The sequence below is a fragment of the Capra hircus genome, chromosome 4 (assembly GCF_001704415.2).
Source record: "Capra hircus breed San Clemente chromosome 4, ASM170441v1, whole genome shotgun sequence".
NCBI classification, from domain to species: Eukaryota; Metazoa; Chordata; class Mammalia; order Artiodactyla; family Bovidae; genus Capra; species Capra hircus.
Window position 1 is genome coordinate 69,229,387 of NC_030811.1, and position 115,658 is coordinate 69,345,044.

Below are 115,658 nucleotides of genomic sequence, written 5' to 3' on the forward strand. Positions count from 1 at the left end.
TGAGCAAGGCATGCTCCAGGGCATGTCAAAAACGATCAAGCAATCAACCAGTAACTGGTGGAACCTAAGGGCTGGGTGTCCTGGTAGAGAGCATGACAACCCACTCCCGTATTCTTGCCTGGAGAATCATCATGGACAGAGGAGCCTGAATCGGTTACAGTCCATGGGGTTGCAGAGTGGAACACGACTGAGTGACTCGGCACAGCACAGCAAAGCATGGGCTGGGTGTAATACCAAATGAGGCAGCCAGCCTACTAGAGATATTAGAAAAAAGAGACAGTCAGAAAGAGCCCTGCTAAAACCACTGCCATCCCAGGGTGAGTGTGTACATGCCTAAGACTGCACTCTCTGAAAAGTGACATCAGGGGCTCCACAATTTGGGGGAAGCAGGTTTCAGTAAAATAGACCAGCCAAGTCACTAAACAAAAAAGCGAAGAGCAACAACAGCAGTTGTTTGTGGGGAGGGAGAGAGGAATCTCTTTCCAGAATAGCCAGTTTTTAACAAAAAATTATGACATTTGCAAAGAAATGGGCAAGTGTGACCCATACATAGGAAAAAAGGGTAGGCAACAGAAACTGTGAGAGGGACCTGATGTTATTTTTAATAAATACTTTCAAAGATGCCACTATAAATATGATTAAAGAACTAAAGGAAGGTATGAAGAAAATGTTTCATCATAGAGAATGTCAATAAAGAGGCAGAAATCATAAAAAAAGAACCAAATGGAAATCATGAAATTAAAAAGCACAATAATTGCAGTAAAAAATTATAGTAACTAAACAGTCGACCTGAACTAGAAAAAAGAATCAGTAAAGATAAACGGATGAACATTATGCAACCTGAAGAAGAGACAGAAAAAAGAATGAAGAAAAACAGAAAAAAATGTTGGATACTTTTGGATCCATACAGGTGTAATGGGAATACCAGAAACGGAGAAGAAAAAGAAATAGAAAAAGCATTCAAAGAAATCATGGCTGGAAATTTCCCAAATTTGATGGAAAACATTACACATCAAAGACGCTCAATGAACTCACCCCAAGTAGTATAAATACAGAAGCTCAAACACATACATATCATAGTAAGAATGCTAAAAGACAAAAAGGAAATCAGCCCCCAAAGTTCAAAAGCTGACTTATCATTTTAAAAAACCGTGAAAACTAGAAAGCAGTGAGACAGGATATTCAAAGTTCTTAAAGAAAAAAAAATCCCTGTCAGCGTAGAATCTTATACCTAGAAAAACTTTCTTTTAAAAATAAAGGCAAAACAAAGACTACCAGGTAGACAAAACTTAAAAGAGAATTGCTAGCAATCCACCTTATAAGGAATACTAAAAATAGTTATTCAGAGTGGAAACAAGTAAACCCAAATGGGAATCTAAGTCTTTAAGAAAAAAGAAAAAGCAGTAGTAAAGGTAATTATGTAATTATAAAAGACAGTATCCTTCTTCTCCTTTCTTTTTAAAAAGCAGTTATTTGAAGAAATATATACATAACTGTACCACTGGGTTTGTAACTTGTAGAAATGTATTATATTTGCAAATAATAGCACAAAGGAGGTAGGTGTGAAGAGCTGTACTGGAGTAAGGAAGTAACACCAGATGGTAACCTGAACCCATAGGAACAAATGAAGAGAACCAGAAATAAGAAAGTCAATGACATATTTTATAAATATAAACTTGATGGTCATCTTTTCTGTTCTTTTAGTAGACACAGAATTACAGAAAACAATAATTAAACACTGTATTGTTAGGTTTATAATATATATAGATGTAATATGCATAACAATAACAGTATAAAAATGGAAGACAATGAAATAGAGCTCTACAGGAATGTTTCCGTATCTCACTGAAATTAAGTTAGTGTAAATCAGAAGCAGATTCCTGTAGGTTAAAATATACATGGTAAGCCCTAGAAAAACTGAAAAAATAACTCAAAAATGTGAAAAATCATTAGATTTTTAAATATGAGACATATAAAAAATTAAAATGACAGATATTTCTAATATTCTAATAATAAACCAGTAACACTGAATGTGAGTAGATTAAATAATTCAATCAAAAGACAGATTGTTAGACTGGATATTATTATTTTTAATTCGTATTTGTACCTGTGTGACATTAGACTGAAGCTGGCAATCGATAGCTTGGTAGGCTAACTCCAGGAAATCGCCTGTATTTGTAAAGTTTTATTGTAGCACAGCCACATCAAAAATTTATGTATTGTCTACAATCTGCTACAGTGGCGATGTTAAAAAGTTGTGACATATGGCCTGCAAAAGCTAAAATATTTCATATCTGGTCTTTTACAAAAAGAGTTTGCTGACATAACTAAAGGAAACCCAGTGTGGAAGTTCTTCTTTAACTGATTCTGTTTCCCAGGACATTAAGAGGCAAGGCCATTATTTAAGAATGAGATCAAGAGAAACAGGTCTTAGAAGTTTGACTGAGAAAAGTAAAAAGGTTAGTGAATACCCCAGGGATGTGGAACAGAACTGGTGGAGGGTGCTAGGCGTGGCACTGGAGGAGAGTGGCAAGGAACCAGACTTTTCTGTGTGTGAAAGATACCAGCATTCCAACCAGTGCTTATAATGAATTATCTGAGCTTCAAAGTGGATTCCAAAGGTACAGGAACATTTTCTGATCCCAGCTAATTACCAATTAATAAAGTTTTACTACTTGCAAGTACATAAAATTAAAATTAGGTTTACACCACTTCTGTCTGTGGTTTTAGGGAGGTTCTCCACTGAGTCTGTTCTATAAAAGGAAGACAAATGATTTTTAATGAGCTATCTTATAAAAGAATGAATATTCCAGTAGTTATACCCTGCCTCCCTCATAGTAAAGCACTGTAATTAAGTCAAATAATCAGAGTAAGAAGGGACTTACACGCTAGATAAAATAACTAATTTTAAACCAGGAGAAAAAGTTTATTTTACCCAGGAAGAAACAATTTAATCACAACAAATGCTGCCCTACTTAGTCTGTAATCTGAAAATTATATTGTAATTGTCAAGGGAATGAAAATACTCAGATAATGCAGATACAATGGACTTTATAGTACTTCTTTTCCTTGAATAGCTAATTATATTTGACATATACTGGGACAGATTATTATTACCACCGCTACTACTAAAGCATCAATATTTTAAGGAATTGTGCAATATATCCTTTTTGAAAGCAAATATTTTATCAATTTGCATTTTCATAGTTTGTCTTACTATTTAAGAGATGCATAGTTTGGTTTGGTTAGCAAAAAAAATTAGCAATCCATTGAGCCAGCTGATGGTCTTTAAAGATGAACTGATATGAAAGACTACTGTAAATAAACAATCAGGTAGTATGTCTGTCACTTTCCTAGAGTTTTTTTTTTTAAAGGAAACTAAAACTAACATTTATTAAACACCTCTGTCTGCCTGAGCACTGGGCTAGTAGTGAAACATGATCTATGTTAAAAGAAGTACCTATTATCCTATCCATTCTCTACTTTAGTTCTAAGACTTGAAGCCTTAAATTTAAAAGAGGGATATTAGAAAAAAAATGTCTTACTGTGGCACTTAGGTTAAAATGTCAGACACCAATTCCTTCCAAAAATGTATGGTTGGGTAATTCTCAGAAAAAAAGAATGACTCAAACCTTGCTGCTTTGTTATAACCAAGAGCTACTAGTGCTACTAATAATATTCCTCATGCTGTTCTTCTTTTCCACAATTTTCTTCTTTGTTTGATGTTTTACCTTTTAACAACTGTGTATCAACTGCATCTAAGTATGGTACTAAATAAAGCAAGATTTAACTACTATGCTGCTGATGAGTCTACTATGCTGCTGCTGTTGCTAAGTCACTTCAATCGTGTCCAACTCTGTGACCCCATAGACGGCAGCCCACCAGGCTCCGCTGTCCCTGGGATTCTCCAGGCAAGAACACTGGAGTGGGTTGCCATTTCCTTCTCCAATGCGTGAAAGTGAAAAGTGAAAGTGAAGTCACTGAGTTGTGTCCAACTCTCAGCGGCCCCATGGACTGCAGCCCACCAGGCTCCTCCGTCCACGGGAGTTTCCGGGCAAGAGTACTGGAGTGGGGTGCCATTGCCTTCTCCGAAGTCTACTATATTGCCTGCTAAATTAGGCCTGCCTTTTCTTCACTTTTATAATCTGAATATCATTATTTTGATTTTGGAAAAAAAAAACTCATAAAGAAATCATGCATTACTTCTTTAGCTTGGTATGAGAAATTATATGCCAAATGCCAGTCACTTTCATACCATCCTCAAGAATGTTACACACACTAAGTTCCCAAAAGTATACTACATAAAAAATTCTAATGTGCTTTGGGCTTTCCACACTACTATAAATTTTCTGCTTTTTAAAATTTACATTTAAAATATTTTTCCTGTTTTTAATAAATGATTAAAATTTTTCACATTTTATCTATACTCTGCATTCTCTAAAATATTCTCAAATTAATAATTTCTACATAATGATATATAACTAAAAAAACTAAATAAGAAAGTCCTTACTACATAATAATGGAAAGGGAAGACACGGACTAAAAGAAAGCTACTGTTTATGAACACTTTACAAATTCTGTAGGTTCACTGTGACAAATGAACATACTTTTTTAAATGTCAAAGAATATTAGATAAAACTTTTATTTTGAATGTGATTTAGTCATAGGATAGGATCAAACTTAAAAATCACTTATAATTTACTGCTTGATCAAAATTAACATAAAAATATAACAAATTATATTTTCAATTCAAACTGACAAACCACTTTTTAAAGAAAAACATTCTAACCCTATACTATCATAATTCTTCCTACAGAGTACTGGCAAAGAAGGTAGTTACAGTGTGTCACAAATAGTTAAAAGCAACATTTTTAGGTAATTTGAATAAGGAACACATACGTTATTCAAAACAAATATTAGGGTTATTTTTTCTGAAAAGTTAGCTTGCAGATGAAAAGAAGAACCCCAAATCCGCATACTGTAATAGCCGTCCTCTTCAAAATCCTAGTATTCCATGTAGATACTTCTTCCATTAACGGTATATGAGTTGGATCATTTTCTCGTTCATTTTGTAACTAATGTTTAGTATGGAAAAAAGAAGAGTTAATGTACAGTACACTGAAAATAAAAATATCTTTGATTTAAAAGTATCAAAATATCCATGTTAATTCACTTGATTTAGATGTAACCTAAATGCAAGATTCCCATGGAAGATTTAAAGTCTTAAAAAATAGTTTTTCCTTCAACCAGGATCCGATTATATTAGACTATTAGTTTTATATTAAAAATAAATGCTTCTACAGATGACTACATTTTAAAATCACGTTTTTATGTCAAGAGATACAGTTCCTTTAATGTCAAAGTTTCTGTTTCTACCTTTAAGGAATGACAATCATTTTTTTTTTCCTCCTGTATTAAATATCAACTGATTTCTTACCCAAAAAAGCAAACCATTCTTACAGAATACCTACAATACATAAAATTCAACAAAAACTAGAAGATTCGATGCTAATGCTAGAAGTATAACCCTTTATTTAAATATAGTTGCAGGAACAAATGTTAACAAAAATTTTAGTGGTTTTTTTAGCACTTTCCAGCAATGAAATTACATGACTCAGTCAGTTTCTAAATCTCCATATTGGAACTTCTTGCTAAAGAAGTCCCCTCAACTGTGTGTGTGTGTGTGTGTGTGTGTGTGTGTGTGTGTGTGTGTGTGTGTGTGTGTGTGTGTGTGTGTGTGTGTGTGTGTGTGTGTGTGTGTGTGTGTGTGTGTGTGTGTGTGTGTGTGTGTGTGTGTGTGTGTGTGTGTGTGTGTGTGTGTGTGTGTGTGTGTGTGTGTGTGTGTGTGGTGGGGGTGCGGAGAAGATAGTTTAGTTGTTGGGGGAGAGGCAAAAGAGGGAGAACAAGCAGAAACCAGAAGATCCTTGAAAGATAAAAAGCATCAGGCACATTTATAGAGTGATATTTACTGGAAACATCCTGTGCTGGAGTGGTGACATAAATACTTTGAACCTTAGAAAAAATAACTACTTCTCAAATCTACACTGTAAATATTTAATTAAAGAACCCTGCAAATTTAATTTTAAATTTATAGTAGAAGATGGACTTCAATGCCAATTTCATTAATACTGTATTCTTGGTCTAGCTTCCAAATGGCTTCATTCAGCAACAGATTCCTTTTTGACACTGATGCTCCATTTACTGAATCCTGAGACAGTCATTCCTTTTATTAACCAATTACTTAGAATGACCCTTTCTGACAAGAGCCTGTCCGTGTGTTGGTTTGAAAGAGAATGATGTGGTGTTAGAGTCTGGCCTTGACCTCTCCCACCCTCTCTCTGTTACCTCCATATACTTATCTATGATAGATCATATGTTTCTTTTTTTTAAAAAAATCCTTTGTTATTATTGGTAAACTGTTAAAATATTGTAAGTTTAACAGGCATGACAGCATACTCCCAAACCTGGAAGTCCTCACAGTTTTTTAAATAAAATCTTATTTTGATGATTATTGCTTGTTTAAGACTAATTCAAAAAAAACCAATGCACTAGCTTGCTGCAGAATTAAGACTTTCCTGCCCAAAGAATTATATCTATTGTTATCATGAACCAATAAATATGTTTTCAAGGCTAGTCCTTATATAGAAATGTATAGATTCAAGGTAGAAAAGACCAAAGAAAAAAGACCGTCCATTTAGCTAAAGAAAGTTGAAAAATTTCTCTATAGGTATACACTATTAAAATAAATATTACTGTACCTGACTCAATTGTTTGTGTTTTAGAATCAGAGTTACACTTGAAAGCAGTAACTTTTTCATCCCTTCAGGAAAAATCTGATCTCTCTAATTTCATCTTACTCCTCTTATCTACTCTCCCTCCAAATGTTTTCAGTTCATCTTGGAGAAATCAAATCATTACCGATCCTGAGACAAAGATAGGTCCTAGGGACTATCTTACACTAAACATGAAAAGTTGATGCTTTGCAGAAAGTTTTACATAAATCCTTCCAAACTTCCCTTGGACCCCGTGAAAAACATCACATTAATAAGTAAAATCAATACCATTTCCCTTCAATTTTTCTGGATGATGGATATAGTAAACATCAATGGTGCTATAATTTTCATGTTGTAATCAAGTTCAGAAAGTATAAAATCATATTTTTGCATGAGAAGGTCTATTTGGGGAGTGGAGTGGATTAAAGAAACACAAAAGTAGAAGGATAGAGCATAATTAGAAAAGTACTGTGTAGCACAGTTGCCTGACATACAACAGGCACTCAAGTTTGTTAAATGAATAAATGTCAGAGATAACACAACTTCTAAGATAACTTTTTCTGGGAAGGAGTTATTGTCTACAAAAACTTTGAACTATATTGTTCATTTGCCCTATTTTACATGTTTTTATTCTCCTATAATTTTGCAGAATTTGCTTCAATTTTCTGCTCAGTTTTTAACAAGACTCCTTTTGACTGAACATATGTCAATAGCTAGAATGACAAATTACCTGGAATATGTATACAGTTATTTTGAGGAAAATAACTTTTTTGATAAAATATTAATGAAAATATTAAATGATTATGGTATGAAACTATGAAAATTTAATGCATAATCTGATGTTCACATCAGATATTTCACAAAAACTTTTTAGATACCAAATATATTTATTAGACTTGGAGAACTCAAAGTGAGTTCTTTAGTAAAGTGAAAGTTTTCCTTTATTATCTACCTTCAACAGAGTTCTCTATTTTACCAGCTTAGATTTTGATATACTCCATTTTCTTAAACGGGGGAAAAATCACCTGTCCTTAAACCATGTATGTATGTATAGAAGATTACATACTTCTATATGAGTACAGAAACAAGAACCAAAAAAAGCCCATACTCTTTTAAAAAGTTAAATTTAAAAGATACTGGGTTGGCAAAAAAATCCGTGTGGGTTTTTCAGTTACATCATATGGAAAAACCTTGAACAAGTTTTTTGGCCAACCCAATATTATAAAAAGTCTAGAAAATAGAAGGAATATTTCATCTACAACCCTACCTCATTAACAGAGCTAATAAACCTTTAATTTTTGGTATTTTTTAATATTTATACATAAAGAAAAATTATAAATACAACATTTTGTCTTTAACAAGTTGATATTTGCTTTTCATTATATTTTTCAACTGGCTGCATACCATTATGACAAATGGCCATACCATAATTTATTAAATCATTTTCCTAGTATGCTATACTTCCAGTACGAACAATTTTGGAATCATTCGACTAGTATTATTGAAAGATAAAATCATTTTTATAGTCCTTGCCACATCCTGCTAAACTGTTCTTGAAAGCTGTTTTAACATCAGTCTTACACGAAAATATTAGTTTGGTGAACTATAACCAGTAGTGAGTAGGGTAATACATTCCCTGCTAATTTATAGGATGAAAATGATTTATCATTATTCTTTCAATATGCATTTCATTAATGACCAACAAAGTGTCTTTCCTAGGTAAATTTCTTTCTTTGGAAATGGTCCTTTTCCCAGCTGTCTAGTGAGAACTTAAGTTGCTCTTGTCAGAACTGCTTCACTGTCTAACATGTGCTTAGTCACTCAGTGGAGTCTGACTCTTTGCAACCCCATGGTCAGCAGCCTGCCAGGCTCCTCTGTCCATGGGGATTCTCCAGGAAAGAATACTGGAGTGGGTTGCCATCTCTCCTCCAAGGGATCTTCCCAACCCAGGGATCAAACCTAGGTCTCCTGCACTGTAAGCATTCTTTACCATCTGAGCCATCAGGGAAGCACTCATTGACTAACATACTGTGCTGTAAATGATTTTTCCCACTTTAAATTTTAAATAGATACCTTCTGAATTAAGTCTTTTAGCTTGCAGACCTCTTCACTCAAATCTTCAACATTACTAACCAGTTCTTCACAAACTGAAGTAAAATTCCGGGGAGAAGCCCATTCTAGTACTATCTGTTAATATTTTCAAAAGTTACATTTTAAACAATAGGAAACAACTTTTCACAACTTTAGATCCACAAAAGTTACACAATACTATGAAACATTAAATTATATAACTGAAAAGCATTTTTTTATCAGGATAAATCCTGACACCGAAAGAACTGAGTAATTTTAAACAAATAATTGAATCAGTTTCCTGAATGCATTTATTAAATACATGTAACTATGGAAACTAATATTAGTAATAATAATTATGTTGAATAAATAAAGTCATGAAGGTTTGAAGAATGACATGATTTCCATATCAGCATTATACAAAAATCATTGGAAAACAAATGCATTAAATATTTTTCACTACATACAAACAGCTAAAACTAAATCACATGAAAAAAACAAAACAAGTTTGCTTTAACGGGTCACTTACACTTTCTCTATTTAAAACTTCTTTCATTAAAAAATCCTTATATTGATATGATTTTTAATAATCTCAACACACTGTTTTATTTCAACTTTCACTTGGGTCTCCTGTCACTTTATATTTTAAACAATTAAATTCCCTTTAAAAATAAATGGTGAGTTTAGTACAAATCAGTTTTCTTTTTGGTCTGACTCATTTCTTTTCTTGAGGGCTGGAACATTAGTTTTTCAATTATTTCATATAAAAAGAAGTAACGTTAAATAAATTGACTTATTTAGATCTTGTGTGATTTTGTAGAAGATATAGTTTTACTAGATCATTATTATTTACTGAATTATCATTAAATTATCTGTAATGTTATTTGCATTTATACTTTTCTTCACTTAAATAATTTTTGTAGAATACCTTGTGAGAATTTACAGGCAACTCAGTAATAATGTTCTGTACAGCTTTTATTAAGTGGCCACACTGTTTGTTTAATTTCAGAAGAAAGTTGAGGAACTCATCACCACTAAAGAGAGGAAATAAACAAACAGAAATCACTGATATGAACAATTTACTCTATTTTACTTAGCTAGTTATTCACTGTCTAGTCATAACACTTATTATATTCTTTAAAAAGTATCTGTAGAATAGTAAATTTGTATTAGCAGATAAAATAAGACATTAAGCATACAAAGGAAACCAACTGTCCAGTCTTGAAGATCTCAAAGTTTGGGATAAGAGGCAGACCTACTATTATAACCAAATTATTCACAGGGACATATGAAAAAGGAACATAAAAGTCCTAGTATTTGAGTGTCTATTATGTGAAGGCACTGCATTTGATTTTACATTTTTTATTTTTTAAATTCCTTCCAACAGCTCCAGTAAGGTATATGTTATTAACAGTAATTTACAGTTGAGATATCTAAAATTCAAGAGATAATGAACCTAGCATAAGTTGGAATGCGGCATCTTCCCTGGTGGCTCAATGGTAAAGAATCCGGCTGCCGATACAGGAGACATAGGATACGTGGGGTTTGATCCTTGGGTCAGGAAGATCAGATCCCTTGGAGAAGGAAATGGTAACCCACTCCAATACTCTCGCCTGAGAAATCCTGTGTACACAGGAGACCAGAGGGCTACAGTCCACAGGGTTGCAACAACAACATAACTGGGAAGAGGGATTTCGTAACATTTCAGAGAGTTCATACTTGAACTGAGGCTGGAGCTTTTTTTAAGCTTGTCAAGTACATAGGAAGAGAAGAGATTCTGGATGGAGAGAATAGCAGGTGTGGAAGTATGGGGTTAGGAGGTCTCCAAAGTATAACTAAAGCACAATCATGTGAAAGTCGTAAAAAAAGAGGTTATATGGGATCATTTATTTAAGGAACTTTTGTGACATGCTAAGGAATGGAATATTATTTTCTGGATAATGTACAGTTACTAAGGGACTTTAAACAGGGAAGTAGAAAATCAGACTTTCGTATGAGAGTTTATTTGGGGTATGGTGTGGATTAAAAGGAAAACAAAAGTAGAAGTATAGAGAATAATTAGGAGATAGTTTAAGAAATGTTCAGGAGAATAAACTGAAAAAAAAAACTTGGTGATGGACTGCATGTAAAAGGAAAGGAAAGGTCTAGGGTGATTCTAACTTCCTTGGTTTCAGTGGAAAATGGCACTGCCAAGCAGGGAAGTGAATTTGGGGGTGGGTAGTAAAGAAATAAGTGGGGTAAAGAGAGAACAATAGAGCATAATAATTAAGAATATAGACTCTAGCATCAGGAAACCCTGAGTTTGACTACAACTTCCACAGCGTTATGATCTCAGGCAAACCTAATCTTCAGCCAAATATTGCCATATCTCTAGAACTGAGATAACAGGACTGTCAGGAGGACCGAAAAGTGAAAGTCGCTCAGTTGTGTCCGACTCTTTGCAACCCCGTGGACTATACAGTCCATGGAATTCTCCAGGCCAGAATACTGGAATGGGTCATCTATCCCTTCTCCAGGGGATCTTCCCAATCCAGGAATTGCAATGCAGGTGGATTCTTTTCTAGCTGACCACCAGGGAAGGAGGACTTAGGAGATATTATATGAAAAGCACATAGTATTTAATCTAGTACACAGATGGCATTCAAACAAACTTAATAATGTTGATAATGGCAATGATATGAGTCATGTAGGTGCAGTGATCAGTAAGTAGTAGAAAATGTCAGTCTTGTAGGTATTTTTCCTGGGGTCCACAGACTGACTCATGAGGCTACAAAGAATTCAGGGATCTGGTGAACTTATATGGGGAAAAATTACATCTTTATTTTCACTAACCTCTAAAAGAATTTCAGTATTACCTTCAACAGTGAATACAGGCACAAACAACAGAAGTATCAGAAGTGTCTATAATTTGCTAACCAATAGAAATCAAAACAATGATCATGGAGAAGGCCACCAAGAAAAAAGATACATATTGTAAAGAGGGGCGAATTGATAGGGGTTTAAGGAAAAAAGCTATCAAAGTAAAAGTAGCCTGAGAAAAAGAAAATCAGGAGTAATTTCTATTATGAAAGGTAAAGAAAGGAACAGATTCAAGATGGAGGGAAAAAGTCAAGCATGTTAAATAATCAGGATTAATCCACTAATTCTGACAATGAAGAGACACTGATGACTAGATTAGTTTCAAAGACAGAAGCCAACTTGTTGTGAAATCTACAAAGAAACTAACACAAGCTAATAGAAAGGATAATAGGTAACTCAAAGAAAAAGAAAAAATGAAAAATTTGATGAATAAACAGAATAAAAATAAGTTATGTTTCAGTGGAATGACAAAAATTAGGAAGATGATTAATATCAAGAGCTGACAAATCTGCAAGATGACCTTTCTGGAGTGTTACTTAGTGGGATCTATTATAACAACAACTCACACACATTCTAATACAATAGGGCCACAGTTGAAATAAGCAAATACTATTATAAACAAAATTACATAGGCTTAATGAATGAAAGGCAAATATATACCTTTCTTGTGATGTATAATTTTCAGGGCTACTGAATATGGATAGGCAAGTTATAAAAAACACAACTTTTATGCCTTTTACCATCACTGTGTGAATGGATGCCCAGCCCCCACCCTAGAGCTATACAACCTACATACCTTTACATGGAATGCCTGATAAGTCTGAACTTATTTAAAGAATTCCAGATAAGCAGATATGGCAAAGGTATGGTAGACTATATCATTTGATCAAACTGTCATGTCTCTTTTACCGAGCTAGATACTACCAGGCTTCTCTCTGCCAGAGGATTACATTTCATGTCCGAAAGACATGAGGCTTGGCCAATGACTTGCTTTGGCAAATAAAATATGACTGGAAGTCACTGTGTCATTTTTGAACAGATGCTCTAAGAGCCACTGACTGGTTCTGCCAGCTCTCTTTTCCCTTTGCCACAAGAGCAGCATATCTGAGGTGGGGCTGTTTCTCCAGCCTATTGGCAGAATAATAAGGAAGAGATTCACTGCAGCTGATCCATGATAAAGATGGATCACATATTTCTGATCAAGAAATAAATTTTGTCACTGTAAGTCAGCTTAGATTTAGAAGTTATTTGTTACTGCAGCACAAAAAGTGTAAGTTGACTGAAACAATAGGCCACATTTAAAAATTTTGAAGCTAAGGATGAGGACAAAATTTATACATTTTATTTTGTATTTGGGTATCGTTGATTAACAAACAATGTTGTGATAGTTTCAGATGAACAGTGAAGGGAATCAGCCATACATAAAACTTGTATCCATTTTCTCCCAAAACATAGGTACTCCAAATGGAAGAACCATGTGCTCACTGTAGACTATCTGGAAAAATTAAAATAACCAATACTTTAATCACACAAATATAATGACTGGTATTATTTTCTTCCAGAATATTATAAAGGAACTAAGTATTTCTCATATGCATACATACAACTGGCATTATAACTCACACTCCATTTTATATTTGCCTTTTCTATAAGTATTTTTCCGTGACATTAAGTCTCAAAATAACTTAAGTGACAGAATAAAATCATTATATTGATGTAATGTAATCCAACCATCCACTTAACGTTAAATATTTGGAGTTTCCAAGTTTAGAATAGTTATAAATCATAGATGTGAACAATGTATTTTTATGTGAAAATTTGCATCTATACACTTTTTTTTTTTAAGGAGAAATCATTTTCTAAGTAGGCATAATTTTGAGATGCCTTTGATACGTTCAAGTAGATATCAGGCTTGGAGAAAAGGTTTGGGCAGAAACTGCTGAAAATGTCAAGACATGGGTGAAACTTAGTTATTTCTGTTCAAAAAAAAATCTCAAAGTAGTAATGAAATGGTGATCAGTATTTTTAAATTGCATTCTCTAATTCTGAAAACATACTAAGGCTAACTATAGAAGAAAGTAAAAGTACTGTGCATGTGTACTCTTGTAACAGACTATTTTATAAAATTGAACACATAGAAGAAAAGTATTTTAAAACAAATCAGTAGCTAAATTGTTAAAGTCACATTACCAGAAGATTATAATCAATCAGTTCAACTTTTCCTGCTGTTAGTTTTCTTATGACTTGATGACTAATTTCTTCTTTAAAGAATGACTTTGAACAAATGGAAAGTAAAACCTTTTCCATAACAGCATGTAAACAAAGTCTGTGATTTAATAACAAGGTCAGATTCCTGAAATATATGTCTGCTAGTTTTATTTTTTTAAAAATTTAGCAGTTGTAATATGTGAACCATTCAGGATTCTATACATTCTTTAAATCTATTAAGCCTCACAGTGAAAATTCATAGAGGCAACTCTGACATCCTATAAATAAATTATATTAGAATTTTAATTTGCAATTCAGTCATGTTGAACTTAGAATATTCCTTCATAGAAGCAATACATTAAAAAAGTAAAGACAGTGAACAAAAAGATTCAAGGTTTTCTGATTTAAGTCATCATCACAACTGAAATCCTTTACAATGTACTTACATATTCAAGAGTTGTGGTTATTTTGAAACAGCGATGAAACATTATTTTGAATATAGATCATCTTGTTATAAGGAGGTATAGTTAGAGAAAGGGAAATAATTTTGCAATAACATTTTTAAAGAAATCTGCATCATCTAAATTATTCACTGTAAGACTTCTCTGAATTCTACAATGGTATGGAAACTTACTATTCCTGTGTTTAATTAATGTTTCTCATAGCTGCAATGTTAGTTTTAGGCAGGCTACACTAGTGATGCTACTACTGCACTTTTATGTGTTGTATTTTATAGCATATAACTTGGATGAACCTCAGGGAAATTAGGCTGATAGAAAAAAGACAAACAAAAATGGAAAAATACTCCAGGTTCGATGCATGAGCAGGGTGCTCAGGGCTGGTGCACTGGGATGACCCTGAGAGATGGGATGGGAAGCGAGGTGGGAGGGAGGGTCAGGATGGGGAACACATGTACACCCATGGCTAATTCATGTGAATGTATGGCAAAACCCACCATAATATTGTAAAGTAATTAGCCTCCAATTAAAATAAAAATGGAAAAATACTATATGACTGCATTTAATTTATGTAACGTTCATGATATAACATCTTTATAAAGATGGATAACATTATTGTTGCTAGTTTTAGGGATGGGGGAGAGGTGGTGGGAGTTATGAAGGGGTAGTACAAGGTGGTCTTGTGGTGATGGTATGTTAAGTATATTGATTGCGGCGGTGGTTATGTGAAGCTACACACATGATAAAATTGCATAGAGCTACATACACACACACACAAATAAGCACAAGTATAACTAGTGAAATACAAATAAGCTATGTAAATTATATCAATGTCAGTTTTCTGGTTTTGTTAGTGTACTATAGTTAGGCAAGATATTAGACCAGGTAAGAATGGGTGAAGAAGGGTGCATAGAACATTCCTATACTTCTCTGCAATTTCTTGTGACTCTATAATTAATTCAAATAAAAAGTTAAAAAAATGATTTAATATTGTGCAATATGTTTAAAAAAATCAAACACTATTATTTTCAAAATAACTTTAATTACTAATAATCAGTGCTTGACAAGTTTATAATATTAAAAAGGAACTTTATATATTGATAACATAATTTCATAAATCATTAAGGCTGAAAATAGAGCTGAGCTACATGAGAAACACATTTTTATTGCCATAAGCAAAAATATTACCTTTAAATTTTCAACTTGATACTTAAATGATTAAAGAGACTAAGAGATAAACTATGAAAAATGCAAGATCTTTTAAATAGCTTGTTTAAAAAAATGCAATGAAAAAATAAAACAAAAATGTTTCTATGTGAATTAAGAAAATGCACTGTTTTGCTTCTTGGTATTGGTAAAACCTGCCTTGTAAAGTACTTTCTATCTCAGAACACGGTGTATAGCAAAATGAACTACCCATATCTCTGGAAAAACTATGGTATCAAGTAAAATAACTCAGACATTATCAAAATTCAACTGAAAAGGAAAGGTGGTTCTAAACAGTATTAATGTAAACCAGTAAGTTAACTTTACCTGATTTCCAACTTTGCCACTTCAGGTAATTCTCCAAATTTTATCTCTTCTACTTCCAGTTCTTTAAGGGCAGCCATAATTTTCTGCTGATCTCTACTGGTAATTCCATTCTAAGCAGAAATGATTTCAAGGTGCAGTAAGGTAGTCATGAAGAAGTGAAGTGAAAGTTGCTCAGTTGAGTCCGACTCTTTGTGACCCCATGGACTATACAGTCCATGGAATTCTCCAGGCCAGTATACTGGAGCGGGTAGCCTTTCCCTTCTCCAGGGGATCTTCCCAACCCAGGGATCAAACCCAGGTCTCCAGCATTGCAGGCAGATTTTTTAACCAGCTGAGCCACAAGGGAATCCCCAAGGTAGTCAAACTTGTATAAAATTTGAAATTACTGAACAAGATCTACCTGATTAATTCTCATCTTGAAAAAAATGCATATTGAAAAAAATGATACTGAAAAATATACAAATTTGCTTGTAATTGGACTGACAAAGTTACATCATTAAAATATTTAGCTACATAGTGACTACAGTCAATTTTTTATGTTACATAACAATGTGATAGATGCTAAAACAAATGACTAGGTTTTAATATACAATATAAACTTTCCAGAAAATCACAGTAAAATAATTTTTCCTACAAAATATTATCAGTGATTAAATGAGAATTAAGTCTTCCTTTTGCCTGTATTCTACCTTTAGTATTAACTAAATTTTCTATCCTGGATTTAGCTATGTAGTTTGATTTTCAGTGATGCTGAAGATTTCAAGTTTCCAATGTGTTCATACAGGGAGATCATTCCTTTTTATTATTTTATGTATTAAAGTATCTTTGATATTTCCCACAGCTATTTTCAAATTGTTACTAATAATACTTGATGGCAAAATAACTGATCATTTGAGAACCTAGCAAAAGGCAATATTTGAACAATACATTTTTAAGCCCCCATGTATAAAAAAAATCACCTCTTATTTCTGAGTAATCTGTTTTATATAGTTTTACAAATCTATTTCATATTTAGAAACATAGCACCAGTTTTAGTTGAGATGTCTTAACTAATATGAAGGAAAAAAATACCCCCTTTAAGTCTTCAAATATTGAGGCAAATTAATACTATAATAGAAAATTTTAGATATGGTTATCCATAAGCATATCTAATGAGGAACCTAGCAAAAGATAACTCACAGTCTACAGCTGTAAAATTTTTTAAATATAAAATGAAAGGATTCAAAATATTAAAACTATGAAAGAATGTCTGGGGTTTTGAAATTGATACTAACCTTTGAAAGCTCATCTTTCCTCATGGTCAAAAGATGTCTTAAAGTTATTTCCCTTTCCTGTAGAAAAGGAAAAAAAATGCCACCTTCAATATAAATGAAATAGTGGAAAGGGAAGTAGGCAAGTATACACATAGGCTAGTCAGTTATATGCTACCCTCCCAAACAACTTTCAACTTTCTAGAGGAGACAGCATATGCAGGTGTACAGCTATATTACTGGGTAGATAGTAGTAAGTGTAATAATATGTATAATGACCTAAAAAACATACATATAGCTAGTTTTCCAGAGTAAAAAAACTGTTACAACTTTTACTTTCTTACATAAATAGCTCTATAAAATTTGATAGAAATTGTTTTATGAGTAGTCAAAATTTATAACTGTGTAAGATTTAACAATCAATAACATTTAGTTTTATTAAATAATTCTGAAATAGGAAGTTTCAAGATTGTACAATGAAACCCAATTCTAAACAACAAACCACCTAATCGAATGCGCATTCCTAGGAAGAGCCTATCTAAAACAGTGCTTTACTGCTGCAGCATCAGGTAAATGGCTGAGAACTGCCATCGACGCAAACTCCATAACGCATGCTTAAAATACCTACAACAGTGCTTGTCATAGGATCTAATTTAATATCTATGACACTCCTACACTAGGTATTACCATTCTTTTGGGAAAAAAAGAGATTTAAGTAATACATTTCAGTTAATAATCATTAGAGCAAGACTCCCATACCAGGTTTGTTCGGTTTAAAATCTTGCTGCTCCTAATATTCTATACAGGAAGATTGGCAATTGGAAAAACACCCTAAGGCATAGGTTTACATGGAGTTCTGCAAAGCTACGAGCAGTGGGTAAGAGCCTGATTCTAATTTCTGTAAATTTTTATAATACATTTTCAAAATGCTTCCAAGTTTAAAATGGGATGTACTATAAGTTATGCAGAAAAGTGCATGTCACTCTTTCATAAGCATGCTTATGAATTAACGTTACATTAATTTAATGTTATGTTAATCAATAAATAAACATGCATACACAGTTCATTGTAGTTCATACAAAATCTTACCTTCAATAAATCTGTCATATGTTCAAGTCCAAGACCATGTAAAAATATTTCCAGATCTCCAAATGCTGTATATGAACTATACATATTTATAGCAATGTCAATTTCAGAACAGACTATAAGTGTACAAATAATAAATACATATTTTAACGTACAAAAGAGAATAAGAATGATTGAGTCTATGTAGAATATACAGGTATACCTAGTTTTAATTGTGCTTTACTTTATTGCTTTACTTGCAAGCATTTGTTTTTTATAAATTGAAGGTTTGTGGCAACCCTCTGTCAATCAAGTCTATTGGTGCCATTTCTTCAATGGCATTTGCTCATTTTGTGTATCTGTGTCACACTTTTGTAATACATGAAATATTTCAAACTTTCTCATTATTATTATGTTTGTTACGGTGATTCGATATTGCTATTACAACTTGCTGAAGGCTCAGATGATGGTTACCATTTTTTAGAAATAAAGCATTTTAAATTAATGCATGTACATTGTTTTTGTGGGGCCCTGATAGCTCAGATGGTGAAGAATCTGCCAGCAATGCAGGAAACCCGGGTTCAACCCCTGGGTCAGGGAATGGCTACCCACTCCAGTATTTCTGTCTGGAGAATTCCATGGACCGAGGAGCCTAGCAGGCTACAGTCCACAGGGTCACAAAGAGTCAGACACCATTGAGTGACTAACACTTTCACTTTTTTCACATTGATTTTGTAGACATAACGCTACTGCACACTTTAATAGACTACGTGCATGTGTGCTAAGTCGCTTCAGTCGTGTCCAACTCTTTGCAACCCTATGGACTGTAGCCTGCCAGGCTTCCCATCCATGGAATTCTCCAGGCAAGAATACTAGAGTGGGTTGCCGTGCCGTGGCCCCCCTCCTCCAGGGGATCTTCCCAACCCAGGGACTGAACCCATATCTCTTAGGTCTCCTGCATTGGCAGATGGATTCTTTACCACTAGTGCCACCTGGGCTACAGTATAGTGTAAATACGACTTGTAAATTTGTGTAACTCACTTTATTATGACATTTGCTTTATTGTGGTAATCTGGAATGTACCCCAATATCTCTGAAATATGCCTATATCTGCAAATTTGATCTATGTTATACAAAGGAATAAGAAATGTTTCTTGAATGAAGATTTAAGTAAACAGAGAAAATGGTGATGGTAAAATGAAACTCATCTTTCCTAAGAAGGAAAATCTTTGCCAATATTTATACAGTGAACCCTGGAACAACACGGTTTGGACTGTGCGGGTCCACTTATACATGGATCTTTTTCAATAGTAAATACTACAGTAGTATACAGTCATGGATGTGAATTCATGGATGTGGAACTGCAGATATGGAGGAACCTTGGATACAGACTTTCCAAGAGGGACGGTCAGCATCCCCAACCCCCAGAATGTTCACGGGGAAACTGTATTCCTTATAAGAGCTCTGGGCATGAAAATCTCTTTAATTGTAGGAAGTAAAAATTTACAACAATTTTAAAATGCAGGTAAGTAGAGAATAATGTTGTGGCTATGTATTGAACAATTGTGTTCGGGGGGGGTGGGGGTGGAAACATATTTTTATTTTTAGCTTATAAAATCAGAAATCTGCTGTAAAGAATTAGAAAGCAAAGTGCAATCTAGTTTGAACACTAACAAAACATAACCTTAGAACCTTTTAGAAATAAACTGTATTGTTGATATTTTATTTAAAGTAAAAAATAATTCTCTTTACTGTTAATATATATATGTAAAACTTTTCTAAAATTCTGGAGAACCAAACACTCAAAATTCATACATTTTTAAGTAGTATTTTAAAATACTCGTAAAAGCTTAAAATATTGTACATTTCAAATGTCATCACTTTACTATAAGTAATAAAAACACACAATTTTTACTCATTTATAGGTATTGAACAAAAACATGCTATGTTACCTAAATATGTGATCTTTTTCTTTATCAGAATCTGTTCTCAATAGTTTACTAATAGACTCTTCTTTAGTTAGCTGGTGAAGCTTTCCTTCCAAAGGATTTAAAGTCAAGGAAAGAAAATTGAAGATCTGAAAAAGTTATAATAAGAATTAAAGCAAGATAGTAATTAATAATATTTTCAACAAAATATACAACAAAACTAAAAATTCCATTTTGGTAAGTTAAGTCAGAAAGACTAAGTACTCAGGTAGTATTTTAAATACATTATTAAACAGAGAGAAAGTAAGAAGCATGACTAAGGTACATAAACCTCAACTGTACATCTTAAAGAGATGTGAAATTCCTTAGTTTTTGAAAACTTTAGTTCTAACTTTTCAGTAAGTTAAGGTTAAGTCATATAATCAGTCAAGATACAAAATCAAATCTCACTTCAGGAAACAATTTATGACTCAAAATAATCTTTGATATTCATACATTTCTTAGTATGTCAAATTCAGTATCATCCACCCTAAATTTAATAATGCAGTATATTAATGAAAAGTTTTCAAATTTTCAAAGCTTAGGAGAAAAACTGTAAATTTCTTTTTAAAGATTCACAGGGCTTCAGTGATTAGCACTTACACCAGAATAATATTGGAAATGTAGATATGAATTATAAAATGATAGGCATGTTTATAGGCTGCTTTAAAATAGAGGAAGTTATTTTACATGCAATAAAAATGATATGGTCTGACTACTGTATGGTGGAAACTTTGGAATGTCATAAGCTTCCAAAATCAGAAACTCAGTTTTAGAAGATCTTGAACTATATAACTTAGATTTAGAGTTGTACTATATTTTATCCTTGCTTAGAAATTACAGACCTTTGGCTGAAAGCCTTCATATTTAGACCAAAAGTTTATATCAATAAAATTATTTACTGTATGGCAAATATTTACTATTGACTTTATTATCTGAATGACAGTAAATCATATACTCCCATGTTATTACTTTATACCTTGTCAAATGTATAGGAGTAAATGTAGTTCAAAGGATTTAATTTTTAAATTGTCTAATATGTGTTAATTAAAGTTTAAAAACAATAGTTTACGTGTGCAAATTTTGAAATTTTACTAGCTGTGTTAATACACTAATTTTTGAAAATTAATTAATTTTTGAAAATCAGTTGGAAGTGCTTAAATAGTTTGTTACAATTTTATTTCTAGGGCCAGATGAGACTTTATTATCCCTTTATATAGCTTTTAAATTACCACATCATAAATGCCTCTTATTTAGTAAAAAGATAAATACTCTAGTAAACTAAAGTTTTCATTACCTGGCTGGGAGAAAATTACATACTGAAACATTTAGTAATAGATAAATTATTATTATAGTAGTGAGTTCTAACAAAATCATACAAAAGTTTTACAAACAATAATGTAAACTAAGAAAAATTAGCTAAATAACAGGATACCTCGAGATGTTTATTTCTTTTTGCAATTTCACTTGGTGTCTTTCCATCTTTGGTTTGTATCATTTTATTAGCTCCAAGTTCAAGCAACTTCAAAACTACATTTTTATGACCCTGACGTGCTGCCCATGTTAAAGCCTGTAAGTGGGGGAAAAAAAGATTGTTTAAAGAGAGGGAGTACATATGACACAGAGAAGAAAATTTCTCAACAGTATTTATGGCACAATAAAAAAGTGAACATGGTTAATTAATGGAATGATGCAATCTTATCATTTCACAATATAATGTAAACATATTTCCAATGTTGTAATCGCAAAGCAGACTGCCAGTGTTCACTGATTTTGTAAAACCAAATAATGTCTTAGTCAAGTGAAATTACAGAGTAAAATGATTTATCTACCAATCAGAGAACTGTTTTCTATAAAAAGGAATTCTATTTGTAGTCTAATAGAATCCAGGCTTTGCTATGTGTTACAGTTTCTTTTGTTAAGGGTGCTGACCAACAAAGGCAGATTTCTTTTTTCTCATTGAAACTGTTGCTTTTCTTTACTGAACAGCAATTACATCCCAGCCCTTCTGTAATTTTTACTTCTTAAAACCTTTCTGCCAACTACTGATAGTAAGATATCAATGTCCTAGAGATAAAAAGGAACACTGTAGAGTCGGTTCTCACAGTATAGCCGTTCTCATCCTGGGTATTAACTTCTGCTCCATGAGCAACAAGGAGAGCAACAACCTGAGGGTGGCCGTCACGTGCAGCATACATGATTGGTGTCATAAGTCTCCTGAGGAGGAGGAAGAAAAGACAACTGTGTCAATGCTGCCCTTAACAGTTCTTCAAAGGCTGAACTTAACCATCAGTGCTGTTCTGAGAGCAAAGAAATGGGAAAGCTTTTCACAAAGCAGGGGGGAAAAAAAATCTAAAAATCCAATCTACCAGCAAATAAATAAAATATGAAGGAGATTACACTCTTAAAAGCATTGAATGCTTACACAGCACCCTCTAGTGAAGAAATGTGTCTTTAAAAATCACTAAATGAGCCCACACTTTTTAATATGAGGCTTCATTAATTTACCTATTCACATATCAAAATATCAGAGTACCTCACTATGCTTATGCTGGGAAAATAGTGATGAACAACACACACAAGCGCCCCCACCGACCCCATGTTCTCAAAATTGCTCATTTTAAATGCTTATTACACTTTAAAAACTGTATTTTATTTAGTAAAAATGTAAGTTTAAGATCTCTTACTTCTTAATGTGTTCTATTATAATTCGACTTTAGGACTGAGAGAATTTTACCCCGAGGCTTACTTTAATGAAGGCAGACATCAGCCCAACAGCTTTGCCAGACTCTGAGACTATGTTCTGGGAGAACACAAGTGGTCTCCCTCTAGTGGATCACTTCCCCAAATTAGAGATTCAACCCCTCGACTTCTAGAAGTCATTCAGCTTCTGAACCTAATTACAAAGGATACCAGAAAGGTTCTATTAGTTCTACTTGGGTTGAACTTAGTATCACAGTCTGTTTTAAAGGAGATCTAGGATTCTGGGCTCAATCTTCCTGAGTCACCACAAATATCTGATCTATATACAAAGACCTTCACAAAAGAACAATAAATTAAATAATTTTACAATTCTCAGTTTTAATCTCATTAAGGAAGACTGTCTTGATTACTCATATTACATACACTACAGATAAACAATATTTCTCTGTAAGATTTGTTGACATAAGGTATATCCTGAATCTGGTCATTTCACACCAATGTCTTTACACAGAAAGTTTCACGCATTTATCCGTTCCTTCTATTTCCTGGTACGTTAAAATTTCAACTTTTTATTAGAATTACATGCTAAGGTAGTTTGTCAAACACTGCCTCCTCTACCTTGAATTTCTCCTACATAGTGGCTTTAGTACACAATCTTGACAAAGTGAAGTGTGAATTTCTGGATAGCTAAGCAAATAGGGAGAATATATACAGTAGAATGAGCTTGTTTGAGTAAACTGGTTATTCAAATTCTTTCCTAAGTCTAAATCAGACCACTTGATGCTTCTCTTCCCACCTTCCTGACAACAGCTCAAATCTGCTCCTTCCAAGGTTCCCTATTTCCCAGAGCTTCCATTAACCAAATAACTCAGGCTAAAACTAAACATCATTCATAACTTTTCTCCAGCACTCCATATACATGTCATCAGAAGGTCCTGTTCCCTATTTTCCTATCATATTTTGAATCTAACCATGTCTCATCAACTTGTTAGCCACTGTAAGCAGTCCATGTTATCACTGTATTTCTCTGATTTGTATTTTTGTAGTAGCCTCATAACTGTTCTCCATGCTTCTGTTCTGGCCACGTATTCTTTTTGAAGATGCCAAATTCTTCCCCTTTCAGAGACTGTGCAAGTGCTCTTCCTTCGACCTTTCCCTTGACCTTCATACTGTACACTCCTTCATCTTTTCCAGGGAAGGTAACATGAAAGTCTGAGTGTCCTATCTGCTTGAAACTTATTACCGAAAATTTCTGAATCTGTACTGAAATTGTATTGAAAATTGAAGTTCTTTTAAATATCATTTTTTCTTATAACAGAATCTTAGAAAACAGCAGGGATATAATTTTCAGTCTGTAAATTCACAGAGACATAAAATGGCTTTTATAAATGCTTATGTCATCCTAGCTAGTAAAACTACTAGACTAGTATAGTTTGCAGACTAAGATGCTTCAGATCATAACTGAATATGTGTTACAATAAAGCTTCATTGATTTCTTAGTTGAATTTACTGAATGGGATAGCAAACTCCTATAATGGAGTCTAGATTATCTAGAAGGTATATTTGTTGTTCAGTCGCTAAGTTGTGTCCAACCCTTTATGACCCCACAAACTGCAGCACGCCAGGCTTCTCTGTCCATCACTATCCCTCTGAGTTTGTTCAAACTCATGTCCATTCAGTCAGTGATGCCATACAACCATCTCATCCTCTGTTGCCCCCTTCTCCTCTTGCCCTCAATTTTCCCCAGCATGCTGGTCTTTTGCAATGAGCCAGCTCTTCCCATCATGTGGCCGAAGTATTGCAGCATTAGCTTCAATATTCAATATTTCAGTGTGTTACTTAGCTTCTGATTAGTTATTAGTTACTGATACTATCAATAATGTTGTATGACCATTTTGAGAGGGGACAGAACAATTCTTACAGTGGTTTTATATCTACAGAAACTTCTAACATCTATTGTTTCCTGCCTGTCATAGATTAATAAAATCTAAGTTAAGTCTTCAATCTTACAAACTCTTATGAACTTATAAATGGTCTTATTATAAACTCTTCAGGGAAGTTATAAAACTTTTAACTGGTTTGATCAAATGACATGGTAACTATTTGTGCTACTGATAACTTTACTTTCAATATTAATTTCCATCTTATTTATTTCCTGAGATTTAATATAAAGAATTTTTTACTTCCCCTTCTGTTTTGTTCTGCCCGCTCCTTCCAATACATAACTGCTTTGGCAAAGGTCAGCAGTTACTTGGACTCCTTTTATTTTTCTAGCATTTAAAGGTATGTATTTCAAGAGGCTGCTGCCCTCAATATTCTTCCCTTTTCACTACCTAAACAACATACCTGTATGGTTTCACCTACTCTCATGACTATTAATGCACTGGTGACTGCTGAATCTGTATCTCTAGCCCAGGCTTTGCTCTTGTGCTCCAGATCATATCTGTCATTTCCACCTGGGTATCCCAACAAAATTCAAAACCAACATATACCTAAATCTGAAGTCACCATCTTCCCTCCAACACATAGTACCCTCTGTTATTACCTATCTCCATGAACAGCATCACAGGTCCAGCATGACCCAACCCAGAAGCCTGAATGAATTTATCTATGACTCCTCATGTCCTCATAGCTAACCCAGCTTTCCTGCCAGTCTTACTTCCTTCCCATCATTTGTACCTGTACTTTACACTCGCCTCCTTCCTTGTCTTCAAGTCCTCATCACTTCTTACATGGATTACTGCATGCAACAGAATCACAACTGGCCTCCTTGTCTCCAATCTTTCCTCTACATTTGTAAACCTCATCAAATAAATTCAGTTTGAAGCTTTCAGGGTTACACCTATGTGGATCTTCGTAAGTTCTCTGTCTACCTCTCTACCTTTCAGTACCTGCCATCCTATTCCATTCCAGTAAAATACTTCAGTTCTTCTGCAGGCATGAATTCGGCTCTCTCCTCTGCCTATTTCCACAGCACTTCTGGTCGAAATGTCCTTTTGCTTTTCAACAAATGTATTCATAATCTACTTCTGGGTTAATCTTAGAAGCCAGCATGCCCAATTTTTTGATGATCTGCCTCATCTTAGATAGCAACCCCACTCTCCTCTATGTTCTCATAGCACTCTGTGCTTATTTTAATCAGGTCACCTTTCATGTCAAAGTATTTGTTCAATTCATCTGTTTTCTCAACCAGAATATCAGTTCTTTGAGGATAATGATCCTGAAAGTGTGAAAGTGAAAGTCACTCAGTTGTGTCCGACTCGTTGTGACCCCATGGACTATACAGTCCATTGACTTCTCCAGGCTAGAATACTGAAGTGGGTAGCCTTTCCCTTCTCCAGGGGATCTTCCCAACCCAGGGATTGAACTCAGGTCTCCTGCACTGCAGGTGGATTCTTTACTAGCTGAGCCACAAGGGAAACCCATGATGATCCTGACTTGTCTCTATATCCACCACCCCGCAAACCATGCAGTAACTAGTATAATGGTCTGCTTCTCTGCCGTGTGTCATGTGTACATTTAATACAGGCAGAGTTTTCTTATCTATTACATCATCTCATGTCTACTGATTGTGTTAGTCAGCTCATCTATATCCTTACTCAATTTACATATATTAGATTTGTGTAATGAGATAAATACTGAAATTTCCTCCTATCACTGTATTTTGATCTACTTCTTGAATTTTAATAGGCTTCAATTTATGCATTTAGCAGTCATGTAGTATAGTGTGTACAGGTCTGTGTTTGTTATATTTTCATTGATCTTTTTTTTTTACTATAGTACAAAATTTATTCTGTTTATTGTATATAATATTAGTAATAGCTGGTATTGATAATCCTGATTTCCACGGGTTTACCTCCACATGTAATGGGATATTTCATACCCATTTTCTTCTAATTTTCTTGTAATAGCATTTAGCCATCTTTTGTTTTTAAGCCAATATTCAGTTGAAAAATTCAGTCCATCCTCATTTAGCATAATGACTGATACATCCGACAATACTCTTCTGTCTTGCTGGTGCAACAAAACCACCATTCACTACATTTCTCCCCTTGAAAATCTGATTCTGCTTTTCCTCTTTTTAAAATGCCATTAAACATTACCCTAGTAAAACATTCTCTTATAGGTGAGTAAGATGAGACTTGTTTCTCCTAATAAGATTATGGTTTCCTCATCCACCAGGACATATTCTCCCTACTTGTATTCAAACAGAATAAAGCCTCCTGAATACTCTTTGTTTCCTTTCTTCTCCTGGGTATCCCCCAACTCACTGCAAACTATAGCTCTTACAATCTGTTGGCATAATCTAGTAATTATTAGAATTTGGCTTGCATTTTGTCTTGCCATTTCCAGAATCCTTATTTAGCAGTCACAATTCACAGTCCCAGTCTAATATTATCTATTAAATACATATTTATTAAAATTCATCCCTCTTCAATGCTTTCTCTTTATTCTCCGCCTTCATGAGGTCTCTGGTTCTTTTTGGTTTGGCTAGTCTTTTTTCAGGCATTTTCCTCAGCTAGGGTGCTTAGGTAATGTATTTTCTGAGTTGCTGCATATCTTTGACAATCTTTTTTTCCAACCTGAGAGGCACAGCTTGATTGAGAATAAGATCTTTAGGCTGTATACCTTCATCTAAGTGAAAATGCAATTTCATTCTTTTCTAGTTTCAGCTGTGCTCATAAGAAGTCTGATGCCACTGTAATCTTTCTACTTTTCATTGTTAAAAACTTAATTCTTTCTGCCTGGAAACTTGTAAAAATTTCCTCTTTGTTTTTAGAGTTTACACATTCTAATCAGAATTTATGCCTAGGAGTGTCTTTTTTTTTTTTTTTTTCCTTCCATCAGTCCAAACTAAAGCTTGAGAACTGTTCAAAAATGTAGGGTTTTTTGTTTGTTCCTTTGTTTTGATATGCATTTATGATAGTTTTTCAGCTTAAGAACAATTTCTTTTTACCAGACTGTTTTATTATTACCAGTCTTCCATGTTCCTCTTTCTTTCCTGAACTTTGAACTGAAATGCCACAATTTTTAAGTTTCAAGAGATCTTTCTTCATGCTGCATTTAGATCTCCTTGTGTGCTCATAATTTTTAATTCTGGTTTTTTGCCTTTTTCTGTCAGCAGTTTTATTGTACTAGGCAAATATTTTAATTGTCAGTCTTTTCACTAGCTGCTGGGAAATTTGTTTGTTTTGTATTGGCTCTTTAGGGCTCAGGTCTAGCAGTTGTAGTATTTTTTAATGGCAGAAATCCTTATAGATATTGAAAATCAAGTTTCTTATGCAGTGGGTCTATAGTTTAAGGTTGTTAGCTCCCTCCAGAAGTATCTAGAATCTCTCTCTGCTTTCCTATCTTCCAAAATGTTCCCAACCTCTGGGATAACTAAGCCCACTTGTCTAAGTGGCTAAGAGATAACTTAGCCCATTTGTTTAGCTCTAAGTCTTTAATAAGAGTCTGGAAACCTAAGACATTCATGCAAGATCAGCTCTCCAGGTCCCAGATGTCCTAATGTCAAACTTTTGTGGGGTCAGCTGCTCTCCACCTAAGCTTACAACATAACTTCCTACCCTTGGGGAATGGAGCTTGTATGTTTTGCAGGGATAGGAACACAAGCCTGAGTCCTCATCAGCACCCAGCTCCCTTAAGGTCTTATCAGCCCAAGGCTTGGGAAAGGCACAGTTTGGAGTTGAGAACAAAGAGGATGAGAATGATGTTCTGGTAGCCAAGTTTCCAGATATCCTATGTCATGTGTATAAAGACCATTGCCAGTCCAACATATATTCATCCACATTTTCATCTAGTAATTTTATTAAGCATCTGTGTGACTTTGTATTATTTAATTTTTAAATATTTTGAGGCATATGAAATTACTCTGGCATGAGATTGGAGCCCTGCATTTTTTTTGGCCGTACCACACAGGATCTTAGTTTCCCGACCAGATATTGAACCAGTGTCCCCTGCACTGGAAGTGTAGGGTCTTAACCACTGGACCGCCAAAGAAGTCCTCTTGCATTTTTTTTTATTCTTCTCCCACCCCACCCCCTTGGTAACCACCAATCTACTCTCTACATTTGTGATTCTTGTTTCTGTTTCACAGATAGGTTCAACTGTGTCATACTTCAGATTCCACATAGAAGTGATAACATACAGTATTTGTTTTTCTGACGTATTTCACTTAATATGATAATCTCTAGTTGCATTCATATTACTACAAATAGCATTATTTAATTCTTATAGCTGAGCAGAATTCCATTGTATATATGCAACACATCTTTATCCGTTCATCTGTTGATGGACCTTTACGCTGTTTCCCTGTTTTGGCTACTGTGAATAGTGCTGCTATGAACACAGGGGTGACGTATCTTTTTGGACAAGAGTTTTGTTTGGATATATGCCAAGGAGTGGACTTGCTGGTTCATATGGTAATTCTATTTTTAGTTTTCTGAGGAACCTTCATACTGTTTTCCACAGTGGCTGTACCAACTTACATTCCCACCAGCAGTGTGGGAAGGAATGTAAGTTTTCCCCACATCCTCTCTGGCATTTGTTATTTGCTGACTTTTTAATGATGGCCATTCTGACCAGCGTGAGGTGGTAGCTCAGTGTAATCCTGACTTGCATTTCTCTAATAATTAGCACTGTTGAGCATCTTTTCACGTACCTACTGGTAACCTATATTACTTCTTTGGAGAAATGTCTCTTTAGGTCTTCTGCTCATTTCCCAGTTGCATTGGTTTTTTTGCTTTTGTTTTGTTGTTCTTGAGTTATATGAGCTGTTTGTATATTTTTGGAAATTAAGCCCTTGTCAGTCTTGGATCATTTTTTCTTCCATTCTGTAGGTTGTCTTTTCATTTTTAAGCTTGTGCGATTGATTAGGTCCCATTTGTTTATTTTTGTTTTTATTTCCATTGTCTTGGGAGACTGACCTAAGAAAACATCAGTATGAGTTATACTTACCAGAGAATTTTGTTATCATATGATCTCTTATGGGAGTTTTATGGTGTTGTGTCTTAAGTCTTCAAGCCATTTTGAGTTTAGTTTGTGTATGGTGTGAGGGTGTGTTCTGACTTCATTGATTCACATGCAGGTGTCCAACTTTCCCAACACCACTTGCTGAAAAGACTATTTTTTCCCACTGTATAGTCTTGCGTCCTTTATTGAAAATTAACTGACCAAATGTATGTGAGTTTATTTCTGGGCTCTCTATTCTGTCCCACTGATCATATGTCTATTTTTGTGTCAGTACCATAAAGTCTTGATTACTATAGCTTTGGAGTATTGTCTGAAGTCTGAGATGGTTACTTCTCCTGCTTTGTTCTTCTTCAGCATTGCTTCGGTAATTCTGAGTTTATAATCATTCCATATGAATTTTAGGACTTGTTCTATTATGTGAAAAATATCATGGGTAATTTGTTAGGGATCATGTTAAATTTGTAGACTACTTTGGGCAGAATGGCCATTTTAACAATATGAATTCTTCCAATTCAAGAACATGGGATATCTTTCCATTTCTCTGAATCATCTATAGTTTCTTTTATTAATGTTTTATAGTTCTTAGTATACAAGTCTTTCATCTCCTTGGTCAGCTTTATTCCTAAGTATTTTATTTTGGGAGATATGATTTTAAAACATATATACATATATACATATATTTTTTACATTCTCTTTCTGATATTTCATCACTGGTATAGAGGAATGCAACCAATTTCTGTATGTTAATCTTGTATCCTGTTACCTTGCTGAATTCATTTATCAGTTCTGGTAGTTTTTGTGTGGAGTCGTTATAATTTTCTCTATATAATTATCATATCATCTGCATATAATACAATTTTATCTCTTCCCTTCCAATCTGGATACCTTTTATTTTCTTGTCTGATTTCTGTGACTAGAACTTCCAGTACTATGTTGAATAGAAGAGGTGAGAACAGGCATCTTTGTCTTGTCCCAAATTTTAGTGGGAAGGCTTTCAGTTTTTCACCATGAGTATGATTATATTGGCTATGGGGAAACCAGCATTTTTTACCCCTTCAAATAGCTGTCTAAATCCCTAGCACCAAAATGATGACCCACTTTCTCCCCACTAGTCTGGATGCCACATTAATCATTTAATAATTTCATGTATTCGTGGATTTCATCCCAGATTTTCTTTTGTTTTACTTTTAGAGATCAGCAATTCAGAGTTTTCCACTAATAACACACATTTTAATTATTGTGATTTTAAAATACAAGGCAAATTACATACTACTCTTTTTAAAATGACATATTGATTTAAAAAAGTTACTTAACTTACACAGATGTATTTTTCCCTCAGAATACTACAGATAATTAATAATAAGAGTTGGGTATCTTTCCAGATCTCAGCAAACAAAAAGAACAAATTTTACATATATAAATGTGTGCAGGAAAAACATTTTTTTAATATAAATAATATCATGCTGTTTATGTAGTGTTTTGACTTAAGTTCCCTTTGAGTATTGCTTTGTGTGGATCACACAGGTTTTGATATCAATGTGATATAATTGTGTTCAATTATCATTTTCCTTTAAAATCCTTCTTAATCTAGAAGTTATTAAAATATGTATTATTATTATAGGTATTTAATTTAAATACCTGCTTTTATGCATTGAGGAGGCTTTTGGTTATTAAATTCTAAGTTTGTTACATTTTGATTAGTGAAAGTGTTCTACATAACTTTTTAAAAGGGAATTTATTAAGGCTTCCAATACGTAGGATACTACTATAAAAATAATCCAGGTGTATTTGAAAATAATCTATATAAATTATGTTGGAGTCAGAATTCTAGATAAATATGAATTAGACATGCTTGTTAAATGTTATCTTAATCTCCTATATCTTTACTTTCTGTCTTAATACATTTATACTAAAGACTCAAAGATAATTGTAGATTTTCTATTTCCTTTCCAGTTCCATAATTTTCATTTCATATATTTTAAAGCCATTTATATTAAAACTGTTCTTGTTAAATTTTTTGCTTTTATCAAAATGAATACTTCCTCTTTGTTCCTATAAATAATTTATTATCCCAGAGAGTTTCTGGGTTTTTTTGGTCTTGTTATCCACCAGGTATAGGTACTTTCTAAATGAATATTTTTTTATCATTTTATTTTCAACTTTTATGTATTATTGTATTTTAGCTGTGATTTCATTGGCTTTTGGTTTTAGCCATGGGCTTCCCTGGTCGCTCAGCTGGTAAAGAATCTGCCTGCAATGCAGAAGACCCCGGCTCGATCTGTGGGTTGGAAAGATTCCTGGAGAAGGAAATGCCTACCCATTCCAATCTTCTTGCCTAGAGAATTCCATGGATAGAGGAGCCTGGCGGGCTATAATCCATAGGGTTGCAAAGAGTCAGACATGACTAAACACAGCACAACCCAATTCAGCCAATTTATCTTTGTTGAAGAGTCAGACACAACTGAGTGACTTTCACTTCACTTCACTTTAGCCGTATGTGAGTTAATATTATAATCAGTGAGCTTTACCAACTAGTTTTCTTTTATATTAATATAGTTAAACTTATTTCTGACACTATATTTTTGCACTTTTTATTTATCATGTTTCCATGATAAATATATGCATTTAAGTCTTGTCGGACTGAATCAAGTTCTGTATGTTCTATCCACCCTCTAGCGCCACTACTGCCCCTTGATCTGAAAGCTTTTAACAATCCTTCTTTTCTTCTGGTACAACAGTCCCTTCTTATCCACAGGGGATATGCTCCAAAACCCCCAATGGATACCTGAACAGTGGATAGTACCAAACCCTACATATACTATGTTTTTCTCTATACTAATGGGGGGGTAGCATACACAGTGTGGATATGCAGGACAAGGGATGATTCATGTCCTGGATAGGACAGCGAGATATTTAATAGCATTACATAGAATGGCATGCAATTTAAAACTTATGAATTGTTTATTTCTGCAATCTTCCATTTAATATTTTCAGACTGTAGATAACTACAGGTAAGTGAAACTACACAAAGCGAAACAGAAGATAAGAGGGGAACTAGTGTGCTTATTACTTTTAAATCCTTTTCTCTTTTTTCCTAACATCCTTCACCTTACCATTTAACAACAACTGAAGTGAATAACTTTGGTCTCATCTGAAGGGAGAAGTTTAGTTTTATTTTGCTTCATTCTTTTCTCAGCCACCCACATTCCAAACTTGTTATCATGAAAATTCAGTATACCACATACACTTTTTCTCTGTCTTTTTTATGGTCAATGGTTATTTCAATTTACCAATATATTTACTAATCTCTTTGTTCAACATTATATCTTATATCTCACTACCTCTGAGTTTATTTTCCTTTTTGTAATTAACTTTCAAAATTTATTTTTAAGAGTCAGTTGAACATAATTCTTGACTGGTAGCACTTTTCTTTGAAATATGTAGGAGGTATTTTAGTTTATCAAATGACTGGAATCATCTATTGGCATTTAATTACTAAATATCCTGTAATACACAGTATAATCCCACTCAAAATGTCACTTGTACTTTTGCTTAAGATGATAACTTTAAGCTCTTGTAGATAAGAAAATGTCTTTATTTTTGCCTTCACTCTTGAATAACAGAATGGCTAAACATAGAATTATAGTTCAAAGTTTATTCCTCAGACCATCTGTCTTCTCCCATATATAGTTGTTATTAAGAATTCTAATGTCAGATGGTCATTTCTTGATAAGAATTGTCTTAGTGAACTGTCTTTTCTATAGATAACATTTAGGAATTTTGCCTTTATTCTTGATATTTTGAAGTTTATTATGATGTGTCTCCGTGTGTGTGCTCAGTTGTGTCCGACTCTTTGTGAGCCCATGGACTGTAGCCTGCCAGACTCCTTGTCCAAGGGATTTCCCAGGCAAGAATACTGTAGTGGGTTGCCATGCCCTCTTCCAAGGGATCTTCCCAATCCAGGGATCAAAGCCATGTCTCTTTCATCTCCTGCTTTGGTAGGCAGCTTCTTTACTACTGTGCCATCTGGGAAACCGTGATGTGTCTATATATTTTAAGTTAAAATATAAGTTATATATCTTCATCATTATGTGTATAAATTTTAGTTTGCACTTGGTAGATCTTTCAATCCTAAGGATTTGTGTGTTCAGTTTGGGAACATTCTTGGCCATGACTACTTCAAATACAGTTTAGCTTCCATTTCCTCCTTCTGCAACTCTTATTAGGGCAGATGTTGTAACTTCTGGTGAGGTTCTCCATGTCTCTTACCTTTTCCTTTGTAACTTTTTGTGTTGTATAATGCTGGAGATTTCCTCACATCTATCTTCCAGTCTACTCATTAGCTCTTCTGCTGAGCGTCATCTGCTATTCTTCACACATATTTAGGTTAATATTCAATAACAGTTTGTTTTTCATAATTCACTCTATTTGTTTTATAATTCCTGTTTGTTATTTTGTGGAAGAAAATCCCTCTTTTATTCCTCAGAGGAATATAGTCCTTTTTAGATGCTTTTGCTTTTTCCACTGTATCTAATCTAAGTGAATCTTCTGTTAGATTTGTTGCCCTTGTTTTGCGATGCTTACACTCTCTAGGTTTTGATGCTTTGTGGTTATGATCTGCTACGACTTCTGGGTGGCACAGTGGTGAAGAATCTGCGTGCCAATGCAGGAGATGCAAGAGACACCAATGCAGCAGATGCAAGAGATGCAGGTTGACCCCTGGGTCAGGAAGATTCCCTGGAGTAGGAAATGGCAACCCACTCCAGTGTATGTGCCTGGAAAATTCCATGGACAGAGGAGCCTGGCAGGCTATATAGTCCATAGGGTCAAACATGACTGAGCAACTGAGCACACCCATCTTCTGGCCTAAAAAGACCCCTTCAGCATGGAAATCTCAAGCCAACAACCCTGGCCTGAACTATCACTAATGCAGTTCTTAGGGATTACCAGAGAGGGTTCCCATTTGTTTCTTTCTTTAGGGAGTGACTCCTTTTCCATTCCAGAGATAACTCCCTTTCTTGTTTCAAACAGAAGTTTATTAAAACTTTAAGGAGGTCTAAAGTTTGCTGTGGAAGGGCAAAACTTTAACATATGTTCAGTTTAACATCTTGAAGTCATAAAATTAGTTTTCAGAAAATTCCTGGTCTTTTATTGGTCATGTTTTTCTTTCAGAACTTTTAGACTCATTTCATCAAGTTAAAACAATTCCCCTGGCACTCTGAATAACATGTTTAATTTTACAAACTAATTTAAATTAAAAAAAATGTCTTTTTTAATGCTGAATCACCCAGCCAAGGAAATGGCATGGCTGTTTATTGAATCTCTTTTTGTTTTAGTCAGTATAGTTCTAAACTTCTCTTCATTTGGATCCTTCACATTTTTTTTTACATTTACCTTTAGATATTTATGGTGGTTTTTTTTTTTTTTTTCCCACTTGTGAGACTTGGATCTATTCTCCAATTCTTCTAAAGCTGGCTCTTATTTGCAAATTGGAAGCTGACTGAATTTTGCATATTAGGTAAAAGAAAACTATCTGACTTTATGATTACTATTTAGAACAGTTTCTGAGTTCATGCTTGGGTTTACCAAGTATATATTCATATAATCTAAACTATAAATGTGTCTCCTCTTTCCTAATAAAAAAGACCTTCATAGTTTGATCAAAGGTAAGATAGTTCAATGGCTTAGAACAGTAGCTGGCAATTTTTTCCTGTAAAGGGTATGAGAGTAAATTATTTTAGGCGTAATGGGGCATATAGGGCTGTGTCAAAACCACTCAACTGCTACTGCAGCGCAAAAGTGGTCACAGACAATACATGAAGGAATGAGCATGGCTCTGTTCCAATCACACTTTAAAGGATTGCAAAAAGCCTAGTTTAGAGTATAAGAAGTGTATCTAAAAGTAAAGTCCATCAGCCAAAGTTAAAATCTAGTCTTCAGTATTTACTGGCCATGTAACCTTAGGCAAGTATCTTAAACTGTCTCTGTCTTAGTTTCTACAACTTTACATAGTATAAAGAACAGTTTCTATATTTGTGGCACCTATTTGTGATATTATCATAATCTGTGGTAATGAAATAATAATGTTCAATAATCAGAATGGTACTAGGCATAAACTAAATGCTCTGTCGTTATTAACTATTTCTACTATTATTTGTATCTCTTTTCTTCTCTTACATGGCTAAATTACCTTATAGTTCCCAAAACACTGTAAGACAGAAAGCTTATAATAAGCATCCTTGAAGAACTATTCATCTAATAAAATTTTACTAAGGTTACAAAAATCAGAATAAGATTTTAAGTTTTATAAAAACACCATTCTGGCATCTATTATAATGATTACCTCCTTTTTAAAAGCTCTTGACATATTTATAGAATTTATTTCTCTGATACTGAGACATTTTCCTATGAAATAGAAATTCTGACATGAATCCCACTTGATCATTATATATTATTTATTCATTGAGCAGATAACATTCACCTTGTTGGTACTTCATTAAGGAATTTTTGTATTTATAATCATAAATGAGATTGATTTATAAAGTCTGTTGGAGTGGATAATTTTTTTTACTGGATTTAAAAGTTAGAATTATGTTTGTTTTATTAAAAAAACTAAAAGGTTTCTCTCTCTTTTTATACTCTGGAATTATTCAAGTTGAATTAGTATAATATATTCCTTGGAAGTTTAAGAAATGACCTCTTAAACTCTCTGAGTCCAGGACATATTTTGGAAGTTAGCTTTATGACAGTTTTTCTCAAAAGACAGATAAAAATCACAGCATAAAATTTAAAAAAAAACAGAAACAGATAAATAAATAAAAAATCAGAAATAGCACCTTCAACACATGTAATAAACTAAAAAAATTCCATATACAAAAAGGTCTTATAAATCAATAAGACACATGTGGACCATCAAATAGAAAAATGGTCAAAAAGGTCAGACACAATTAATAGAAAAAGAAATACTTATAAGTCACTAACAAAAATGTGGAAGACTAATCAATTATTGTTGAAAAGAACATGAAGTATTATTTACAAATCATACTGAAAAATTTAGAATATCAAAATATCCAGCAATATCATTATGTGGGTTCTTTCAAATACTGTGGGAGGTAGTATAACGTGATTCCATTTGTCAGAAGACAGTTTGGCAGTGTCTATCACAATTCTAAATATACATATATCTTTTAGTCAGAAATTCCATTTTAGGAATATATTCTATAGAAAACCTACCCAACTTGACAGAGATGTTCACTGTAGCATTTTTATCATATTAAAAACCTGAAAATAACCCAAATGTTCTTCAGTAAAATATTAGGTTAACTAAGGATATCATATTTATATAGTAAAATATAATGCAGTCATTATAAAGAGAATTATATCTATACATACTGTATAGTGCCCATGAAACATTGCTTAAATAAGTCAGTTGAAATATAGTACATAGGATAAAATCCCATTTAAAAACAAAGGAAAACAAAAGAAAAATGCTAACACATGGAACAAGTTCTGTAACAATATATAAGAACCAACTACATTATAGGGAAAACAGAAGACTTTTCACCTAAGTTAAACATTGTTTAAAAAATGTAATAGGAATCTTTTATGACCAGAATTTTAAATAAAATTTAAAAACTATCTGGAGGTATACTGGAATAAATCTTCAAATTCAGGCAAAATTACTTGCTAATTTTAATTCTTTGGTAAGAGCAAGTCTTTTAGCTGGACCTCCAGGCCCCAGTTCATCTCAACTGCTGACAGAATAACCTTTATAAAATACTAATATGTTCAGTCTTAAAGTTGTTCAATAGCTTTCAGGATGAATTCATATATTTCAGCATGGATCACACAGGTTACAGGTTATATCTAGCCACTGCCAAATTCTGATTCATTTTCTACTCTTATATCATCTGCTTACATAACTTAAAATTGCCCAGATGAATTATGCTCTCGCGTCCTTCTCTGTCTGTACACGCACCATCCTCTACAGTGAATATTCCATTCTGCCATCTTGAGCTGGCCAAATCTCACTCATTCTTCAAATCTCAGTTCAAAAGATAAATCTTCAGAGAGCTTTTACTTGTCTTTACATCTCGATTAAATTCTAATTTCTATTCCAGAAACACTCTTAATCATCTCTAATCTTACAATGTTGTAAATCGCTACAGTGTTATAATATCTTCTATTATATTATCAAATACAGTAGGGTCAGGGACTGAGTCTTTTATCTTGTATCTCCTAGTACTTAGCACATATTGCTTAACAAAGTCTAGTTGAATTTACTAGTGATACTAAGTTTGTTTTTTAATTCAACTACCACATGTCCTCAGAACTGTTATTAATCAAGAGTTGGTTAAAAAGAATAAAAATTATGCAGAATTTTTTTAGTGGATGATAGAGCCTTTATACATCTTTCTGGTTATTTCTTTTCAATAAAACCTCCACTAGAGGGCATACAAAGAAAAGCAGAACCAAATGCTCAAGTCTGACAGCAGGAAAAAAATACCTTCTTAGTGGTATCTTTATTACTTCTCTGTACCAAGGGAAAAACAGCTAGTTTATCTTCCTGTCACATTTTTACTGTAAACATCAGTGTTATCTACTATTTTTAGTCCCAGCTTTTGGCTGGGAGATTAATGAAATAACTATGATAAAGGAGATTTTGAAAATTATAAAAGTCTCTGAATTGAACATTCATTTCCAGTTATTTCCAGTTTTATGACATTAATGTTTCCCCTAACCAAGGCTATAAAAGCTGACAAAATACAAAATATGTCTGAAGGCACTGTAGTAGATCGAGGCAGCTAAAATATGAAAAGTCAGGATCCTAGAGAGAAAAGAAGCATTTACTGGAATCCTACATTCTCTGACAGGTTTTCCCTTGTGACATCTGCCAATTCCTGGCTGGCATAAGTAGGCCTTATTAGCTAGAGACAGTCTGGAATAAAGGGAATAGCAGAAAAGTGGCCCTGCAGAGAAGGGATCTTTTGCTGGGCTTTTACCTTCAAGGTACTTTGAGATTCTTAAACTACATAAAATATGTGTAGAGAGGGAGAAATGCAGACCACAAATGAGCCGCTGAAAGGTGAAAAGCTGAGAAGGGCTTTTAGAGAAGTCGTTCAGTCATGTCTGACTCTTTGCGACCCCATGGACTGTAGCCTATCAGGCTCTTCTGTCCATGGGATTTTCCAAGCAAGAGTACTGGAGTAGGTTGCCATTTCCTTCTCCAGAGGATCTTCCTGACCCAGGGATTGAACCCAGGTCTCCCTCATTGCAGGCAGACGCTTTACCGTCTGAGCCACAGCACTCATAAAGTTGAGGTGACAAAATACAGCATTCATGACCCTCAAAGGGAGAGGGTGCTCAAGTAAACCCCTAAATTTGAGTTAAGACCACTGAAGGAGTATAGGGGAAACAGACTAAACCCAATACCCAGGCATGAACTAATGTAGAACCCTGATCTAATCAGGGATTAACTGCCAATCAGGAAAAAAACTAAGTATTTTCTAGAAGCAGACAGACCTATACAAATGTTCATACATTATTCAATTAAAAATAATTAGGCATATTAACAGACAACCAAGTGACCAAAAGAAAGAAATGATAAAAACAGACCCACAGAAATTATGAGAAACACACTTTAAAAATCAGTGTGATTAACAGCTTCAGAAATAGAAGACAAGTGAAAATTTTAATTAGAAACTCGAATTTCAGGGAAAAAATAAAGGAAAGCATAAATTCTGGATGGAAAATAGGATTACTGAAATTAAGAAGGTAATGCATGGGTTTAATAGAAGATGAGCTATAGGAGAAGAGGATTAGTCACCTGGAAACTAGGCCAGGAGAAAATACTCAGGAAACTATTATAATAAATGGCAAGGAAAAAGATGGAAAGTAAGGAAAAGAGACACACATGATATGGGTGTAATGGTCTAAATCCTGGAAAGAGAGAAGAGGGAGCATGAATCAAAAGCAGTTTCTTAATACTAAAAATATGATGAAATAAACCAAGCAACAGATTCAAGTTCTATGAACCTCAAGCTAGAGAAACTGAAAGGAAAGAAAACCTAGGGATATCATACATAGCAAAGGTGCCCAAAACAAGAGACAAAGAGAAAATCTTAAAATCTACCATAGGATAAAGCCAACATATTCAAAGCATCAATAAGAATAACAGCTAGCTGGCTTTTCAATAGAAACAATGGAGGCCAGGAGACAACTATAATAGCTTTAAAATACCAAGAGGAAACTAACTCCTAACATAGGAATCTATGCTCAATGAAAATAACTTTCCAAATTAAAGTGAAATAAAAAGGTTTCCAAACAGAAAGACTCTGTCACCAGCAAATCAACTAAAGAAGGTTTTCAGAAGAAAATGACCCCTGACTGAAACATGAAAATATACGGATGACATGAAGAGTACCAGAAAAGATGATTACAGGAGTAAATCTAAATGAAAGTAGATAATAATGACAACATAGTTGAAAACAATAAAATGATGATAATAATATATTGTGAGGCTTAAAAATACAGGTAGATTTGAAATACATGACAACAGCACAAAGGGGTGGGATGGGCAAATGGAGTTAAAATACTCCAAGATTATTGCCATCGTCCAGGAATTGGCAAAAGTCCTCATTTATAGTAGATTCTAAGAAGTAGAGAACACATGTTATAATCTCTAGAGTAGCCATTCAAAGAATAATAGAAGAATGAGTGACAGCAAGACAGGAAACTGCAATAAATAAAAAGATTAATCTAAAAACAATCTTGGAAAAAAGAGCACAAATTAAATGGAACAGATGTATCAGTATGTACCTTAATGTGAATGGACTAAATATTAAAAGTAAAAGTTAAAAGTAAACTGTTATTAAGCAATCTGGACTTAAAACGAACTATACTGCTTACTTTATATAAAAATATATAGAAAGGCTGAAAGCAAAACAGTGGAAGAAGATACATAATACACACACTAACTAAAAGAAAGCTGATATAACCACACTAGCATTAGATATTATAATAAAGAAGAATTCCTAGACATACAGAGTATACTTCGTAACAGTAAAAACGTTAATGCATCAGGAATATGATGGCCTTAAAAACATAAAAGCAGAAGTTCAACAAAATATAAATCACCGTAACTGGTAGAGCAAGCAAACAAAAATATCAGTAGTCATTTAGAAGATCTGAGCAATGAAACTAATAAATGTTGCCTAATTAAGACACATAGACCACTTATATCCAACTGTTACTAAATTACATTCTTTGCTAGTATACGTGGCACATTTGCAAAAACTGCCATCAGTCAGTTCAGTTCAATCACTCAGTCGTGTCTGACTCTTTGCGACCCCATGAATCGCAGCACGCCAGGCCTCCCTGTCCATCACCAACTCCTGGAGTTCACTCAAACTCACATCCATCGAGTCAGTGATGCCATCCAGCCATCTCATCCTCGGTCGTCCCCTTTTCCTCCAGCCCCCAATCCCTCCCAGCATCAGAGTCTTTTCCAATGAGTCAACTCTTCGCATGAGGTGGCCAAAGTACTGGAGTTTCAGCTTCAGCATCATTCCCTCCAAAGAACACCCAGGACTGGTCTCCTTTAGGATGGACTGGCTGGATCTCCTTGCAGTGCAAGGGACTCGCAGGAGTCTTCTCCAACATCACAGTTCAAAAGCATCAATTCTTTGGCACTCAGCTTTCTTCACAGTCCAACTCTCACATCCATACATGACCACAGGAAAAACCATAGCCTTGACTAGACGGACCTTTGTTGGCAAAGTAATGTCTCTGCTTTTGAATATGCTATCTAGGTTGGTCATAACTTTCCTTCCAAGGAGTAAGTGTCTTTTAATTTCGTGACTGCCGTCACCATCTGCAGTGATTTTGAGCCCCCAAAAATAAATTTTAACATGGATGTACCTAAAAACTGTTAAGCTGAGTTAAAGAATTCAGACACAAATGCAAAATAAAAAAAAATTCTAAAAAGAATTCAGATATTAAGAATTTATAACGTATGAGGTACTAACCCAAAACGCTAAACCAGCATAGAGAAGAAAAAACAAGAGTGGGTGCCTCTAGGGTTCAGGAGATTGTTTCAGAAAGCACTTTAAGGAACTTCCTAGGGTAATGGAAAAATATTCTCCACTTGAAAGGGATGTGAGCTACACTTGTATATACATTCATCATAATTCAAATTTACACTTAAGATTTGTGTATTTCACTTTGTAAATCAGATCTCAATTAAAAAATGGAATTAAAATTATGCCCAATTTTACTATATGATGTGTACAGATGGATGGATGGATGATTATATGTATATACATGTGGATAGATAATTTTATATTCTCTCTATATATACATATAATTTAACATGGGCAGGAAATATGCACACAAATTATAAGACTGGTTGCCTCTGGGAAAGAAAGAAGGAAAAGTGAGTATGACTGGGGAGGATACAAAGGGGCCTTTGTTGTTGTTGTTCAGTCACTAGGTCATGTCCAACTCTTTGAAACACCACGGACAGCAGTATACCAGGCTCCTCTGTCTTTCAGCAACTCCCAAAGTTTGCTCAAATTCATGTCCATTGAGTTGGTGATGCTATCTAACCATTTTAGTCTTCTGCCATCCCCTTCTCCTTTTGCCTTCAGTCTTACCCAGCGTCAGGTCTTTTCCTCTGAGTTGGCTCTTTGCATCAGGTGGCCAAAGTATTGGAGCTTCAGTTTGAGCGAGTCCTTCCAACAAATATTCAGGGTTGATTTCCTTTCGGAGTGACTGGTTTGATCTTGCTTCCAAGGAACTCTCAAGAGTCTTCTCCAGCACAACAATTTGAAAGCATCAGTTCTTCGGCACTCAGTCTTCTTTATGGTCCAGTTCTCATATCCAGACATGACTACTGAAAAAACCATAGCTTTGACTACACAGACATCTGTTGGCAAAGTGATGTCACTGCTTTCTAATATTCTGTCTACGTTTGTCATAGCTTTCTTTCCAAGGAGCAAGCATCTTTTATTTTCCTGGCTGCAATTACTGCCTGTAGTGACTTTGGAGCCCAAGAAAATAAAATTTGTCACTATTTGCACTTCTTCCTCTTCTATTTGCCATAAAATAATGAGACCAGATACCATGATCTTAACTTTTTAAATACTAAGTTTCAAGCCAGTTTTTTCACCCTCATCAAGAGGGTCATTTGTTCCTCTTCACTTTCTGCCATGACAGTAGTATCATCTGCATATCTGAGGTTGGTATTTCTCTCAGCAATCTTGATTCCAGCTTGTGTTTCATCCAGCCTGGCATTTTGTATGATGTACTCTGCACAGAAGGTAAATAAGCAGGGTGACAATATACAGCCTTGTCGTACTCCTTTCCAAAATTCGAATGTCAGTTGTTCCATGTCTGTTCTGACTGTTACTTCTTGACTCACACAGGTTTCTCAGGAGACAAGTAAAATTACTCTCATCTCTCTAAGAACTTTCCACAGTTTGTTGTGATCTGCAGAGTCACAAGCTTTAGTGGTAACGAAGCAGAAATAGATGTTTTTCTGGAACTCCCTTGCTTTCTCCATGATCCAAAGAATACTGGCAATTTGATTTCTGGTTCCTCTGCCTTTTCAAAACTCAGCTTGTACATGTGGAAGCTCTCAGTTCACATACTAGTGAAGCCTGGCTTGAAGGATTCTGAGCATAGCATTGCTAACGTGAAATGAGCTCAGTTGTAGGGTAGTTTGAACATTCTTTGGCATTGCCCTTCTTTGGGACTGGAATTGAAACTGACCTTTTCCAGTCTTGTGGCTACTGCTGAGTTTTCCAAATCTGATGACATATTAAGTACAGCACTTTAACAGCATTATCTTCTAGGATTTAAAATGGCTCAGCTGGAATTCCATCACCTCCATTAGCTTTCTTTGTAGTAATGCTTCCTAAGGCCAATTTGACTTTGAACTCCAGTATGTCTGGCTCTAGGTGAGTGACCACACCATCACAATTATCTGGGTCATGAAGATCTTTCTTATATAGTTCTTCTGCATATTCTTGCCACCTCTTCTTAATATCTTCTGCTTCTGTTTGGTCCTTATTGTTTCTGTCCTTTATTGTGCCCATCTTTACATGAAATGCTCCCTTGATATCTCTAATTTTTTTTAAGAGATCTCTAGTCTTTCCCATTCAATTGTTTTCCTTTATTTCTTTGCATTATGCACTTAAAAGGGTTTCTTATCTCTCCTTGTTATTCTCTGGAACTCTGCATTCAGGTGGGTATATCTTTCCTTTTCTCCTCTGCCTTTCACTTCTCTTCTCTTCTCAGCTATTTGGAAGGCCTCCTCAGACAACCACTTTGCCTCTTGCATTTCTTTTTCTTTTGTAGAGTTTTGGTCACTACCTCCTGTACAGTGTTATGAACCCCTGTCCATAGGTCTTCAGGCACTGTCTACCAGATCTAATTCCTTGAATCTACTTGTCACCATCACTGTATAATCATAAGGGATTTAATTTAGGCCATACCTGAATGATCTAGTGGTTTTCCCTACTTTCTTCAATTTAAGCCTAAATTTTGCAATGATCTGAGTCACAGTCAGCTCCAGGTCTTGTTTTTGCTGACTGAATAGAGCTTCTACATCTTCAGCTACAAACAACATAATCAATCTGATTTCAGTATTGACCATCTGGTGATATCCATGTGTAGAGTCATCTCTTGGGTTGTTGGAAAAGGGTGTTTGCTGAGCCAGTGTGTTCTCTTGACAACATTCTGTTAGGTTTTTCCCTGCTTCATTTTGCACTCCAAGGACAAACTTGCCTGTTACTCTCTTGACTTCCTCTTTTTTCATTACAATCCCCTATGATGAAAAGGACATCTTTTTTTGGTGTGAGCTCTAGAAGGTGGGGTCGTCACAGAAAGCGGGCAATCTGAGCTTTTTTGGCATCAGTGGTTACAGGACAGATTTGGATTACTGTGATGTTGAATGCTTTGCCTTGGAAACAAACTGGGATTTAACCAATCTATATTATTTTATTTAAAACATACTTAAAGCAAAATTAGAATCACTGGGCAAAACATGGCTTTTCAGAGACTATATGAATTATAGTTTTGATGTACAGAAGTTTTATATGATTTTTCTTAATTTTTAATGTCTATTAGCTTTAATAAGTACTAATGGCTATTAGAAATGAGTATCTTCAAAGGTTAAGATCCAGTAAATTCTGGACTAAATAAAGGTCCTAATAATTGCACAGTTCCACAGAGACACAAGAAGAGCAGATATTAAGCTTTCCTGGCACAAGTGGATTTACTCCTGTGTATTCGTGGACTTACTGCTATAACACTGGAATGTGGGGAAACTTTCCACATGAAAATAAAATTTTAGCACCGTTCTTCCCAGTAATGAATATGTCATCTATATGTATGTACAAGGTATAATTAAAAGGTATAATGAAAAACATATTTTTTGTATCTTATGCTGCACTTGCATCAGCAAACATCCTTCTAACATTCTTTAGCACAGACCATTAACATATAAAATTAACCTATTATGGTAAGAAAATGCTGAAAGAGTATATTTAAATAAAAAATTTTACTTTTTTGAAAGCTATGAAATATGAGAGTAAATTTTAAATGTTATTTTTACACCGTTCACTTTTCCCAGGACTTCTAATATCACTGGATATTCCTGAATACAAAAGTTCAAACTAAGACTACTAAAATAGGTAAGTAACAAGTTTCTATATTTCATTAGATCTAAGACATCATCAATATGAGGATGTATACCAATTTTAGAAATGCTAATATGTGAAAAAAAAGTGTCATGAAACATGAAATATGTTGGTTTTATTTCAAATTAATTTTTGTGAAAATATATCTGGTGACATAAGTATAATCATTACCAAGGTTCAAAAAGAGACTTCTGAAGAAGATGAATTAGAATTTCTAATTACAAAGCATCTGAAATAATTATATTCACTACTTGGGTAATCTTTCTGAGGCATGTGAGGCAAACTCCAGATTAGCGTAATTCACTTTTTTTTAACAGAGCAGAGTTAAAAAACTGTTAAAATGAGTACTATACTTGACATCCCATTTAGATAGTATCCTGTATCTCTTCTCTCTCTCTCGGTTAGCTACCAGAAAGGTAGTTTATATTTATTCTTTCCACATCCCCCACTCTCATTTATTGTCTTCCCTGAGCTTCCCTAGTGGCTCAGATGGTAAAATGTCTGCCTGCAATGCGTGAGACCTGGGTTCAATCAGTCCATGTGGTCGCAAAGAGTCGGACATGACTGAGCAACTTCTCTTTCTTTACCTCAGTAAGACTCCAGATTCTTTTTTTCACATAGAAATAATCATTTTAATGTTTTATCATTAACACATAGGAACACATGCGTTTATGTATATTTTATTAAAATAATAAATGTTTAAAGAAAAATAGTACCTATACTTATTTGTTTTAAAATCAATCAAAACGAATATCTTAGAAATCATGGTGCTTATAACACAACACAGGAAGTATTCCCAATTTAGGTAAATGTAACTTTTGGTAAGGGGCTTCCTGGATGACTAAGCAGTAAAGAATCCTGTAATGCAGGAGACACGGGTTTGATCTCTGGGTGGAGAAGATACCCTGGGGAAGGAAATGGCAACCCACTCCCGTATTCTTGCCTGGGAAATCCCATGGACAGAGGAGCCTGGTGGGCTATAGTCCACGGGGTCACAGAAGAGTTGAACACGATTTAGTGACTAAATATTTGGTAAGCATCAGAACTATCAAATAGCAGCATATTAATTAAGTCCTTTCATATTCATTATCTTGTTTTAATTCTCATAGTCATCTTGCTAATTAGCTAGATATCATCTCAATGACAGAGGAAATTGAGCCTCAAAGATTTCCAAACGACTTAACAGTCATATTAGCTTGGACAAGTTATTGAGGTAGTATCTGGACCAAGATTTTCAGGCTTGAAGTCATGCTTCAAACTTTCTTCAGTATAAATGTATTAATATATTAATTACTTCACAAATGATATGTTTTAGTTAAGCTTTATAAATATATTAATGACCATTCTGTATCAAATACACTAATTCAATATAAAACTTGATAAATATAACATGAAAGAATTATGAAGGAAATAAAAAATACCATAGTAGTCAAGCAGCTTACAGCAAAATGAAGACTTTCATATATTAAATGATGCGAGAATGAAGAGAACACCACATGACATGTATAAAACCGTGCTGAACAAGATAAGCACCTACCCAAAATCATAGCCTATGAACAAAGCACTCTTGTGGGCTGTAATAAAATAGGGAAGTTAACGAACTATTAATCTGGCCCTTGACGGCAAAATGTGAATGCACCATGAGGGGAGGAGAGGATATTCCAAACTGAAGAATAACAAAAGGAAAAACAAAGAGGTAGAAATGATTATGTATCTGAAGAATATCACTGAAATTGTATAAATGAAATAAAAGTTAGACATTAGGGAGATCAAACTATTGAGAGTTTAGGATTTCACCTAAAAGAGAAAAGGAAGTGTGTTCCACAGGTAATAGCATACAGGACTGACTAAAGCAAATAGTGCAGTCAGAAATACCAATTAGGAGGCTATTTAAGTTGCCCCTGGGCTTCCCAGGTAGCTCAGTAATAAAGAATCTGCCTGCAAATGCAGGAGACACCAGTTCAGTCTCTGGGCTGGGAAGATCCCCTTGAGAAGGAAATGGCAACACACTCCAGTATGCTTGCCTGGAAAATCCCATGGACAGAGGAGCCCGGCGGGCTATAGTCCATGCGATCTCACAAGAGTTGAACATAACTTAGTGACTAAACAACAGCAAAGCTGCCCCTAAAGTGGGATGAGAAGTACCAAAACTGAAAGAAATCTAAGAAACATTACCGAGAAAGAGTAAACTATATATAAAAGTGAATGGAAAAGTTTGAGATATCTATTTTTCTTGGTATAAATTTATGTTCAATAAATTAACTATTGCTTTAACCATACAGTAAATCGGAAATACAATTACTATAGCCATGAAGAAAATACATTTAGAATAACATGGTAAGTCATTAGGGCTGCCCACTCAATACTGCTGACTTTTCTCTTGTGAACACAGTAAGACTGAACTTCTTTCAGTTCAGTTCAGTTCAGTCGCTCAGTCGTGTCTGACTTTTTGTGACTATGTGACCATAATTAAATAGACGAAATGACATGGGTCTCTTATGGGTGGTAGCTTTAGCAGCCAGCACACAATTTACCATCCGTGCTAGACATAAATAAAACAAAGTCAAGTCAAAATTTGAAAGGTTTCTGTCCCAGTTTTTTTTTTTTTTAGTTTTGGTTTCTGTGCATGTGTCTTGAGAGATGAGTGTCAAGGGCTTTCATTACCTAGCTTTCCTCACCTTTATCCTCTCCATTCTGTGCTTTCAAACGGACCAAGCAGATTTACACATATATGAATAGCAATATCAATCCTACACCTTATATATGCAAGGAACACTAAGATATTTGTCACTGTTTGCATGTGAAACTGATAACAAAAATCAGGTCCTAAATGCAGATAAAGAAAAGACAGGTAAATAAAGAAATAAGTAGAGGATGTTAACAGGCAATCTGTAAAAAAAGAGAAAAAAAAATCACAAAATAACAATTTTTGGTACTGTTTTCTAAATAAGCTATTAAAATTTTTTTCTGAAAATATTTTTGTGACTAGTCTATGCTTTCAGAGCAAAAACATGTCAGATCATTACTTACAACTGGAAAACAAGTTAATACTGTAATCTAAAGTTACACCTCAATCTACCAAACTGCTCCAGCGACGTTTACAACCAAATTTATATTGTGATAAAGAAAGCAACATTTTTCCCAGAGTATTTTCTCTACCGGCAATAACATTCAACAAGTTAACAATCACACAAATGATTACGTCAAAACCTTGAACACTGGTTCATGTGTGCAGTCTTATCAATGGTAATAAAACATCTATTGAAATGAAAATGCCACATCATTTTACAAAACCCTTATCTCATGACTAAGCACTGTGAATATAACAAACTCCTCTGCCAGAAAAGTTGCCTCCTGAATGTAAAGAAAAAAATACCTTTTTTTTTTTTATAATATAAGAAAATGTTTTAGCAAACTAGGGGGAAAATACAATATCTAAAAACAGAAATGTTAATTATATATACATTTTTAAAGGCTTATTATTACTCAAACAATAAAAATATCAATTGCAAATTTAAGGTTAGACTGAAGTGTTTAAAATTTCATTATGTGTCCAATACAGACCTTTAAAACTTTGATAATTTATATCATCTGTTACTGCATTATAGACATAAAATAAGGACATAAGATGTAAAATATAGACATAATATAGACATAAAATAAAAAAATAAGGAATAATAAAGTCCATACTATAGCACAGCTGCCAAGTTCCAATTAATTTACTTGCAGGACATCGTGTTTTCAGAGCTAAAAGCAATTATGCTGCTGAATTAAAGTGATAATATTTTCTGTTCATATATTTTCCTTTGCAATCTGTGGACTTTTCAAGTAAAAATATTCAAGAACCTACAATAATTTAGGGAAAGAGGAAAAAATATCCCAAAATACAAGTCAATTTAAGATGTGCTTTGCAACAATTAGAAGAGTCATGTTGTTTAAACTGGTTGTGCTGAAAAAATCCTCAACCTAGACAAGATGGGGAATATAAATACATTCCAATGGTGGATCCTACTCACATCAAACTTGTAAGTTTTGTTACCAAACCTCTGCTACACTCAAAGGCTCAAACATTTGATTGCCAACTTTCTGTTCTATATAAAAAATGGATACCATCTATCACTGAGCAGTAAGGATTACATTAGACAACAAATTTAAGAGCAAATGACACAGTGCATGCTACACAGGAAACAATGAATAAATGTTTTATTTAAAAACAAAATAAAAAAGCCTAACCCAGAAACAAATTATAAAACCCCAAATAAATAAATCAGTATTAAATTATCATATTTGCTAGACATAGTATACTAGTATTGTGTGGAAGATTCAAGGGAAATATAAAACATAATTTGTATTAATTTAAAAATGGATTTCAAGTTGTCAGGGTTTTTTTTCCATTAGTCCTACAGGATAGAAAATAAAATGAATTTTTAAAACTAAGAAAAACTAATAAAAGATCAAGGTAGATCTATATGTACTCACATTTAGCTGATTATTAAATAATAAATCAATACTATTTTCAACAAGATTTTATAAAGGAAGATACATAAATAAAAATCAATAAAAAATCAAGAAGATGCTGATTTCTGCTTCCAGTAACTGCAAGCTAAATTGGGATCAAAACTGAAAGGCCTTAAACATAGCTAGATTTTTTTTTTTAATTTCTTAAAGACTGAAGAACTAATACGATATCAAAGAACTACTGAACCAAAATCTATATGGCAAAAACATAGAGGTACATAAACTCAGCATTCACAGTTAGCTTTTGCCTTGAGGGCATTTGCCAGTTCATAAGCACTGGTCTTGGCAAACACCTTCTTCCAGCAACACAAGAGAAGACTCTACACATGGATATCACCAGACGGTCAACATCAAAATCAGACTGATTATATTCTTTGTAGTCAAAGATGGGGAAGCTCTATACAGTCAGCAAAAACAATACCGGGAGCTGACTGTGGCTTAGATCATAAACTCCTTATTGGCAAATTCAGACTTAAATTGAAGAAAGTAGGAAAAACCACTAGACCATTCAGGTATGACTTAAATCAAATCCCTTATGATTATACAGTGGAAGTGAGAAATTGATTCAAGGGATTAGATTTGACAGAGTGCCTGAAGAACTATGGACAGAGGTTCATGACATTGTACAGAAGACAGGAATCAAGACCATTCCCAAGAAAAAGAAAAGCAAAAAAGCAAAATGGCTGTGTGAGGAGGCCTTACAAATTGCTGTGAAAAGAAGGAAGTGAAAAGCAAAGGAGAAAAGGAAAGATATCCCAATTTGAATGCAGAGTTCAGAAGAATAGCAAGGAGAGATAAGAAAGCCTTCATCAGTGATGAGTGCAAAGAAATAGAGGAAAACAATAGAATGGGAAAGACTAGAGAGCTCTTCAAGAAAATTAGAGATACCAAGGGAACATATGCAGATGACACCACCCTTATGGCAGAAAATGAAGAAGAACTAAAGAGCCTCTTGATGAAAGTGAGAGAGGAGATTGAAAAAGTTGGCTTAAAGCTCAACATTCAGGAAACTAAGATCATGGTATCTGGTCCCATCACTTCATGGCAAATAGATGGGGAAACAGTGGAAACAGTGGCTGACTTTGTTTTTGGGGGCTCCAAAATCACTGCAGATGGTGATTGCAGCCATGAAATTAAAAGATGCTTGTTCCTGGAAAGAAAGTTATGACCAACCTAGAGAGCATATTAAAAAGCAGAGACATTACATTGCCAACAAAGGTCCATCTAGTCAAGACTATGGTTTTTCCAGTAGTCATGTATGGATGTGAGAGTTGGACTACGAAAAAAGCTGAGTGCCAAAGAATTGATGCTTTTGAACTGTGGTGTTGGAGAAGACTCTTGAGAGTTCCTTGGACTGCAAGGAGATCCAACCAGTCCATCCTAAAGGAGATCAGTCCTGGGTGTTCATTGGAAGGACTGATGTTGAAGCTGAAACTCCAATACTTTGGCCACCTGATGCGAAGAGCTGACTCACTGGAAAAGACCCTGATGCTAGGAAAGATTGAAGGTGGGAGGAAAAGGGGACAATGGCATGAGATGGTTGGATGGCATCACTGGCTCAAAGGACATGAATTTAGGTAAGCTCCAGGAGTTGGTGATGACAGGGAGGCCTGGTGTGCTGCAGTCCATGGGGTCACAAAGAGTTGAATACAACTGAGCGACTGAACTGAAGGGAACATTTCATGCAAAGATGGGCTCAATAAAGGCCAGAAATGGTATGGACCTAACAGAAGCAGAAGATATTAAGAGGTGGCAAGAATGCATGGAAGAAATGTACAAAAAAGATCTTCAAAACCTAGATAATCATGATGGTGTGATCACTCACTTAGAGCCAGGCATCCTGGAATGTGAAGTCAAGTGGGCCTTAGGAAGCATCACTTTGAACAAAGCTAGTGGAGGTGATGGAATTCCAGTTGAGCTAGTTCAAATCCTATAAGATGATGCTGTGAAAGTGCTGCACTCAATATGCTAGCAAATTTGGAAAACTCAGCAGTGGCCACAGGACTAGAAAAGGTCAGTTTTCATTCCAATCCCAAAGATAGGCAATGCCAAAGAATGCTCAAACTACCACACAATTGCATTCCTCTCACATGCTAGTAAACTGATGCTCAAAATTCTCCAAGCCAGGATTCAACAATACATGAACTGTGAAATTCCTGATGTTCAAGCTCGTTTTAGAAAAGGCAGAGGAACCAGAGATCAAATTGCCAACATCTGCTGGATCATTGAAAAAGCAAGAGAGTTCCGAAAAAAACATGTATTTCTGCTTTATTGACTATGCCAAAGCCTTTAACTGTGTGGATCACAATAAACTGTGGAAAATTCTGAAAGAGATGGGAATACCAGACCACCTGACCTGGCTCTTGAGAAATCTGTATGCAGGTCAGGAAGCAACAGTTAGAACTGGACATGGAACAACATATTGGTTCCAAATTTGGAAAGGAGTACGTCAAAGCTGTATATTGTCACCCTACTTATTTAATTTATATGCAGAGTACATCATGAGAAATGTTGGGCTGGATGAAGTACCACCTGGACTCAAGAATACCTGGAGAAATATCAATAACCTCAGATATGCAGATGACACCACCCTTATGGCAGAAAGTAAAGAAGAACTACAGAGCCTCTTGATGAAAGTGAAAGAGGAGAGTGAAAAAGTTGGCTTAAAACTCAACATTCACAAAACTAAGAAAATGGCATCCAGTCCCATCGCTTCATGGGAAATAGATGGGCAAACAGTGGAGACAGTGGCAGACTTTATTTTGGGGACTCCAAAATCACTGCAGATGGTGACTGCGACCATGAAATTAAAAGACGCTTACTCCTTGGAAGAAAAGTTATGACCAACCTAGATAGCATATTAAAAAGCAGAGACATTACTTTGCCAACAAAAGTCCATCTAGTCTAGGCTTTGGTTTTTCCAGTAGTCATGTATGGATGTGAGAGTTGGACTATAAAGAAAGCTCAGCGCCGAAGAATTGATGCTTTTGAGCTGTGGTGTTGGAGAAGACACTTGAGAGTCCCTTGGACTGCAAGGAAATCCAACTAGTCCATTTTAAACGAAATTAGTCCTGAATATTCATTGGAAGGACTGATGTTGAAGCTGAAACTCCAATACTTTGGCCACCTGATGCAAAGAGCTGACCATCTGAAAAGACCCTAATGCTGGGAAAGATTGGACGCAGAAGCAGAAGGGGATGACAGAGGATGAGATGGTTGGATGGCATCACCGACTCAATGGACATGAGTTTGAGTAAACTCTGGGAGTTGGTAATGGACAGGGAGGCTTGGCGTGCTGTAGTCCATGGGGTTGCAAAAAGTTGGACATGACTGAGCGACTGAACTGAACTGAACTGAGAACCCAATGGGAAACTGAGCTGTGGCTTCAGCGGCTTCAAACTTCCTGATGAACACAATTAAAACACTGGGCCTAAACAAAATTGGAAATTTATTAAACCATAATCAAGACACATTAAAGTGTGCCTCTAAGTATATTTAGGGTAAGGGTGAACTAGAAATAAGGTGTTTAGGGTTAGGTTTAACTTACATCACCAAAATACTCCAGGGAGCTTCAACTTCTGAACTTAGATTACATGAGTCCTGGAGTGATAAGTACCCCAGGCATCTTTAGAAATATACAAAATCCTCTCTGATGGATCATCCAAGGCCTCACATTATTCCAACAAGTTTTAAATCTAACGACTAGCACCTAGTCATGAGTGAGAAGTATAAGAAACTATTGTAAACAGAGACAAACACACAAAGATCTCAGATACTGTAATTGTTACATCTAGACTATATGTTGACCATATTAAAGTTTTATTTGGAGCTTGAAAATATTTTTAGTGAACAAAAAGTCATAAATTTCTTTATAATACTTTATAACTTCCTTATAATCCTGTCAATTTTAAAAAGAATCAAATGGAATTTCTAGAAATTAAAAAAAACTAACTGAAATTCTGAACGAAATTGAGGAGTTTAATAATAAATTAGAAGGAAGTGAAATGAGATTTGGTGAGCTAGAAGGCAGACTGGACGCTATTATCCAGAATGTTGCACAGTGAAACAAGACGATGGAAAATAAAGACAGGGATTGAGGATACAGTGAGAAAGGTCTAACAGATACACAATCAGAGACCCAAAAAGAGAAAAGAACAGGGCACAGGTAATACCTAAAGTGACAATGGATGAGACTTCTTCAGAACGGCAGTACCAACCCCAAACTTAGAAGCTTTTCATAATAATGCTTGAAATGGCAGATGGAGATGCCTTAAGGATAGGTACCTACCACATTAAGTTGATGATTTTTTCATTAGCCATTTTCAAGATGAAACAGAGAAACATTAGAAGAAACTACAAAAATTTTGCCAAAATACATGGACACCTAGAAATCAAATGTATTAACTGATTTGAAAGTCTACACACAAAGTTTAGGAACAATATAAAACTTCAAAGCAGATAAAAGTTGCTCTTTTAAATAATATTTATCTAATAAATTTTAATATTATTAAATGTTTACCATAATAATGAACCAGAACAGCTAAGGAAGTAAAATAAATGTTGAAAATTATATAAGAGCAATTAGTGATATCGATGCACAGCACACATACCCAAATCAAACAACAAACACCAATACGCATTCAGCAGGTAGAACAAAGAAGCAGATAGTCACAGCTATCTGAAGAACTGATAAAACGCTCGTCTCTATTTAGCTTAACTCAGAACTCAAATCAGAAAAGCAGGCATTGCTCAAAAAGACTCCAAATGTTGGATGCCTCGGGCAAATGTTTAGTCAGAAAAACACTAACCTGTACACATAAAAAATGGTTAGAACAGCAAATTTCATGTTATAAATGTTTTACCGCAATTTTTCAATTAAAAAAAGGAGGGGGAAAAGTAGGACTTAATAACCTTATGGAAATTTTGAGGAAAAGACACAGGAATCTGGAGGGAGTTCAAGAAAGGAGTGACATGAAGAACACTGTGGAAGAGAAGCTAAGAGATGGCTACAGGTACTTGGACTGAATACCAGGAGCTGCTGGGGATACAGAATCATGCATTATGTTGTCAGCACTCATGCGGCCTTAGCATAGAGCAAGCCTTAATATGCTGTCAATTCTGCCTATTGAAGCATTCTAACAATTTCATGATCTTTTAAATACACTATTCTGTATTTTCTTTCAATTTCCAAGCGAATCAACTTTCTGCCTGACTGGGTCAGCCATTTTGTGAGGCCAAGAAGACTTCGCCGTACTCTTATTAGTACAGAATCTCTATACAATGGAATACTACTCAGCAATAAAAAGTAACAAATTTTTGACACACACAACTTGGCTGAATCTTTAAAACATTATCCTGAGTGAAAAAATTCTGTATAATTATATTTATGTAACATTTTAGAATAGCAAAAAAATAGTTTATAGTGATAGAAGTAAGTTCTGCAGCACTGGGGAGGGGCATGAGGGAACTTTCTGAGATGTGAGTTATATGAACACACATTTTTCAGAACTGATTCAACTGCACACTGAAAATCTGAATTTTTTCACATTTATGTAAATTACACACAATAAAAAAACTTTAAACTGTTACAGAATTTCCTCAGTACCATTCAGCAAGACCTCTAATTAAGTTTAAGGCAAAATGACAGAAAGTAGGTGAAAGAAAGCAATTTGGTAAGTGGCTAACATTAAAATAACATCAATATATATAAGACGAGTGCTCATCTTCTGCGAGAACACCAAAATTGCAACTAGCTGCTGAACAACTATGGACAGGCGAATGTTGGAACCCACCAAAAAAAAGATACCCCACAACCAAGGGCAAAGGAGAAGCCACAACAAGGTGGCCAGAGGGACGCAACTGCATTTAAAATCAAACCTCATACCCACCAGAGACCCTTGGTGGGCACAAGCAAAACCTTGTGTGCCCCAGGGCAGAGGAAAAGGAGCAGTGACCCCCACAAGAGACTGAGCCAGACCTACCTTTGAGTGTTTGAGGGTCTTCTGTGGAGACGTGAATCAGCAGTGGCCTGCCATGGGGACAGAGGCTCTGGCAACAGCAGTCCTGGGAGGCATGGCAAATAGCCTCTTGAAGGAGACTGCCATTAACCCCACTATATGGCTGCCGAGCAGGCAACTCACAAACTGGAGAACAAAGTTCTCCCACTGCTGCAAAAGTTCTAGGCCCCGCAACAGACTTCCCAACCTGGGAAGTCCCTTTCCCATCAAAGGAACTGAATATCCCCAGGGAATCTGACTTTGGAGGTCAGCAGGATTTGATTACAGAACTTCCAAAGGACTGGGGAAACAGACTCTTGGGGTTCACAAACAAAATCTTGTGCACACCAAGACTCAGGAGAAAGGAGCAGTGACCCCAAAAGAAGACTGAGCCAGACTTGTCTGTGTGTGCTTGGGAGTCTCTGGCAGAGGTGCGAGTTGACAGTGGCCTACCACAGGGTCAGGATACTGGCTACAGTAGTCCGAGGAGGCCCGGCGTGCTTGCAAAAGTCCTCTTGAAGGATGTTGCCATTATCACTATTACCCCTACCATAGTTTGGCCTCAACTACAGGGAAGGAATACAGCCCTACACCCATCAGCAGAGAACTGGATGAACGAGTTACTGACCATGGCTCTGCCCACCAGAACAAGACCCAGTTTTCCCCACAGCCAGTCCCTCCCATTAGGAAGCTTGCAGAAGCCTCTTATCCTCATCCATCAGAGGGCAGACAGAATGAAAACCACAACCACAGAAATCTAACCAAATGATCACATGGACCATAACCTTGCCCAACTCAATGAAACTATAAGTCATGCTGTTTAGGGCCACCCAGAATGGATGGGTCATGGTGGAGAGTTTTGACAAAATGTGGTCCACTGGAGAAGGCAATGACAAACCACTTCAGCCTTCTTGCCTTGAGAACCCCATGAACAGTATGAAAAGGCAAAAAGATATGACATTGAAAGATGAGCTCCCCAGGTTGGAAGATGTCTAATATGCTATTGGAGAAGAGCAGAGAAATAGCTCCAGAAGGAATGAAGAGGCTGAGCCAAAGTGGAAACAACGCTCAGCTGTGGATGTGTCTGATGGTGAAAGTCAAGTCTGATGCTATAAAGAATACATAAGAACCTGAAATGTTAGGTCCATGAATCAAGATAAACTGGAAATGGTCAAACAGGAGATGGCAAGAGTGAACATCGACCTTTTATTAATCAGTGAACTAAAATGGACTGGAATGGGCAAATTTAATTCAGATGATCATTATATCTACTCCTGCGGGCAAGAATCCCTGAGAAGAAATGGAGTAGCCCTCACAGTCAACAAAAGAGTTCGAAATGCAGTACATGGGTGCAAGCTCAAAAACAACAGAATGATCCTGGTTCATTTCCAAGGCAAACCGTTCAACATCACAGTAATTCAAGTCTATGCCCCAACCACTAATGCTGAAAGAGCTAAAGTTGAATGGTCCTAATGAAGACTTACAGGACCTTCTAGAATTAACACCAAAGAAACCAAAAAGATGTCCTTTTCATCATCTGGAATGCAAAAGCAGGATGTCAAGAGATACCTAGAGAAACAAGGCAAGTTTGGCCCTGGAGTACAAAATGAAGCAGGGAAAAGCCTAACAGGGTTTTAGCAAGAGAACCCCCAGGTCATAGCAAACACCCTCTTCCAATATCACAAGAGACAACTGTACATGTGGACATCCTCAGTTGTCAATACTGAAATCAGACTGATTATATTCCTTGTAGCCAAAGATGGAGAAGCTCTATGCAGCCAGCAAAAACAAGACTGGGAGCTGACTGGGGCTCAGATCATGAACTTCTTATTGCAAAATTCAGACTTAAATTGAAGAAAGTAGGGAAAACCACAAGGCCATTCAGGTATGACCTAAATCAAATCCCTTATGATTATACAGTGGAAGTGACAAATAGATTCAAGGAATTAGATATGATAGACAGAGTGCCTGAAGAACTATGGACAGAGGTTCGTGACACTGTACAGGAGACAATGATCAAAACCATCCCCAAGAAAAATAAATACAAAAAGACAAAATGGTTGTCTGAGGAGGCCCTACAATTAGCTGAGAAAAGAAGAGAAGCAAAAAAAAAAAAAGAGAAAAGGAAAGATATACCAATCTGAATGCAGAGTTCCAGACAACAGCAAGGAGAGATAAGAAACCCTTTTAAGTGAACAATGCAAAGAAATAGAGGAAAACAATAGAATGGGAAAGACTAGAGATCTCTTCAAGAAAATTAGAGATATAAAGGGAATATTCCATATAAAGATGGGCAAAATAAAGGACAGAAACACTAAGGACCTAACAGAAGCAGAAGATATTAAGAAGAGGTGATAAGAATAGACAGAACTATACAAAAAAGATCTTAATGACCTGGATAACCATGATGGTAGAGTGGTTATCACTCACCCAGAGCCAGACATCCTGGAATGTGAAGTCATGTGGGCCTTAGGAAACATCACTATGAACAAAGCCAGTGGAGGTGACAATTCCAGCTGAGCTATTTCAAATTCCAAAAGATGATGCTGTGAAAGTGCTCCACTCAAAATGCCAGCAAATTTGGAAAACTCTGCCATGGTCACAGGACTAGAAAAGGTCAGTTTTCATTCCGGTCCCAAAGAAGGGCAATGCCAAAGAATGTTCAAACTACTGTACAACTGAGCTCATTTCACATGCTAACAAAGTAATACTCAAAATCCTTCAAGCTAGGCTTCAATAGTATGTGAATGAAGAACTTCCCAATATACAAGCTGGATTCAGAAAAGAGGAACCAGAGATCAAATTACAAACATCTGTTGGATCATAGAAAAAGCTAGAGAATTCCAGAAAAACATCTACTTCTGCTTCACTGAATATGCTAAAGCCTTTAACTGTGTAGATCACAACAAACTGTGGAGGATTCTTCTAGAAGTGTGAATACCAGACCACCTGACCTGCCTCCTGAGAAATCTGTATGCAGGTCAAGAAGCAACAGTTAGAACCGGACATGGAACAACAGACTGGTTTCAAATTGGGAAAGGAGTACATCAAGGCTGTATACTGTCACCCTGCTTATTTAACTTATATGCAGAGTATATTATGTGAAATGCCAGGCTGGATGAAACACCAGCTGCAATCAAGAATGCTGGGAGAAATATCAATAATCTCAGATATGTAGATGACACCACCCTTATGGCAGAAAGCAAAGAGGAACTAAAGAGCCTCTTGATGAAGGTGAAAGAGGAGAGTGAAGAGCTGGCTTTAAACTCAACATTCAGAAAACTAAGATCATGGCATCTGGTCCCATCACTTCATGGCAAATAGATAGGGAAACAATGAAAACAGTAGCTGACTTTATTTTCTTGGGCTCCAAAATCACTGTTAACAGTGACTAAATTAAAAACTTGCTTGCTCCTTGGAAGAAAAGCAATGACAAACCTACATGGCATATTAAAAAGCAGAGACATTACTTCCTGACAAAGGTCTGTATTGGTCAAAGTTACGGTTTTTCTAGTAGTCATGTATGGATATGAGAGCTGGACAATAAAGAAGGCTGAGCACCAAAGAATTGATGCCTTCGAACTGTGGTGCTAGGGAAGACTTGAGAGTCCCTTGAACAGCAAGGAGATAAAACCAGTCAATCCTAAAGGAAATCAACCATGACTATTCATTGGAAGGACTGAGGCTGAAGCTGAAGCTCCAATACTGTGGCTACCTGATGCGCAGAGCTAACTCTAATACTGGGAATGATTGAAGGCAGGAGGAGGAGGCGACAGAGGATAAGATGCTTGGATAGCATCACTGGCTCAATGGATATGAGTCTGAGAAAACTCCAGGAGATGGTGAAAGATAGGGAAGATAGGCATGCTACAATTCATGGAGTTGCAAACCAACAGGACTGAGTGACTGAACAACAAAGGGAGCTCAATAGTTTTGTCCTAATTTTTATTCTTCTCTTCACCTTTAGTGCAAATAGAACCAAGTGGTACATTTGACTAGTGAATCACTTCCATTTTAAGATCTAGAATTATCTTCCTGTCTGTAATACAGATAAAATTCTCTCTTTTTTTCATATTATATACAGACTAATACTCTGTCATTTTCATTATATCCACAGAATACAGAAGGGCTTCCATGCTACTTTACACACTGTAACAGACTTCTGTCGATTAGTGTTTATAGAGAGAATGCTAAGAGGCTTTACTATTATAGCTCAATTATCATATTCTTTTGAGTGTGCAATTCAAAGGAAAGTGATACAGTTAATAATTGTCTTTCTTCCTCTCACATCAACTTCTTAGCATATTCTTCCAAAATTAAAATATGAAAGACTACTTTTGATGATATACCTGTCCTTTGACACACTTATACAATTGGAATCATGACCTTATGACCTATTTTCATTCATCAGTTATATGGCCAAGTAAACATATATTGGTTATGATTTTTAAAAAATCATGCTGTCAAATGTTTAACAAAGAAAAGACTGATTATCAAAGAAAAGTACATCTTCATCATTTTTGAACCAACAGTAAGATTCTTACCTACAAGCGACATTTGGATCAGCATTTCTTGAAAGTAGTAGCTCTATACACTTCAAGATCTTTTCCTCCGAGCCACGAGCAGAACATGCAGTAATCAAAACAGTTTGCTTATCTATAATGAAAAGAAAAGTGAGGAAAACCCCGCACACATCAGAAATTGTAACTAGCTGACTTCTTTTATCATTCAAAACATTCTAAATATTTATGGCATTTTTAAACTTCTGTAACTTATTCCCAAATCTCTTGTTCTTAACAGGTAATTTTGTATTCCTTCACCTAAAACTGAGATGAGGGATGAACAATTTCCAAAGTATATCTACAATTCATTTACTAATTTCCTTTCCCTATTCTCATTTCTTCAAGAGGATAGGAAAGTGGTTCAGAGCATGGGCTCTGTGCAGATTTACCGCCTGGAACTGAACAGTTTTTGGTTGATTAAAATTTGCCTTCAACAGGCAAATTTGCCTTGGACAAAAATCAATGACTGATATTCTCTGATTTTACTTCTTTGCTTCTCACTCATTTAAAACTCACTGAGATCTGGCTTATGACCAAACCCTCCTACTGAAGATGTCCTAACTGCTACACCTGTTGGTTTCTTTTTAGTCCTTGCCTACTTGATCTCTCTCAGCTCATCCCATTTCCTAAAACTCTTCTTCCCTTGGCTCCTATGGCATCAGTGGAGATCAGGGTTAATTAACAGACAAAAAATAATTCTCAAGTAAGAACTGGGGAACTTAAACTAAGTCATGCCATGGTTTATATTTGTGGTTCATTATTGACCAAATATAGAAATCTAGATTCTGGTCCCAGTTCTGTCACTGCTAAACTATGACTCCAGTGATATCTTAGTCTCTCAGTAGATTTACCTTACAGTTGAAAAGCTAATGTCTGCCCTCTACCTGAGTGGGCCTGTGAGATAAACAAAATAATTTATGCGGACATGCTGGGCAAAATGTTTTATAACTGTAAGGTATTCTCTGTTTACAAAAAGCAAAGAAAGAAAACTACTGATCAATTTTTTGGGCAGAACATTTTACACTTTCAAAAATTTAAGTATAGCTTCCATTTAGTAATATTTTAAATGACATAATAAAAAGAAAAACCTACCACAGCAACAGATTAAACATAAAATATTGCTAAGACATGAAATCATATCAAATATATAAATGAGAAAACAGAATAGAAATGATCATACAAATATCAAATGCACTACAAAGTTAATATGAAAATTCTCACATGAAAACTATATCCGAATTAAAAAGTAAATCTGTCTATTGTAAACATGTAAAAATAGTTATTCAATATAATAATTAAATAGGATTTGTACATATACTCTTATTCAAAGCAATAATGAGTAGAAATTATTTAATAACAAATAAAGAAATGGATTTAATAATTATCTTTGAAACAACTTTTAAGTGATATAATTCAGAATTGAGTTGTAAAACTCTCTAGCACAGATTTTTAAAGGTACATATTAATAACACAATCTGTTATAATGGTAATATAAATGGAATCTACCTCTTTGGAAAGAAGGTTTTTCAAAATATCTATGGTTTCTAATTTGGTTTTCTGTTTATATAACAGGAAGATATTTTTTAAAAACTCTTTTAAGTTTTTTTTACTTTGCATAATAGTTGCTTGGGGATCAAGAAAATCACAGTAAAAATAATCAGTTACCTCAAACATTTTACCCTTATTATGATTTTTTAAGAGCCAAGTTTTTATTTTGAAGTGAATATATGAAAATAGAGCATGGAAAAAGTATATATCACTGCCCCAAAGAGAATATAATTTGGTTTCTAAACAGAGAAGTATACAAAGTAAATGTTCACATATTTTAAATATTTAAAACATCTTACCCTTATCAAAGCTTGCATTAGCACCTCTGTCCAGAAGGACCCGAACCAGCTCTACATTGGAAACACTAGCAGCATACATAAGGGAAGTCCACCCATACTGAAAGCTGGTATCTACACTGATGCCTGTTAACACAAAAACAAGCTTTTACAAGCCTCCTTCACCAAAACAAACAAATCCACGTCACATTAATATGTTGAAAGTACTGCACACAGTGACATACACCATGTACTTCACAATGGAAGGGAATTTCTTGGTAATAACGGCTTAAGAAAAATAGAAAATAATTATATGTGAACTATAATAAAATAGTTAACTTCACTTTTGCTATAGTTCACTTCCATGTCACTATATTTCAAGAGACTGGATCTGTCAAATATATTTTTCATATATTTGTTGTTCAGCTGCTCAGTGGTTTCTGACTCTTTGCAACCCCATAGATTGTAGCCCGCCAGGCTCCTCTGTCCATGGGATTTTCCACGAAAGAATATGGAGTGGGTTGCCATTTCCTTCTGCAGGGGATCTTCCTGACCAGAGATTGAACCCACGTCTCCCACATCTCCTGCATTAGTGGGTGGATTCTTTACCACTGAGCTACCAGGAAGGCTTTTTTTCATATAATATGTTATCTATATTAGGACAGGTTTTTACATCCTACCTTTTCCTTTCTAGGGCAGTTGGGAAGTTTCACAGATGTAAAAATGTCTTTTTAGTTAGATATTATCACACATCTCTATGGTGGCAAATATAGAAAATACTCCTTATTAAAACTCTCTTAACTTCCTTCTGAATGCAAAATTTAACCATGGGTTACTGGCCAAACATGAGGCTAAAAAGGTAGGTTAGGGTTTGATTATGAAAGCTCTGTTAAGCAATGTAGACTGTACTTTGTGATCCAGGGATTTATATTATTACAATTGTATTTTAAGACAACAATTTAGGTACCACTGCTGAGAGTGGGATAGGAGGCAGGAAGACCTGGTAATGAGGTTACAAGTCCAAGCAAAAGTCAGAGCAAGGGCAGTTGAGAAAGAGAAGGAATACAAAAGGATAGTTCAAAGACAGGGTTAGTGGAATGTAAAGTTACTTTGAGGAAAAGGAGTGTTAAGAAAGAATAAATAGAAAATATCAGATTCTTTGCTTGAAACTTTTGAGGAAGGGGTACGTTTCTCAGCTGGGACTACTGAGAGGATGGAACATGAGTCTAATGCAGTCAGAAGCCTCTGTCCATCTAACTGGAGACCCTATCATAGGTGGAAACAACACAGAGAGAAGCAGAGCTCAGAGGTGGAAAGACTCTTGAGAAGGCCAAGAACAGAATTTAAACCATGGAGCAGAACTTTTCACAGATCAAGCCCTGAGTCTCTGGAGTAGGAGCACTGACTCCAAGACCCTAGACTATCAGAGAACTAACTCTATGGAGTATCAAATAGTGAGAACTCACACAAAGGAAACCATTTGAATACAACAGCTGGCATCACCCAAGCACCCTGTGTAGGACACCTCAGCCAAACAACAAACAAAACAAAAATACAAACCCAATCGTCACCAAACAGGATTACCACCTAACTCAGCCATGGCCATTAGAGGAAAAACAAAAGAACAAAAAAACTCAGCACAAATCTCACCCTATACAAGCTTACACAAACCACTGGACTGACCTTAGGAGGGCAGAAAACAAAAGGAAGAAAGAATTCAGCCTTGAAGCCTGGGAAAAGGAGACCTCAAACACAATAAGTTCAAAAAAAAATAATGAAAAGACGGAGACATACTACACAAATGAAGGAACAAACTATGAACACAAGTCCAAATAAATGAGGAAATAGGCAAACTATCTGAAAAACAATTCAGAATAATGATAGTAAAGATGATCAAAAACCTTGAAAACATAATGGAGAAAGTGCAAGAATCAATTAACAAAGACCTAGAAGAATTAAAGAATAAACACAGAGAGACAAACAACACAATTACGGAAGTTAAAAATACCTTAAAAGGAATGAATAGCAGAATATCTGAAGCAGAAGAACGAATCAGTGAGCTGGAAGATAAAATAGTGGAAATAACTTCCGAAGAGCAGAATAAAGTAAAAACAATGAAAAGAAGTGAGGATAGGCTCAGAGACCTATGGGACAATATCAAACACACGAATATTTGAATTATGGGGGCCCCAGAAGAAGAAGAGAAAAAGAAAGGGTATGAGAAAAGTTTTGAAGAGATTATAGTTGAAAATTTCCCCAACATGGAAAAGGGAATAATCAAGTTCAAGAGGCATGAAGTCCCATACAGGATAAACCCAAGGAGAAACACGCCAAGACACATACTAATCAAATTAACAGAGACTAAACACAAAGAAAGAATATTAAAAACAGCAAGGGAAAAGCAAAAAGTAACAAACAAGGGAAACCCCATACATTTAACAGCTGATCTTTCAGCAGAAACTCTGCAGGCCAGAAGGGAATGGCAGGATATATTTTAAAGTACTGAGAGGGAAAAGTCTACAACCAAGATTACTGTACCTGGCAAGGATCTCATTCAAAATTGATTGAGAAACAAAAAGCTTTTCAGACAAGCAAAACTTAAGAGAATTCAGTACCACCAAACCAGCTTTACAATAAATGATAAAGGGACTTATATAGTCAAGAAAAACAAGAGAGGAAAAAGATATACAAAATCAACCCCAAACAATTAAAGAAAATGGCAATAGGAACATATATAGCAATAATTACTTTAAATGTAAATGGATTAAATGCTCCAACCAAAAGACACAGACTGGCTGAATGGATACCAAAACAAGACCCATATATATGCTGTCTACAAGAAACCCACTTCAGATCTCAAGACATACAGACTGAAAGTGAGAGGACAAAAAGATATATTCCATGCAAATGGGAGGCAAAAGAAAGCTGGAGTAGCAATCCTCATATCAGACAAAATAGACCTTAAAGAATATTACAAGACATAAAGAAGGACGTTGCCTAATGATCAAGGGATCAATCCAAGAGGGAGACATAACAATTGTAAATACTTATGCACCCATCATAGGAGCACCTCAATACATAAGACAAACACTAACAGACATAAAAGGAGAAACTGACAGTAACACAATAATAGTAGGAGACTTTAACACCCCACTCACACCAATGGACAGATCATCAAAACAGAAAATTAATAAGGAAATGTAAGTCTTAAATGATACATTAGATGAGCTGGATCTCACTGATATCTCAGGACATTCTATCCAAAAGCAAAAGAATACACCTTTTCAAGTGCACATGCAACATTCTCCAGGATAGACCACATCTTGGGTCACAAATGAAACCTCAGTAAACTTAAGAAAATTTAAATCATATCAAGCATCTTCTCCAACCACAACGCTATGAGACTAGATATTAATTACAAGAAAAAAACTGTAAGAAACACAAACACATGAAGATTAAACAAGAAGTTTCTAAATAACCAACAGGTTACTGAAGAAATAAAAAGAGAAATCAAAAAATTTCTAGAAACAAGTAACAATGAAAACACAACTCAAAACCTATGAGAGGCAGCAAAAGCAGTTCTAAGAAGGAAGCTTACAGTAATACAATCCTACCTCAAGAAACAAACAAAAGCTCTTTTTGCCGCATCTACTGCGAGAATGAAGACCATTCTCAGCAATCAGACTGTCGACATCCCAGAAAATGTCGACATTAACTTGAAGGGACGGACAGTTATTGTGAAGGGCCCCAGAGGCACCCTGCGGAGGGACTTCAATCACATCAGTGTAGAACTCAGTCTCCTTGGAAAGAAAAAGAAGAGGCTCCGTGTTGACAAATGGTGGGGAAACAGAAAGGAACTGGCCACTGTTCGCACAGTCTGTAGTCACGTACAGAACATGATCAAGGGTGTTACACTGGGCTTCCGTTACAAGATGAGGTCGGTGTATGCCCACTTCCCCATCAACGTTGTTATTCAGGAGAATGGTTCTCTTGTGGAAATCCGAAATTTTTGGGGTGAAAAATACATACGCAGGGTTCGAATGAGGCCAGGGGTTGCCTGTTCAGTATCTCAAGCCCAGAAAGATGAGTTGATTCTTGAAGGAAATGACATTGAACTTGTGTCAAATTCAGCTGCTTTGATTCAGCAAGCCACCACAGTTAAAAACAAGGATATCAGAAAATTTTTGGATGGTATCTATGTATCTGAAAAAGGAACAGTTCAGCAGGCTGATGAATAAGATCTCAGTGATCCTGCTGCAGAAACAACAAGATGGCTGCTTGAACTCAGATGGTTCTATGGAGGTTCTATGGACTCAGTTGTGATCCTTTAAAGAGACAATAAAAACTCTTGATTTGAGATTTTTTCCTAAAAAAAAAAAAAAAAGAAAAGAAACAAAAAAACCCACATCAAATAGACAACCTAACTTTGCACCTAAAACAACTGGAAAAAGAAGAACAAAAAAAACACAAAAACCCAAAATTAGTAGAAAGAAATAAATCATAAAGATCTGAGCAGAAATAAATGAAAAACAAATGAAAGAAACAATAGTAAAGATTAATAAAACCAAAAGCTGGTTCTTTGAGGAGATAAACCAAACTGACAAACCTTCAGCCAGACTCATCAAGAAAAAAAGAGAGAAGAATCAAATCAACAAATTAGAAATGAGAAAGGAGAGGTTACAACAGACAATGCAGAAATACAAAGGATTATAAGAGACTATTATGAACAAGTATAAGACAATAAAATGCATAACCTGGAAGAAACAGACAGATTCTTAGAAAAGTTCAACCTTCCAAGACTGAACCAGGAAGAAATAGAAATCATGAACAACCCAATTACAAGCACTGAAACTGAAGTGTGATAAAAAATCTTCCAAAAATCAAGAGAATTCTACCAAACACTTAGAGAAGTGCTAATGCTTATCCTTCTAAAACTCTTTCAAAAAACTGCAGAGGAAGGAACACTTTCAAATTCATTCTATGAGGCCACCATCACCCTGATACCAAAAACAGACAAAGACAACACAAAAAAAGAAAACTATAGGCCAATATCACTGATGAACACAGATGCAAAACTCCTCAACAAAATTTTAGCAAATAGAATTCAGCAACACATCAAAAAGCTCATATACCATGATCAAGTTGGGTTTATTCCAGGGATGCAAGGATTCTTCAATATATGCAAATCAATCAATGTCAGACACCATATTAACAAACTGAAAGATAAAAATCATATAATAATCTCAATAGATGCAGAAAAAGCCTTTGACAAAACTCAGCACCCATTTATAATTAAAACTCTTCAAAAAATGGGCACAGAAGGAACCTACCTCAACATAGTAAAGGTCATATATGATAAGCCTACAGCAAACATTCTCAATGGTGAAAAACTGAAAGCATTCCCCCTAAGATCAGGTACAAGACAAGGGCATCCACTTTCATCACTATTATTCAACACAGTTCTGGAAGTCCTAGCCACAGCCATCAGAGAAGAAAAAGAAATAAAAGGAATCCAAATCAGAAAAGAAGTAAAGCTCCCACTGTGTGAAGATGACATGATACTGTACATAGAAAACCCTAAAGATAATATGAGAAAATTACTAGAGCTAATCAGTGAATTTAGCAAAGTTACAGGATACAAAATCAATACACAGAAATCACTTCTATTTATATATACTAACAATGAAAAATCAGAAAGAGAAATTAAGAAATCAATCCCATTCACCACTGCAACAAAAAGAATAAAATATCTAGGAATAAACTTACCTAAGGAGACAAAAGAACTGTATACATAAAATTATAAGACACTACTGAAAGAAATCAAAGATGACACAAATAGATGGAGAGATAATCCACGTTCCTGGGTAGGAAGAATCAATACTGTGAAAATGACTATACTATTAAATACAATCTACAGATTCAATGTGATCCCTATCAAATTACCAATGACATTTTTCACAGAACTAGGACAAAAAATTTCACAATTCATATGGAAACACAAAAGACCCCGAATAGCCAAAGCAGTCTTGAGAAAGAAAAATGGAGCTGGGGGAATCAACCTTCCTGAGATCAGATTATACTACAAGGCTACAGTCATCAAGACAGTATGGTACTGGCACAAAAACAGAAATATAGACCAATGGAACAAGATAGAAAGCCCAGAAATAAACCCATGCACCTATGAGTACCTATTTTTGACAAAGGAGGCAAGAGTATACAATGGGGCAAAGACAGCCTCTTCAATAAATGGTGCTGGGAAAACTGGACAGCTACATGTGGAAGAATGAAATTAGAACACTTCCTAACACCATACACAAAGATAAACTCAAAATGAATTAAAGACATAAATGTAAGACCAGAAACTATAAAACTCTTAGAGGAAAACACAGGCAGAACACTTGATGACATAAATCAAAGAAAGATCCTCTTTGACTCACCTTCTAGAGTAATGGAAATAAAAACAAAAGTAAATAAGTGGGACCTGATTAAACTTAAAAACTTTTGCACAGCAAAGGAAACTATAAACAAGGTGAAAAGACAACTCTTTAAATGGGAGAAAATAATAGTAAATGAAACAACTGGCAAAGGATTAATTTCCAAAATATACATCAGCTCATACAACTCAATGCCAGAGAAACAAACAACCCAATCAAAAAGTGGGAAAAAGACTTAAACAGACATTTCTCCAAAGACATACAGATGGGCTCACAAACACATGAAAAGATGCTCAGTATCTCTCATTATTAGAGAAACACAAATCATAACTACAATGAGATATCACCTCACACAGGTCAGAATGGCCATCATCAAAAAGTCTACAAACAATAGATTCTGGTAAGGGTGTGGAAAAAAGGGAATGCTCTTGCGCTGTTGGTGTGAATGTAAAGTGATACAGTCGCTACAGAAGATGGTATGGAGATTTCTTAAAAAAACTAGGAATAAAATCACCATATGACCAACCAATCCCACTCCTAGGCATATACCCTGAGGAAACCAAAATTGAAAAAGACACATGTATCCCATTTTTCACTGCAGCACTATTTACAATAGCTAGAACATGGAAGCAGCATAGATGTCCATCAACAGATGAATGGATAAAAAAGTTGTAGTATACACACAATGGAATATTACTCAGCCATAAAAAGGAACACATTTGAGTCAGTTCTAATGAAGTGGATGAACCTAGAACCTATTATACAGAGTGAAGTAAGTCAGAAAGAGGATAAATATCATATTCTAATACATATATATAGAATATAGAAAAATGGTACCGAAGAATTTATTTACAGGGCACCAATGGAGAAAAACTTCCCTGGTGGCTCAGACGGTTATACGTCTGTCTACAATGTGGGAGACCCAGGTTCGATTCCTGGGTCGGGAAGATCCCCTGGAGAAGGAAATGGCAATCCACTTCAGTACTATTGCCTGGAAAATCCCATGGACAGAGGAGCCTGGGGTCGCAAAGAGTCGGACTCGACTGAGCGACTTCACTTTCACTTTCAATGGAGAAAGACATAGAGGATAAGACTTACGGGCATGGGGAGAGGGGAGGAGAGGGTGAGATGTATGAAAAGATAACATGGAAACTTATATTACCATATATAAAATAGATAGCCAACGGGAATTTGCTGTATGGCTCAGGAAACTCAAACAGGGGCTCTGTATCAACCTAGAGGGGTGGGATGGGGAGAGATGGGAGGGGGGTTCAAAAGGCAGAGGATATATGTATGGCTGATTCATGTTGAGGTTTAACAAAAAAACAACACAATTCTATAAATCAATTATCTTCAATTAAAAAATAAATTAATTAAAAAACATTAAAACCTTGGATACAGCTCATAATATGAAAGTTAATGCCTTAATGAAATATTAAAATTGCATCAGGAATACTGTTCTGGCATTAAAAATAAACAATGACATAAAAAAAAGAAAATAACTATCAAGTTTGCTTTGGACAAATGAATGAAACAATGAGCTAGAGTAAGAAGCACAGATGAGATATCAGGCCTGAGAAGTAGGATTAAGTTTTAGATAGCCACCATCCAGAGTGAGACAGGAAGAGATGAATGATAACTGTTAAGGAAGGATGAGAGAAAGCCAGATGCCCTAAAACCCCTCAAATCAATAATTAATGGTACAAATCCGTGAAGTCATCTAATTTTCCCCCATAGCACTGATTTGTTTAGTCACATAAAAAAACTGGTGAACTAATCTAGGTTTGGATCTAAGACTGGGGAGGAGCATAGAAGATAAGGTACAAACACAAAGTTCTAATGAGGCAGTGAACATAACCCATTAAATTTATGTAAAGCCTTTGCTATATGAAGAGCTCAATATATAAATGGTGAACTTTCTCCTGAACCTAAGAAATATCTGCTAATTTTAAGAAAAGAAAGAAAATAGAACATCTTTCTATTTCAAAGAGGGAAAACTTGCATATGAAAAACCACTGAATACAGCCTTCCCTTAATACCTTATATTTGACAGGTTTTATACTCTGGCTATAAAGTGTTTCATCTGCAAAAGGTGATATCACTGAAGGAAAGCAAACTTGTTAGGGAGTACTCACTTTATTTCTGTGAAGACTCAGTATTTTTCTGTAGGAACACTAAGGTGCTGAAAGATTATTTGTCAAATTCCCAGTTGTCTAACTTTAACTGATATAAGGTACATGATAATTCCTTGGAGAAAACATCAGAAAACTGTCTAAGTATTCTATAAACAATATACTGCTGTCCCAACTTGTCTTCTCTAACAAATTTTTCTCTTTAAACTGCTGCAACTGAAAGCGTATGAATAAGATCAGAGAAAATTATTCTTTCCTTATTGACATTACTGCTCAAACTGTGACAGCAAAAGTAAAAAGGAAAAGATGTGAAGATAAAGATAAGCAAATGTGGCATTTTAGTATAAAAATTCTTAGTAATCATCACCTCTAAACTCAAAAAAGTAAATTATTAAACACATGATGTTCTAAGCATAAATGCAAAAAGAAAAGTTTAAAAGAATTGACACAAGATATTTTTACATAGCTCAAAAAAAAACGATTCAAAATAACACTATATTGTTTGTGGATATATACATATATGGTAAAAGTATAAAGACATGCATAGGAATAAAAAATACCAACTATAGGAGACTGCTAATCTCCAGGAGGAAAAAGGTAAGTCTCCATACATTTTCGACTGTCCAAAATACTTAATAATTTAAAGAGAACTGAAAATGTTAGTGCATAGCAGAAAAGCAAAAACCAGTGTTATCGTTGGACTACTAAAAATGCCTGACTCAAAAGGAGCTTTCATTTGTTTATTAAGATTTCCAACTAGTACAGAATACGTATGAGTTCGGCAAAATATGAAAAATACTTTTTTAAGTGTTAAATGATGACCTCTGGGAGGAAATCAGGAGATACTAAAACAGGAGTTACACGTTAAAGTGAGACTTCAAGGATAGTGAAGGTTAAAGTGGGGACAAAGGTGTTTCTCTACTTATACCTGTTTGTTATTGGTTTTTTAGAAGGAACTTAAAATTTTTTGTAATTAAAGACAAATTTTAAAAGGTTGACAAAATACTTTACCAGAAGGCTCTTTTCAAGTCCTTTCAAGAGACTCCATCACTTCACTGCATCTAGTCCCACTACTCCCAAGACAAGCTCTCTTTTCTGAAAGAAATTTCTGCCTATTCCATCCCATCTAACACTATGCACACTCCTGCATGTACTCATATCCTAGTATTAGGTCTCTTTCAATTATTCAAATTTTATTTAATTCTTTACCTATGAACTCAAGTTCCATTGTCCATAAAGTCACACAATCCTTACTTGGTACAACAGTTAATATTTATATAGTGCCCGTATGTTCTAAGACTTGTATATATTCTCTCATTTTAATCTCCCCTCCCCCCCCAAATAAAAACCCTTTGATTCAATGCATCTTGCTTTTGAAAATGGGGACATTGAAGCTTAGAAGGTTTCCTAACTTGGTCAGGATTACAGAGCCAAGTGGCAGGCTAGTAATCAAATCCAGAACTGTACGGTTTCCCAAATGATTCACTTTCCATTAAACCATGCATCTCTAGCATAGAAGAAAAACATTTTGCCAGATACAATTTTGTGTGAGAATGTGTTGTATTTACAAGCAGACAGTGGATGCTTATTACTCCTTTGATTAATTTCAGTCAGTATCGACAAGTCACACTTCCATGTCAAGGTAATTAAAAAAAAATATTTAGCAAACAGAAAAACGTCATGGGACCCAAGACATAATTATGATGTTTTATAGAGAAACAGAGGCTCTGGAAGTTTAAATGACTTGCCCAAAGAAGCACGCTGAACAGGCAATAGGCGGGAGAAGGTATCCAGATACATTCCTACTTTGTTCTCATTCACACACTGACACAACCAACACAGGCAAAGACTGTAACTAAAATGTACATAACTGGGAACAACTCTTGAGAAACACACAATCAAAATTATAGACAGATAAATGTTGAGAAAAGTGAGTCAAGATTATCAAAGCACGGTAGGCTTAGTCAGAGTAGACCTTTCAAAGGAAGTGGAAGAACTGATGGAAGGTAATCAGCAGTAGCATTCCAAATTTGTATCAGAGGGAAAAATAAGGCAGAGAGAACTCAGAGTTAAGTAAGATATGCAGGACACGTGATATGACTAACATTCACTGTGCTTCCATTATAAAACCAACTCAAATCTTTTACAACACGGAATCCCTGTGAATTGAAACAACTGTGCGAGGTTTGAAACCATCTCTTGACTCTCACCAGAATCTAGGAGCTCCTCGACCAATGAAATATTGCCTGAGGTCAAAGCCTTCTTAAATGTTTCCTGCCTTTCTTCAACGGGTAACGGTCCTTTTAATTTCTAAGAACGAAGGAAAAAAAAATTACTGTTATACATATTTTCATTCCCAGTGCATTGGGAAACAATAATGATTGGTTTTAGGTACATCATTTTAGGGGTTGGGGGGGGAGGCAAAATACAAAATTTGCGTCTAATTCATAACTAAAAAGGGATCTTTAAAGGGAATGGGTAATGAGGTGTTCAAACCCAGAGAGCCATATTGACAACCTAAAAAGGCGTATTTGATGGAAAACACAGTAGGGAAATGAGAGGGAAACTGCGAGTTTGTCCAAAAGCCTGTATTCACGCTGGGAAAAAATTTTAGGGAAAGACAGGCAAGGAAGAGGTTTCATGGCCAGGGAAGGCCGATTCAGGTGCGGCCAAGACAAGGCCTCCTTTGCTACCTGAGCTGTCCGGTCGAGATACCCAATCTCCCAGCCGTCATCCTCACTCTCGCTACTCTCGCCTCCACCGGCCACTGCTAGACCGCGTAGGGGACTCGCCGCCATACCACCCGGCCCTCTCCGCACGGTACTAGCGGCCTGCCTGCCCACCGGCTCCATCTGCGCCTGCGCATTGGGCAGTGCGTAAGCCTGCGCGGGAAAGGCTGTGCGGGCAGGCGCGACGCGCCAGCGCTGGGGCTTTGGACCCTCCAGCGCAGGCGCGTGAGCGCGCGCAGCGGCCCTGAGTCCGGTCTGCCAGTCATAAAACCCTCGGGAGAGGGAAACTGGCCAGCGTGACAGGCTGGGCAGACCTGACCTTGTGCCCAGTGTTGCCAATACTTTTTGAGGGGCGGGAGTCTTACCCTTCTTTCTTTTTAGGGTATTTGCCTGATGAGGTTCTTAGAGTTTAAAGAATGCCCCACTTGTGGCAGGAGCAGAATGGGGTTTCAATGTCACGAAAACTAGGCTTTTGCTCCCATTCCCTTCACCTGTCCCCGCCTGACAAATCCACTGTCAAATGTGCGTCCCTTGGCCAATGCTGTTGGCCAGAATATTTCCTCAAGGAGCATCACCCGCACATTCAGGGAGCGAGCAGATAAATGGGAGCCGACAAAGGAATCAGGAGAATTCTTCCTTTGAATTTCTCGTGATCGCGGATGTCATCGTAAATTTAGAAACTTCAGGACATCAAAACACTTTCACAGATAAGTAATATAGAACCCTTAAAGGAAATGATCAAGCAAGGGAAAGTCAAGAGAGTGGATCAGATGAGTTGGAAAGAAGAAATGATTTAAACTTTCAGAAAGTAAGCAGTACAAACAACTTCAGGTGAAAGCAGCCCAAACTCACTTTTCTGCATCTGCTCTAATTTCTAGATGAAATATTCCTAACACAGTGATTATCTTTGCCAGAACAGACCTATCAATGAATAGGGCACATGCATGTACCCAAAGAAAATTCTAAAAGAATGTGGCCATGCACCAGGGCTTCCCTGGTTGCTCAGCTTGTAAAGAATCTGCTGGCAATGTGGGAGACCTCGGTTCGATCCCTTCAGGGTTGGAAAGATACCCTAAAGGAGGGCATGGCAAGCCACTCCAGTATTGGAGTGGGAGAACCTCCATGGACAAAGGAGCCTGAGGGGCTACAGTCCCTGGGGTCGCAAAGTGTCTGACAAGACTGAGCAACTAAGCACAGCACAGCCATGCACCATTCTTAGGAAGTGTTACAATACATGCATATTTTTCGTTAGGGAGTCTTTGGTGTAAGATTTTGAAGTTATTTATTTCAAAGATTTTCACGGATAAGTATTTTTAAGTAGTGTGGTTATTTGGGGGACAAGATCAGTCTTTCTAAATGAATTCATTCCATAAATGTTCTGGATCATTGAGCACAGTCAGTCATAACTAAGTTTGGGGGAACATCAAAGACAAACTAAGCTGCCTCATGGAACTCATATTCTGTGAAGAAAGACAGTACGCAAGAAAACAAGCAGGATGGTTGCAGATTGTGAGTCAAAGAAATAAGTGCTCAGATTCTGAAATCAAGTTACTTGGGTTGTTTCCCAGCCAAGTCACTTACTACCAGGAGCTGTGTGCTCTTGGGCAATTACTTAGCCTCTTCTTCTGTCAGTTCTCTTATCTGTAAAATGGGGATTATGATAGTACTCATCATATAGGGTTGTTTGGAGGATTAAATAAAGTAATGAGCTTGGAATAAAGGCAGGCTCAATGTAAGAGATTAATAAATCTTGGCTACTATTGTTTTTATTATTTTAGATGGAGTAGTTGACCAGAGCAGAGTCATAAATGACAAGAAGGAGCTAACCATAAGAATTGGGAGAGCAGAGCTTTCTTGGTGGAGGAGATGACTAGTACAAAGTCACTAAGGCAGGAAAAGCTGGGGCCCAGGCCTGGACTAGGGTGGGGCAGTTGAAGGCTCTAGGAAGCAAAATTGAAGACACTCACTCTTAGGGGTCTGTAAGTTCTTCTGTTTTGCACTCTAGGTGTCTCATTCACTTTCCTTTTTCATTGCCTTTGGACCAGAAAGCCCTGAGCCTGGAACTTCTTTGAAGGAAGGGGTATGTGATAAGAGGACCTTGTTGGCCTGAAGCAAGAATTTTTTAGATTTTATTCTAACAGCAATTGAACACTGAAATATTTAAATTGATAAAATACATGTTCTGGTGTGTGTGTGTGTGTGTGTGTGTGTGTGTATGTTTCTATATAAATATACTCAAACTCTTGTAAAGGAGGTTTTTGGTGCCATTGACTAAGATGGTAGAAGATCAAAGGATTAACTTGACATGAGCATCCCAAAATTAACATAGTCAAAATAAATACTCATTGTAGCTATCAGGTTGGTAGTTGGGTTAGTTTAGCTGTGGAGCTCAAAAGAAAGGCTGGTCTTAGAGATACAAATTTTGGAGTCAGCTACACATAATTGATTTTTTAAATGAGAATTTATCTGGCAAGATTTTTTTTGTAAATATAAATGCTATAGACTAAATGTTTGTGTCCCCCAGGACCACCTGCTTCCCAAAATTCATATGTTGAAACCTGATCCTCAAAATTATGCTATTTGGAGGTAGGGCCTTTAGGACGTGACTAGGTCATGAGGGCAGAGCTGGCACAAATAGGATTTGTGCCTTCATGAAAGAAACCCCAGAGAACGCTCTTGCCCCTTCCGTCATGTGAGGACACAGCAAGATTCTTTATGAACCAGGGAGTGAGTTCTCACCAGACACTGCAACTGGCAGCGGCTTGGTCTCGGACTTCCCAGCCTCCAGAACTGTGAGAACTAAATTACTGTTATATTAAACCACCCTGTTTATGATACTCTATTATAGCAGCCTGAACAGACTATGAAAGTGAAGTCGCTCAGTCGTGTCCGACTCTTTGCGACCCATGGACTGTAGCCCACCAGGCTCCTCCATCCATGGGATTCTGCAAGCAAGAATACTGGAGTGGGTTCCCATTTCTTTCTCCAGGGGATCTCCCTGACCCAGGGATCAAACCCGAGTCTCCCGCATTGAAGGCACACGCTTTAACCTCTGCACCACCAGTGGCTTCCCTGAACAGACTATAACAATAGCTAAGATTAATCTAAAACTTAGGTGGAAAGGCAAAGGAACTAGATAGCTCAAACAATTCTGAGAAAAAAGTATAGAGTAAGAGTAATTCTACTTGGTTTTAAGACTTATGTAACTAACATAATCAGGTGTCATATTGAAGAACGAAGAGAACAGAACAGAGAACCTAGAAATAGGCCCATGTAAGTAAGACCAAATGTTTTTTGACAAGGGTGTAAGAGCAGTTCAATGGAGGAAGGATTGTCTTCAACAAATGATGCTGGATCAACTGAATAGTCACATGTTAAAAAAGAAACCTAGACCTAATTTTGAAAACCTCATGTCTTTTCAAAAATTAACTCAAAATAGGGCTTCCCTGGTGGCTCAGTGGTAAAGAATCCACCTGCCAATGTGGAGACACAGGTTCGATCCCTGATCCAGGATGATCCCAAATGCCGAGGAGGAACTAAGCCCATTCACCACAACTACTGAGCCTGTGCTCGAGTTCAGGAGCCACAACTACTGAGTCCTGTTGCTGCAACTACAGGCTTTAGGGGCTGTGCTCTGCAACAAGATAAGCCACCTCAACGAGAAGCCTGTGGACTGCAACTAGAGAATAGTCTGGGCAGCAACAAAGACCAAGCACAGCCAGAAATAAATAAATAAAATTATTTAAAAATAAATCATCTAAAAAATCAACTCAAAATAGTTCATAGATGTACACAAATGTTCATAGCATCACTGTTCCTATTAGCCAAAAAGGGTAAACAACCCGAAAGTTCTTCAATTGATGAATGGATAAACAAAATGTGGTATATCCGCACTATATATGTTAGTTTCTCAGGACAACCAGAACAAATTTCTACAAATTGAGTGGTTTATAACAACAGAAATTTATTCTCTGACCGTTCTGGAGGTTAAAGTCTGGAATCAAAGTGTCAGCAATACCAATTCCCTCAGAAGTCTGCAGGGGAAATCCTTCCCTGTCTTATAAGTTCTGGTGGTTGCTAGCAATTCTTGGCATTCCTTGGCTTGTAGTAGATACATCGGTTTAATCTCTGCCTTTGTATTTACAAGGCATTCTTTTCTGTGCGTCCGTGTCTCCAAATGTCTCTGTCTCTAAATTCCTTTCTTCTTGTAAGGACATCAATTGTATTGGATTAAAGCTCACACAAATTCACTGTGACCTCACCTTAACTTGATTATATTTTCAAAGACCTTATTTCCAAACATGGTTACATTAATGGGTTTTGGGTGGACATGAATTGGAGGGGGCACAATTTATCCTGATACAGCATATATATCACTTAGCATAATGTTTTCAAGATCCACATTGTAACATACTTCATTCCCTTTTATGCTGAATAAGCTGTGGTATTGATTTCAGAAGTTTTTAGGAGGTGGCAGGACCCATTATAAGACTGCTATAACTGTGAGTTGGAGAAGTAGCAGGAAAGATGGAGAAAAGAGGATGCATTCAAAATTTATTGTGAATTAGAATCAGTAGGATTTGGTGACTGTATATGAGGGACAAAGGGACAGAGGAGTCAAAGATACTGTGACAAGAGCTTTAGAAGAGGAAAACATTTTGAGGGAACAGAGATAAGTTTTGTTTTGCATGAAGTCTGAAATGTCTGAGGAACATCCACATCCAGATAAGGTGGAAAACTCCCAGAGAGTCCTGAGCTATCAGTTCAGCTTTACAAACCATCTTCCCAAGAGGTGATAATGAATATATTAAAGGAATGATATTGCCACTCTTGCCAAAAAGTGAGGTGGGTCCGGCTGCTTGCCGCTGAAAAGACATTAAAAAGGCCAAGTTGGTGGAAAGGAAGGTTTACTTTATTATAGATGCCAGCAACTGGTGGGGGTGGGGGGAGGGCACATCTGTCCAAAGGCTGACTCCCCCCAGCTGGCAACCTGTGGAGCAAGAATCTTTACAGACAGAAGGAGGGGGCTACATGCAGAAATAGCAGTCATCTCTAACAGTCATCTTCAAATTGGTCATAGATGGTCTGACCAGTGTCATCTTGATTGTTTTAGGTACTGTTAATCTTCTGTTCCAGGGTCAGTTTGTTTCATTTCTTTGAGGCCAGTTCTCAGAATTGTGGCTGTTCATGTCCTGGGTACGGTCTGGTCATCATGTGGTAAACTTCTCTGCCTGGGGTTACAGAATATGGCTCAGAATATTATCTATAGCCCTCGAGAAAGAACTTAAGGTCCTTGACTTGGCTTAATGACTATATTATTATTATTTAGTTGCCTTTCACTGTTTTCCTTTGTTTCCACATTTCTCATTTCTCTAATTAAATTTATTCTTTGACTAAAGTTTTCCAAGGACAGAAGATAGTCAGAGGACATGGGGTTGAGGGTGGGGGCAAGGACCCTAGAGTCCTGCTCCATTTTACCATGGAAAATGGATAGGCTGACGAGATCAGTTGGCCAATAATTCAGCCTTGTAGAATGACTGTTCTTTTAGAAAGCCACCAAAAAAGGAAGCAATCAAGGGGCCTGAGAAATAATGATCAAAGAAGCAGGAGACTTGGAAAGGATCAATGTCTCAAAAATCTTCCACTGAATTATAACCTAAGATAATAGTAACAGCAATAATAATGAAACTAAATTCATTTTATAGAACTTCCTATATGCCAGTCAATTTTTCAGAAGAGGAAATGGAGACACAGAAAGTAAAGTCACCTGCTCAAAGTCACCTACCTTGGCAGGGCTGGAATTCAAATGCTGGAAACAGCTCTGAAATTCATGCTTTTAGTCATTACATTCTAACACTTATGTAGAAGTTTCCTGGGCCCTGACACTTTTCTAAGTACCTTACATCCATTAATTTCATGTACGCCTCCCTATAACTTTTTGAGCTAAGTACTATTGTCTCCCTTTTACAGGTGAGGAAACTGAAGTACAGAAAGATTAGGTAAACAGTCCAAGATTATACAACCAGTAGATAGGTGGTCAGAATTCACAGCAGACTCTCTGGCTCTGGAATGGGGCTCGGGTTTAACTCAGGGAAGTGTGACACCCACAAAAGCACTCACTCCCAAGAGGGGTACTTGTTTCTCCCGTGAGTTTCACACTGTCACCCCCCTCTAAAGAACTCTGTTGCAAAGCAGATTTCATCTTCCGATTAGTAAACCAGACTCAGAATAAACCTCGATTCATTTTTACAGGTTAATCACAAGCTTCACTTCATTCCTGTCCAGATAAGAAATGGGTCATTTGATTTTGTCTGAAAAGATTTGGGAATTCCCCCAGGGTGACTTCCTGGAGTGGGTCAGAAAGCCACCTACCTTCTTTGTTAATGACCACAGTGTTCTGCTTGGTTCACTGATGACAGGAGGCTGGTAAAACAAAGAGGGCAGGAAACCAGCAGTATCCGAGAAATAAATATTGCTCAAATTTAGGCTCCCCTTAGTTCCTGGGTGGTTTTTTTTTTCATTTGTTTTGCTTTGCTTTGTTTTAACTTTTAAGCTTTGATTCAGATGTTAGTGATGATTAACTAATACAGTTTATTTTACCAGTACCTTGGATGATGCTATATTTGTGGGGAACTTGTTTTAAATTTAATGTTATCACATCATTATAATTCTTGCTTATTTTCTATAGTATAATATTGGGCTGGCCAAAAAGTTCCTTTGGCTTTTAAGTAAAAATAAAAGACACATTTTTCATTTTCACCAAGAATTTTATTGAACAACATAGTCATCATTTTGTTCCACTACCTTCTGCCATTTTCCAGGCAACTTCATAATTCCATCTTCCCAAAACTTTCATCTTTTTGAACAAAGAGCTGTGGCAGGTTTCTTTTATGGTATTCCAAGGTATTGAAATTTTTTCCATTAAGAGAATTTTGTAAAAACCGAAATAAACAGATATCCCTAAGTGCAATGTCTGGTGAATACAGCCAATGAATCAGAACTTCCCAGCCAAGCTGTAACTGTTTTTTACCTAGTCATCAAAGAAACATGCAGTCTTACATTGTCTTGATGGAAGATAATGCATTTTCTGTAACTAATTCTGGACACTTTTCATTGAGTGCTGCTTTCAGTTGGTCAAGTTGGGAACACTACTTACTAGAACTAATCATTTGGTTCTCCGGAAGGAGCTCATAATGAAGGATTCCTTTCCAGTCCCATCATATACACAACATGTCTTTGGATGAAGACTGGCCTAGTAGTGGTTAGATGTCTTTATCTTCATTCAAAACAGTTTTTTAGATTGTATTGTGACAGCTATCATTTCAGCATGCATTAAAAAACTTATCAAAACTGATGAATTTTTACATAGCCATTTTAATATTGAAGATGGAAGAGAAAAGTAACATTTTGGCATGTTACACTTTATTATTTCAAGAAAGGAAAAGCACAGCTGAAACACAAAGAAAAATTTATGCAGTGTGTGGAGAAGGTGTTGTGACTGATGGAATGTGTCCAAAGTGGTGTTTTTCCTTTCTTGAAATAATAAAGCATAATATGCTGATAATGTTGCCTTTTTCTTCCATCTTTGATATTAAAATGGCTATGTAAAAATTCATCAGTTTTGATATTTTTTTTAAATGCACGCTGATATGACAGCTGTCACAATACAATCTAAATAAACTGTTTTGAATGAAGTTAAAGGCAACTAAGCACTGCTAGAGCCATCCTATGGAAAAAAGCAAACATTTTGTCCAACCCAATATATATAGTATACTATACTTTGGACTGCAAGGAGATCCAACCAATCCATCCTAAAGCAGATCATTCCTGGGTGTTCATTGGAAGGACTGATGTTGAAGCTGAAACTCCAATACTTTGGCCACCTGATGTGAAGAGCTGACTCATTTGAAAGGACCCTGATGCTGGGAAAGATTGAGGGCAGAAGGAGAAGGGGACAACAGAGGATGAGATGGTTGGATGCATCACCAACCATATGGACATGGGTTTGGGTAGACTCCGGCAGTTGGTGATGGACAGGGAGGCCCGGCGTGCTGTGGTTCATGGGGTCACAAAGAGTCAGACACGACGGAGCAACTGAACTGAATACTTTCTAGACACGGAGGATGTAAGAAAGACAGGCAAGATTCTTGACCTCAGGGTGTTTTTAGTCTAGTAAGAAAAAGAAACAAATACATAATTATATATTAGGTAATAATTAATTCTATAAGGAAAATTTAACTAGGTGAAAGGAAGAGACATTAGTGGAAGGAAATGGGAATTTGAAATAGGGATTTCAAAGAAGGCCTCTCTGAAGTGTTATTCATAGTGTTATAAGGAGTTACAAGGATTTGACTTCCCATTTTCAAAGGTCATTCTGGCTAAAAGGAGAAAAGACTATATGTAGGGGAGAAAGAGGAGAATCAGAAGCTCCAATTAAGAATCTGCCACAGTAGTCTGGTTTCTCTGTGTATTAGTGTCCTCTGGAGATGATTCTAGCCAGTCCCAGTCTAAACCAATTATATAAAAATCCCTGGGAGTTGATATTTCTCAAGGCTCCTATGGTGATTTTAACATGTAGCCAGGGTTACACAAGGTTGTACAAGAAAGAGGCCAGGCTAGCTCTAGGCTAGCTAGTGCCCCAGGCTAGCTCTAGAGCACTTATCATTGTCCAGTGGGAGAGTATAAAAATCCATAATGATGAGGTTAAACTATTAATACAGGAATAGATTCTTATTTGGACTTGTTTTCTTCATTAATGAATATGATTAGACCAGAGAACTAAACCAATCCTTAAAGAAAGAGTTAAAAATCATCAGGAAATGATGGAAATGGGTATTTGTTAAAAGAAGCATTAACCAATATAATACAAGGAAGTAATGGTTAATGAAAATGTTTGTGTTGTGTTTATTTCTTTAAATAGCATAATATATTACCTAGGTTTGAAAATGATTATAGAGGATAGGTCAAGAGGAGTTATCTTTGGAGGTGGCTAGATGCCAGAGGCAGGGTATATATGTGTTTTGTGGAGATAGCAGATAAGAACTGCTAATATGACATCCAAGTTTTAAGCCTGAAATATTAGGTAAATGGTGGCTAAATTTACTCCAGTGAAGGAAAATGCGTGGAGAAGCAGGGATGTATCTGTATATGTGGAGGTTTATGTGTCAAAGAATATTGAAATCAAGAGTATTGGTTTACTCTTCTTAATGTAGGGAGTGTCAGTAAACTCTAAAATGAAATGTTCTGCAGAGTTGGATACACGTTCACAACCGAATGGTTCCCTGGAATAATTTTCTTTGACTTGATATCTGTTTTTTGTTTGCTTTAACTAAAAAATTTACTCAATAATTTACTTAGCTTATAAAGTATGTTTTAGAACTCGTAGATTTTTAAATTGCTCTTATAATTTTATTTTTTCTTCCTACATTTTTAGTGTATATCTATAAAGCTACTGTATTTCAGATAGGCATGGTGGAAGAAAGTGTCGTAAGAGTAGCTAACCTTTACTCAAAAAGAACATTATATTTGTATACTACTAGGAGACTTAGCAGCAGCAGCAGGAGAAGGCAATGGCGACCCACTCCAGTACTCTTGCCTGGAAAATCCCATGGACAGAGGAACCTGGCAGGCTGCAGTCCATGGGGTCAAAAAGAGTCGGACATGACTGAGTGACTTCACTTTCACTTTTCACTTTCATGCATTGGAGAAGGAAATGGCAACCCACTCCAGTGTTCTTGCCTGGAGAATCCCAGGGACGGGGGAGCCTGGTGGGCTGCCGTCTATGGGGTCACACAGAATCAGACATGACTGAAATGACTTAGCAGTAGCAGCAGCAGGAAATAGTAGAAGCTCATAAGTGCCTGAGTATTTTTATATTAAAAAATGTTACAAAAAATAGAAGTTCTAAAGCAATGGATGAAAAGATGGCAAATGGTGAAGTTCCAGAGCATCTTTTCCAAAAATTTTAAGTTAGTAACATATTAATGAACAGCAAGAAGAGTTCAACAGATATAATGGGCTCTTGAATCAAAGTAGATAGCAAAAAATGGCCATTTAGACAGATTAATTGCTATAAGATGATTAAATTTATCATGTGTTTAAAATACAGTGAATTTAAAATAATATTTAAATAATATTATTACTCTATGTTGAAATTATAAGACAAGGTACATAAACCACACAAATACATATCACACATTCAGTTCAGTAGCTCAGTTGTGTCCGACTCTGCAACCCCATGAACTGCAGCATGTCAGGCCTCCCTGTCCATCACCAACTCCCGGAGTTTACCCAAACTCATTTCCATTGAGTCGGTGATGCCATCCAACCATCTCATCCTCTCCTCATCCAACCATTGTCCCCTTGTCCTCCCACTTTCAATCTTTCCCAACATCAGGGTCTTTTCAAATGAGTCAGCTCTTCGCATCAGATGGCCAAAATATTGGAGTTTCAGCTTCAACATCAGTCCTTCCAATGAACACCCAGGACTGATTTCCTTTAGGATGGACTGGTTGGATCTCCTTGCAGTCCAAGGGACTCTCAAGAGTCTTCAGCACCACAGTTCAAAAGCATCAGTTCTTCGGCGCTCAGCTTTCTTTATAGTCCAACTCTCACATCCATACATGACTACTGGAAAAACCATAGCCTTAATGAATAGCAAATTGATGACATACAACAAATGATCATCTGGAAAATAATACAGGTAAAATATATTAAGCATTAATCATGGCTAAGAACTATTCAAAGCATTCCACATGTTTATACATGTGGATACATACTGTGTATTTTAGGAATAGTTTTAGCTGCAAATAACAATATTCAATGTCAGTCAGTTAAAAATTTACAGTTCATTTTTTCATATTAACAGGATTCTGGCAAATGGCATTGAATCAGTGATAAAATTGTTTCTAACAGCATCCCATACCCTTGACCTTGTTTTCATATTTGTAAGATGTCTCTCCCAGCAGTGTGTTTGTGTTGAAGGCAAGAAAAAGGACAGAGAGGGTGGTTTCAGCTACATCTGTCTCCTTTCATCAAGGTAGGCAAAGCTTTCCTAGAAGTTCCAACAGATTTGTGCTTTTGTTTTCTTTGCTCCCACATTGCAGGCAGATTCTTTACTGTTTGAATCACCAGGGAAGACCAGTGGTAAAGAACCCACCTGCCAATGCAGGAGATGCGGGTTTGATCCTTTGGCTGGGAAGATCCCCTGGAGTAGGAAATGGCAACGAGCTCCAGTATTCTTGCCTGGAGAATCCCACAGACAGAGGAGCCTGGTAAGGTAGGCTGCAGTCTGTGGGGTCCCAAAGTGTCAGACATGCCTGAGCAACAGATCACATACATACTATATACATTTATATTCTTATGAATATGGGAAGCCCAGTGGCACAGCAGTAAAGAATCTGCCTGCCAATTCTAGAGACACAAGAGACACAAGTTCAGTCCCTGGGTCGGGAAGATCCCCTGGAGTAGGAAATGGCAACCCACTGCAGTATTCTTTCCTGGAAAATTCCATGGACAGTGGAGCCTGGCAAGTCCACGGGGTGGCAAAGAGTCAGACATGACTGGGCACTATCCACACGCACTTATTCTTTATCCATTTATCTGTTAATAGTCACTTAGGTTGCTTCCATATCTTAGCTATTATAAATAATGCCACTGTGAACATTGGGGCACATGTATATTTTTAATTAATGATTTATTTTCTTCAGATATTGTACCTAGGAGTAGACTTGCCGGATTATATGGTAGTTCTGTTTTCACTGTTTTGAGGAACCTCCATACTGATTTCACAGTGACAGCAACACTTTACATTCCCCCAAGAGTGTACTAGGCTTCCATTTTTCCCACATCCTCACTACCACTTGTTATTTGTAGACTTAAAAATATATTTTTTTTATTTAGTGTTTGTCAGTGCTGGGTCTTTGTTGCTGTGCAAGAGCTTTCTCTGGTTGTGGCAAGCAGGAGCTGCTCCTCATCACAGTACATGGGCTTCTCACGTGTCTTCCCTTGTATAGCGGAGGTTCTAGGTGCATGGGCTTCAGCAGCTGTAGCATGGGGGCTCAATAGATGCGGCACATGGGCTTAGTTGCTCCACGGCATGTGGAATCCTCCCAGACCAGAGATTCAACCAGTGTCTCCTGCATTGGCAGGCAGACTCTAATCCACTGTGCCACCAGGGAAGTTCTTATTTGTAGACTTTTTGATGATAGCCATTTTGACAGATGTAAAAGTGAGAAAGCGTTAGTCACTCAGTCAGATTCAACTCTTTATGACCCCATGGACTGTAGCCCACCAGGCTCCTCTGTTCACGTAATTCTCCAGGCAAAAATACTGCAATGAGTTGCTATTCCCTTCTCCAGGGAATTTTCCTGACCCAGGGATGGAATCCAGGTCTCCCACATTGCAGGAAGACTCTTTGCCAACTGAGCCACCAGACAGATGTGAGGTGATATCTAATTACGGCTTTGATTTGCATTTCTCTGATGATTCGTGTTGTGCCTGTTGGCCGTCTGTATATCTTCTTTGGAAAAAATGTCTGTTCAATTCTCCTACCCATTTTTAAATTGGGTTCTTCATTTCATAATATTGAGTTGTGTAAGCTGTTTGTATATTTTGGATATTAACATATCATATCATTTGCAAATATTTTCTCCCATGCAGTAAGTTGGATGGTTTCTTTTGCTGTGCAAAAGCTTTTTAGGTTTAATTAGGTTTCATTTGTTTATTTTTGTTTAAATATCCTTTGCTTTAGGACACAGATCCAAAAACTATTGCTGTAATTTATGTCAAAGAGTATTCTGCATAGGTTGTCTTCTAGGAGTTTTATGGTTTCAGCACTATGTTTCATAAATAAACAGTACTGAGAAGATTATTTCCTTTTAATAGACTTCTTGTTTTTGTATTATCATATTAAATAGCTTTCCTATCAATTTAATTCTAGATGGATTTATACAGCCATTGCTGCCATAGAATACTAATAAAAGTTTTTATGAGCTTGAAGAAAATGATCTCTTGCACATATATTTTTTATTTAAAAATTTGATGTTTTTATTTATAAATATACAGTAATTTAAGCTAACTATAACCTGCATGTATTTGGCTTAAAACTATGAAATTGTCGCATTAAATAAACCAGTAATATAGATGGAAATTTTTTAGCTTGCAAGAAAATTTTCAGAAACTTGCCTCTCATAATTTGTTATTTGGATAACAAACAGATCTTAAAATGGGCTGTTTAAATGGTATTTACTATGTTTTGGAAGAGAGAAGCAGCTTTCTCCTTGCTCTGACCTGACTTTAGGGCCATTGCTTATCTTAAGTTCTTATAGAATCCAGAATGACCAGACCTATCTGAATTTTTAGTATGCAATGAATAGATCTTCAGAAGTTTCATAGATTTATGCTGAATGTTATGAGCAAGATAAATGGAAAGAAAGGAATAACACAAAGAGGGAAACATATTTAAGGTAGAAATGGAATTACCATTGAGCACCTACCTACCTACCTACCTACCTACCTACCTATCTATCTACCTATCTCTATATGAGACCTTTTTCATACTATTTTATTTGAGTCTGAAAGTCACCCTGAGAATTACGTGTCAGCCTTGTTTTTCTGCTGGTAAAGAATCTGCCTGCAATGCAGGAGACCTGGGTTTGATCCCTGGGTTGGGAAGATCCCCTGGAGAAGGGAAAGGCTACCCACTGCAGTATTCTGGCCTGGAGAATTCCATGGACTACAGTCCATGAGGTTGCAAAGAGTCGGACGTGACTGAGCTACTTTCAGTTCACTTTTGCTTGTTTTTCAGTTGAGAAAACTGAAGCTCAGAAAGTTTAATTACCTTGACCAGAATCACTAAGTCTGAACTTGGATTTGAACCCAAGTCTCTTTTGTTCCAGATCTGTCCAAATATTGGTGACACCAAAAGAGGCTTTGGGAAACAAGAGAAGGAATTTACTATTATGTTGTAAATGTTTTTTGAAGTGTTAATCACTCAGTCATCCTGTCTGACTCTTTGCGACCCCATGGACTGTAGCCCTTCAGGCTGCTCTGTCCATGGAAGTCTCCAGACAACTGGAGTGGTTTGCCATGCCTTTTCCAGGGGATCTTCCCGATCCAGGGATCAAACCCAAGTTTCCCGCATTGCAGGCAGATTCTTTACCATCTGAGCCACCAGAGAAGCCCTTTATTGTAAATGTATTTACTACTTTAAAAATTCATGTTGGACTATAGTCATTTCATCAAATTCTCCAGTTTTAGTTAGGAAAGGTGGCTGTTATTGCTGATTGAAGGTACGAATAAGAGCCCTCTTTCACTCATTTACGTTTTAATGGGAGTAGACTCAAAAATCAGATTACAGGATCCAGTCAATAGCATGGTGAAGAATGCAAGAGGAAAAGACGCTTGAACCAGAATAGCATAGAGGTGAGGCAATGGTGGCAGAGTCACGAGTTGGGAAGGCTAAGGAGGAAAATGTCCTAGTCGTAGGAAAATCTCTAGGTCACAGACTTGAGAAGGAGTTAGCACTAGGGGAGGAAAAAGGGTGGTGAGTTTAATCCAGTAGGCAAAAGGCTAGTGCAGATAAGAGATGATACTCAGCAGAACATGGTGGTGGTGGCTTTTTCTAATCAGGCAGGTATGTCCCCACAAAAGAGAGGATCAGTGACAACCCTGTAAATTGTCCCTCCACTTTGAATCCCCTGCTGCGCTTGTTACTTTTTCTTCTTACCTGGTGACCTCCTTTCATATCACTCCCTTCCTTGCTTATTCCTCTTGTGGTTTTCCTTAGACGCACTAGTCTCTCCTGACTTAACATTCTTTGCTGTAGTTGTTTCTTCCATCTGAAATGCTCTCCCAAGATATCTACTAACTAATACTTTCACTTCCTGTATGTCTTTGCTCAAAATTTAACCCTCTCCCTAAGGCTTATCATGACCAACCTGTATTTCTTAAAATTGAGATATGATTGACATTTAACTTTGTGTTAGTTTTAGATGTATAACATATGGTTATATATATACTAAGAAATGATTACCACAGTAAGTTCAGTTCACATCCCTCAACACACATGCACAATTACATTTGTCTTCTTATGATAGGAACTTTTAAGATCTGCTCTCTTAGCAACTTTCAGATATATAGCACTATTATTAACTGTATCCCATGTTGTCTATTACATGATCACCCTATTTAATACTCCTACTCCTTCACCCTCTGACATGCCTTGCTAAGTCACTTCAGTCGTGTCTGACTCTGTGCGACCCCATAGATGGCAGCCCGCCAGGTTCCCCCGTCCCTGGGATTCCCCAGGTAAGAACACTGGAGTGGGTTGCCATTTCTTTCTCCAGTGCATGAAAGTGAAAAGTGAAAGTGAAATCACTCAGTCGTGTCCAACTCTTAGTGACCCCATGGACTGCAGCCTACCAGGCTCCTCCATCCATGGGATTTTCCAGGCAAGAGTCCTGGAGTGGGTTGCCGTTGCCTTCTCTGCTGACATGCCTTATCCTACTCCATATTTGTTGTTCCATACCAGTTACCACCTTCTAACATACTACAGTATGTGTTATTTGCTTCTTATTATGTTTATTCCCTGCTAGACTACAAACTCCAATAGCATGCATCTGTGTTTTATTCCCCATGATGTAGCGCAAAACCCTAGAATATTGCTCCAGGCAAGCCTACTGTGGTTGATGCTGATCACAGATATTTTCCCTGACCCTGAATCTGTAAGCTAGTCAAACATGTCCTACATCAATAAATATGACAGAGCAGTGGCCCCTTGGGATCTAGTGCTATTCTTCTTTGGTTAACTCTTAACATCACCACCCTTGCTACTGTAGAATCAGAGTCTTGTGCCAGATTCCCCCTCCATCCTGTGCCTCTTATGTCCTGACTAACAGGTTTGGTCAGCTAGGGCATAGGTTCAACCACTTTTCCTTCCTGTTCTATTTCCTTTCTGCTGACTGTTGCAACTTCTGCTGATTATTCTGTCTACCAAGCCAGACAGTTGCTCTCATGAGAATCACATCACTCACCCCACAACTTCAGCTCTTTCACTGACCACTACCACTGAGTCACTGGAGACTTGGTGATTGATTACACAGACATCTGTGAAAACAGGCAAGAATAGCTTCACTCTGTAATGCTCTGTTGGAAGGGCACCCCAAAATATTTTCCTATTTGTAGAGCTTACCAAGTATAATATCCATTTGAAAGAAACCATGCTGTTCTTTCAATCACTCTGGCCTTCTAGCTGTTTAGCATTTTTAAAAGCATTTATTTATTAAGCACTTTGATCAATACCATCCCGAGTACTATATATACATTTAAAATTTTTTCCATTGTTTTGGGGTGAAATGTCCTGTAGATATCAATTAGCTCTAACTGGTCTATTGTATCATTTAAAGTTTCTGTTTCCTTGTTAATTTTCTGTTTAGTTGCTCTGTCCATAGGTGTGAGTGGGGTATTAAAGTCTCCCACTATTATTGTGTTATTGTTAATTTCCCCTTTCATACTTGTTAGCATTTGTCTTACATATTGCAGTGCTCCTATGTTGGGTGCATATATATTTATAATTGTCATATCTTCTTCTTGGATTGATCCTTTGATCATTATGTAGTGTCCTTCTTTGTCTCTTTTCACAGCCTTTGTTTTAAAGTCTATTTTATCTGATATGAGTATCGCTACTCCTGCTTTCTTTTGGTCTCTATTTGCACAGAAAATCTTTTTCCAGCCCTTCACTTTCAGTCTGTATGTGTCCCCTGTTTTGAGGTGGGTCTCTTGTAGACAACATATATAGGGGTCTTGTTTTTGTATCCATTCAGCCAGTCTTTGTCTTTTGGTTGGGGCATTCAACCCATTTACGTTTAAGGTAATTATTGATAAGTATGATCCCATTGCCATTTACTTTATTGTTTTGGATTCGAGTTTATACATCCTTTTTGTGTTTCCTGTCTAGAGAATATCCTTTAGCATTTGTTGGAGAGCTGGTTTGGTGGTGCTGGATTCTCTCAGCTTTTGCTTGTCTGTAAAGCTTTTGATTTCTCCTTCGTATTTGAATCAGATCCTTGCTGGGTACAGTAATCTGGGCTGTAGGTTATTTTCTTTCATCACTCTAAGTATGTCTTGCCATTCCCTCCTGGCCTGAAGAGTTTCTATTGAAAGATTGGCTGTTATCCTTATGGGAATCCCCTTGTGTGTTATTTGTTGTTTTTCCCTTGCTGCTTTTAATATTTGTTCTTTGTGTTCGATCTTTGTTAATTTGATTAATATGTGTCTTGGGGTGTTTCGCCTTGGGTTTCTCCTGTCTGGGACTCTCTGGGTTTCTTGGACATGGGTGATTATTTCCTTCCCCATTTTAGGGAAGTTTTTAACTATTATCTCCTCAAGTATTTTCTCATGGTTTTTCTTTTTGTCTTCTTCTTCTGGGACTCCTATACTTCGAATGTTGGGGCATTTAACACGGTCCTCATTTCTTTTAATTCGTTTTTTTTTTTCCCCTCTCTGATTCATTTATTTCTACCATTTTATCTTCTAACTCACTAATCCTATCTTCTGCCTCTGTTATTTTACTATTTGTTGCCTCCAGAGTGTTTTTGATCTCATTTATTGCATTATTCATTATATATTGACTCTTTTTTATTTCTTCTAGGTCCTTGTTAAACCCTTCTTGCATCTTCTCAGTCCTTGTCTCCAGGCTATTTATCTGTGATTCCATTTTGATTTCAAGATTTTGGATCATTTTCACTATCATTATTCGGAATTCTTTACCAGATAGATTCCCTATCTCTTCCTCTTTTGTTTGGTTTGGTGGGCATTTATCCTGTTCCTTTACCTGCTGGGTATTCCTGTCTCTTCATCTTGTTTATATTGCTGAGTTTGGGGTGTCCTTTCTGTATTCTGGCAGTTTGTGGAGTTCTCTTTATTGTGGCGTTTCCTCACAGTGGGTGGGGTTGTATGGGTGGCTTGTCAAGGTTTCTTGGTTAGGGCAGCTTGTGTCAGTGTTCTGGTGGGTGGAGCTGGATTTCTTCTCTCTGGAGTGCAATGAAGTGTCCAGTAATGAGTTATGAGATGTCAATGGTTTTGGAGTAACTTTGGGCAGCCTGTATATTGGAGCTCAGGGCTGTGTTCCTGTGTTGCTGGAGAATTTGCATGGTATGTCTTGCTCTGGAACTTGTTGGCCCTTGGGTGGTACTTGGTTTCAGTGTAGGTATGAAGGCGTTTGATGAGCTCCTGTCAATTAATGTTCCCTGGAGTCAGGACACACTGAGGAAACCAGAACTGAAAGAGACACATATACCCCAATGTTCATCACAGCATTGTTTATAATAGCCAGGACATGGAAGCAACCTAGATGTCCATCAGCAGATGAATGGATAAAAAAGCTGTGATACATATACACAGTGGAGTATTATGCAGCCATTAAAAAGAATACATTTGAATCAGTTCTAATGAGGTGGATGAAACTGGAGCCTATTATACAGAGTGAAGTAAAAGTGTTATTCTCCCCAATTTTATAGATAAAGTACCCAAGGTCAGATAGCCCAAACAGTTTCCAAGCATTGTATGGTGGTAGTTTAGTTGTTAAGTCATGTTTGACTCTTTGCGACCCCATGGACTGTAGCCTGCCAAGCTTCCCTGAGAATCCTCCATGGGCTTCTCCAGGCGAGGATACTGGAATGGGTTGCCATTTCCTTCTCTAGGGGACCTTCCCAACCCAGAGCACAAAGCCAAGTCTCCTGCATTACAGGGGGGTTCTCTACTGACTGAGCCATCTGTGATGGGACTCAAAACCTGACCAGTTGGGCCCTGCAGTAGATGTTGATGCTACAGCTGGATCCACTTTACTCTGCTGGCCACCCCATCCTCAGCTAATATGACTGTGGGCTGCTAACTCAGCGAGTCACTCTCTCCTGGAGACTGATTCCTCATATCCCTCCCAGTAGCTCTTGACCAATGACTAGATTATCAGGGTTACAAAGGACTGACCTCTTGCCTCAAGGTGAGGATAATTCTATGGTGTGATTTGTGCTCCAGAGCTTTCCTGTGGGGTCTCACTGAATCTTGTCTATATCTGAGCCCCTTTCTTGCTTCCCTGATCTAGCCTATCCTTCACTTTTGAGAGTACATACCAATAAATTCATCTAAGGCCCTTGTAGGAACCTACGACCTCTAATCCCATTTTCTAATCACCACAATACACTGCCTTTTTTTTTTTTTTTTTCTTTTCGGTACCAGGAGAGTTTAATCAGTTCTCTCTTTCCTTAAATTATCTCCTATAAGGTTCATGTAAGATGTAAGGGATGGGACAGTAGATTGAATCCCTGTGATGAATGACTCCTGTGATCAGGTGCTGTTACTCTTGCACTGTGTTCTTTTTACTGAGAGTATTTTAAAGCTGGACATAGCTAAATTTTTGTGTTCTCTCATGTGAGCTGCTAGCCCAAGGATGTCCAGTAGAAATTTGAGAATGTAATACTCTGGCTAAAATTAGGTGTTATATTTTGCATATTTTCTGTTAATGAAATCTACATCACTAAAAGCAAAATTGGAATATTTTCTGATATCATAAAACTAGGTTTTGTGGAGGAGCATAATTTTTTCTATCCCAAAGTGTTACAAGTTTTTGCCTCTAATTTTTTAGATACCTCTTGAGTACTAGTAGTAATATGTAGTTTTTGTGGAGCGGATTACATGCACATCCAGGATTTTAAAATGTATATATAATAATAAGATATATTATATCTGACTAAGAATAGGAAATAATAACAAGATTAAGAAATAAAATAATTTAGCTAGGTGGCACTCATGAAGGAATTCTTTTTTCCTAATATATTAATATTAGCTGACTATGGAGTAGGAAATGGCAACCAGCTCCAGGATTCTTTCCTGGAAAATCCCACGGACAGAGGAGCCTGGCAGGCTGGCAAAGAGTCGGGCATGAGTGAGTGACTGAACACACGTGAGCTGACTAAGTGTATATCTTATCATTACAAATGACTGCTGTGTAATCGATCCACACAAAGCATTCCAGTGGGGGTCCTTTTTGATTACAAATTGCTTACTTTTACTTCAAGGTCAGGAAAGCTGGTAGAATTTTTAATGAATGGTATAATTGTTGAACATTTAACCAAACACAATCTATTTGCAGATGAACAGTATGATTTACGTAATGGGAAGTCATGCCAGCCAATCAAGTTGAGTTCAGTGGAATGATAAAGACCTATCAGAAAAAAGAGGAACAAACAGATATAACTTATTAACATTAGAAAAAATAACTTTGACAAAGTCTTCATTCTCCTTTCTATGCTCCCCTAGTCCACATACACACGCAGACATAGACACACATGCACCCACCAGAAACAGTTTCTTAAGACATACACTATAGGGTTGCTATAGGGTTGGAAGAAAAGCTTTGCTCTATTTAGAAACTGATTTAGAGACCAGTAATAAAGTGTCAGAACAGTTACTTATTCAAAAAGAAAAGTTTAGTAGTTGACTCTCTGCATAATAAGTGCTGATGTTAATTTAAGAATTTTATAGATGAGGTTCTTAAATTAAATGTCTAAGTTCACAATCATATAATAAATGCTTCATAGATGCAGAAAAAAATTAAAGAGATTTTAAAAGTCTGGAATGATGGGAAGGAGGACAGAAAGAAGAGAGGTAAACTTCAGTTGTTGTTCAATCGCCCAGTCATGTCTGAATCTCTGCAGCCCCATAGTATAAGATAATGTCTAAACCTGGCAAGAATCCAAATGATCAGTGTAGGGACATGATCTTAGGGTCACCATGGACCTTCCTTAGGGATTCTGGGAAGTTAAAAATGATGGCTCATTAAAAATTTTTAATTATTTTTTCCTGGTAAAACATAAAATGTACCATTTAAATTATTTTAATGATGTAATTCAGTGGCACTAAGTATAGCATATTGAAAAGCAGAGACATTACTTTGCCAACAAAGGTCTGTCTAGTCAAGGCTATGGTTTTTCCAGTGGTCATGTATGGATATGAGAGTTGAACTGTGAAGAAAGCTGAGCGCTGAAGAATTGATGCTTTTGAACTGTGGTGTTGGAGAAGGCTCTTGAGAGTCCCTTGGACTGCAAGGAGATCAAACCAGTCCATTCTAAAGGAGATCAGTCCTGGGATTTCTTTGGAAGGACTGATGCTAAAGCTGAAACTCCAGTACTTTGGCCACCTCATGCGAAGAGTTGACTCATTGGAAAAGACTTTGATGCTGGGAGGGATTGGGGGCAGGAGGAGAAGGGGACGACAGAGGATGAGATGGCTGGATGGCATCACTGACTCGATGAACATGAGTCTGAGTGAACTCCAGGAGTTGGTGATGGACAGGGAGGCCTGGCGTGCTGCGATTCATGGGGTTGCAAAGAGTCAGACACGACTGAGCGACTGAACTGAACTGAACTGAAGTACATTCACAATGTTATGCAACCATCCTCATTATCCACTTCCACAAATTTTTATTATCCCGAATAGAAACTCTGTCCATTAAACAGTAACTCCCAATTCTCTGTTGCCCAGCCCCTGCTAACCTTTATTCTACAGTACTTTCTGTTTCTAGGAATCTGCCTATTCCAGACACCTCCTGTAAATGGAATCATACGATATTGATCATTTTGTGTCTGATTTATTTCATTTAGCATAATGTTTTCAAGGTTCATCCAAGTTATAGCATGTATCGGAGTCATTCTTTTAACAATTGAATAATATTCCATTATGTGTCCTTTGGACTAAAAAGAAAGCTGAGCGCCCAAGAATTTATGCTTTTGAACTATGGTGTTGGAGAAGACTTTTGAGAGTAACTTGGACTGCGAGGAGATCCAACTAGTCCATCCTAAAAGAAAGCAGTCCTGAGTGTTCATTGGAAGGACTCTTATTGAAGCTGAAACTCCAATACCTGATGTGAAGAGCTGACTCATTGAAGAAGACCCTGATGCTAGGAAAGATTGAAAGCGGGAGGAGAAGGGGACAATGGAGGATGAGATGGTTGGATGGTATCACTGAATCAATGGAGATGAGTTCGGGTAAACTCCAGGAGTTTATGATAGACAGGGAGGCCTGGCATGAGGCAGTCCATGGGGTCACAAAGAGTCATACACAACTGAGTGACTGAACTCAACTGTGTGTACTTTTTTCCAAAGGAAAGAGTATGCTATCAGTCATGCACTATGTTGAATTTTATGGGCAATATCTCATTTAATCCTCAACAACAAACAATGAGGTAGGTAATATTATTATCTCGAGAACACTGGGGCCTAGAAAGTTTAAGTAACATGGTTTAGAATATGATAGAGATGGAATTTGGATTAGGTTCATCTATCTCTAGGGTTCTATCGCTTAAGCAAACAGTAACTGCTACCTCAGTAGTATATTCTGTTTATAATATTTATCTATTTTTGATACTGAACTTCAAGGAATACATAGAGCTATTGAATGTTTAGAGAATATGTTGGAGAATGCATTTTAGAATAAACAGACTTGAAGGACATTTACTGCGATGTTAGCAGTTAGCAGAAAATTTTTTTCTTCTGGATAGATGTAGATAGAAAGGGAAAAGGACCGGAGTTAAACTTTGGAGCCTCTTCTTAGGATAAATAGAATTTTATTAGACAAATCTTGAAATATTAGAGGTGTAGATTTTTGCTTAAAAACTCTCCACATGGAAATTTAAAGTGAAGGGAATTACTATACTCATGTAAAAGTGGAGGTCATAGAAACTGAAAATGTAAATAGTTGCAAGTATGAATTTGCAAAGATTTGTGGATTCTATTAGGGAAAAAATAATGATATTATACAAGTCCATCCCTAATTTCTTTAAGCTAGTAGTGTTAAGGGCAACTATTCTGTTCTACATTAGATACTATAACCACTTTCTTATTAAAGCCTGATGGGTTGGCTTAAAGGTTATCTATTACTGTGTATGTTTCCAGAGAACTATACGTCAGTCTGTACTGAGACACTTCCAGTAACAGGAAGAAAGTACAATCTCTGTTCATTATTGGGCTAGTCAGATGTATGATTTTATGTTGATAACTTTCCATCTTATTTCTTTCATGGCACTATGCAGAGGCAAACCTGAAGTTTTAATCCCTATGATAACCCTTCAAATATTTGAAGACAATGTCGTGTTTCCTACCCTTTCCTTCTCTGCTTAATATGATTAGCAGTTAGGACTTGATAGGCCAAAATACTTGGAGAAGTAAACCTGGCTTTTGCCCAAACAACTCTGGTATATTTCTAATGGGATACAAAAGTACTCAACAAAAAGGGAAAGATTAATAATTGGACTTCATTAAACTTAGGCACTTCATTCATTTGATGATATCATTAAGAGAGTGAAAGGTAAACTAACTGAAGGGAAGAAGATATTTGCAGTATATATCAGATGTGGAGAAGGCAATGGCTCCCCACTCCAGTACTCTTACCTGGAAAATCCCATGGACGGAGGAGGCTGGTGGGCTGCAGCCCATGGGGTCACAAAGAGTCGAATACAACTGAGCAACTTCCCTTTCAATTTTCACTTTCATGCACTGGAGAAGGAAATGGCAACTCACTCCAGTGCTCTTGCCTGGAGAATCTCAGGGACGGGGGAGCCTGGTGGGCTGCCATCCATGGGGTCTCACAGAGTCGGACACAACTGAAGCGACTTAGCAGCAGCAGCAGCAGCAACATGTCCGATGTAGGATTTATATCCAGATATATGAAGAACTCCTAAAAATCAACTGGGAGAGAGAGAACTCATAATCTAGTGGAAAAGATGAGCAGATGAGTTGAACAAGTGTTTCTCAAGCAAACGCATTCAGTTGGCCAATAAACATATAAAAATGGACTCAAATTCATACATCAAAACCCATAAGATGCCACTATTCACCAAAATGATTAAAATTAAAGAAGGAAAAAAACCTGGTTATGCCAAGTGTTGTCTTAAATCTGGGAAAACTGAAACTCCCATATGCTGTTGGTAGTGTATAAATTATGATTTGATACTAATTACCAACATCTGCTGGATCATTGAAAAAGCAAAAGAGTTCTGAAAAAACATCTATTTCTGCTTTATTGACTACGCCAAAGCCTTTGACTGTGTGGATCACAATAAACTGTGGAAAATTCTGAAAGAGATGGGAATACCAGACCACTTGACCTGCCTCTTGAGAAACCTGTACGCACATCAGGAAGCAATAGTTAAAACTGGACATGGAACGACAGACTGGTTCCAAATAGGAAAAGGAGTGTGTCAAGGCTGTATATTGTCACCCTGCTTCTTTAACTTATATGCACAGTATATCATGAGAAACGTTGGGCTGGAAGAAGCACAAGTTGGAATCAAGATTGCCAGGAGAAATATCAATAACCTCAGATATGCAGATGATAGCACACTTATGGCAGAGAAGGTGATGGCACTCCACTCCAGTACTCTTGCCTGGAAAATCCCATGGACGGAGGAGCCTGGTAGGCTGTAGTCCATGGGGTTGCTAAGAGTCGGGCACGACTGAGCGACTTCACTTTCACTTACCACTTTCATGCATTGGAGAAGGAAATGGCAACCCACTCCAGTGTTCTTGCCTGGAGAATCCCAGGGACGGGGGAGCCTGGTGGGCTGCCGTCTCTGGGGTCGCACAGAGTCGGACACGACTGAAGCGACTTAGCAGCAGCAGCAGCACCACACTTATGGCAGAAAGTGAAGAGGAGCTCAAAAGCCTCTTGATGAAAGTGAAAGAGGAGAGTGAAAAAGTTGGCTTAAAGCTCAACATTCAGAAAACTAAGGTTATGGCATCTGGTCCCATCACTTCATGGAAAATAGATGGGGAAACAGTGGAAACAGTGTCAGACTTTATTTTGGGGGGCTCCAAAATCACTGCAGATGGTGACTGCAGCCATGAAATTAAAAGACGCTTACTTCTTGGAAGAAAAGTTATGACCAACCTAGATAGTATATTGAAAAGCAGAGATATTACTTTGCCAACAAAGGTCCGTCTAGTCAAGCCTATGGTTTTTCCAGTAGTCATGTATGGATGTGAGAGTTGGACTGTGAAGAAAGCTGAGCGCCGAAGAATTGATGCTTTTGAACTGCGGTGTTGGCGAAGACTCTTGAGAGTCCCTTGGACTGCAAGGAGATCCAACCAGTCCATTCTAAAGGAGACCAACCCTGGGTGTTCATTGGAAGGACTGATGCTGAAGCTGAAACTCCAATTCGGCCACCTCATGTGAAGAGTTGACTCATTGGAAAAGACTTTGATGCTGGGAGGGATTGGGGGCAGGAGGAGAAGGGGACGACAGAGGATGAGATGGCTGGATGGCATCACCGACTCGATGGAGGTGAGTTTGAGTGAACTGCGGGAGATGGTGATGGGCAGGGAGGCCTCGCATGCTGTGATTCATGGGGTTGCAGGGAGTCGGACATGACTGAGTGACTGAACTGAACTGAAAATACAGGGCTATCATATTGTACCATTAATGAGTCTGAATTTTCATGATAAGCACAAGAGTAAAGAGATTGGAACTTTCTGTTGCATACTACAAAATTAATTTTGTATTGAGAAAGTTTGAAAATATCAAGAAACTGTCATTTCATGATCCTCCTTACCCAATAAAAGAATACTAGCTCTCTCTCTCTAATCTCTTCTTCTTCTTTTTTTTTTTTTGGTAAACAATAGCTGGGCAATAAAAAGGAGTCAATCACAAACCCAAATTTGCATTATCACTCTGGGATTTTATGAAATATGTGATGAGCTTAATGTAGATCTGGCAAACTGCAAGCACTCAATAAAAACATGTTAACTTTTGGGGGGAAACTTGCATCACACTGAAGACTTACTTTGACTTCACTAATATCTAAAATGTGCATGTCTCTTTTACAGATGGTACCACTGTGAATTTCATGTTTTTGCAACTTGTGTGCCAATGTAGCAATTTCTGTTTTACTGTGGTGAAATCGGTGTAGTGTCCAGTCTGTTGAGATCTTTATAGATTAGAATTTACTATTCTTCATTTCAACATAATGGGTATGTTTTTCAGGAAGGATTACAGAAAAGCCCTGCAGAGCATCCTCATTAGCCTCTGTCCTGGCTCACAGTGATTCAGTTGTCAGACCTTTTTGGACATGGTCATTCAAACAGTTATGAGTGCTGCTAATGAAACTCACCCAGTCCATGTTTAGTTTGTCAGTAAGGATATAAAGATATAAGTGACATAAAGTATCGCTCATTCTGACATGTTTATATATTTATATTCTTATTTAAATATGGTCATTTATCTGAATTATGTTAGATAGTGAACTATTTCCAAGTTCTATTTTTTTACATTCCAATCTTAGCTCATATATGTGTGGTGAGATAATATGATGGCAAATTAATCTTATGGAAAATTGTATAACTCTATATTTCTTGGGCTTCCCTGGTGGCTCAGTAGTAAAGAATCCACTTGCAAATGCAGAGACATGGGTTTGATCCTTGGGTTGGGAAGATCCCCTGGAGAAGGAAATGGCAACTCACTCCCATACTCTTGCCTGGGAAATTCCATGGATAGAAGAGCCTGGTGGGCTACAGTCCATGGGGTTGCAAAGAGTTGGACACAACTTAGCGACTAAACAGCAACAACATACATTTTTTTGTTTAAAAATGTATTTTTGAGTATGTTTTGTGAGGCTTCTTTACTACAGTTTTCTCTTTTTTTTTTTTTTTGCCAGCAGAGGGCAGGAGAGGAAGAGAGAAGAAAATAAAGATTTCTTTTCCTGGTCTTGATTCAAACTATTTAAACATTTTTCTGAAATATTTACAAAGAAGGCCATTTGGTTTGTTTGATTATTCTATTTTGAAAGTGATTTAAGTATAGCTTTTACTTTTTACAGGTATATTTGGCTTAATGAATTTCAAATGAAATTAGTACTTTGAATTTTTATGCTTATTAATCAGTGATTATATTGAAAAGTATGAATTAATTTGTATTTTGAGGTTATATGTCTAAAATGCTTTTTCTTATTTTGGGTAATAATGATAGTTAGCTCTCTTTTATATTGATTTTCTAATTCAGTTATGGATATGCTTATGTGTCTTTTACATACATATCTTAATACAATTATTTGGTCGTACTTCAATATGCAGGGTTGTTAAGCATAGTTTGCAGTTTTATTAATCAACTAATGTGTTTAAAACAAAATGGAAGGAAACTCAAGTGCAGTGCAATAGAGCTTTTCTTTTTCTTTTTTTCCTGTAGTAGTGTACCTCATGGGAATGTTTGAATATAGCTTTTGTAGGTATATTAAGATGTTTTATCTTGCAACTTTAGATTTGTTTAACCAATAATAAAGCATCCTTTTCAAAACATTAGATGATACGATAAACTATGTAACTTAACAGTTCAGGACAACTTCCATATAACCTTTGTTAAATCAAAAGTCAAGTGGCAACTTGGATTTTTGCCGTCTCTTCTTGAATAGCACCATTGTTCTGGAAGTACAGGAGCAAGGAGAAACTGAATAAGTTCTGCCATTAAGAAGAGAAGTCTCCATGCTTCCTATTTTAAGTGCTAGGAACTCCTTCTTTCCTCTTCTGTGAACCTCATATGTAAGAATCTTTTTTTTTTTTTCCCCAAAACTGTCAGGTAAAGTTACATATAGTGCTTAGAACACTACAGGCACATAGTGAGTGCTTTGTAAGTGTTAGCTATAATTATAAAGTCATAGATTTACTCTAAATTTAGCCTTGAGGATCATGTATAGTTGAAAAAAATTGATTCTTCAATAAAAAGGAGAACAAGAAACAAAGTCTCATTATCAGAAGGGATAATTTTATTCTGCATTTATTCAATGAAAGAAAAACTTTGACTTGAGTGATGCTTATCGTTAACTTTATCGAGCAAATGGGAGCAGTAATGTTTGTCACTTAGTTGTCTTGGACTAAATGCTTCCTGGTGTTGTGAATTGGTATTAAATTTTCTAACTATGTGTAATAAATATATGATAGGATAAGATCTAGTTCTTTTAAAGGAACCAAGCTAGATGAGGAATAAAATCTTTTGATGAGAAATCCCCCTGGTCTTAATAAGGAGTGTTTCAAATCACTGAACAAAAGAGAACTTCTGATCACCCTTGAGCCTAAGCTTATAGTTTAGATACAGGGAAAATAAACAAGAAAGGGTCTTCAGGACTGAGGGAAAAGGAAATTCTTCTGGTAAGGCAAAGAGTAAAGAATCTTTGGCTCAGGGTCGCATGACAACCGCCTCACTGATTTCCCATACTCTCTCTTCCTGCTCCATTAGGCTACTGTGTAAATTATTCCAGTTTTATCTTCCTAAAAGGCAACATGATGTTACTTCCTTGCTTAAAACCCCATACTCACATTCTTTTGCCAATGAGAATGGGTGTGGACTCCTTATCCTGCCATTTGCGACTCTGAACTACATGGCCCCAGTCTGACATTCTACGTATGCTTCCTCTTCCGCTTTTTACACACCAACCAAATGGTGCTGTTCTAAACGTCTCTTCATTCACGTCTTTCTCATTCATCTCTGACTGTCACTACCTCCGTGTCTTCAAAGATCCATCTTCAGTGGCACCTCCTCTTAAAGATATTCTAATTCTTAACTGGAAAGGATCTTTAGTGCCTTTGAATCTCATAGCTTTTGGCATCTCTACAATGGCCCCTAAAAGAATCTGTTAGATATTCAGAGAGGCTAGTGCCATTTGCATTTTTGAGGCACTCAGTATATTAAAAATGGAAGAAATGCCAGGGTTACAAAATCGTGGTGTATTTGAAACGTTACATTTATCCATTGATAAGTGGATCTAACTAAAGCATATACATATCCACAGTAATCCCCAAAGTAATTGCACTGTTCATGAAATTTTTGAAACAATTAATTCACACTATACTTCAGTTGTGGGGAAGGAAATGACAACCCACTCCAGTATTCTTGCCTGGAGAATCCCATGGAAGAGGAGTCTGGCAGGCTACAGTCCATGGGGTCACAAGAGTTGGACACAACTTAGTGACTAAATCACCACCACCATATTTCAGTTGATGTGGTCTAGTAACTGAATGTGAATTTAACCTTGTAGTGACTGTCTTCTTTCAGTCTTGTCAGGTTATCTCTGGGACTCCACAATCTGAGGCCTGTGCCAGAGGACCCTCTGACTTTCTGTGTGAGGGGCCCTGATAAATATTTACTGAAGTGAGTTAAATTTAATTATATGCCAAAAAGGTGCTGAATATACATATATTGCATTAATTCCTATTTTTAAATTTGATTAGAATATTATTCAGATATAAATTGAAAGCTGATACTAACTGCTAACTTAATGCCTATAAGTTAACTTTTAGTTGTTTTATACTTGTCACTAGGCACTAGGAGGGAGAAAAAGTACTCATTCTTACCGATTGAGTGACTCAGTGCATATTTTACTGTGCTTTTAGACACAAAGAGAACTGTGTCTCTGACTCTCTTGATTTAGCATCAAAAATCAACATGATGAGAATTAGCATAATTTATTACTTGAAACTAGGCTAGGGATGGAAAATAATGATTCCAAAAATATTTGGAATTCATTGCCATGTGAGTTAACGTTGATATCAGTAGTAAATCATTCTCTACTATTATTAGACAATATAGCTTAAATTTGCCCAGTTAGAAATATCCCCATTCTGAGGTGCATAAATGTTGATACATGAACCTTTCTCTATAATTCTCCTTCCAATACACTGCATAGAAATCAGGCATAACTGGGAGCATGGACTCATTGTTAGAATTATCATTGTTTTTTGAAGTATATGCATTTAGATATTCTTTTCTAATATATCATTTTCCTAGACTAGTGAGTAGAATGATGTGTTTCAAGCCCTCTTTGTGAAATTAATATGAACCCAACCTTTCCTAGAAAATTATTGTATAATGAAAAAGAAAAGAAATGCCAAGGACCCAGTTGGTTGTGATAATTCAGTAGTAAGAAAGAAAATTTGGTTCTTCAAGCATTAGGTGTCATTTTATTCTACTCCCATGTATTTGATTTATTTGATATATACCCTGGTGGCTCAGCAGTAAAGAATCTACCTGCGATGTAGGAGACTTGGGTTTGAAACCTGGGTTGAGAAAAGCTCCTGGAGAAGGAAATGGGTACCCACTTCAGTGTTCTTGCCTGGAGAATTCCATGAACAGAAGAAGCAGACTGGTGGGCTACAGTCCATGGATTTGCAGCAGTTAGATACGACTGAGAGATTAACACTTTCATTTTCATAAATATCAGGGACCAAGGAGTGGTGAAGTTAGAATTAATTAATTTATATTAAATGAAGAGATTCTCATATGTCCTCAAGAATCATTCCTGAGATAGAGAATTAAATACATGAAAACTTGAAAGATAAACTTATTTGTCAAGTTTATTGATTAATTTATTTAAAATATATTAACTTACACTTATTTAAACTTGATTATGCAGTAAAAAGCATTTACAAATCTATAATAACACTAAAGGTTTTTTAATGACTAGAAGTAAATTACAATATGAATATAACCCTTACCTGTACATCTCTCATATTATCATTTTTTAACCTATAAATCTTAAAATTTACCAAAAGTTAAGAGCATTTTGATAACCTACAATTTGTTTTTAAGCATAGAACATGAAGACATTTAAAATAATTACCAATATAACTTAAACTTAGGAAAAATAGTAATATGCAATGTTATCAGTGTAGAATTTTATGGGAAAAGAGTATAGATAGCTTTTTAAAGACCAAGGAAAATTATCGGGAGGACAGTTTGCACACATAAAGATATATCTGAAGGATAGCTCTCATAATGACCTAATGACCAGCACTTTCCAGTTGAATAGGAATATATACATGGCCAACGGGTATCTGAAAACACACATTTATTTGTGTGTAAAACTCTCAGTTATGAGGTTGTGAAACACATGGTGTAGTCCCAACTATATCAAAAGATCCAATAAGAATTTAGAATTTGTCTCATAAAAAAAAACCCTGTATTTCTGTTCAATGTTACAAAACAAAACTCAGTTATGTATCCTTATTTACAGACACATACAGACTGTCTTTATTTACACTCCTTATTTATTCCATAATCACATGGAATTCCAACTTCAAGGGCAACAAAACTTTCATTACTCTACAAACATGTAATTTAATCTTAACCCTTTCTGCCAGCCACAGACTCTGAGCAGCCACAGGTTTGAGCTCTGGCCTAAATTGTTGAATGAAGAGATGTCCCATCAACTGGGCTTCTTCTGAGTGGGGGACGTGTAAGAAGAGAGTATTGCCTCATAATTCTTTCCCTCCTTACCCTTTGCTCTATAAGTTGGACCTCTTGATACTCAGGGGAACAGCCAGCATCTCCCCTTCCAAATGCCAAAAATCTCTGTGATGTTAAGAAACTAGTTGAATTTTCCAATACAAATTATTTTGCTGATATTACATAGTACAAACTTATTTTTTTTTAATTAATGAAGGTCTTGTATTAAAAAACATATTGGGAATTAATTCAACAATATCCTATTCCCAATGATTTTAGTTCACTGAATGACATTTTACCCTATAACAGTATAGTCAGAGAGTAGTCTTGGGATGAAATCCAGGGCTACCTCTACTAGATAAAAGGCTATAGATACATATATTAAGTATTATTTTGAATCATATTTTTCTTGAGAGTAAAATTCTATGATAATAATCATCTCATAAGGATACTGAGAAAATTAAATAGTGGGGGGTACATTAGGAACTCAATAACAAGTAATTTCCTGCATTTCATTTATCCTGGGTACATTGTAGGTTTACTTCAGATTGGAAAGTGAGACAAGATCAAGTGAGGAATAAAGATGCATGTTTTATGCCTCAATGTCTTAAAATAGTAGTTGTTCCACAAAGAGAAATATTTTATTTTCAAAGCATGCTTTATTACACATTTTCCAAAATACTCTTTTTTTTTTTTGAGTAAAATGTGACAACTCTATTAATTCACAGCAATCTTACACAAAATTTAAAGCTGAAAGTCAGCAATGTTAACTATAGAAGAATGAGAGAGCAGTGCGTGTGAAGAGGTGGAATCACACAGATGGGATATAATTATTTCAGTAATGTGTTTTCTTAGAGAAAATAAACAATAATACCTTAAAGTTGAATCCAGTATTTTTCTAGAATCCAAATGTTTTTTACACAATACAATGGGAGTAGAAATTTATCACCACTCTGTGGCCAAATCACTTTTATTTTCAAGTCATACAAACTTCATAGTTAGTAGTTAATATGACCTTGAAACTTTGGCATGAATGATGACTTCCATTTTCTTAATAATTTATTAATAATAGCAACAGATCACTGAATAATTGCAGGCCAGTTTGATGGCTCTGAGTTGACAGAAGGACAAGAAGACTAATTTTCTTGTGAGTTTTTTGGAATCAAGAAATTTATCAGTATTTTTGAAATTAGATTTTAACACATATTCATTGACTATTATTTTTTACATGATTTATTTCCTGCTGGGAGTAGAAAGTTTTTTTAGGTCATTGAGTAACCCAATTTCAAGCCAATTTTCCAGACTTGTGTAGCTCATACTCTTAAGTCCTAGATCCTATGCTCACCCTTGCAAGAGAAATAATTAATAAAAAATTTGGGGTTGCATGGAAAATGTGCCAAAAATCAATCATTTTTTCATTATTTTTAAAATAAAATTTTATTTTAAAGGAGTTTTAGGTTTATAGAAATATTGTGAAGATACTATGGAGAGGTTCCATACATTACACACTCAGTTTTCCCTACTATTAACATTGTATATTCATAGGGTACATTTGTCATAATTAATGAATCAATATTGATACATTATTAAGTGAAGTCCCTACCTTAGTCAGAATTCTCCAGTTTTGACTGAATGATCTTTTTCACTTTTAAGATCTCATCCAGGTTAATACATTGTATTTAGTCCTGGTGCTTTATTAGGCTTCTCTTGACTGTAACAACTCAGATTTTCCTTATTTTTGGTGACGTTGACAGGTTGGGATTTGTCTGATTCTTTTTGTTTTTTTCACAGTAAGGCTAGGGTTATGAGTTTTAGGGAGAAGTCCACAGAGGTAAAGTGCCATCTTCATCGTATTATATCAAGTGAAGTGAAATCGCTCAGTCGAGTCCAACTCTTTGCGACCCCATGGACTGTAGCCTATCAGGCTCCTCTGTCCATGGGATTTTCCTATCATCATGACCTGTCATTGTTGATGCTGGCCTTGATCACCTGGCTGAAATAGTAGTTCTCAGGTTCTTTTTCTACGAAGTTACTCTTTTCTGCCCTCAATACTGTACCTTTGGGAAGGAAGTCATCATGCACAGCCCACACTTGAGTGGGGAATTGAGCTCTGCTTCCTTAAAAGTGAAATATCTGCATAAACTATGTGAAATTTTTCTGTGCAGGAAATTGTCTATTCTCTACCATTAATTTATTCAATCATTTATTTCTGCTGCTATGGACTTGTGGATTTTTGTTTTATACTTGGGTTATGATTCCACTAGGTTATAATTATTTTATTGCTCAAATTTTTCCAGCTTTGACCATTAGTGTGCTCTTTTACCTGACTCTTAGATATTCTTTGAAATACCCCCAATTTTATTTTTGTTTTGTTTTAGCACTTTACTTTCTGGCCCTACAAGATTTTCCAGGCTCATTTTAATGCTTTCTGCCCCAGTCCTAAAAGGAATCCTCGTTCCTTTTATTGAGGAATAGCATTTAATACCAAGATCTGGATGTTAGGGTATAAGACTACTATTAAGGTATCATAGTTTCTAGGCTATCTCATTTGACAAAGCAAGAAAATATGTGTATGCTAACTAGTATATGCAAACGTCTATGTTGTTGTTGTTGTTCATTCGCCAAGTTGTGTCTGACTCTTTGCAACCCCATGAACTGCAGCACACGGGGCTTCCCTATCCTTCACTGTCTCCTGGAGCTTGTTCAAACTCATATCCATTGAGTCAGTGATGTTATCCAATCATCTCATCCTCTGTCGCCCCCTTCTCCTCCTGCCCTCAGTCTTTCCCAGCATCAGGGTCTTTTCCAATAAGTTGGCTCTTTGCATGAGGTGCCCAAAGTATTGGAGCTTCAGCTTCAGCATCGGTCCTTCCAGTGAATATTCAGGGTTGATTTCCTTTAGGCTTGACTGGTTTGATCTCCTTGCCGTCCAAGGGACTCTCAAGAATCTTTTTCAGTGCCACAGTTTGAAAGCCTCAGTTCTTCAGTGCTCTGCTTTCTTTTTGGTCTCTCACATCCATATATAACTATTGGAAAAACCATAGCTTTGACTATACAGACCTTTGTCAGCAAAGTGATGTCTCTCCTTTTTAATATGCTGTCTAGGTTTGTCATAGCTTTTCTTCCAAGCAGCAAGCGCCTTTTAATTTTGTGGCTGTAGTCACCATTCACAATGATTTTGGAGCCCAAGAAAATAAAATCTGTCACTGTTCCATTTTTTCCCTATCTATTTGCCATGGACTAAATGCCATGATCTTAGTTTTAAGTCAGCTTTTTCACTCTCCTCTTTCACCTTCATCAAAAGTCTGTTTAGTTCCTCTTTGCTTTTTGCCAGACATGTCTATAAATAATTCTAAATATAACCATCTATATCTTTATTAAACTAATAATGAGTTAATATTGGTGTCTCTCTTTCTAATCAATTACCACATGGATCACTCTAATCTCTTCCCCTTGCTTATCTGTAGCTTCCCATTCTAACAGTGAGAAACCTACTTCCATTATCCACTATCTATTTACTTGATTGTTCATTTCCAGTATACACGTATAGTTGTTTCAGAATTATTCATCCCTGTGGGATGAACTTTATCAACTAGAGGAGTGCTTATATAGACTCTTTTACCTTCAGTTTTAGACTCCACTACTTCCAAGTTGCTTAGACACCCCACACCTCTCCTCCCCCCATTCCCTTCAGTGAGGTTGTTTCATATATCTGTAACACAGTTAGATTCTTTTGTCATATTCTATGTTCCATCCTAGAAATCTGCTCATTCTGATCACCTAAATGATTCTTTTAATCACTGCAGTATTATAATGAATAGTTTCACTACCTTAAAAATTATTTCTTGTGCCTCAGTAATTTAACATTCTTCTCCTCCAAACTCCTGGCAACAAGTGATCTGCATGATATCTCTATATAGTTGTACCTTTTCCAGAATGCTTATAATTGGAATAAAACAGTGTGACTTTCCACACTGGCTTCTTTCACTGGCACTGAAGTTAAGATTCATCCATGCCTTTTCGTGGCTTGATAGTTCATTCTTTTTTAATTTCTGAGTAGTATTCCATTATTTAGATGTACCACAATTTGTTTATCCACTTGCCAATTGAAATAAACCTTGTTTACTTCAGGTTTTGGCTATTATGAATAAAATGACTACACATATCGCATGCAGATTCTGTGTGAATATGTCTTTAAATCAGTTGGATAAATACCTAGAAATGTGATTGCTAGGTTGTCTAGTAAGAGTGTATTTAGCTTTGAAACAAACTGTCAAATTGTATTCCAAGGTGGCTGTACTCTTTTGCACTCCCACCAGCAATCCTTATCAAGATATAGTATTGTCAGGTTTTTGGATTTCAGCCACACTAGAAGGTAAGCAGCGGTATCTCCTGGTTGTTTCCATTTGCAATTCCCTAATGACAAATGATGATGAGCATCTTTTCATATGCTTATTTGCCATCTGTATATCTTTTTTGGTGCAGTGTCTGTTCAGATATTTGGCTTGCTTTTTAAATTGGGTTGTTTTCTTATTGTTGAGTTTTATTTTCCCTTACTTTTGAAGGAAGTAAATAAAAACAAAACCTGGTGAGAAGATGTACATTAAAAGAACTATCCCATGCCCATTACATTCTTTCATGTAAAAAAAAAAAGGAAAAAAAAAAACGTGGAAGGACCACTTCAGCTTTCAGAGAATCACTTATGTAAGGATATAAAATTTGAAACACTCAAACACACTGTTTTGAGTTTACCTTATGTCAGGCAATGTTTTACATTTTTTGCTTGTATCGATTCATTTAATTCTTACTACAACCCTGTATAATAAAAGCTCTTGTTTCCCCCATTTTACAAATGAGGAAATCTCAGCTCCCAGTGGAAAAGCTCTGAACCCCTATGCCATGGTCTCTGATAGACAGCAATCTTTAAAGTGAGATGATCTAAAGTTTATTACACAGGAAAATGCAAATATATTTTAAATTTAATTATCAGTGAACATAGAAAGAGATTCCAGAAAAATATTCCATTTTTCTTGAATAATCCAGATTGTTACAAGCGTCAGGTTTGTTTGGATTTGTGTGAGAACATATTCAGATGATTAAATTGCTATTCAGTTCACATTTTTTTTCTCCAGACCTCTAAGTCTGTTTTTTATCATTCTTTTAATCTTCACTTTCTTGAAAGTGAGCAGGGTACAATGCAACCCCGTTTTGGAACAGACAAATAATTTCCAAGAGTCATTTGCTTTGTTATTCGATAGGTGTTAAGGAAAAGAATTCCTAAAGACAATTAGAATCATGACCAAATTGGGCCTTGAAAAACATAGCAGTGCAATCGCAGCTGGCGGCGGGCTCTGAGCTGGCTAGCAGCCTGCAGCGTGGGACTGGGTGTTCCACTAGGCTTGGCTCCCCTCCAGGGAGCTGTCAGTTGCTGGGTTCCCACAGTGCCAAGCACTAGGCAGGTGCAGAAAGGTTCAAGGTTTCTGTTCCTCAGTAGTGCTGAGGGCATGCAGGTCATCTGACAGGAAACAGGAGGAGTACCCCTCAGCCCAGGCGCAAGGGGAGTGGAGCTCCTGCTCTGGTTTGGGGAGAGCACTGTGTTGACAGGGCTGTGAGAACTGCTGCTCCTCCAGGGTCTTCCTTTGCCTGGCCTCTGTGAGCAGTGGAGAGTTTGCAGGGTCCTCTGGAGAAATAGGACCGAGACACTTCCATTTTGGAGGCTTCTAGTGTTGGAGTTTTTTGTTTTGGTTCTTTTAAAGTTAAAAAAATGTCAAATTAGAGTTTTAGAAATTATATTTTATCTTTCATTTCTACATTTAAAAAATATTGCTTTTAATCTGCAAAAAATTAAATGCTGTATAACTGTGGCACTTGCATAAGGTACATAACATTTACAGGATTTATTTAAGAATATTAAATTCTAATGAACTAACTAGTGGCAGAGGAAGCTGATTATGGATGAAATGTTTAAAATTACCTGATGGAAATTATTTTTTGGCTGCTCCTGACAGGGCATCTTTGTAACTATATCCTAAAACTGGGAATGAGGGAACAACACAGGCCTGGGGTAGGGGCAAAACAAAGATTGCTGAAGAAGATTTAGGGAATTGCTGTGATTTTGCAGAATTCAGAATAAATGAAAGAAAGACATGGACACTGGTCATTTCCTCTTGGCCCAGGCAACTAATGCTTTGTTTTGTCAGTTTAAGTAACAACCCTTTGAAACCCTTTGAAAGTTGCAGGAGAATTCTACAACTTTTTCCCCTTCCTGGCATAGAGCTGAAATGCTATAGGCTTTCCAAAATCATTTGTGCAATGGAGTCAGAAAGTCACTCTAGTTTACAGTATGTGTTTCTTCCTTCACCGCCAACTGTCCAAGAAGCCCAGGGTTTATGTCATCCAAAGGGGTCATTTCTGTTTCCAAAGACAGAAAGATGGAGAATATGGAGGACGTGACCAGTAAACTGTCACATGCCTCACTCATTTTCTGCTGCAGCAGCCTCAGTCACCACAACATTGTGTTACTAGAGCAAAAGGTCCTCCCACAGGGTCTGATGCATCTTGGTGCACTGCTGCAATCATCACCCTGTCGGAATAGGTCTCTGCTCAGGTCATGGCAAGTCCCAGAAGAAGATGAAGCTCACTCCTTGGTCTTGGCGGATAGGGCATTACCGTTGGATTTCCAACATTTCTCCAGTAGTTGTCAAGACCTGCCCAGCATCCTATGATAAGCAGGAAAAGACTACCTTCCAGTTTCAGCTGCAAAGTGGCCTGTCTCCCACCCAGAAGAAGATATTGACATTGGACTTTTCCTCTCATAGTGTGTCTGGTTCTCCACTGGGACCATTTGTGCCATATTTGAGCATTTCAACTGGGGTCATCTTGATTCATCAAATAGATTCTAACTATGCTGAATCTCAAATGAAAAAGGAAACGATTTTGTTCTCTCCTTTCTCTCCATGGATACCTACTTAGTTTATAATCCTACAATGAAGAGACCACTCAACAGATTCTGAAGAAATGAAGATAAAGAAGAAACAGGTTCTTTGTAATAAGCCCCAGTTTTCACCTAAACAGAGAAGCAACTGGATAAATTATAAAAAATAACTCCCATTAAACAAACAAAATCATTCTGTATGGTCCAGTTACACACAGAGCACCACGATTAAAAGCTCTGGAACCAAATCACTAGGTTTGTTCAAATTCTAGCTCTATTTCTTGAATTTGGGCATGGCCTTTAACCTTCTGTACCTCAATTTCTTCATATGGGGAATGGAACAACAGTGAAAATAAAATATACCAATTTTATAGGATTTTTCTGAGATGCATCATATTGTTTATGCAGCAAGTAAGTATATACAGCATACACTTTTTCTTGTAAAACAGGATCATGAAAAAAAAACAGGATCATGGTAAACTTAATTTGTTATTATAAAAATTTCAATTAGCTTTAGGTAAAACTTTGTGACTGTCAGATTTGTTTAGATGAAAATTCTGATACATATTTGTCAATTTGATATGTTTTAGTTAGCATGATATACACTTTATTGCAAAATGCTGGACTGGATGAACCACAAGCTGGAGCAAAGATTGCTGGGAGAAATATAAAAAACCTTGGACATGTAGATGATACCACTCTAATGGCAGAAAGAAAAGAGGAACTAAAGAGTCTCTTGATGAGGGTGAAAGAGGAGAGTGAAAAAGCTGGCTTAAAACTCAATATTCAGAAAACTAAGATCATGGCCTCTTGTCCCATCGTTTCTTGGCAAATAAAAGGGGAAGAAGTGTTAGCAATGACAGGTTTTATTTTCTTGGGATCCAAAATCACTGAGGACAGTGCCTGTTGCCAGGGAAATAAAAAGATGCTTGCTCCTTGGAAGGAAAGCTATGACAAACCTAGAGACTGCGTTAACAGGCAGAGACGTCACTTTGCCGACAGTCTATATAGTCAAAGCTATGGTTTTTCCAAGAGTTATGTACAAATGTGAGAGTTGTACCATAAAGAAGGCTGAGCACCACAGAACTTTTATGCTTTTGAATTATGGTGCTGAAGAAGACTCTTGAGAGTCTCTTGGATTGCAGGAGATCAAACCAGTCAATCCTAAAGGAAATCAACCCTGAATATTCATTGGAAGGACTGATGCTGATGCTGAAGCTCCAATACTTTAGATACCTCATGCAAAGAGCTGATTCATTGTAAAAACCCTGATGCTGGGAAAGACTGAGGGCAGGAGGAGAAGAAGGGAGCAACAGAAGATGAGATGGTTGGATAGCATCATTGACACCATGGACATGATTTTGAATAAACTCTGGGAGATAGTGAAGGACAGGGAAGCCTGGCATACTGCAGTTCATGGGGTCCCAAAGAGGTCAGACACAGCTGAGTGACCGAATAACAACAACACTTTATTCCAGAAAGGATTTAGATGATTTTCATATACATCACTAAATGTAATTTTTGAGCAATAAGAATTCCAAAGTGTTTTGCATCATTTCATCAGTGCTGCCTCTCCACAGCTTTTGAAGTAAGCAGGTTCCAGTCACTCTAGGAGATACAGGGATGTAGGCTAAGGGATGCAGGCTACAGAGGCCAGTGAGCCAGAGTCACTGAACTAGGTATTGGTTGTCCTTTTGACCATACAGATTAATCACCATAGTTTCACCAATCACGTTGAACTTGTGGATCAATAAGTAGCTATCATGGTGTCTTAAACAACAAGATCTCATAGACTCTGTCTATATAGGGCAAATTAAAACGAAACAGAAAGGAAACTCTGAACCTGGGAATTCTTCTATTTTAGTTTCCCAGGCTGAACAGCCTCCCTTGAGTAACTTGTGTTGTGTCCTAACTCATGTTGTGTCCCTGAGTAACTCATGTGAACGCATGTTGTGTCCTTGGCTTTCATTATGAATTGATATAAGAGTGAGTGAGTGATAGTTGCTCAGTCGTGTCTGACTCTTTGCAACCCCATGGACTGGAGCCCACCAGGCTCCTCTGTCCATGGAATTCTCCAGGCAAGAATACTGGAGTGGGTTGCCATTTCCTTCTCCAAATTGGTAGAAGAAATGACCATCAAATAGATAGTTTGGAAATAATTATAGCTGAAAATAATGACCATGATGTCATTCAGTAATAATTCTGTGAGCCCTTGAATGAGAAACTCTTCCAAGACCGGGGTGGAGGGACGATTTTTTCCCCCAGGTAAACTTGGATGTTGACTTCTGTCAAATATCAGACTTTAAGAATAAATAACCTTTTAGACTTTGACAGCCAATATATTCTGAACTGCTTTTAGTTCCCAGATACAATAACAAATCCCCACCTACTCTCTCTTCTATTTTTTCTATTTCAAACATTCTCTTGATTTACAGATTTTAAACTATCATGGGGGAAATAGTTACAAATAAGTAGATAACTTACTGTTCTACTTACTGCGCTCTATTCCCTTTCTAAATGGAACTCTTTTATGTAGTACATAGATTGGTATAGACTTCATCTGAAGATAATTTTTCTTAGGGTTCAAATATACTAAACCACAGTTTTAATTCTACAGAGAACATCTGGCTTTCAGGATACCATCAATGAAAATTTAATCTGGTGTTATAAATACTCTTGTTTCTAAAAAGGCTTTAGCAGGAAAAATGTAAAAGCACCTAAAAATAATTAAAAAATAATGAGTTTTTATAAATATCAATTTTAGAAAATCCCAGCTTCATTGGCTTTCACATTCATGACAAAGTTATATTTTGAATATTAATCATAATTGTTCCAGTTCATTAGTGGAATTAATAAGCTCCTGCTTTGTACAGATTGAGGATCCTTAAGGCTTCGGTTTGGAGAAGGAACTAGCAAACTACTCCAGTATGTCTGCCTGGAGATTTCCATGGACAGAGGAGCCTGGCAGGCTACAGTCCATTGGGTCGCAAAGAGTCGGCCATGACTGAGTGACACACACACACAAGGCTTCCCTTAAAAGTACGAGGAAGTACTTTTAAGTCACGGAAGAGCCTTCAGGGTGCCAGACTCCAGCTGGATACAGTTATTAAGAATATACCACTAGTGATGAGCTGAAAATGAGAAGGACTGAAAACCTGAGCTTTCAGATGTCATTTCAGTGCAAAAGGAGTAAGAATGGTTCCACAATATAAAAACAGAGTTCTGCCTCTAAATCAAAATTAGCTTACAATTGGAAGGGTATCTCAATTTCCCACTTTTATCTAATCCGAATATAAGCAAATAACTTCAGAGGGAATAAGAGAACCCAAGAGTTCCTGGGAATTCTGAAAGCCTTTAGGCAATTCCGTTTTTTGTAGCAGTCTATTATGCAGTGCTACACTGATTTCTGATTTATCACTACTGATATGTAACAATCAACTGTCAAGTTTATGGACTCCTAATAAGGTTCTAAGCCCTTTATGTCTACTGTATGCATCCCCTTCAATTAACTTCATCCAGCAACTCTCAGTGGGGGTAATTTTGGCCCCCAGAGAGTATTGGGCAATCTCTGGAGACACTTTTGGTTGTCATAACTTGGGGGAAGGGTAGATATTGGCATTTAAGGTGTAGAAGAAGCTAGTGATGCTACTAATCCTCCTCCAATGGATAGGACAGTCCCCCACATCAAAGAGTTATTCAGTCCCAAATGTG

General features: G+C 36.5%; 1 protein-coding gene and 1 pseudogene across 3 annotated transcripts; one reads left to right on the forward strand and one right to left on the reverse strand.

The window, feature by feature from the left end:
• ASZ1 (ankyrin repeat, SAM and basic leucine zipper domain containing 1) lies at positions 4,542-73,837 on the reverse strand. Of its 2 annotated transcripts, XM_005679152.2 has the most exons (13): positions 73,718-73,837; positions 73,235-73,334; positions 62,483-62,605; positions 60,618-60,729; positions 22,289-22,400; positions 21,619-21,753; positions 20,169-20,293; positions 18,241-18,316; positions 17,176-17,232; positions 15,902-16,011; positions 9,772-9,877; positions 8,847-8,960; positions 4,542-5,075 (listed from the first exon to the last, which is right to left on the reverse strand). In XM_005679152.2, the coding sequence occupies exons 1-13, from the start codon at positions 73,820-73,822 to the stop codon at positions 4,923-4,925; spliced, it is 1,428 nt and encodes a 475-aa protein (XP_005679209.2). In that variant the 5' UTR covers positions 73,823-73,837; the 3' UTR covers positions 4,542-4,922. The 2 variants fall into 2 exon arrangements, with proteins under 2 accessions (XP_005679209.2, XP_013818760.2); XM_013963306.2 differs by lacking the exon at positions 22,289-22,400 and having other exon boundaries at positions 73,718-73,826.
• Positions 66,097-66,716, forward strand: LOC102179732 (annotated as a pseudogene). Its single transcript, XR_001917975.1, has one exon. The product of XR_001917975.1 is annotated as a 60S ribosomal protein L9 pseudogene (transcript).

Bases quoted from the DNA above. Each gene is read 5' to 3' on its own strand.
- ASZ1 (XM_005679152.2), bottom strand. From the start codon at position 73,822: ATGGCGGCGAGTCCCCTACGCGGTCTAGCAGTGGCCGGTGGAGGCGAG. The intron at 73,335-73,717 runs GTAGCAAAGGAG...CTTCGTTCTTAG, and splicing joins ATCTCGACCGGACAGCTCAG to AAATTAAAAGGACCGTTACC. The intron at 60,730-62,482 runs GTAAGATGTTTT...TTTTCATTATAG, and splicing joins TAATGCAAGCTTTGATAAGG to ATAAGCAAACTGTTTTGATT.